Source organism: Microcebus murinus, chromosome 9 (assembly GCF_040939455.1).
Source record: "Microcebus murinus isolate Inina chromosome 9, M.murinus_Inina_mat1.0, whole genome shotgun sequence".
NCBI lineage: Eukaryota > Metazoa > Chordata > Mammalia > Primates > Cheirogaleidae > Microcebus > Microcebus murinus.
The window spans coordinates 28,885,322-29,029,500 of NC_134112.1; the positions used below are offsets into that span (position 1 = coordinate 28,885,322).

At 41.6% G+C, this 144,179-nt stretch overlaps 2 pseudogenes; both read right to left on the bottom strand.

Annotated features, from left to right (window-relative positions):
* Positions 1 to 33,838: 33,838 nt before the first annotated feature.
* On the bottom strand, positions 33,839 to 34,234 carry LOC105875941 (large ribosomal subunit protein eL30 pseudogene; annotated as a pseudogene).
* A 23,618-nt stretch (positions 34,235 to 57,852) lies between these two features.
* LOC105875940 (carbohydrate sulfotransferase 1-like) lies at positions 57,853 to 107,669 on the bottom strand (annotated as a pseudogene).
* Between the last annotated feature and the right edge of the window lie 36,510 nt (positions 107,670 to 144,179).

A 144,179-nucleotide genomic window follows, 5' to 3' on the forward strand; every position in this document is an offset into this window, starting at 1 on the left:
ATCCCACTAGGAAAGAAACGTCTTGAGGACTCGGACTTTGTTTTATTCACCACTGTATCCCAGTCCCTATAAAAGTGCCCGGTACATAACATGTCCTCAAAGAACATTTATGGAATAAATGAATGGACAGATGAATCTTTAATAACTGTAAACCACTCAGGGAATTACTTCTGATATGTGTGATGCAGGAGTTAATCTGATACTGCTGTTTCAATGAGATTTAAAAGTGATGGACTCTTGGAACATTCAGGTCCTTTGGTATTTGGATATGGGACTGAAGAGTTGATCAATGAGCAATAAAATAGAAGAAATCAATGATTTCTGGCAAAGTATCATTTAGATATTTTTTTTATTTCGGCATATTATGGGGGTACAGATTTTAAGGTTTTAATAAATGCCCTTTCCCCCCTCCCCCCACAAGTCTGAGTCTCCATCATGACCATCCCCCAGATGGTGCACATCTCACTCATTATATATGTATATACTCGCCCCCCTCCCCCCTCCCACCTGCCCAATACCCTATTACTGTAGTTCCTATGTGTCCACTTAGGTGCTGCTCAGTTAATACCAGTTTGCTGGTGAGTATATGTGGTGCTTGTTTTTCCATTCTTGGGATACTTCACTTAGTAGTATGGGTTCCAGCTCTAACCAGGAAAATATAAGATGTGCTATATCACTGTTGTTTCGTTTAGATTTTTTAATGCAGAAATAGGGTATAAATGGGAAGTGAGGCTATTTAATCCTGCATTATCAGTGCTTCTGGTGATGCCCATTTAAAACATTTTAACACTTTCTATTACAAAAATAGTAAAGTTCCCCCTCCCCTGCACACCTACTGACCCCAGAGGTAACCTCTCTAAGAGTTCTGGAAGTTTTATACAATATATTTTTGTGTGGTGGGTCACAGATTAACTCACTCCCTGCTCTTGGAGCTACAAAGGGCAGCACCTTGGTTTTTTTTTTTTTTTTTATTTTTTTTATTTTTTTTAAGACAGAGTCTCACTTTTGTTGCCCAGGCTAGAGTGAGTGCCGTGGCATCAGCCTAGCTCACAGCAACCTCAAACTCCTGGGCTCAAGCGATCCTCCTGCCTCAGCCTCCCAAGTAGCTGGGACTACAGGCATGTGCCACCATGCCCGGCTAATTTTTTGTATATATATTTTTAGTTGGTCAATTAATTTCTTTCTATTTTTAGTAGAGACGGGGTCTCGCTCAGGATGGTTTCGAACTCCCAACCTCGAGCAATCCGCCCGCCTCGGCCTCCCAGAGTGCTAGGATTACAGGCGTGAGCCACCGCGCCCGGCCAGCACCTTGGTTTTGCTCTAACTGGTAGGTTACCTTTTTTCTTACAAGTGCTTCCTCCTGGGGCAGCAGGGAAGTCTGGCCCTGCTGGCTAATGGGAGCCCAGTCTCTTCTGCTTTAGACAGTCTCCTTTCGCTTTGACACAGCTCCTTTCGAGGAAATGCTGGGTCCTTCAGCACTCTGCTCCTCTGCTTCTCCTCCCCAAGAGGGTGCCTTGGGGAAGTTATCTGGACACTTACTGGTACCTGCCATGGGAATGTGGATCACACCTTATCCCTGTGGGTATGTGCTCTTAAAACCTGCAGCCAGTGGACATGAGGCCCGTGCTCCCTTGGCTTGCTCTGACTTGGGCCATCTGCGATTCCCCTGGGGCAAGCCTGGGTACTCTCAGCAAGGTGGTCCCTTCCTTTCACTCCCCCAAACCCTTTCCCTCCCTAAGGAGTCTTTGGCCACTAAATCCAGGCCTTTGTCCTGCCTCATCACTGCCTCATCACACCTCACAGAGGTGCCCGGCTCTGTAGAGGCAGTATTTTTCTAGCCAGTGAAATGGAAGAGGAGCAAGAGCCCTTCTGCTTTTGACTTTCCCCTCCACCTCACCCCTCCCCTCTGGGATTTTGGGTTGAGAGGCAGGATTTCCACAGCCCACGAGTCTGACCCTCTGCCAGCCTGCTAGGTTTCTCTTCTTCCCACAGCCCTTCGAGCCTGAGGGTTGGGCTTTTATTTTACTTCTCCTTCCTGTTTGCTAGGGACTTCTCCTAGGGCATATCTTCCTCTGTCCCAACTATAGTGCTATGTCTTAGTGCAAATTCGGGGAGAGAAATAAGTTTGCTGATACAGGAACATAAATTGGGATATACTTCAAAAATGATCTGCTGTTACAGGTGTCTATCTTTTATTTAGTTTAACCATCAAAGGTGAGGTCGTACTATATGGCATGCTCCATTCCTTCTGATTCCATTTAGTATTTCTTGAAGATCTTTTCATATTCACAAACACACATATCTACTTTATTCTTTTTTCAAAAGCTACATAGTAGTCTATAAAAAGTAATTTATTAAGGCTCCTACTGATGGACATTTAGGTCATTTCTAGTTGTTTTCTATATAAACAATGCTGGAATAAACATTACAATTAATATATATAATTTTAGGGGTTTTTAAAAGTGTATTTGTGTGAGTATATTCTTTGGCTATATGTCTAGCAATGGAATTTATGGACCAATTGGTATGTACATTTTAGATTGGCTAAAAAGGTTTTAGCATTTTATCAGTCTCATCTACCAGTATGAAGTCACTTTTTTCCCCTCAAGATAATGGTTTTTATAATCATGCTATTGATGAGCAGATCATAAAAATACCTTTGGAAGAAAGAGAGGAAGAAACAGAAAGGAAGGAGATGAGTCATTTGGCCAATATCAGCACAAGGTGAGGGAGAGGTCCATGGGTGTTGGGAATCCTCTAGAAAATTCTAGCTCGGCCATTTACTAGCAGTGTGATCTCAGTTTCCCCATTTATGTGGGTTGTTGTGAAGATAAATCAGATAATACATGTAAAGTATTTAGTATTCCATAAATGCTTACTCTCAGTACTACTACTACTACATACCTGGTGCTATGCTAGATGTACTGGGCGCTGGTGAGAATGTAAAAGGAATTACTAGACTTTCTTCCAGACTAGTTGGAAAAACTTAATAACCTCATTAAAAACTACCAGGAAAGAACAAAGACCTTCAAAAGCCCTAAGTGCCATACAAATCCAGATCTACTTTGGAGATTATTTGTGTGGCTGATTTACGTGTATTATTTATGTGGACAATTTAAAAAAAATCAGTCCCAATGAAATGACTTCTTGGGAGTTTGGTGCTTTAAAGAGCTCTCTTCAATTTCTCATGGCTTTCTCGAAAGCATCTCAGAAGTCATACGACAGGTTGATATGTCAACCTAATTTTTCAATAGTTTAATTATATGTTTGTCATGGTTTCTATAGAGTCAACATCCTGAAATTCTTTTAAAAACATTATATGTAGCTTCAGGGTAGAGTTGAGGTAGATTTGGTTCTACCAGTGGGTTTCAAAGGGAAATTTTGTTTTTAGGATCTTTTATTTTGTAAACCATCACAGTCCTGTGTGTGTCTCATTGAAGATGCCGTGGCGTCTGCCCTAGGCCAGTAGAGGAAGTGATGAAATAATGAAACTTAACTGTAGCAGTATCCAACCAGGAGACAGTGGGACAGCTGTCTGCTGTTTTCCCCCAACTTGGCCCTGTTGCATCATGACATGTCACTAGTGATGCTGTGGAAATGCTATTTGAGACCTTCTTCATTCTCTCCTCTATTACTCATATTTTACAGTTTTGGGGTGAGTCAGATGTGGATTTGAGCCGCCATTCTGGCTCTTACTACCTGTATGACGTTAGGCTACTCTTTTTTTTTCTTTTTTTCTTTTTGAGACAGAGTCTCACTTTGTTGCCCGAGCTAGAGTGCCGTGGCATCAACCTAGCTCAAAGCAACCTCAAACTCCTGAGCTCAAGTGATCCTTCTGCCTCCCGAGTAGCTGGGACTACAGGTGTGCGCCACCATGCCCGGCTAATTATTTTTCTCTATATATCAATTGGCCAATTAATTTCTTTATATTTTTAGTAGAGACAGAGTGTCGCACTTGCTCTGGCTGGTCTCGAACTTCTGACCTTGAGCAATCCGCCCGCCTTGGCCTCTCAGAGTGCTAGGATTACAGGCAAGAGTCACCACGCCCGCCCGGCCAGCAACTCTTTTAAGTCAATGTTTTTTCATTTTCCAGTGGAGACAAATGTCCATAAATGAGCATGTTAGCAAGCACTTCAGGAGGTTCAGATATGGGAGGAATGTGTGAGGGAAACTGAAATCCGGAGAGGTGAACTGTTTTGCTTAAGACCATGCAACTAATCAGCGGGAAAGTTAAAGTTGATCCGGGATTTGCTGACCTTTCTAGTGATCCTCTAGTGTTGTCTCCTACCATAAAACAGCTCAAATGTTCTCAGAAAGACACACCCTAGACAGACCCAACTGTCCAGCTCCAAGGTGCACCAGCTCGTCTGCTTTTCCTTCCAGCCGGCTTTCACCAAGGCTATTCTCTTCTTCCTTAAGCTCTAGTAAAAACCTAGGAGTCAGGCAGGTGCCTTCTTCCCTCTCACCCCATATGTAATCTTTCAGAAATCCTGTCATTTTACCTTGCAAATAATTTTCAGATTTATCGACTTCTCTCTGTCTCCACTGCCACGACCCCAGTCAACGTTTCCATCATCTTCCACCTGAATTGTAACTTTCTATCTCATCTCAGAGTGAACTTTTCACAATGTCAATCTGCTCTCTCCCCACCTGGTTTTAAAATCTTCAATGGCTCCCTATGGCTGTTAGGTTGAAAGTATAAACCACATGGTGTGGCCTCCAGTGTTCCAGTGTCCAGCATGGCCCTGCTCTTCAGTCTTAACCTTGTACCATCCTTCTCCCCTCTGTGCTCCTCCTTCCAGCTCCCTGAATGTGTCAGCTCCTCCCTGCCATAGGGTCTTTGCACATGATACCCATTTGCCTAGAACACTCTTTTCTCTCTTCCTCCTCCTTTGCCCAGACAGCTCCTACTCACTCTTCAGTTCTTAGCTCAATGCTCACTTTCTTAAGAAAACCTTTTTTTAACTGTTTCTAGTTTGTCAGGTTCCTGTTACAGGCACTCCTAGGAACCCCCCTTTTTTCCCTGTATATGTGCTTATCACAGTCTGTGATTAATACACTCATTTGTGTAACTACTTGATTAATTTTGGTTTTTCCCATCATGTTATATGTTCTACAAGAGCGGATAACAGGACTGATTTTGCTCACTGTTCCCCCAGCATCTAGAATAGTGCCTGACATACAGTAAGTCCTTAATAAAAAATTTGTTTGATGAATGAATGAAGCTTATGTCCAACTCTTCCTCAAGTCTCCCTTGGTCTATCTTGTCTGGCCCCAATCCCCCAAGGCCCATCTTTCATACATTTGCACTTAGTTGAGCACATGTTAATACACGTGTGTATCTCTTATGTTCTCTTTATCATAAGGTAACTTTTATATTCTGTCTTGGCCATCTTCATTGATACTTTCTGAGTGTCTCAGATAGGAAATAGCAGGGGCCTCATGACTATAAGAAAGGGAAGTACTTAGTAAATTACCCTTCCTTTCTCTCTTTTACTGAACTGCTGGGGAAATCCCTTTGCCATGAAAACCAGAGACAGGGTCAGGCTGGAGGTTTGCATCAAAGCTTGAACCCTAAATAATTAGGAAAAGAGGGTGGAAATCTACAGCTGTTCACAGTCCATTAAATTCCTTTACCTGTGAGAATCATAGGATTAGCTCTCTGAGACCTTTGCATTGATCTCATGGATTTCATACTATTATAAATCATGATTGCAAATTGCTTCAAGCTGTAACCTATACCTAGATAAGGGTTAAGCTTGGGTTGGTAGTGTAGGGCACGTCATCATGTGAGTGCTTAACAGTCCGAACAAACTATTGACCTGAGGCAGAGATGGGGTGGGGAGGCTCTGAGGTCTTCCCTGGGGTAGCTAGGCGTGTTCCCAAGAACTGGAAAGTTGGCAGTGTGAAACTAGGGACTGTCCGAGATAAAGCTTGAAGTGCTTTTGCACTTAGCGCTTAGTGAGGGCTAGCAATTCTTGCATTACTGAGAGTAAATGGGCACTTATGCTTTAGTTTGGGGGAAAATACCGTGCATAGCTCTCCTTTTCTCCAAAGCACAGGTACATTGGAATCTGCCTATATGTTTATTAAGATAATTCAGTGGTCTGTCACAACTTTAGAAAAGGGCACATTTCTTTTGAAATGCAATCCTAAACAGAAGAGTCCATAACATGCTGGCAGTTTTGGCAAAAAGGGAGCCTTTTCTGACTACCTTTTGTTGTGAAATCACTGAATTCCTGCCTGAGCTATGAGAATTTGTCGTGAAACATGTTCCCTGTTGTAACATTTACTACACTTAATACTTTTCCTTTTGGGACCTCATTATGATGTGTACTTATTTGTTGTTTGTGTCTTTTTGTTTGGTTTGTTTTTAGAAAACAAGAGCGTGTCTTTCCTACTAGACCTTAAGCTCCATGGGAGCAGGAATCTCTATTTTGATGACTTTTGTTTCTGTTGGCCCTAGAACCATCTCTAGTATAGGATAGGTGCTCAGTAAGCACTTACAAGTGTGAGTTCACTTAGTCCCTACGACAGCCTAGAAGGCAGTCGTCATAATCATCTCCACTTTGTAAATGAGGAAACTGAGTAGAGAGAGGTTAAGTAATTTGCTAGTCACTAGTGGAGCCAGGATTTGAACCGAATCAATTTGGATGGATTAATCATTATTACACTCTTCTGCCACAAATAAATGTTTGTTAAAAGAACGAAGGCTCCATGGGACCAGACTGGGAGTAGGTTTGGCTATGTGATGTATGAGTCACTCAGGCACGTATATTCAGGCTTTTAGTGAGCTGGAAAGTCCTGAAGTCCTGACTACTGCATGTCCCTGTGCTAGGGGTATGAGGTAGAGGAAGCTGGGGGACAAGGGAGCATGATGTGGGAAGCAGAGCAGAAACATCTGGTCAGAGGTACCTCAGGAGCCCAGGTAGTGGTCTATTTCATACTACCCCTCTTTTTTTGGAGTTAAGGTCTAGGTTGTTTCCATTTCCCAAGGCAGAATGTTCTAAGTGGGAAGTGTACTATTTTCAAAGTTTTCTGAAGCCAAACATAGAGCTCGTGTGCTTCGCAACTATGTAATTGGTTCTAATCTTCTCTGATACCATGGACAAGCTAGAGCAGGTGACGGGTTCAGGGAGGTTCATGTGGGACTGTGACATGCTCTCTTTCTTAAATATGATTTTACTTTTTTTAACTGCGTCTTTAAAATGGTTTTTTAAAACTAGGTCTTTACAAATTATTCACGCTTATAGCATTTGAAAAAGAAACCAACCAGTACAGAAAGGTATAAGGCAAAAAGTAAAAAAACCCTTCATCTTCATTTACTTTTCCAGATGTCTTTTTTTTTTTTAATCTCCATCAACATATATACGGTCTAATCTTTTTTTTCCTCATAAATGGGAATATACTATATTATGTGTTCTGAATGATTTTTTTAAGAAATAGATTTATTTGGGGGACTTCTGGGTTATGGTAGCTGTAGTCTAAAAACTCCATTAAAACTACAGAAAGGAATTTGTTTTTAAGACCAAAATTTATAAGGATGGAGCAAATAGGAGAGGAAGCAAAAGTTCTTAAAAATTTTGGAAGCAGAAAGGCAAGTGGATGAATGGCAAAGGATATAGGAGACCCAGGAAGCTGAATTCCTGGACTGGCCATGGAGAAAGCTGAGAACCATCTGCTCTGATTTAGGATGCTCAAAGGCTCAGCAGTGGACAACTGTATGTGTATGTGGGTAGTAAGGAGGGAGCAGATGTGAGTAGCAGGGTTTCTGGACTGTAGATGCAAAGCACAGGTGAAGGCACGGACTCTTTACTGAAAATAGGGGGAATTAATGACCGTATGCATGCTGAAGACTTTTACCCACTTGGTTCCCCAAGTTCAGCAGTCAGACCTTCACCCTCCAGGTAGAGGCTGGAAGAGGACACCCCAGAGAATCTGACCTGTGCAAGCGACGTAAAGATACAGACCCTGTATCACCTAGATCATTCTACAGTGAAGGTCAAAGTCAGCGGCCCCAGCCTCAAGCTTAAGGCTTCCAATCAACCCTCCTCCCCTTCTTCTAAACATGAACAGACCACCAGCTATGTGGGTGAGGGCAGCATGTAACATGGTCAAGTCTGAAGTAAACAGAAAAGCGACTTGTGCAAGTAGAAGAAACCTAACATTAATATCCTCAGGGAAAATATCTCTTCCATGAAAGAAAAACAGGATGCTATAAAAAAGTAATGTTTGTAAAAGATTATTACTAGGGAGGATGAAAGAAAAGTAATGTTTGGCAACAAAAAGACATCCCCTGGATGTTGGAAAGATACCAGAAGTAAAAAATTCGAAAGAGGGGTTGGATAAGGAAATTTCCAGAAAGTAGAGCAAAAGGAAAGAATTGAAAATAGGGAAGCAAATAGATGAAAAAAAGAGAATGAATCCTGGAGGTCCAAAAATATAACAATAAAAGTCCCAGAAAAAAAGAAAGACCAGAGAACATGAAGGAGAGAACATTCTTCAGAACTGATGGACGTGAATTTTGAAATTAAAGGGTGCCAATGATTGTGTAGTTGAGGGATATAAAATACTTTCAATATAATTGTGAAATTTCACAATTAGGAATAAGGGAGACTCTGTAAGCTCCCAGAGAGAAAACACAGGTCATACACAAGGGATCATCAGCAACTTCTCAGCAGCAGCACCGAAAGCGAGAAGATAATAAACAATGGTTTAAAAAAATGTGACAGACATTTCCAATCTAGATTTCTATAGCAAGCCAAGTGAGGAGGTGGAAAAAAGATACTTCCAGGCAGCAAATCTATAAAAATCCGAAACTTTAAATCTTTCTTCTCAGGAAGCTCCTAGAAGATACCTTCCATATAGATGAGTGAATAAGCCAAGTAAGAGGAAGGCATCGAATACAAGAACCAGAAGATCCACCACTGTGGAGAAGGGAAGGGAATCTCCTGGAGACTGTTGAAGGGAGATCCCGGGATGACAATTATGTGTCACATGCAGATGGCAATCGGTGCACATCGGAGCATCATGACTCAGGAGATTGGTCGAGTGCTGTCATTGCCAAGCCTTTTGCCATCGTACCAGTCTTTTTCGAAAATTGTGGTAAGAAACATATAACATAAAATCTGATATCCCAACCAATTTTAATTGTGCTGTTCAGTAGTGCCAAGTATATTCGCATTGTTGTGAAACAGATCTCCGGAACTCTTTCATCTTGCAAAACTGAAAGTCTATATCCATTAAATGACAAACTCCCCCTTCCCCCTCCTCTTTGCTTGTTGACCACAATTCAATTCTACTTTCTGTTTCTGTGAATTTGACTACGTTAGACATCGCACATAAGAGGATTCAGACAGTGTGTGTCTTTTAGTGACTCATTTCTCTTAGCATAAAGTCCTCAGGTTCATCCATTTTGGAACATGTGACAGATTTTCTTCCATCTTAGGGCTAAATAACATTTCCTTGTATGTTTATATCACATTTGGTTTACACATTCATTCACAAATGGACATTGAGATTGCTTCCACCTCTTGGCTATTGTGACTGCTCTTGCCATAAATATGGGTATGCAAATATCAACTTGAGGCCCTGCTTTCAGTTATTTTGAATCTATTTGAAGTGGAATTGCTGGATCATATGGTAGTCCTATTTTTAATTTTGTGTGAGACCATCATACTTTTTTCCACAGTGGTTGTATCATTTACAATCCCACAAACAGGGCAGTGTTCTAATTTCTCCATATTTTTGCCAACATTTATTTTCTGTGGTTTTTTTTTTATTAATAGTAGTGTAAAGTGATATCACATTGTGGTTTTGATTTGCACTCCTTTGCTCATTAGTGATGTTGAGCACTGTGACTGTTGGCCATTTGTATATCATCTTTGGAAAATGTGTAGTTCTTTGGCCATTTTTTTTTTTTTTTTTTTTTGAGACAGAGTCTCGCTTTGTTGCCCAGGCTAGAGTGAGTGCCGTGGTGTCAGCCTAGCTCACAGCAACCTCACACTCCTGGGCTCGAGCGATCCTTCTGCCTCAGCCTCCCGAGTAGCTGGGACTACAGGCATGCGCCACCATGCCTGGCTAATTTTTTATATACATATCAGTTGGCCAATTAATTTTTTTCTATTTATAGTAGAGACGGGGTCTCGCTCTTGCTCAGGCTGGTTTTGAACTCCTGACCTTGAGCAATCCGCCCGCCTCAGCCTCCCAGAGAGCTAGGATTATAGGCGTGAGCCACCGCGCCCGGCCTCTTTGGCCATTTTTAAATTGGGTTATTTGATTTTTTTGCTGAGCTATAGGAGTTCTTTATGAGTTGTAGATATTAATCCATTATCAGACATATGATTGCAAATATTTTCAGTCATTCTGTAGGTTGCCTTTATACTCTATTGTGTCCTTTGATGTATAAAACTTTTAAAACTTTTTAAAATTTGATATAGTCCCATTTGTCTAATTTTGCTTTTGTTACCTATGCTTTTGGTGTTCTATTCAAGAAATCAGGCCGGGCGTGGTGGCTCACTCCTGTAATCCTAGCACTCTGGGAGGTTGAGGCAGGTGGATTGCTTGAGGTCAGGAGTTCGAAACCAGCCTGAGCAAGAGCGAGACCCCGTCTCTACTATAAATAGAAAGAAATTAATTGGCCAACTAATATATATAGAAAAAATTAGCCAGGCATGGTAGCGCATGCTTGTAGTCCCAGCTACTCAGGAGGCTGAGGCAGGAGGATTGCTTGAGCCCAGGAGTTTGAGGTTGCTGTGAGCTAGGCTGATGCCACGGCACTCACTCTAGCCTGGGCAACAAAGCGAGACTCTGTCTCAAAAAAACGAAAAAAGAAATCACTGCCAAATACAATGTTATAAAGCTTTCCCCTATATTTTCTTTTAGGAGTTTTATTGTTTTGGGTGTTATGTTTAGTCTTTAATCCATTTCTAGTTTTTTGTAGCTAGTGTAAGATAAGATAGTGTTTTTTGTAGATAGTATAAGATAATTTACTGTAAATGTGTAATTGTAATTAGTATAATAGGTATAAAGATTCTCAAGCTAATAAAAAAATCAAGGCAACTTCATTTTTTTGCATGTAGATATACTATTTTCACAGGACTATTTGTTAAAAAGACTATTTTTTTCTCACTGAGTGGTCTTGGCACCTGTGTCAAAGGTCATTTGACCATCTATGTGAAAGTTTATCTCTGGGCTTTCTATTGTATTCCATAGTCTATCTGTCTTTATGTCAGTATCATACTATTTTGATTACTGTAAATTTGTAATTGTTTTAAAATCAGGAAGTGTAAGTCCTGTAAATTTGTTCTTTTCCAAAATTATTTTGGTTATTTGCAGACCCTTGAGGTTCCATATGAATTTTAGGATGTGTTTTTTCTATTTTTTGCAAAAAAATCCATTGGGATTTTGATAGTATGCATTGAATCTGTAGATCACTTGGGTACTATGGATATTATGCTAGTCTTTTTAACTATATAAAGCTACTAGTGGATGAGGTTGATCAGAATGAGAGTATAAAGCAAACAAGTAGAAGATAGGAGACCACTGGGAATTAATAGATTACCTGATGGGACTAACTAGTGGAATACTGTCCTAAAAGGCCATTGAATGGAGTAGAAGAATTAGTATAATAGGTATAAAGATTCTCAAGCTAATAAAAAAATCAAGGCAATTATTAAATTCAGGAAAAACAAAACAAGAAAAAACAAGAAAGGAAGCATTATCATAGCATACTACAGTGGTTGGCTGTGATTAATACTTGCATGGACATATAACATTTAAATATTGAATATTTAGTTAATCAAAAAGTATGATGTATTACAGTCATGAGAGACAAAGCCCAGTCTTAAGAGAGCTAGACCTTCACCTATCCATAATAGGAAGTCAATAATGAATCAAAACACAGCAGTATTCTTTGTTTAGAGCTATGCTATCCTATGATAGTCACTAGCCACATGTAACTATCTGGCTCTAGAAATGTGGATAGTCCAAATTGAGATACGCTGTCAGTGTGAACTACTCACTGAATTTTGAAGACTTAGTAAAAAGTGTACAACCCCATCATTAAGCATTTTTATATTGATTACATGTTGAAATGATATATTTTGAATATATTAGATTAAATAAAAGATATTATTAAAGTTCATATTACATGTTTCTTTTAATTTTTAAAAATGTGGCTACCAGAAAATTTAAAATTAAAAAAATTTAAAATTAAATATGTGGCTTGCATTATACTTTTATATTTTGTGTTTGCTAAATAAAAAAAATCATTTAAATAAATAGAACCACATTTCCCAGAAACAACAGTTCTAGCATGTGTAAATGCTGGAAAATAGGGCAGCTATTAATATAATAGTGAGATGTGGATTGTTTTTAGGGAAGACACTGGAGAACTAGGGAAGGGGGAAATGGAAAATTATGCAATTTTTTAAGGCTTTTAATATCATTTAACTTTAAAAATAAATTCATATATGGGTATTAAATACAATTTAATTAAAATGTGTTTACAGACAGTTTTCTAATCTTTTTAAAGAAATTATATAGTATTCCACAATATGAAGTTACCATAATTGCTATAATAAGTCCCTCTTTTTGATGGATACTTAAGCTGTTTCCAGATTGTTTTTTTTTTTTTTTTTTTTTTTGCTATATCAAATATAGCTTTAATAAATATCTCTGAACGTAGACCTTTGCCATATTATATCTGCAAGATAAATATCCAGAAGTGGGCTTTTGGGGGCAAAGGTATATGTATTTAAAGATTTGATAGAGCTATCAAATTTCTCTTCTGAGAAATTACACTAGTTTATACTCCCACAAACCATACCTGCTTCTCCACATTTGGATCAATGTTGAATATTGTCAGTATTTTAGCTTCACTCTTTTGTTATTATTCATGGGTGGTAAGAATCTCGTGTATATTTGATTAGCTAGTGTCCTCTATATGTTCATGTCCTTTGTTTTTCTTCTGGGCTGCTGTCTTATAAGAACGGATAGATATAATGACTTATAAGAGTGGACAGATAATTTCTTGATCAATTCTGAGGGCTGCTGTATACATCAAAGATATTTATCCTTCTAAAGGAAAACAAATTCAGAAGTGTCTGATGAAGGAGCCGGTGAGAAGAATGTTGATATTGGCCACATTTTGTATTTGGCAAAAAAAGTCATTTACATAAACCAGACCACACACGTGTCCCAGAAATAAAAATGACCAACTAATCCTGCTAAAACCACAGCTAATTATTAGGATGATAAAAAAATTTTTTTTTAAGAGAGAAAGTAATTTTATGGCAAGAAAAAAAATTGATTTTTAGTTTTTAGATCTGTGCTAGCTCTCTCCTGACCCTTGTTTAACTTCATTCTGAGTTTCTATAATTTGTATTCAACCCCAACCTTATAAAAGAAATGTCTAATCCAGCCTGAATATTTACACACACACACACACACACACACATTCCCATTTTAATAAAAAAACTAAGAAATTGTTTTCCCTCTCCACACTATTCTTTCTCTTTATTCCCTAGGAGACAGTCTTCAGGAACAGCAGCTGCTTTGAAAACAGGGTGTGGATAGTTGAGAATTTGCAGTCTGTTGAGGATGCCTGCAAGTATTACCGGTTATTATTATTCTGCTGTGGGGAAAGAGTCCTTTCTGATAAAGCAGCAGCTGAGGTTAACTTACCTACCTATCTTCTCTTATCCCCAAGCTAGTAGTAAAATAGCTCCATAAAAATAAAGAGGAAAAACATGGCATAGGATGGAGGAATATCTGATGAATATTTGTAAGGTCAACACAGAAAAGTAATAGCTAAGAATCTAAAAATAAGTCTCTCTCCATTGCTTATAGAAACACAGGCCCAGAAAGCCCCATATAATGTCATAAGAGTACATGTCTTTATCACTAGGGAGGCTTCCCCTCGACACCCCAGACAAGGGGGGGGGGAGGGAGGGCTCCATGACCATATTCAGAAAACCATTCGATAGTTTTTGTAAGTATATATGTAAACAACTTTACATAATCATTTCTATTAAATGAGCAAGTTTTTGTAAAAAAAAAAAAACAAAAAAAAAAAAAAAGAAAGAAAAGAAAACCATTTGAGTATCAAACCCTCCTGCAAATTCAGAAGGTTTCTTGCTTTACTTAGCTGAGATTATTTCCTCTTCCATGGTGTTATGAGTATGGAGAGAGACTCTATCACTCTCCATAACCTGATAATCTTCCACAGGCTTCCTGTATCACTTCTATCTTCAGTCTTCAAACTAAAAGAATATTCCTCTGTGATGCATTTCCCCCCCCTACGTTGTCGAATAATTTCAAAGCTCCTTTCTGACATGAAAATTATTCTCCTTTAGTGTTGAAATTTGTGATTGAACATTCAATTATTCTAATCTAACTGGTGGCTAGAAATTGCAAGTGATGGTGTTTTGTTGCTGCTGAAAGACTTTATTTGTTTTTTTCCTCTGTTGCATCCAACCTCTAACTTCCAGCTCCAGTACCTACAACCTATTTGTAGGGCTTACAATATAAATTCAGCAACATTTATGACCGCTGGCATTGTGCCAGAAACTTTCTTCTTAAGGAACCCTCCAAGATAACATAATCTATTGTTACAACAGCATTTTGTGAAGGTTAGCCAATCCAGCCACCAGAAATGTTGCTGTGAAGTCAGGGCTCATCCAAATGTGTGGAGGAACCTCTAGCTCTAACCTCTGAAGACAACACAAAGAACACCTGAGACTGAAGGAACATGTACCGTGGAATTTGAGCTCAATATAATTTACTATCTACGTAACACTCACATAATTAGGTATAATACATTATTAATGATTGGCAGTAGGAATGATACCAACGCCTGTTCCTCTTGGCCTAAGGCACTGCTGAATCAGGGTCTTAACCAAAAATGGTTATGAGAATTGCCTTCATTTCCTTCTAGTCTGGATCTCACCTCTCACATCTTTGTGTTAGTGCCTCCCTGTTCTTGGCCATGCTATTAATAGTCAGTGTGGGGGTGGTCGAGTTCTTGAATGAAGAATGTCCTTCTCATCCTGTTTTGGATCTCTTTCAAAGGGTTCTCTAGAACTTTTGCTAACTGCATTGCTAAGGAGCCTTAGTGTCCCATCAAAGGAGTCTGTAATAAGCCAATTGTCACTTAGACATGGCTTCTTCTCTTGTGAGTCACATTCCTCTTCTGCTCTGCTCTCTTTTCTTCCAGCAACCTGACACTGTTTTTTGTCCATTCCTTGACTGGAAAAATGCTTCCTGATTTTTTTTTCCTTTTTCCCAAGAATGAGTGATGTCCCCCCTATTTACAGAACATGCTCAATAGAGAAAATTTGGAAAACACCAAAAAGCACAAAGGAAAAACTACTCATAATTCAACTACCCAGAAGTCAGCATCATTATAATTTTTATATCTATATCTCTATCTATCTTCATCTATCTATTTATCTGATCTTTCTAGGCATTTTAATTTATATTACAAAAGAGCTATCATACTGTACTTCCTGTTTTATACATTTTAAAATTTGGCAATATGTTATATTTATCTTTGCATATTTTCATGTCAAGAATATAGTCTACCCAAGAGTTTGAGGTTGTAGTGAGAGCTATGATTGCACTACTACACTCTAGCCCTGATGACAGAACAAGAACTTGTCTCCCAATAAAAAAAGAATATATTCTACATTATTTTTTATTAGCTTAGCAGGTTTTATTAGCTCAATTTTATAAATGTAGATTATTTTCATTTTTTTGGTCATACTTCATAGTGCAACAAATTGCAAAGATATCCTTGCACTCATTTGACATTTTCTTCAGAATAAATTCCTAGAAGTAAAATTTAGGGTCAAAGGGCATGCGTGTTTTAAGACTTTGGATAAACATTGCCACGTTGCCTTCATGAAGGTGGCACCAGATTGCTTTCCCACCAACAGTGTATGAAAGTGTCCATTTCTCAGTATTGTGGCCCCAACAGTGGGCACTTAACTTTTAAACATCTTTGTCAATTTGATAGGTATAACAAAATGGCATCTCAGTGCTTAATATGCAGTTTCTTTGCTTATGAGTCTAAATATATTTATATGCATTTCATGGTCAGATATACTTTTTGGTGATTTGCTTCCTTAAGTTTTTGGTGCTTTGTCTATGTTGTTCATCTTTTCCTCAATTTCTTTGTGTGAGTTCAGAAACTCCACTAACTCACTGGCAACATGGTAGAGTGGTTATCAGCCAGGAACCACACTGCCTGGGCCCAAACCCCACTCTCCCTCTTACTAGCTATATGACCCTTGGTAAGTTACTTAGCCTTTCTGTGCCCCAATTTTCTCATCTGTAAAGTGAAGAATCATGCCTACCTTAGAGGGTAGTTGTGAAGATTAAATAAGCTAACATATGCAAAGCATTTTAAACAGTATATATGTATAACTGCTAAATAAGTGTGAGTTATTATATACACTTAAGATGCCTTCTATATAGTAAGGAGATTGACTCTTTGTCATCTAAGCTGCAAAAACTTTCCCCTATTTTTCTTTATTTTGTGTGTGGCTTTTTGACCTATAGAACCAAACTTATCAATTTTTTTTTCTTTATAGTTTCTGCCATGGTGTAATATATGTAAAGTCCTTTCTTATTCTATTATTATGTAAATAGCCTGTTTTCATTCAGGGTTTTGTTTGCTTTTTCATTTTAAAAAATTTGACTATTCACTCATCCCTGCAAGGTCTGAGACAGAGTCTCCCTGTGTCGCCCCGGGCTAGAGTGCTGTGGCATCATCATAGCTCACTGCAACCTCAAACTCCTGGGCTCAAGCAATCCTCCTGCCTCAGCATCCCCAGTAGCTGGAACTATAGGCATGCACCACCATGCCCAGCTAATTTTTTCATTTTTTTTTCCTTTTTTTTTTGTTTTAATGATTTTTGGAGACAATGATTTTTTTTTTTCATTTTTTAATTTTTTCTATTTTCAGTAGAGATGGGGTCCCACTCTTGCTCAGGCCGGTCTCGAATTCCTGACCTCAAGTGATCCTCCAGCCTCTGCCTCCTGGAGTACTAGGATTACAGGTGTGAGCCATGGTGCCCAGCCTAAAAAAAAAAATTGACATAGAATTAATTTTGGTAAATAGTTTGTACTTAAGACATCAACATTAAAATTCTATACTAATTTTTAAAAGAAATCCCAATCCTATTCATTGAATAATCCTCATCTATTTATTTAAAATGCCACCTTTAGTATATGGCTAGCATGTGTGCATATTGGTCAGTTTCTGGACTTTCTGTTCCATTTCACTGAGCTCTCTATACCTTCTTTTTCTTTTTTTTTCTCTCTTTTTTTTTCTTTACTATATCTTCTAATACCAGCACTACATCATTTAAATTATTATAGCTTTAAAATATATCTTACTGTCTAGCAGTGAAGGTAGTTCCTTTGTTATTAGTCTTTTTTATTATTTTCTTAGCTATCGCATCTCATTAACTTTGGAATGATTTTTTCAAATTTCAGAAAACATTTTTAAAATTCTAATTGGTACTGCATTAAATGTACAAATTATTATGGAATGAATTGACATTTTACAAAGCTGACTTTTCTCATTCAATAAGTTAATTTATGTCTAATCTCAGATGTTTTACATATTTCAGTAAAATTTGGGTTTTTTTCCCCCACTGAGGTTGATCTTTTTCAAAAAATTATGGTACAAAAAAAAATTTTGATTTTTAAAAAATATGCAGGTCCTATATATTTCCTTTTAGATTCATTCCTATGTATTTTATGTTTTGTTGTGCTTTGGGAATAGAATATTTTTCTATTATATGCAAAATTTGCTGTTATTAAAATTTACATTATAATGAAAGAAAGCCTTTTGTATATTTTCTGTTTGCCTTCCTGAACTGTCCTATTTGTAATAATAGATATTTCTTGATATGAGTTTTACTAGTAATCATAACATTCAAATATTTCTTGGCCTCTTTTATGACATTTATACTTTTTTCTTGTCTCATTACTTCTCAAACATCTAGAACGTTAAGTACTTGCAGTGGTTCCGAACATTCTTGTCTCACTTTGTTTTTTTACTGGGAACTTTAGCTGTTGATTGGAGGCGACTATTCCATGTTTGGTGTTATAATTAAGAGCAGATTTGTTACTGAACAATATCGCGAAGACTTTGTCACTTCCTGTGTAAAATCATCCCACAATCCCTTGTGGATGTGATTGATCAAGGGTGGAACTATTTACTGTTTCGTGTCCAGCATGACTTAATCTGTGTGATCTGACATAATTCTCCTAAATCCTATGAATAGATATTGTTATCCCTATTTTCAGAGGAAGAAACCAAAATTCAGGAGAATATACAAATTGCTTAATCCCCAGTTCAATAGTCACCCGCATGGCAGCAGTGACATTTGAGCTAATTTTACTTGATTTTTTTTCCTCTCAATGTTTTATAAACTGAAAGAAATAGTGGGAGTTGCAAGTTTCATTACTCCGTGAAATCCAAAAGGAATATGCTGTAATATAGTTTTCATTCAGTCGCTCTCAAATTTTAATGTTCATAAGAATCACCTGGAGCACCTTTAAAACTACAGATTGGCTAGGCACGGTGGCTCACGCCTGTAATCCTAGCACTTTGGAAGGCAGAGACAGGAGGATCATTTAAGGCCAGGAGTTCAAGACCAACCTAGGCAACATAGCGAGATCCCATCTGTACAAAAAACAAAATAAAAATACAGATTTTTGAGCCCTACGTTCAGAAATTTCAATTCATAGGGGTTGGGGAGGGGCCTGGAGATCTGTAGTTTTGAAGGAAGCGGTCCACAAATCTCCCTTTAAGAACAACAGTTTACTGTATAACTAGGGCTATTACTCCAGTCAAACATACCTCATAACTATTTGGAATATAGAAATTCTGCTCAGAGCTAATATAACAAAACATTTCTGTTAGGTGTTCTAAGGTACTTTTTTTTTTTTTTTTTTTTGAGAGAGAGTTTCACTCTGTTGCCCAGGCTAGAGTGCTGTGGTGTCAGCCTAGCTCACAGCAATCTCAAACTCCTGGGCTAAATCAGTCCCCCTGCCTCAGCCTCTCAAGTAGCTAGGACTACAGGCATACACCACCATCCTAGCTAATTTTTTCTATATATTTTTAGTTGTCCAGCTAATTTATTTCTATTTTTAGTAGAGACAGGGTCTTGCTCTTGCTCAGGCTGGTCTCGAACTCCTGAGCTCAAATGATCCAACCACCTCGCCCTCCCAGAGTGCTAGGATTATATAAGGTACTATTCTTATACAGTATAATCCTTCTAGGTTAATCACCAGGTCTATTCAATTTGTTTAAATTGAGGAAGAAGAAACCCTGCATGAGTTGGAAAAGCAAACCTTTTATTGAATAAGATTTTGCTGACAGCATCTGTGATGTTGATTGAATGCATTTTAAAATGTTTTGCAAGACCCTGTATTTTATTCAAAAGTAATTAAGGCATTCTCCAAGTTTTTGTTCTTTGTCTATTACTGCTTCAACTAAGTCCTTATTTGGAATTCTTTCTTTTCCACATGGTGTAAGTGAATGAATTTGGGTGCTTTTAAAGAAATTAAGTATTTTTTATTATCAGATTATATTAAAAAGTGTATAAATCACTATATCTTCAGTTTAATCAGGAAGAAATGTGTTTCATTTAAATCTAGGACACATTTATGATAGTGACATTAAGCAGACATGGACTGAGTACATGTGAAAATGAATGACCATTTTATTTTAATTAATTACTTGGTCTTACCTGTGCTATTTTGTACTATGATTTTCCTATTAAAGAACCAACCTTTACATACATGTTAGGTCAGGTTTATTTTCCCTATGCAGGTCCCACATTTTCAAACATTAAATAAAAGTGCTCAAAATTTCTAAGATTATGGGTGGGTGTAGATTTTATTATAGTTTTTATAAAGTAGCCCCAAGGAGATGTTGGCAGCAAAAGTTTTTCACCCTGGTGGGGTCTCATGGAAGGATATTTTCATGTACTTCAAAGGACATCTAAAAAAAAAATCTCCAAATACAATGTATTTTAATTCATACAAGCTGGAAAACAGGCTGCAAAGGAGGTTATGAAATCAGCCCCAGCCCAGTTGTGGAGGGGCTGGAACAACTTAGACTGAGCTCTTTAGGAGACCCTTTGATACTGATGAGTTGACTCAGATACTATCCCAGATAGATGCCTAGATGGTGCAATTCCAGTTTTCCAAATAGCTATCAGGTCTAGTTCTTTGATGGCTAAAGTTCACCCTTAGAGATAACCTTCCCTCATGACATGGCCCTCTTTTCACAATTCCCTGGGGAGATGGTTTGATTCGTCTCTGATTCCTTGATTTATCAGAATGATTTCTGCCCTGATGAGACCAACAAGGAGGAAGGTAGTGAAAGATGAAGAGCCGAAGAGGGGAAAGAGCCCAGAGAATGTATGGGAAGACCATGCTGAGCTCGATAAGTTTCTCCCAGTCAGACTCTTGGGAGTTGCTGTGTCCTCTGCTCACCACCCTTAACTCTGCTACTCTGTGTCCCTTGAAACAGATAGTCATCTAAGAAAACTTATCTGAATTACTATTAGAAATTTTTACAGGTTGATTAAGCTCCTGATTCCTATCTAGGCACATGTAGATTCTGGTTTCTACTGGGGCCACTTAGATACTTTGGAAAGCAGCATTCTTTGCAGGGGAGTGGGTTTGATCATGAGGATAATGGTGGTGGTGATGTTTATGGTGTTTCCTGAATCACACTCTGTTTGATACAGTTAAACTTGGGACTCTCCACCCTCGATAAAATGACATCTAATATCATGCAATTGCCAATTGGCTCTCAGACTCATTTCAACCCTACTTCTTAGGGATGATACTATAAATTTTTGTAGTATTTATCTTTTGGAGGGTAGGGGCTAGAAAGTGACTTCCTTCTGATCATTTGATCCTTGGTCAGTTCATTTATAAGTCAATTGCCTAAACAACTAATAAATACAAATGTTTTTAAATTTTAAAATATTATTTTCCCATAACCTTTCAGTGTCATAATTCTATATTTTCCAGCATTAAAATTTTGGACCCCACTTATTCTACTATGGCATAGTTTAATTTACTTTAAAAAATTGTAAACTGATGTTTTCCTTAGAATTTAGACCCTCTCTTGCCATCTTTCCTCTTTTCTTTTCTTTCTTCTTTTCATTCATTGAACCCTCATTTCACCCTAGGCATTGTGAGGGGCACTGTCCTTAAGGAATTTCTAGTTGGTGTGGGGAAGTTGGGGCTGTCTGGCTTAGTTTGTTAGTGTTGCACAGAGGCAAACAGAAGGTGACCTAACACCAACAATTCTCCCTTCCCTCTCAAGAATATAACACTAACCTTTAACTTTCCATTTTCACTTAATTCCATTTCTCAAGGAGTACCCTATATCCTGCATCAGTTACCTCTATTTTCCCCTTCTCTCTCATCAAAAAACATTTGTGAATCACTTGAGTGTTTTGCTATCATCTCAAGCTGCCATCTCATCCCTTGGCTCCTTCCCTAGATGCTTTAAGGTCTTTGACATCTAGAACTACACCTCCTGCTCTCTTCTTGGAGACCCTTAGTGACCACATAGCGGATGCTTCTAATGTTTCATTCTCTTGGAGACCTCAGTTCTAATGATCTTCACCTCCTTTCCATTGCAGCCTCTCACACCAACAGCCCCACCTTGGACTTTGCCATCTAGCAGGGCTGCTTCACTTTGGTGACACCCACCCTGAGCTCAACTTTATCATTCCCTTTTTCACTGCATCAGCTCTTGGATCTTGTGGGATTCTCCAGTTCCTTCCACTTGCCTGGATTAGTGGATTAGTCCTCTTTTGATTTCATTTTCTTTCCTGGGCAACATAGACCTTATTGTGTATTCATCTGTTGTACGTATGTCTATCTGTGTGTGTGGGGGGGCGGGGGAGAATGGAGAATGTATGCTATCTTTAATTTGTTTCAGATTACCTATTTTTATTGATATGGAATTTATATACAGTAAAGCGCACAAGTCTTAGATGTTCAGCCCAAAGAATTTTTACATATGCATTACCTATTTAACCACCACCCAGATCAAAATATAGAATATTTCTATTACCCCATACAACTCTGTCCAACTCCTTGCCAGTCAATAACTGCCCTCCAGATGTAAGCACCATCATAATTTCTAACAGCAGAGATCAGATTTTGCCAGTTCTATGAATGAAGAAGTCTCTACATCATGGAAATCAAGGCTTAAATAAATTATATGTTCATTATATGATGGCAACTGGGGTTTTAAATGTGTTCCATTAGCTACAAGTGCATGTGTGTGCATGCATACACGCATGGCTATTGTAACAAAGGGGGAAAATCCCTTTTCCCATATGTTGCTGAGATCTTTGTCTTTTCCTCCGTTGTCTGTCCCTGGAGATTGGCCTCTACCACTCTTGACATCATGTGTCCTTTAGCTCAATGTCTTGATATTTACACCCTCCTCTGTCCCCACTCCCCACATTTGCAGCTCCAGAAAAGGGAAATAGTCCTTGCGTGTCTTTCCCCAATTCTACCCTCACTCACAGAGTAATGCAACTGGGCCCACACAAAGATCTCTATGCAAACAATGCCACATAGCTGTAGGGCAAGTGTGATATACCTTGATTTGAGCAGACAAGGAATCATAGCTTGCTGCAATTTTTACTGTGCATACTACTTTAAGCCCTCAAATATAGCAATGTACAAGATATTATTGGTCCAATTTGTCCACACCTATATTGTATGAAAGAAAAGAAACAATGTCAGGATCCAAAGGAGGGGTCGACCACATTTATTGTTTGTCTCAATGTCTTTGTAGTCTCCAGATGACTTCTTTGTGTGTTTCCATGAATCTATTCTGGGTTCTCTTTTCTCCTCCCCCAACTCAGGGAGAGCCCTGGGGAATTCCATCATCATCTGCTGTGACTTCAGCCACCTCATCTCTATGGGTGTGACTGCCACATATGTTGATACCAACCTAACCTTGGAGGGAGCCCTTGACCCTTCCTGGATATCTCTACTTGAGTGTCCCACGGGCATCTCCAAGTCAACAGGTCCCAAACTGTACTCAAACCCTCTTCTCCTCCAAATATGCTCCCCCTCCTGTAGTCTATGTGTTGATGAAGTGAAGTCTCACCTCACCCTCACCAGCCACTTCAGCCTCATCAAATTCTCCTTGATCTGTTCAGACCCCATCACAGCCTGCCAGGCCTTGCCTCGAATCCTCCCTGTGCATTCCCCTTCATCTGCTCTGTGCCTACTGCTGGGCACAGGGTTGAGGGTGGAGATGGGAAGTGTGATCTTTCTGACACAAGATCTGATCATGTCATTCTCAGATTCAAAATACTTCACTGGGAGTGGGGTGGGGTGGAGAGATATTGGTCAAAGGATACAAAATTCCAGTTAGGTAGGTGGAATAAGTTCAAGAAATCTCTGGTACGACGTGGTGACTATAGTCAATAACAACATAGTGTTTTCTGGAAAATTGCAAAGAGAGTAGATTCTGTGTTCTTACCACAAAAAAATGGTAAGTATGTGAGGTAATGCATATGTTAATTAGCTCAATTTAGCCATTCCACAGTGTATACATATTTCGAAACATCATGCACATGGTATATACAATTTTTATTTGTCAATTAAAACTAAATTAATTAATAAAGCAAAACAAAAATCCCAAATTGCTTCAGTGGCTCCCCATTTCAATCTCTTAATCTGGCATGCAAACCTTTCATAATCTGGCCCCTGACTACTTGACCGGCCTTATTACCTCGCCACTCTCTCTTCAAACTTTGAGCATCGGTAATGCTGAACTATTAGACATTCGTATGTCTGATATGAATATGCCATATGCTATGCCTTTGTGCTGCTGTTTAATTTTCCTGAAATGCCCTTTTCCTAACTCTTCCTGTCCACCCGGGAAGAGTGGATCAGCCTCGGTGCTACTTCCTTTGTGAACTCTTTCCTGACTCCCTCTCCCTTAAGCAGAGGCTCCTCAGTCTTGCAGACACAAGGAATGAATTCTGCAAACAACATGAGTGATCTTGAAAGCAGCTCCAGGGTGGCAAGTGTCTTTTGGATTATAATTGTTCACACTCTCTATCTCCCACTCATCTATAAATTCCCAGTGTTTCCCAGAAAACATTGCTTTGCACAGAGGAGATGCCCAGTGTCCATTTGTTAAATGAATAAATGATTGAATAAAGAAAGAAAGACTGTAGCGTCATGCTGGATACTTTGCAAAAGTGGGACATCATTTCTACCCTCTTTAGACTTTGGAAAGAATGAAGGCTGGAAGGTAAAAGACCAAGCGATAAATAGCTATTCTTTGGGAAATATTTGCCTTCGGTGAGTGTGTGGTGGGGTAAGACTCCTGGAAACCACCTTCTCTTTCTGATTAATCAGTGAAAACGTGACCATCAAGCTGGGCTTCGGGAACTGGGGTGAGGAAGCCTGCTCTTAGGGCAAGGAAGGGTTTTTCAGGAATTTGGGTGTGTTATTGGAAGAGGCTCCGGTGCATGAGTAGAACATTGCTAGGGAAGGCAGTTATAGCAGGCTTGCCGCACTCAGTGGCAAGATCAAAAGGAGAAGAGTGAGATAAACTGAGATAATTCAGGGCTGATTGAGAGGCAGAACACACATTGTTTACATTACCAAGTTCCTTTCAAGTTTGCTCTGATATTCCCCCTTGGGGGTTATCTTGGGGGTTATTGAATTTATTGAATTCATCTGTCATATCTTAAGGGCTAATCTATTATAATTGCCAACTAATTGATTTCTGTCCTTTCCCCAGGGCCACTGGGGACAGAAATTAAGTCAGGAAAGAATGTAAATTACAATGTTTGAGATAATTTTGGTAGAGGTCATTTGATGTCATCTCTAAGGTTTCATTGTTCTCTTCTGGGATGGAGGGAGGTTATAAGTACACACACATGTTCAAAATTTGCAAACTTCCTGATGGTAGCTACCTATAATAGAAGAAGTATTTTTATGGTTTCATGCCTTATGTTTCTTTTATCCATCTTGAGTTAATTTTTATATATGCCAAGGGGTCCTGTTTCATTCTTTTGCTTGTGGCTATCCAGTTTTCCTAACACCATTTATTGAATAGGGCTTCTTTCCCCAGTGTATGTTGTATTCTTTGTCAAAGATAAGTTGGTTATAGGTATATGGTTTTATTTCTGGATTCTCTATTTTGTCCCGTCGGTCTATGTCTGTACACCAGTACCATACTATTTTGGTTACTATAGCCTCATAGTATAATTTGAAGTCTGGTAATATAATGTCTCCAGATTTGTTCTTTTTGATTAAGATTGCTTTCTCTATTTGGGCTCTTTTTGATTCCAAATGAAGTGTAGAATTATTTTTTCTAGATTTGTGAAATATGACATTGGTATTTTGGCGGGAGTTGTGTTGAATCTGTAAATCACTTTGGGCAGTACGGACATTTTAACAATGTTGGTTTTACCAATCCATGAGCATGAAATGTTTTTCCATTTGTTTGTGTCATCTACAATTTCTTTTCCTGGTGTCCTGTAGTTTTCCTTATAGAGATATTTCTCCTCTTTGGTTAAATATATTCTTAGGTATTTTATTTTCTTCATAGCTATTGTGAATGGCATGGAGTCTTTGATTTGACTCTCAACTTGACTATTACTAGTATATAGAAATACTACTGATTTGTGTACATTAATTTTGTAGCCTGATACTTTGCTGAATTTATTTATTTATTCTAGGATTCTCTTGGTGGAGTCTTTAGGATTTTCTGGGTACAGGATCATATTGTCTGTGAAAAGGGGTAGTTTGACCTCCTTTTTCATGATTTGGATACCGTTTGTTTATTTCTTTCTCTTCCCTGATTGCTCTGGCTAGGACTTCCAGTACCATGTTGACTAGGAGTGGCAAAAGTGGGCACTCTTGTCTTGTTCCAGTTTTTAGGGGGAATTCTTTCAACTTTTCCCCATTCAGTGTGATGTTGGCTGTGGGTTTGTCACATATGGTTTTTATTGCTTTGAAGTATGTTCCTTCTATGCCTAGTTTTTTAAGTGTTGTTATCATGAAAGGGTGCTGGATTTGTCAAATGCTTTTTCTCAATCTATTGAAAAGCTCACCCAGTTGATCATGATGAATTATCTTTGTAAATGTGCTATTGAATTCAGTGTGCTACTTCTAGACATTGGCCTAGGCAAAGAATTTATGACTACAACCCCAAAGGCAAATATAGCAACAACAAAAATAAATACATGAGACTTGATTAAATTAAAAAGTCTCTTGCTGGGTATGGCGACTCACTCCTGTAATCCTAGCACTTTGGGGGGCTGAGGCAGGGACACCACTTGAGGCCAGGAGTTTGAGACCAGCCTGAACAAGAGTGAGACCCCATCTTTACAAAAAGACAAAAAAATTAGCCAGGTGTGGTGGCATGCACCTGTAGTCCCAGTTACTCGGGAGGTCAAAGCAGGAGAATTGCTTGAGCCTAGGGGTTTGAGGTTTCAGTGAGCTATGATGATGCTACTTCAATCTAGAGTGGCAATCAACAGAGTAAATAGACAGCCTACAGAATGGGAGAAAATATTTGCAAACTGTACAACTGATAAAGAGCTAATATCCAGAATCTACAAAGAACTCAAATAAATCAGCAAGCAAAAACAACCCCATTTAAAAGTGGGCAAAAAACATGAACAGAAGTTTTTCAAAAGAAGATAGACAAATGGCCAACAAACGTATGAAAAAATGCTGAACATCACTAATAATCAGGTAAATGCAAATTAAAAGCACAATAAGATACTACCTTATCCTTGTCAGAATGACCATTATTAAAAAGTAAAAAACCAGGCCGGGCGTGGTGGCTCACGCCTGTAATCCTAGCACTCTGGGAGGGGGAGGCAGGGGCTCAAGGTCTGGAGTTCGAAAGCAGCCTGAGCAAGAGCGAGATCCCATCTTTACTAAAAATAGAAAGAAATTAGTCAGACAACTAAAAATATATAGAAAAAATTAGCCGGGCATGGTGGCACATGCCTATAGTCCCAGGGAGGTTGCGACAGAATGATCGCTTGAGTCCAGGAGTTTGAGGTTGCTGTGAGCTAGGCTGATGCCACGGCACTCTAGCCTGGGCAACAGTGAGACTCTGTCTCAAAAAAAAAAAAAGTAAAAAGACAATGGATGCTGGCATTGTTACACAGAGAAAGGAAAGCTTACATGCTGTTGATGGGACTGCAAATTAGCACAACCTCTACGGAAAACAGAAATAAATGTAGACTTACCATTTGACCCAACAATCCTACTGTGAGTACCTACTCAAAGGAAAAGAACTCATTTTATCAAAAAGACACCTGCACTAGAATGTTTATCACAACACAATTCACAACTGCACAGATGTGGAATCAAACTAAGCGCCCATCAATTCATGAGTGAATTAAGAAAATGTGGTGTGTGTGTGTATATATATATATATATATATATATATATATATATATATGCGCCATGGAGTACTACACAGCCATAAAAAGCAATGAAATAATTTATACAGCAACCTGGGTGGAACTGGAGAATATTTTACTAAGCAAAGTGTCTCAGGAATGGAAAAGCAAACACTACATGTACTTTCTAATATTTGGGAGCTAATCGATAAGCACACATGGACACAAAGAGATGTAAAGGTCATTGGAAATCAAGAAGGGGGAAGGGATAAAAATGTACCTATTGGGTATACTATTTCAGTGATGGTTGCTCTAAAATCCCTGACTTAAGCATATAAAAGCTATCCATGTAACAAAAATATTTGTACCCCTTTACTATTTTGAAATAAAAAAAGAATTAGTTGGGGATTAGAGAGGTTTAATGGCTTGCCTTTGATAACAAAGTAACTTTGGGCAAGTTACTTAGACTTTCTGACCCTCAGTTTTCTCACCTCTAAAATGGGGATGATGTAGGACTGGATTTTATAGTTATCTCCCCAAATTCTATTCTGCTTATCTTCCACTGTGTAGCAGCTACCTTTTAAAAAAAACAAAGTGGTTCTCAACCTTTGCAGTAGTTATCCCCCAAAGGTATTTGAAAATATGTACGGACATTTCTTGATTGTCACAACGACTGGAGGGGTACACTCCTGACATTTAGTGGGATAGATCCACACTTGGTCCCGAACTAAATCCTGATGGGCCTAAGTCAATCAGGATAACCCGTCCCTTTTGCCATTGTGCGGGATGGATGTATTCTTTTCCTCTTGAGGTGGAAAACTGTGAAGGAGCCATAGGATAAGCCATAAAGAAACATTAGCAAGTGGTATCACTAGTGGTAGAAGAAGTTTAGCCCTTAATCATACTCTGCCTTGTACTGTTTCCTACTGTTTCTGATAGGTTCATCTTATCTACTCCAACTGCAATAGAAGCTCTTTGAGAGAGAGACCACATCTTAAAATTTCCTCTCGTAGCATCGAGTTCAAAGCTTTGTGCATAAAAGCTCAATAAATTACTGCTGAGTTGAATTAAATAGGTTTGGAGGTTAGGATCTTGCCCAGAAGTGTGGGTTTACAAGAAAATTTCTAGTTCCTTCAAGCACTGGTGGACTGAGCAGATGAAATACAGTTGGGTTGGATGAGTAATTTCCTGGAATCTCAGGGTTTGAAAGGCTCCTAAAAGTTCTGGGACATGCCACCTGCTTTCTCCTAACTAATAGAATGGGCAAAGGTGATGAGTGTCACTCTCATGATTATACAAGTCATTATACAAGTCTCTCTATTGCCAGCCGACTAGCTTTAGAGTATTTTTCCTCTGGAGAGGATAAAACACAGTCTTCGGACAGAGGATTCAAGCATAGGTGAGGGCAGTGGCAGAGGTATTATCTAAAAACACCCCTGGGCTCTTAGACTTCTGTCATCTGGGACTCCAACTTTCAAAGAGAACAGAAGAGTATACTCTGGCATACCTGACCAGCTCAAGAAGAAACACCTGATGTTGCTAAAGTTGGAGGTTCCCTAACAAACAACCCAGCTAGATTACCTTACGGTGTAATCAAAATTGGACAGGCCACATTCAAAGCTCAGAGCTTCCTTAGCTTTTTAATCCCTTTATTAAAGAGCAGACAACCAAGGCATATCAGATCACTGGGAACAGCCTCAAATGAGAGATAGAGATCAAAACAGTCAAATAAATACTTGAAATACCCAGAGAAAGCTAATTTGGGGTGGGGGAGAGATTATGCAAGGAGAAGAAACGTTCAAAAAAAATAATTATTGGCCAGGTGCGGTGGCTCACACCTATAATCCTAGCTCTCTGGGAGGCCAAGGCTGGTGGATTGCTCGAGGTCGGGAGTTTGAAACCAGCCTGAGCAAGAGTGAGACCCCATTTATACTATGAAAGAAAGAAATTAATTGGCCAACTAATATATATATAGAAAAAATTAGCTGGGCATGGTGGCGCATGCCTGTAGACCCAGCTACTCAGGAGGCTGAGGCAGCAGGATTGCTTGAGCCCAGGAGTTTGAGGTTGCTGTGAGCTAGGCTGATGCCACGGCACTCACAGTAGCTGGGCAACAGAGTGAGACTCTGTCTCAAAAGAAAAAAAATAGTGTGAAAAAAAAGAAAAGAAAAATAATTATTAATGTTTTGGGAGAGAAAAAATAAAATATTTTTACTGAAAAACGAAAATAGGAAGCTAGAACACACAACTAACAGAGCAAAAAGAAATTCTTAGGAATTAATAACGACATCAAATATGAATATTTGAATAGAAGGGTTGGAAGAGAATGTTGAGGAAACAGCTCAGAAATTAGAATAGAAAGAAAAGAGATACAAAACAGGAGAGAAAAATTAAGATAAAATAATTAGAAGTTCAGTCCAGGAAGTACAGTTTTTGAATAGGAGTGTTTGAAAGAGGAAACTAAAGGGAAGAAATTATCAACAAAGTAATTCAAGTGCATTTCCCAGAACTGGAAGACACGATTGATTTCCTGACTGAAATTGCCTATTGAACACCTACCATGATAGAAGAAATTAGACCCACACCCAAGACCACATTGTGAAATTTCAGAACACTTAAGACAAGGAGATGTTCAAAGCTTCAAGGAGGACATGACAAGTCATATACAAAGAACCAGCTATCAGAATGAGTCTAGACTTGTCAACGGCGACACTAGAAGCAAGAATACAATTTTGAATCAAGTATAAGGTAGAATAAAGACAAATTTAGTCTGGAAAAGATTCAAAATTTACCTCCCACATAACTTTTCTCAAGAAGCTACTCTTTAGCACCACTAAAACAATGGAGAAAACCAAACCAAAAAACAGAAGGAAGAGGAGACATGGGAAATGGGGGAAAGGTGATGGGAATCTCCAGGTGCTGGTAAAGGGAAGTTCCCAGATGGTGACTCTGCCCAAGGCTTGCAGGGTAACCAGTCCACACTAGAATAAGCCAGGAGGCTCTGAGAAAGGCTTATCCAAAGAGGTGAAATGGCTAGAATATCACTGGCTGAATGTCTTAAGAGGAAATTAAGACATTTGGCAGAAAATTAGGGGTTTGAACTAACTACTGATAAGTACATAGAAAACCAAGCAAAGGCAAAAAGCAAGACGTTTTATTCATTTCAGGGGAAACACAGAGTTGTATAGGAAAGGAAAAATAATGATGGTTTTACCATCATGATGCACCTTTAAATAATATTTATGTAGTACAATAACGTGAACACAAAATACTGATCTAACCAAAATCACTACATAAACTATATTGGAATAATAAAGAGATGAAGAGGATGTGTATGTATATTGCAGGTGGGGAAAGAAAGAACAAAATCTTCCTCTAACACTGTGTGTAGTTAATGGAGAAAGTCTAGTACTGAAAAGTCAAGAAATAGCAATGCAAGCATGTTATTTTGAAATATAGATGTATATCTTTCTAAAAGAATTACGTAAAACAATTAAAAGTGGATGCCTGCAGGGAAGGACTTTTGTCTTTCTTAATGAATCTTAATAGAACTATTCAAACTCCTTCAACTGTGTGCATGTGTAACTCTGACAAAAAAAAAGAAAAAAGAAGAAGAAAGACTATGCTGTTGGGCGTGTTGTCTCTGGAATGTTTGAGAAGACCTTTTAGGAAGGTGCTGTGAAGATGATTCAAGTGTCTTCAGGGTGACTAGATGACATCTCTTTAGAGTTTCTTCTAACCCTGGAGCTTGATGAGCTTATGATTTTCAGTAATGGGACTATTTCCAAAGTAGTTGATTTCTCATGAAATTCTGGAAAAGTTCTTCCTTAAATTAAAATATAGGTCCAGGCCGGGCGCTGTGGCTCACGCCTGTAATCCTAGCTCTTGGGAGGCCGAGGCAGGTGGATAGCTCGAGGTCAGGAGTTCAAAACCAGCCTGAGCAAGAGCGAGACCCCATCTCTACTATAAATAAAAAGAAATTAATTGGCCAACTGATATATATATATATATAAAAATTAGCTGGGCATGGTGGCGCATGCCTGTAGTCCCAGCTACCCGGGAGGCTGAGGCAGAAGGATCACTCGAGCCCAGGAGTTTGAGGTTGCTGTGAGCTAGGCTGATGCCACGGCACTCACTCTAGCCTGGGCAACAAAGCGAGACTCTGTCTCAAAAAAAAAAAAAAAAAAAAAATATAGGTCCAGATAATCTCTACTGTTGGTCCTGGTTTTACTCCTTGGGACACGAAAAAGAAGTTCGATCCCTCTTCTTCATCATTCCCCTTCAAGCATGATGAGATTGTCATAAAAAAAAAAAACGATTCCTATTTCTCACACCCACCTTCATGGTTTTTAGTCTCCTCATATCCTATTCAACTTCCTGTGATTACATCCCACTTCTGAACTCTGTGTGTGTGTGTGTGTGTGTGTGTGCACGTGTGAGTGCCCAAAACAGAACAGAATATTCCAGCTGTGGCCTGACCACAGGACATTTCCTCCTTGGCTATAAAGCTTGTCTGTTAAGAGCAGAGACTCTAGAGGCAACCAGCCTGGCTTTAGAGCCAACTTTGACACTTCCTAGCTGTGGGATTTGGAGTGAGTTATATAATTTCAGCGCTCAGCAGATTCTTTGTTTATACAGTGGAGACAATGTCAATATTTTCTTAACGGGATTGTTATGAGGATTAAGCAATATAATACATGGCCAGCACTTAAAACAGTGAATGACATATAGTAGGTGTTTAATGAACGTTAGCTATTACTAATCTCTTTCCTAGAATTTTCTATCAAAGTAACTCAAGAAACCCATGAATATTTTTGACAGCTTGTTTCAATTAATCAATGTCTCCATCAAATGACAAACATCAGATGACAAACATCTGCTGAGTCCCCATTCTGTGGCAGGTTCTGGCAAAGAGGGGAATAAAACTAGCCCCTCCTCTGAAGGAATTGATAGTCCATCACCACATTGACTCATTGCAAGAACTAAAATCCTTTATACTTTATAAAAACCTTTATAATGGTTTTCCCATTTTGAAAAAATAAACTTGAAGAAGATCAATCATTTTATCCATGGTATACATGTACATCATTTAAAAGATTGAATAATATTAAAAGTTTGTAACAAAACACAGTGGTTCCCTGCATCCTTTCTCACATTCTTACATTGTCCCTTCCTATAGGCAGCCACTTCTGATTCTTTTGGCCATTTCTTCCAATGTACACACCTCAGTACTTCAAGGTGATATGTGTAGAACTGTGCCTTTTAGACATAATTACCTATTGTGATAGATGAGCATCTAAATCTTACACCAGCCTCCCCTCTGTTCCTGTGCCCACCTCCCAAGGCAATACAATTTTTTTTTTTTTTTTTTTTTTTTTTTTGAGACAGAGTCTCACTTTGTTGCCCAGGCTAGAGTGAGTGCCGTGGCGTCAGCCTGGCTCACAGCAACCTCAATCTCCGGGGCTCAGCGATCCTACTGCCTCAGCCTCCCGAGTAGCTGGGACTACAGGCATGCGCCACCATGCCCGGCTAATTTTTTTTTGTATATATATTTTTAGTTGGTCAATTAATTTATTTCTATTTTTGGTAGAGACGGGGTCTCGCTCAGGCTGGTTTCGAACTCCTGACCTTGAGCAATCCGCCCGCCTCGGCCTCCCAAAGTGCTAGGATTACAGGCGTGAGCCACCACGCCCAGCGCAATACAATTTTTGATTAAATAAACTTCTGTGTTTATATAACTTGTTTATACAAATACAGTTTCCAGTTGGGCATTGTGCACTATGGTTGTTTGTTTTCTTCTTGTTTTTCCTGAAATACTTGCCTTTCCCCCCCATTTGCTTAATTTTCTTTGTACCCACCTTCTAACAGACAGACCAACATTAGGTGGTCTATCACCCCCTTTTTCTCTTCAGTAGAGCCTACATCCCACCTCTATTCCTTTCCTCCTTTCCAGGTTGAGGGCCCTCCAGCCTGTTGCAGAGCTGTCATCTTGAGATTTGCCTTTACTATCAACCTTGGAATTCCATATGGTTTTTTTCCCAAGTTAGATCCCTCATCTCTTCCTCTTTTTTGGTTTACTCTCTTGTTTTGGCAGAGAACATCCTCCAGTAGTCAGGTTAAAAAGGATCTTCCAGGCCAGCTATGTGTTTCCTGCCTGTAATCCCAGTACTTTGAGAGGCCAAGGCGGGAAGATTGCTTGAGGCCAGGAGTTCAAGACCAGCCTGAGTAACATATTGGGACCCTGTCTTTACAAATTATTTAAAAAAAAAAAAAATCAGCTGAGTGGGTTGATGTGCACCTGTAGTCCCAGCTACTTGGGAGGCTAAGGCAGGAGGATCACCTGAGCCCAGGAGTTTGAGGTCGAATTATATCTTTGTTTGGTTTTAAAACAACCTATGGCAAGCTTTAATAAAGAAAAATTTTGCGTGATTTACTTTTTTACCAGTCTGTCCCGGCATGCTTCTAATGATATCAGAATCACCAGGGTTAATGATAGCCAGTGTGCATACTCTGTAATATTTTCCTCACACTGTGTCCAATTCAATGCTATTGCCACTGCAGTGATGGACATCAGTCTTGGCCAACATGTCATAGTACTCTATTTTAGATTTCCTCAAAGCTGGGTAGTAGTTGGCAAAGATAACCGATTTTGCTTTGCCATGTCTGATTATCTTCAGAGTCTGCTTGTACCCCAGCACATACTTTCCACTTTTCATAACCAGCTGAAGCCTAGTGCTGATCAACTCCAGTGACTTTTTGGTCTTCTTTGTGGCTACCATCTTCCTTAGATGTGAGGTGACCCCCAACCAAGAGCAGCCACCCAGTTGGCCTGGGAGTGAAAAAGCTACTTGAATTATTTTATTGATGATTTCTTCCCCTTGGTTTTCTTCCGTTCATTCTTTCAGAGACTCTTGTTAATCAGGTATTAAAACCCCTGGATTGGTTCTCTAATTTCTTCCTTTTTTCTTTCCTGTTTTTTTTTTCCCTCTGTCATTTTACTCTCCTTTCTAGGAGAATACTTCGACTCTATTTTCTGATCCTTCTTTTGAGTTTTTCATTATTACCAACATGTTTATTAATTTCTAATACATCTTTTTTGTAACATTAATATTCCTTTTTGTGGTTTCCTATTCTTGTTTCAAAGGCATATCATTATCTCTTATTTCCCTGAGGGTATCCATGATACTTTTTAAGTTTTAATCACAGTGTATTTTGTTGCCTCCAAGTTGCTTCTATTTGTTGTTTCTATTTGTTTTGTTCTTTAGTTCTCTTGTCCTTGGCTTTCCTTAGATATTTGGTGACCCTTGGATGTCTGCTCAGGATTAAAGTAGAGGACTAAAAAGCTGATTAGATGCACTCAGCTTGAGACAGGGCTTATTGACTTTGAGCTTCACTTTTGGGTAAGTTGGAGACACTGTTTTAGAAACTTTGATTTGGTCTTTTCTGTTTTTTGTTTTTTTTTCTTGAGATAATCAGATTCCCCAGAAACAAACATGTCTTATTTCCTTCCAAGGTTACAAGTATGCTGTCAGTGTTTTGGTAGGCAACTGACGAAACAGGGCTGGGGGCCTCAGCATTTTTTGGTCACCAAATGCTCTGGTTGGTGGTACTGTTCTCAAATCAGCCACTGGTGCCAGTTGACCTCCAGTCCAGAAAGAGTTCCTTCAAAGAATAAAAATGCTTCTTCTGGGAAGGAAGAAATACTTAGTGATGTGGCTGAGAGAGGGGAAAGAGGCTTTGATTGCTTTTGATTTTTGTCTTAAACTTCAGTTTCAGAAGTACTATCTGGGACTAGCCAGTTCTTGAGTTTTTTGAGGACTCTGCACTGTACATTTTATTAATTTTCTGTTTTTGCCATCATTGGCTTAGAACTCAACATTCTATGGTGTGCTAAGTTACATCAGCTTTAACTGCATTCAACCTGCATTGTATATACAGGATTACATTTTTCTCTTTCTTGCTTGCTCTCACTTGCACTCTAGTTCGTGCTCTTTCTCTCATTCTGTTTTCTTTATTCTCTCTTTCTGGATGTTGGCCCTCATGGAGCGATCCTCTTTATATTAATATTTTTTAAAATCTTCTTTCTCTTTTCAATCTCTTTGTCTTTTTCTTATACGTCCTGGGAGATTTCTTCGAATTTATTATTTAACCCTTCTATTGAGCTTTTAATCTCTGCTATCACATTTAGAATTTCCAAGAGCTCTCACAAAACAATAGTTTCTTGTTTCACGAATGTATCTTCTTTTATCTCTCTATAGAAATTAGTGTTAGCTTAAAACCTTCTTTTTTCTACTCCTTATTTGTTTATTTCTTTTGAATTTCTTCTCTATGTTAGTTTCTTTTGGTCTATTTCTTTCAAAGGTGTGGCTTTCCTCAAATGTCTTGGTCACTTATTTGTTTATTTCTTTATTTACCTTTTTGCCATTGGAAGAACTTTAAATGTCAGTATGTGCAGGGAGTGGGGTTTCCCTTGGGATATTCAGTTTCCCCAGGGGAAGTTGTCTAATCTCTTGCCTGGAGGACATAAACCTGCCTTCCAAGTATTCTGAAGCTAAGCCCTGAAAAAGATTGGCAATATGTACAATATCGGTGTACGTGCCTGTGTGCCTGTGCACGAGTGTTCTCTCATCCAGTTTTACCTTTTCCCCTAATCTTGTTTTTTGCTGGTATTCCACTCTGCACTATTGTGGCTGAAGTCCTGTAGGCAACCTCCCTTGGCTGCTTAGCATTTTAAAAAAATTTCTTTTTGTAATTTTATTGAAATGGGTTTGGAGGAAGTAAACATAAATCTTCAAATAAAACTAAAAGTCCCATCTTTGTATTTATTCATACCTACTGTAACCAAGTCATGTCTGAATTTGTGAAACTGCTTACGTGGAACCTCACTCCCTGCATCTTGTTTAATTGGACAAAACATATTGGAATTTTGATGCTGTCATTTAATATAAAACTGAGAGTATTTCGATGCTGGCTATCAAGAAACTTGGGTTCCTCAGGCTTCAGGAACATGGCACAATATACCAACAGCAGGATAGCTGTGGACAAGAGAAAGAAGATTGACATCAGGAGCAAGCACACATGCTATGTGAGTGAAGAGGATAGAGACACATGGAAGTGGTGGGACCTGAACTGATGTGTATGCTGCACTAACACAGCATGGGCTCATCCTCAACACGGGGGGCGTAGTACTATTCGTGCACCTCTGGGAAGCTGTGCTGATTCATGCTTGTTTTTGCATTTGCTTTTGCAGATGGCCAGTTGTCCCCTTCTTCTGGGGCAGGGTCTCTTGAGAAAGCCCAGGTGGTACAGCATGTTCTTCTTGCAGGCTTGCATGCAACTCCTATTCTAACAAGAGGTCAGCACCTCATTAGGATCGAGTGGCCAATGGTAAATCTGACAATTCAAACGAGGCAAAAGTCATTGCTATCATGTTTGAGTAGGAATAGGATTTTACTAAAAAGCTTAAAAACAAAAAGCTAAAAGAACAAATGGTTTCCAAGCTGTATTTGGACATTTAGTGTAAACTACTTTATTTTTAGGCTGGTCAAGTGAAGCAGTGGGGAAACTACTTTTTAAAACTATTCTATAAATCACATTAAAGCATTAAGGAGGTTTTCATGAATTCAGACTGGCTGTCATCCTGATAGTTCAAAATGACCCATATTTCTAAGCACGTTCTAAGGTTTGAATAGCCCTCGGGTGCTTTAATGGAGGATGAGGAGTTTGTTTCCTGTTCTCTTCCGGAGCCCAGTGAGCTGGTCTAACGTCAGAGCCACGCTGTGGCAGGGGGTGGGATGCCCCTCTGGTCAAGGCTGGCATTGAGTCCTTAGCTCTCTGTCCCCTCTCCTCCATGTGCCCACCAGTGTCCATCTACAGAGTGGGAGGGAAGGGAAGTCAACTTGTCCTGGACTTGGGTGTATGACAAAACATTTCCTAAGAGAACGGCTTTCACTTGGGGGTTCAATACGCCTCCTGACTCAGACGTAGTGAAGATGGAACATGGAGTTTTTATAACAGTTTCTAAGAAGCTAATTTTGTAAATGTTCAATAGATTGTTTTTATTTTATTTATTGTTTTTTATTGATCAGTTTTTAATTTATCCGTGTTGTGATTTAGACTTAAGGCAGTCATAAAATCCTCAGTTGTATTACAAAATTCAACTGTGACATCATTATTTGCTAATTTACATTTTCTAGACGTAGAAATAAAATTTACTCCCAATAATACTATTGCAATTTTTTAAATGTCTTTAGAACACTTATCTTTTTTTTTTTTCTGAGACATAGTCTCACTTTGTTGCCCAGGCTAGAGTGAGTGCCGTGGCATCAGCCTAGCTCACAGCAACCTCAAACTCCTGGGCTCAAGCAATCCTACTGCCTCAGTCTCCTGAGTAGCTGGGACTACAGGCATGCGCCACCATGCCTGGCTAATTTTTTCTATATATATTAGCTGGCCAATTAATTTCTTTCTATTTATTATAGTAGAGACATGGTCTCTCTCTCTTGCTCAGGGTGGTTTCGAACTCCTGACCTTGAGCAATCCGCCCGCTTCGGCCTCCCAGAGTGCTAGGATTACAGGCGTGAGCCACCACGCCCGGCCTAGAACATTTACCTTTTAAATAAAGGGTAAGAATAACATTGGAAGTCCTGTTAATATGTAATTTCCTTTTCAGAAGACATGAACCTTTAAGTTCTATCATGATGAGAAAGGAGTTCCTTTCTAGAAGTATTGGTGGGATGTGAGATGCAAAAAATGGAACCCTGCTTCTAAGCAACTGAACCAAAATGAGTTGAGATTTAGGGCAGACTTAGCAAAGCCAGAAGCTCAGCTTTCAGAGGTTCCCTAGTTGTGGAGTCTTCGTGGGGCTGCAGAGAGGGAGGAGTAAAGCGGGAAGGACCCTACAGCTTGTGAAATGCTGTGCTTATTTATCTTTCTTTTTGTAATCATTTATCATGGAAAATTTCAAGCATACCCAAAAGTAGAGACTCAAATAAGGAACCATGACTGTAGAACTTTATTTTTAATCTAATACCTTCAACTTAGTGTGGGAAAAAACAAAGTTGCAAGTATAAGAAATCCTTACAGACATGGTGGATCTTCAAAACCTAAGCAAGAGCATGTCTCTTTGCTGCTCAGGTCCACTTGTTCTCCAATGAATAACAGCATAGTACAAATAAATGCTTTTTTTTTGAGACAGAGTCTCACTCTGTTGTCCAGGCTAGAGTGAGTGCTGTGGTGACAGCCTAGCTCACAGCAACCTCAAACTCCTGGGCTCGAGCAAGTCTTCTGCCTCAGCCTCCTGAGTAGCTGGGACTACAGGCATGCGCCACCATGCCCGGCTAATTTTTTCTATATATTTTTAGTTGTCCAATTAATTTGTTTCTATTTTCAGTAGAGACGGGGGTCTCGCTCTTGTGCAGGCTGGTCTTGAACTTCTGAGCTCAAACGATACACCTGCCTTGGCCTCCCAGAGTGCTAGGATTATAGGCGTGAGCCACTGCGCCTGGCCCAAATGCCTTTTTTTTTTTTTTTTTTTTTTTAAAAAAAAAAACAATATCCAAAGCTTAACACTCTGATAAAAAACAAAAAAAAAAAAAAAAAAAAAAAAAAAAAAAAAAAAAAAACAATAAAAGCTTTCTAAATTTTGACAGTGATATGTTTCTCTTGGAGACACACTGATTTGATGGGGCTCAGGGAAGTCTGGGAATGAGCCTGGGCCTCTGACCCGCTAGATCCACTGTGTAAGTCAGGTGTAAAATGAGATAATAGCAATAAACACAGCAGGAGACTGCAGGTGTTAAATAGGTACAGTCATAAGTCCAGAATGGCCTGGTGACAGCTATCAGATAAATTACACGCCTAATTCAGAGCTTGAAAGATGCCGATGACCTGTGATACTTGAGGGCAGGTAAAGCTGAAGTCCCCCGAATTACAGCTGTGGCAGGTGTGCGCTCCAGGAAGCAATGGCTGCACATTCCTTTTTCGGAGGAATGTCACCATTTAACCAACTACATGGAAAGCCCTAAAACCGCCCAGGGCCTTCCAAAAATAGATGGAATTAGTCAGTAGTGACATTTACAGGGTTTTTTCCCCCCTCTGCCTCCCCCCTTCTGAGGAATGGCAAAAGTTTTTCTTCTTTCTATTCAGCAAACTTATCTCCCTTGAGGATTTTTACCCTGAAAGAAAGACATGGTTAAATTCTATAGTGTATTTACTGGATTTTGTTGCAAAAACCCCCAAAACCCAAAAACTCAAAACCCAAAAACTCAAAACCTGAAACAAAACGTTACAGTCCATGTGGGATGGTGTTTCACTTATGTTGACAATGGAGAGGGCTGAAATGGAAGCTATTAATTAGAAACATTTGGGGTGAATTAGTGGAAAGCTGATAGGAATGGCTCCTCTGAGTAGTAAATGTCTGAGATTTCTCAGCCCTTCATTTGGATAGTAAGTGCTTCCCATGCAGTAGGAACCAAGGAGATGTTGATATAAATATCACAAAATTCTTTTGTAACTGCAGTGCTGGTTGGCATGGCTGTCCAGGACGCACGCCCGCTTTGTAGACTGATGGAATGTAACCATGTATATGGCAACAGGATGTGCCAGTTGAGAAAGAAACCCAGTGACAGAGCACCAGTAACCAAGGGTGAGGCCCGGCTGCCCATTCATTGATCCATCCTTTCATTTGTTCAATCATTCATTTATCCACTCATTCATTCATTCATCCATTCATCTCTTCCTTCTTTCCCACTGTCGGGCCTTGGGCCAGCTCTCTTGGCTGCTCCCCTTCTGTCTAGTTACCGCCTCCTCTTCCTTCGGAACTCAGCCAAACTTCACTTCGTGGGAGAAGCCTCTCCAGGCCCCTCCACCTCCACCTCACAGGGGGATCACTTCTTACTGAACCACAAGCTGCAGTATATCATAGACACTCAGTAAATGTCTATTGCATGCATGAGCAAGCTCATCTGTTCATCCATGCAATTTTTGTTTTGTCTCTTCACTGAGCAAGAATGTACTAAACCAGCCGTCCTCAAACTACAGCCCACCGGCCACATGCAACCCACCGAGGACATTTATCCAGCCTGCCGGGTGTTTTTGCCGCCACTGCCTGTCCTGCTTAGCAGCCGACTCGTCCCAGGCCCACAGTGCGCATGTGTGGAACCTGCACCTCACTCTCCAACGGTCTGAGGGACAGTAAACTGGCCCCCTGTTTAAAAAGTTTGAGGACCCCTGTACTAAACAATAGCTTATATAAGCAGGTAGGCCAGAGCTGGGAGGAGAACAGTCTTTTACATCTGAAAACTCAAACCAAGTCAGGCCTCACTTTCTGCAAAACCTAAGGGAGCTGAGAGTGAGGTAGTAGATTTCAGCCTGGGTCTAGGAGGGAGGTTCATGGAATTAACCAGAAAAGACAGAAAGGTAGAAAACAGTGGAAACTGTTTATACTTGCACTGAGCTCATGTGACTCTTAGATGAATTTGAAGTGCTGTGTTCCTGGTCAGGAAGCTGCAGGCAAGAGAGATTAAGTGATATATATATAAATGTGTGTTTTGTTTTTTTTTTTGAGACAGAGTCTCACTCTATTGCCTGGGTTAGAGTGCTGTGGTGTCAGCCTAGCTCACAGCAACCTCAAACTCCTGGGCTCAAGCCATCTTCCTGCCTCAACCTCTCGAGTAGCTGGGACTACAGGCATGCACCACCATGCCTGGCTAATTTTTTCTGTATATTTTTAGTTGGCCAATTCATTTCTTTCTATTTATAGTAGAGATGGGGTCTCGCTCTTGCTCAGGCTGGTCTCAAACTCCTGAGCTCAAACTGTGCTAGGGTTACAGGCGAGAGCCACCGTGCCCAGCCTAAGTGACTTATCTTAAAGTCACAGAAATCGTATACTTGCTTCCTAGAGATTTCTTTGAAGTGAGGGTTGAACTATAGAAATCTGGAGTATGTTTTGGTGCCTTAGATTTGAGGAGGACAAGTGATTTCCAGAGAAGTGAAAGGACTCAGAGTGTGGATCTCAGAAGAAACATCTAGAAGAGAAAGGGAACCCCTTGGAGTCGCAGGGCTTTTCTACCCTAGGACAGTGGTTGCAGAGGAAGGCGCTCACAACCCTATGAAGAGGGCATTTGGGGAGGAGGCTCTTCCTTCAGCAGGTGAATTCATAACTGCTGAGTTTTACCAAAAAGGCAAACTTTTCTGAAGGCACTATAGAAAGTTCTGGACAGTAGTCACTTGTTCTATTTAACTCAGATGTTTTATTAAATAGGCCATCGACTGAGTATTTTCGAAATAACTGCACCTCAGACTTGCAGGGTTTTAGCCCTTTCGCATATACGAGCTTACTTGGCCCCATGACACTCCGGTAAAGAAATTAAGGCTCAGAGACCTTGCTAGTTCGCTGGAGAGTCCATCGCGAGGTTACTGGAGGAGGAGCAAGGTGTTGAGCCTTGGTCCTTGGCTCAGCTCTTATACTCTGTCTGTCCTGTGGACCACAGGTGGCTCATGGGAAAGGAAATGTTTGAAAACCCTCAAGTTTCTTTTTTTTTTTTTTTTGCAGCTTTATTGAGATAAATTGACAAATAAAAATTGTATATATTCAAGGTATACAAAATGAATTTATATATATATACATATCATAAAATGCTGCAATCAAGTAAATTAACACATCCATCACCTCACATAGTTACCACTGTATTTGTGTGTGTGTGTGTGTGTATCTGTGTGTGGTGAGGGCACTTAAGATCTTAGCAAATTGATACACAATACAGCGCCGTTAACTATAACTCCAGTCACCATGCTGCACCTCAGATCCCTAGAACCTACTCATTTTATAACTGAACACTTGTACCCTTTGGCCAACATCAAATTTCATTTTCAGTACTCAATCCATGTGTCCTCCTTCACAGAGGCATGCCATGCTACCCTGAAACTTTTCTTCTTGCCACATGTTGCAGCAAAAGCTGACCGAGTGGGCAGCAACCTGCGAGGGTGCTGGCCACTAGCGATCCTACAGCCTCTGCGAGGTGGCAGGCCCCCAGGCGCTTCGCACACGTTAGTACAGTAACCTCACAGTCAACCTGTGCCGCAGGGACTACAACGATTCCCATTTTCCAGATGTGGAAACGGAGGCACAGAGAGGTGAAGAAGATTAATGTCTCCCAGCAGGTTTAGTGTCTGAGATCTGCTTAACCACCACACCAAACTGACTCTCTACCTACAAGATTAGTTTCCATTAAGCCTTTTGAGTACAAGGGGAAGGAAGGCCTCGGCGTTGCACCGTGGGAAATATTCTGGAAACTCGAGGGTTCAGAAATATCACTTTTCTTCTACAGTAATTTTCTAGCAAAGTACAGTTCTCGAATAAGCAGCCCGCGTGCCCAGCACAACACGCCCGGCTACTAAAGGGTGTGCAAAGCGGTCAGCCTCCCCCTTCCGGGCGGCATCTGCGGCGACCAGTTTCCTGCGTCGCCGGGCTGCTGGGGCCGGGGCCGGGCAGACCCCGCGCGGGCGCGGCGGGAGGCGGGCGCACGGCCGCGGGGCGGCGCAGCGGGAGGGCGGGGGTTCCGAGGAAGCGCTGGTGATTTTCGGAACTCCCTGGGCACAGCACCCCCACACGCACACATTTTTGAGGTTTTGACGGGAGTCCGGGGGTGGGGGTGGGGGGGTGGTTCCGAGGTGGCGCTGGCGGGGGCTGTATCTCCGAGTATTTTGGAAGACGGCGCCCATTGCCCGGGCGCCCCTCGGTCGCTGCCCGCCAGGATAAGGGGGAGAGGCTCCTTCCCCGCGCACCCCAGACCGCTGCGCAGGGTCGGCGCCCCCGGGGCCCCCGGGAGTGCGCCTGGGGGAGGTGGCGGCGGGCGGGGTGAGGGGCAGCGCCTCGCGGGCCGTGGGCGCTCGGGAGCCAGGGCGGAGCTGCGCAGAGACGCGCACGGGGCGGACGTGTGTGCTGTGCACGGAGCCTTCTCCCGTCCGCCTGCATTGTCTGTGCACTCCCTGCCCGGATTGGCCTTTCTTCCCTGTTCCTGCTCAGTGCCTGCTTATCCTTTGAACTTATCCTTTGAACTCCCTAGCTAACGCCCGACTCCTCCTCCTCCTCCAGCATCTGCTATAGCTCACTGACATCAAAATAATCTTCTAGAGAGTCAGCCTGAGGCCAGAAACTTCTATGCTTAGGGCTAGTTTTGCGCGGCATTGTAGTTCCAGTGCCTGGCTTTTAGTAAATATATGAGGATGTGTGGAGTTCCCACGGGGTGCTCTGAACTATCCCAGAGGCACCATTTACCATGTAAAAGATGGGTCATCTAAGGATCTAATGGCAAGCTCGGTAAATTTAGTGAAATTATGATAGAGCTATAATGGAGAAACTTTTGGCTGAGAGCAGGGCTAAAATTTCTGTTAAACTCCAGGCGATTTTGATTTAAGAGTGCGCATACAGGAAACAGTGCACTGAAAAGTGACCTGAATTAACACATCGCCCATAATCATTTAACTATCTCAGGTATCCACCAAAGTACTGTCTGTGTTACTCAAATTGGGACCTTTAAGAAAATTACCCAATTGAGAAATCTCATCCTGTTCCAGTGAGGGCAATGTGCTAGTCTGTTGAGATTACCTGAATGAAGAAAGAATCCATATTATTGTGATTTTCCCCTGTTGCTATTTTTCCTTATTCCGATGATTTTCTCCATTCTAGACATGGTGCTTTGAACAATTTAACTTGGAGGCAAGATTGGGATATAGAAAATGGGCCCACGTGGAGGAGAAAAGTAAAATGCCTTATCATTTCTAAGTGACAGAGGGGAAATTGATCATAATTGGTACACTTTTGGCATGGGTAAACCCTTTCTGTATCTCTAGAAGATTGTCAGGGATGTAGGAAAAAAATCTGAATTCTCTGAGTAGCTGAGGCTTTGTATAGTTCCAACTAAAAGACTAAATTTGCATTAAAAGATTGCAAGTGTGCACGTGATGGTGCAAGCTGAAGGTTTTTAGGCTGCGTAAAATGGGTAATTTCCCCCTTTGGAGGGCAAGGGGACCGGAATGGGAGGGGTGGGTGGAGAATCAATGTGTAGGACAAACGTTTGAATTTTAAGTGCAGTCTTCTTAGTCATCACTTTCGTTTCTGTCTTCTAGAGAAATCTGACACAGCTAGAAAGCAATGGAATAGGCTAAGGGTTGCATCAGATGTTGAAGAGGAACTGATTGTACCATGGGATAAAAGTGATTTCTTTAAGGGAGATGACTGGCCATTTAAAGGCAGCAGCCTTTTGGGGGAAAACTAACATGGGTCCCAGAGGCTAACTTGTCCCGCTTGTTAGCAATGCTGGCCCTGTATTATTATTAATAATAGAAGGAGCAGTGGATGTGTTTTGATGCTCTTCTTCTTCCTCTCAGCATTGATTTACCAGGATGGGCTGTAAACGAATTTTCATGCCTTTTCAAGATGTTTCCCTGTACAGAAGGTTCTAGATTCACTCTGTGGAATTCTGTCTACTAGAGTTGATATGGTTAGGATTTTTGCCTTAATTCTGATGGGCAAGTGGTTTACTTTTCTTCATTCTTAAGTCAGCAAGTACTACCTTACAATGTTACTGGTGCTGTATGTAACCCAGGGAGAAAGGCAGTAAATGGTGTGGCCTTGGAGAGCTCACAGGGGAAAAACAACACAATAATGATAACTCACATTCATACAGCACTTTAAAATTTTTTTTTTTTCTGACAAAAGGAATGCACGCACTTTAAAATTTAAAGGTCACTTTTTACTACTTTACCACGTTAGTTGTCTCTGAAAGCACTTTGGGTACATTTTACTATCCCTGTTTTACAAACGAGGACAATGAAGCTTGGAGAAGTTAAGGGACATCTCCCAGATCACACTTCAGTAAATGGTAGAGTTTGAACTTAGAAATAGTATTCTGACTTTAAAACCGCATCAGATCTGATACAAAAGTGGTGATTACTGTTTAAAATCTGTAAAAGAGCATGCTGACGAGGCTGCATGAATGATCAGAGTGGAATGGGGCTCTTCAGAGGCCATATCTTGGGGGAGGAGGCAGAGTGTGTGGATTAGTGAAGGCAGGCAAAGGACTCTTGCTGTGGGGAGAAGGATGGAAAGTGCCATGGAAAAGAACAAGGGCAGGAATGAGGTTGACTTGTGGGTTGGGGAAAGGACACAGACCTTCCTAAGCAGAAGAACCATGGTAGAAAGTAATGGGAGGTAATTCTAGAACAAGGTGAGGGCAATAGTAACACTTGGAATTTTCTTTCCATTGCCTTAGGAAGCCCACAGTGGAGGGGCTCCTAACAACATGTTCTGCATGGCTAGAAAAGGGGGTTGCCAAATGAGTTATGTATAGAACTTGTGCAAGGGAAGTTCTTATGCAAAATGACTAAACACACTGCATTGCTCTGCCTGGTTACTTATGAACGTTGCTCGTGTGCAGAAGTTGATGGGAGTAAAGACATTGTCTAAGAGATTGCTCAGAGAATAAAATGAGAATAAAGTGGCTATAAAAGACAAAAGGCTTCTAGATTACCTGCATCAGTTGATGATAATCTGTCCCTCTGTCCTAGTGAAGACAGTTTAAGCCACATTCTCATCAAGTGTTTCCTATACCTAGCACTGACATGTTGGAACTTGAGGGAGACTAGGTGACCTAGCCTTACTCAAGGGAGGGACAGGCAGCCTGGGCGTGGAGAGGGAAGTCAGACCTGATATAAACCTGGGTGATCTCTACAGTTATGTAACTTCCTAGCCACAAATCACTTATTAAACCCCTGGATTCATAAGACCAAGATCATTGTGCATTTGGCTCATACCAGTTACCTTGAGATCTGGGTCCCCTGGGGGTAGGGGTGGCAGCTGGTCATGTCAGAGGGCCTCCTCTGTACAGTATCACAGGCACAGGGGGAAGCTGAACTTGATTGGGAGCTCATGGGAGACAACCCGTAGAACCCACAGCAATCAAGCGGGGAAGACTTAGCCTGGATGGGGGGCTGAGTAGCAGAAATTTTTCTCTTTTCTTCCTCTGAAACTTCCAGGTAGGTCCCAGGGAATGCACGATGGAAAGAAACATTCTGTGAGTTAGTGCCCAGCTAGCTGCACCCAGATTCTCATCCAGAGGATTATTTGCCTAAATTCCAGCACAGGGTTTACAGTTTGCTTAAGAGCATAGGCTCTAGAATCCGGGATTGTGCAAGTTTCCTAAAGGGCTGGAGTTTCCTCTGTAAAATAGGGTAATAGTAATACTGATGACATCTTGGTGAAGATCAAATGAGATGATACATGTATTGCAGGTTGGGTTCCTTGGGGTACAGATGGAGGTTTGCAAACAGGAAGGTTATTGGGGAGTCCTCTTGGTATCAATACTTTTGGGAAAGTGAAGATAGCATTATTGGGCACAGGGAGAAGGTGAATTCTGATGCAAGAGTGAATTCAGTTGTAAGAAAGACTTCACTAATCCCTCGGGTGGCTGTGCGGGTGCAATAGTCCTTCACAATTATCCTGAATTGAGATAAGGGGGTCAGTCTTCTATCCCCACATCAGTCAGTCATTAGGGATAAGCTGTCCCCAGGATGGGAATGTGGTCCTGGGCAAAGAAACTTTTCTAATAGTAGAGGGCAATGCCTGGAAAGGGATTCAGCTAATAGCTGTCAGCCACCAATACTCCTAGCAGGTGGGGAAATGAGTGCTTGAGCCTTGAGGGGGTGATAGACCTGGGTGATGCACTGCAAATTCACGCTTTGCACCTTAGAGTCACTTTCTTCCTATAATAAGTTCTGGGAACGGCTCTTTCAAATTCTGATGGGCTTCTAGTGGGGAAATGTACAAGAGGAAGGTGAATGGAATGACCTAGAGTCCTCACCACAGCAGCTACTATTGTGGCTGCAACTGATACTTATTGTCTTCCTCCTCTACTATCCATTCTAGCTTCCCCTTCTTTTTATCTGGTCCAAGTGGTTTATCTGGTGGATGCAAAACTAGGCTGTGATGGCTATACTTGTCAATTTCCCACTAAGAGACACCAAAGCAGATTGATTACCTGGGTGGCAAACATAGTCTTCCCTGCTCCGATTCTGCACAAGCAGCCTTCTCACTCCCTAGTAATCAGAGTCAATTACTCATGCCAGGAGGCTGGCTCCTTTCCTTATCTCCTGTTGTCTTGGTCTGAGGAGTACGAAGTAACTGGGTGGCAGCCATACCTTATCATTTAATAAGAAACTTATTGTGTCCCCTTATGGAAGCAGGCCACCAACAATGGTGCAAGCCATTGAAATCTTTGTAGGGTTTACCTCCCACCATCTGAAGGGCATGTGACTTGCCAAGGCTTCCAACATACTTGTCACATCTTGGTCCTTGGGTACAAAAGGGCATAATGTCATCAGCAAAGTGAACCGATGTGATGTTCTATGGGATGCCTGCATGACTCGGGTTTTTTTAGAACTAGATTTAGATGGAGAGTGGAGTTAACACAGCCCCGGGGCAAGACTGTAAATGTTTATGCTATTGTCTGTCCCAAGTGAAGGAGAACTGTTTCTGATCTTCAGAGATTGGAAAGAATGCATTTGTTTGATTGATGGTTGCAGACTATGTACCTGAGGCATGTTAATCTGTTCTAGTCAAAATGTCACATGTGGCAAAGCATTTGCAGTGGGGGCTGGTGCTCAGCTGAGTTTTCATCAGTCCGTATTCATCCTCCAGGATCCATCTGGCTTTGGTAGAAGTCAGACTGGTGAATTAAATGAGAACGTGCTGGGGATCACCACGCCTGCATCCACAGATCTGTCATTCTCTTTGGGCTGTGATACTGTTTTTGATTTACTATCATGGCTAGAATGGGGAAAGGCTATTTCAATGGCTTCCACTTAGCTTTCCCACTGTGATATGCGGGGGCTGTACCATCAACCAAGAATGTCCATTTGGGAACAGGGAAAATGATTGGTGAGTCCAGGGAACCAGTGTGAGCCAGACCTGAGTCAGCAGTTATTAATTGACCTCCAGAACCACCACTCTCGTGGGGCAGGGGCAGGGAGCATGATGTTGCTTTGAATCCCTGGGTATCAGTGCCAACCACTATGCTATGTTCAAACAGTCTCAAAATGTTTGGGATTTTCCCCTTTCCCAGTCTATGATTATGTGAGTAAATGACCATAGATTCCTTAAGGGAAGGATGGAGGTAATCGTTACTATAATATATATTATAGTATATATATTGGTGTTACTGGGGCCTCCGTTCTAAAGAACTTGCTTCCTTTTGTCAGTGTTCTGACTTTTCCTTTAGTCAGTGTTCTGAGTTCCAGGTCAGAACACTGGCTCAGATCTAGAAAATGGGCTGTCCCTAGGTTCTTCATGACCCATCCTTAATTTCTTTTGTTTGCGTAGATTGAACATTACTCACATTGACTTGCCCTAGGAATCTTGTACTCTCTTGGCCATCTCCATGGATTATGGTGATTGTGATCACCTTGCTTCTGATGATTAAAGGTGGCTGCCTGGCTTCTTTTTAGGATCCTGCCATCCCCATTGCTGTCACTGAGTCCAGCACTGTAATAGCAGGTACTACCATTGGCCTGGCCCTGCAGAGTACGGTCACTATTGAAATTCTCAGTGATGTTGGTGCCCCTCTCACCAGGGCATTCTTTGCCACTTTGATAACCAGAGTGTCTTCTGGCCCCTGTCATGGAATAAAGTCATCCGGTGCATTTTCTCATCTTATTTAGGGTATCTACTCTAGCATGCCTACTTTTCTGAGCCTTTTGATCCCTTATTTCACTGTTTGCCTTGGCAGTTCTATCATTTCTAATTCACTGTTTTCTCCAAACTTCCACAAGCCATCCTAGATGTATCTTAGCACTGTCTTCTGGGACATTGAATCCTTGGTCACAAACATAGTATCCTAGTTCCTACTGGCATATGCTAGCTAGGTCCTGCAGTTTATTTGGGGGTATAATCCCCCCTTTTTTTCTTAGAAGACCCAGAACTTCCTCAGTTTGGTTACATTGTGACTTAACTCTAGTTATCAATCTGATGACCAAGATGGGTGGTAGGAGTAGATCCCAACAGGGTGCATCATTTATCCATTGCTGTGCAACCAATTATCCCCCAAGTGTAGCAGCTTGAAACAATAAAATTTATTATCTCACAATTTCTAGCTCAAGGTCTTCCATGAGATTTATGTGAAGACGTTGGCTGGTGCTGCCATTATTTGAAGGCCTGTCTGTGGATGGAAGATCTATTTCCAAGATGACTCATAACATGGCTGTTGGGACGAAAGTCTCAATTGCTCATTGGCTATTGGCAGGAACCCTCAGCTTCTTGACACAATGATCTCTCCATAATGCTACTTGAGTGTCCTCATGACACAGAAGGTAGCTTCTCGATAACAAAATAACAAGAGTGAAGCTACAGTGTATTTTATGACCTAGATTCAGAAGTCAAATTCTGTTATTTCTGTAATATCCTATTGGTTACAAGAGACGCCCCTATTCAAAGTAGAAGGGAACTACAGAAGGGAGGGAGTATCAGGAGGCAGTGGCCATGGTGGCTATTTTTGAGGCTTCCTCACACAGGCAAGTGCTGTTTTGCAAGAAGAGGCCTTACAGGTAAGGGGTCAGTGATAACCTTTAACTGGAAGGAGTGAGCCGATCCTTTAGGCTCAGAAGGCTTGAGGAAATCTGGAGATTTGAGATTTTTGAGTGCATCAACTTAGATGTCCCCATTCCAAGTCTCAGAGTCTCACCCTTTCATATTCAGAGACCGGATTCTGATGTGGAATACTTTCAGGGTTGAGAAATCAATGTCTTCGTAGACTCTCAGACTCTGCTATTCTTACAGTGAAGTCCTGGGTCTGATGCTCAGCTTTTTCTGCCCTCTGGCTGCAGGAGAGGAGAGTTGCCCTCTATGCTTCTGAGGAGGCCTTCTGGTGTTCACATTTAGGTTTAATTAGTGATTAATCACACTCAGCCTTTCACTGTCTTCCCCCAATGCATCTATTCCCCCAACAGCAGCCATCTAATGCCATAGTCCTTATGATTATCATCTGCCCCATTTCTCAAATACTTGATACGTGGCACCTGCCTGTGCATTCCCTCCCACTGCTTCCCATCCTAGTTCCCTCCAGTGCAAGTTTAAAAAATTGCACTGCTCTTGCATAACAGGGTCTCTCAGTGCTTTGTCTGATCACTGAGGATGAGGTCCTCATTGTAGTCTATTTTATTTTATTTTTATATTTCAGAATATTACAGGGGTATGAATGCTTTGGTTACATAAATTGCCTTTGCACTGCCCCAGTTGTAGCCTATTTTAATGTTGCTTTTTCAGACCACTCCTGAACCAAACTGTAGCCAGACAGATTCACTAAGAGATGGGCTCTGAGGTGGAGAATTGCTTTCTGGGGGCTGCTTTTGTGAGTGAACAAGAAAAGATGGGGCAGGATAGGGTAAACTGCAGTGCAGTAACAAGAGAGTCCTCAGCCAATACCACGGGCTGCTCTGGATACCGGATAATATCTCAGAGTTTACATTAGCTGATACAAAAGTGCTTGAACTTCATGCTCCTGCATCCAGCAGTCATTGAGGAGGGGCAGCCCCCCAGGAAGGGATGAGACTTTGGGCAAGGCAACTGTCTTCGGCTGAGAGCAGTTCCCTGTGTGGTCTTAGCTTCCCACGTTCCCAACACTGAGAAATGGGTGCTTTAATTCTGAACATTGTGGCAGGTCTGGGTGGCACAATGCGGCATTAGGGCTGAGACTAGTGTGAGGCAAGGAGGACCCCCAAATTTAAGGAGGCATCCACTCTCAGATCCAACTTGCATGTGAGTGCCTCCTTAAATTTTGCACTTTGCTCACCTCACCTTGCACAGTATCTGCCTCTTGTGTGTAAGGCACTTAACTCTGGGCCTGGCAAATGGTGAGTTCTCAGTAATTGTTTGTTATTATAGTTTTTATTATTACTATGCAGTTAAGCACAGCTGAGTTTCCCACCTAGCTGGAACAGGACAGCTGGCTAAGTAAAAGTGGCTTCTTAATCCTGGCTCTGATTTTGTTTGATAAGACAAGCATCTTCTTTTTAACCCTAGAAGTGGAAGCCATGGTAGACGCCATTGGTTGCTACCTATAGTCCTTGCTAATAGAACTCCAAAATTTGGGGTATCAGGTAGTCAGATGCTTCAGGGGAGACTGGCCCCTCCTTGGCCTTGGGGTGAATGCTAATTGTCTCAAGCCAAGCTTGGTGGTCTTGTTCCTCTTGCCAGGGATTGGTTTAGGCATGAGAATGTGACACATTTCTGGCCAGTGAGAAAAGGGGAAGTCTGCTGGAGACTTCTGAAAACTATTTTCCTTATTGATAAAAAGAAACTCTTGGTGGGGCGTGGTGGCTCACGCCTGTAATCCTAGCACTCTGGGAGGCCAAGGGGGGGGGCACGGGGGAATGCTCGAGGGCAGGAGTCCGAAACCAGCCTGAGCAAGAGCGAGACCCTGTCTCTACTATAAATAGAAAGAAAGTAATTGCCCAACTAATATATATAGAAAAAATTAGCATGGTGACACATGCCTGTAGTCCCAGCTACTCGGGAGGCTGAGGCAGCAGGATTGCTTGAGCCCAGGACTTTGAGGTTGCTGTGAGCTAGGCTGACCCCATAGCACTCACTCTAGCCTGGGCAACAAAGCAAGACTCTGTCTCAAAAAAAAAAAGAAAGAAACTCTTCTGAGGAATCATCGTCTATTCTTGGCTCCTGGGACTATGACAGCCATCTTGGGTCATGAAGGGAGCCAGCTAGAAAGTCAAACTAATACACTGAGGATGGCAGAAGGGAAAGAAGAAAAGATTTTGGTCTTCAATGTCATTTTTCAGCCACTAAATCCTAGGGACCTCCTTACCTTGACTTTTTTTTATGTGTTAAAATGACTTATTACTTAAGCTACTTTAGGTTGTTTTCTGTTACCTGCAGTCAAAAACACCCTGTTTTTTTGTTTGTTTTTGAGACAGAGTCTTGCTTTGTTGCCCAGGCTGGAGTGCAGTGGCCTCATCAAGCTCTGCAACCTTGAATTCCTGAGTGATGTTTCTGCCTCAGCTTCCTGAGTAGCTAGGTCTACAGGTAAGTGCCTAGCTAAAAAGCACCTATTATAAGTGACATAGTAATACAGACCGACAGTGCCATTAAAACGTACTGATGAATTGCCCATATAACTTATTACCTATAATCAGCATATAATTGCCAATCATTTTGTCTGTTGGGAATTTGGAGTTGTGACTATGAGAGACAGCTGTTCTCTGTCAGTCCTTCTATAAGGGTAAGCTTGGGAGCTATGAAAAGAAAAGCTGGCAGTTTTTCTGCCCCCTGTGAAAATGGGTAAACAAAAAAGGCAGGTCTGCAGAGAGAAAAGAAGAACAATTCTCCCCTGCCTCCAGTGCTGGCATCTTCTTTGAGCACCTGTTGCATCTATTAAATATCATATTTGTTACTCTCACATCCTGGCTTGTGTTGATGTTACAGTTTTGTCCATGGATTGCTTTTCTCCCCAACTATATTTACTTCAAAGGCTTTTGTTTCTGTGAATTCAGACTTGACCTTATTTACAATCAGCAGTCTATTAGAATCATCAGCCGGAATATTACAAATGCTGCTATGTGAGTACACAAAGACAGCACTGGAGCAGAGAACAGAGGAGCTGTGACTCCTGGGGTTTGGTAAATACTCTGTCATTATACCAAAGGGGGCCCGACTGTTCTCACATTCTCAGGTTTTGTGTTTCCCTGGGTATATGTTTATCTGCTGTGCCTTTGTTCTGTTATAGTCTTTGTGTACGTCCTTGCTCTTGCACTTTCTTTGGAAACTGTTGCCAAGAAACGAGGAAAGGCCAAAGCTCTTGATGTGGAACTGAGTGTTAATGAGAGAAGGGAAAAGGAAAGTTGGCAGACATCAGGTGTGATTTGGGCCTGCTTAAAAATCCACACAGGAAATGATTTTTTGACAACACGAAGAAGATCAAGGAAATTGGGAAGGGTGCAACAGTTGCTAAGGTAGTGAAGTTATTCTGTGCCAGAAGTTTGACAATAATGAGAATGAAATTTGTGCTCAGTCCCTGGCTTGCACTTAGTCAATCATGCATCATAGTTTTGATTCAAGCAAAGGCTTTGGATAGCAATGGAGGATGGTTTGGGAACATTGGAAATTGATACATGTACTTGATACTGGGGTGATGAGGATTTAGATTTTTCTTTTTACCAAAAGTTATTATTAATACAATATTTAAATTTACAATGACTTTGATATGGAAAATTGACCATCATAGCCACATATATTAGTGGTATCCAACTAAATACCTTAATTTACCATTATTTCTAGAGTCTTTTAAATTACTAAAACAACTGCCATTGGTATTTTTTTTTTTTTGGTACTAAAACCTTTTCAGTGCCCATCATCCTACTTTACAGTGTGTAAAATTCTTGCATCGATGCATGAGTGAAAATCTACATGGTGATTTAGAAAAGTGCTACTCAAATTTTAATGTATGTTAGAATCACCTGGGGGTCTTATTAGAATGCAGATTCTAATTCATTCAGTAGGTCTGGGTGAGACCTGAAATTCAGCATTTCCAACAAGCTTCTAGGCGATCATATAGATCAGCACACTGGTGTTCTTTCTTCTGCGTCCAAGTCAGTGGTGAGGTTAACCGAGCACTGAGCAGTTGGAGGTCTGGAAAGCTAGGTTCTAGTCCCAACTGCATCACTAATTAGCAGATCACTCACCTTTTTTGGACCTCAGTTTCCAATCCTATAAAATGAGGGGCTAGGGCTGGATCATGTTTTAAGCTGCTCTCAGGAGATCTCTAGGTCTTCAGAAATGCCTCAGGGACCCCCAAGAAAAGTGTGAGGAGGGAGAGGAGCGGTGAAGGCAGTGGAGAAAGAGCCATTATTTAGAAAGGTAGGAGAACAATCAGGAATGTGTCCTGTCACTGAGAAGATGGCTTTAAGATGGATGCAGTGGTGGGTTGTGTCAAATACTTCCACTGAGTTCTCATTCAACAAAGTATTTGAGGCCAAAATGCTTTCCATTCCTGAGATTATAATGCATGCATTGCTCTGAAGAAGTCTGAACATTCTGGACCTGACCCCTCACTAAGTGGTACCTAGAGTACTGGAGCTCATTCTTCCATGGGTCCCCATCCCTTAGGTGTCTTAGTATGCTTGTCCTCTGAATGTCTCCAGGAAGCAACTATATGGTAGGGGCATAGTCTGAGGAGTGGAAAATGTAACTAATACGGACAGGTCACTTCATCACTCTGCAGCGTCTCCATTACCATCATCATTACTAATACAAACTTTTTGGATGAGGCCCTGGCTCACACCTCTCACAGCTCTGATATTCTAGGATTTGAACATTTTTTGTGGCAAAAGAGGAGGAAAGGGAAATACCAACCTAATGAGTCAATGCCATAGTGGAACTGTCCTGCTGTTCCTGGGACCTGATCCACTCTCCCTCCTTCCTGCTGGTTTCCCTAGTGGACCTTCCTTTCCAATGGCTCCTTGGGAACAAGGAGATGACTGACTCATCCAGCTGCCACATTAAGAGGAGCTGATGATAAATGTCTGTCTGGGGGTGAGGCACACATGCTGAGAGGGCTTTCATGTCCTCTCATTTCCGGGAAAGAGAGGGGGGAAAAAGAAAGAAAAATCTTCCAGTGAGAGTTTTATAGTTTGAAACCAGTTTTTCTCATTCATGACTGTACATTAAAATCACCTGTAGCACTTTAAGCAAATACTGGTGTCCAAGGCCCAGCCCCAGAGGTTCTGACTTAATTGATACGGGGAAGAGCTCAGGCAGTGTTTGTTTTGGTTTTCTAAAGCTGCACAGATTATTCTAATGTACAGCCAGAGACAAAAATCAGTTTAGTGCTTAGGTCAAGCATTTCCCTCTTTTCAGTGTGACCATGGGCAATTTGCCCTGAGTTCTGAACTTCTCAGTAAGAAGTCTATGATAGATATGGATTATTTAAAGGTCACCTTAATCTGGACAGAACTGTTAACTTTCTGCTAAAAAATGATGTGTTCTTAGAATATTGCAATCTTTCAGCCTGTGCAGCCCAAGATGGCTCTGGTGGGCCAAACTCATCTGACTCCAAGCCAGGACAATGGTTCTTAGGTAGCAGGGGCTGTTTGGTGTTCCTAACTTCAGCATGCGTGTAATGTTTTAGCTAAGCATAAGATCCCTGGATGGTAGGAATTGTGTTTATCTCAATTTTCCAGAAAACAAGTAAATGTGGTAGTGTTGTCGAAACAACAAGGGGTGTTCAGTCTAGGTCCAGTTGCTTGTTACACCAAGATCCAATTATTGTGACAATAAGGATTTCCCAGGAGGAAAGGAATTTTTTCATGTCTGGGAAACAACTCAAAGGATCAAGTAGTTAGTTAAGAGAAAGGATTATAAAAAACATATAGGGGTTCATGGAGCCAGTTATAGTAGAATCTTGCTATTATATTTTTTGCTCGGGAGTGGGATTCAGAGCTAGATCTCATGGATACTAAGACTAGGCTCTACAGTGGAGCTCAAGAATTGTTTTCAATTATCTCATTCAATGGTGGTGTTTGTTCTACTTCTACTACCTTATCTCTCCTCATGGTTTTAACATTACCTGTCAACAGCTCCCGGATCTACAGATTTTTCCCAATTTTTGACTCATGGCCTATTGAAAACCTCTGCCTGGATATCTCATGGGTTCTTTCAAAATTCTATATTTACAAAACTAAACATTCTCAAAACATTATTTTCTCCCCATTCTCATTTCAGTTAACAGCAGCTCCACATACCCCATCACTTGGGCTGAACTTATGAGTCCACTTAGCCTTCTTAACAAGCCATTCATGGAGTAAGTATTTATTGAGCATCTACTATGTGCCACCCACTGTGCCAGCCATTGTGCATACAATGGTGAATTACCAAGACAAGGGCCTGCTTTCATGGAGCTTGCAGTTTTGTGGGGAGAGAAATAATAGACAGCAAAGATGTGTGTTACTTTCAGGTAGTGAGTAGTGTGCTATGAAGAAAATAAAACAATGGGAGAGAGAGTGATGAGGAAAGCTAATTTAGGAAATGTGGTCAGAGAGGGCCTTTTGGATAGCCACTTCAATGATGATGAGGGCCAGACCCCCCAGAAAGATAGGGGATGATCATTCAAGAGAAAGAGAACAACAAGTATCCAGGTCCTGAGACAGTTTAAAATAATGCATGAGACCGATATCTGGAACATAGTGGGCCATGTGGAGATGAAGAGAGCCAAACCACGTCAGACTTGTAGGATGTGGTAAAGACGATAGATTGAATTGCATTTTATCTGTGGTACTTTGTTAAGGTAGCCCTAGGAAACTAGTACATATTTGGTACTTAGAAGTGAAGTGCTCCTATGACATATATAATACCTAAAACTTAGGAAGTGGCTGTGGAATTTGGTAATGTGACATTACCCAAAGATGGAAGAATTTTGAGGCATAAGATGGAAAAAGTCTCAGAAGTTTCTGTTATCTAAGAGAATACAAATGTTGCTGTCAACAGAAGGAAATGAAGAACATGTTATTGAAAACTGGAAGAAAGGTAATCCTTGTTATATACAGGCAGAAAACTTGGCTGAATCATGTTTTCTTTGCTGTGTGGAAAGCATAACTTGTAAGCAATAGCTTAGATATTTAGCTGAATAGATTTCCAAGAAAAGTATTGAAGGTGTAGTCTGGTTTCTCCTTGCTGCTTATACTGAAATGCAAGCAGAAAGATAACTCAGGAAAGGAACTGATAAGTTAAAATGAACCAGCACTTTTATTTGGGAGGTTCTCAGTCTATCCAGATTACAAATGATGCTAAAATTGGAAAATTCACTGTTGGGAATTGCGCTCTAGAGAGAAGGCCAAGGGTATGGCTGGACAAGCTTTTGCTGAAGAGATAAAGGGTGACTCATGGATACACCCAGCCTCCTCAGCAGAAGCTGGAAATAGAAATGGAGTTACTCATGGAAGATCAGTGGAAGACCCTCCTTTCTAATGGTATGGATTCCTGTGACCACAACAGGAAAACCACAAGGTTTATGAGAATGTTATATATGCAGAAACACTGCCAATTTGGACTAAAAAGCAGAAAACAAGATAAATGAAATGAGAGAGAACTATTTAGACTTCCAAAATTCTACATTGCAGGAAATGGGCTGATAGAGCTATTCAGCTATAATTATTTGCTATCCTTCAAGAAAAAGAAAGAACGACTCTAAGGTACCACCATAGACCCAAAGGATAAGCCCCTGTGGGCCCAGAGGATAAGGCTACCACAGATCCAGAGGCAGAGCACCTACTATGTGTTCTTTTTGGCACAAAGAAATATCACAGATGGACCCCAAGATCAATCAGAAACTCCTAAGATTCACCAGTCATCACTGGTCCGAGGGCAGCCACAAGACTCAGACAGACAGACAGCATTGCCACAGACCAGGGTGGGGTCGCCCCGCGTGTTGTTCTGGATCCAGCGCGCCACGTGGCTGTCCAAGGGGATGCCCAGGAACCTATAGATCTCCTCGGTCTTCTTCATGGGGTTCCGCGCCAGGTCCTCGCAGCGCACCAACATGTACTTGCCCTTGAGCCACGCGGGCCGCGTGAGGCCGGTGGACACGGAGTTGGAGAAGTCCTCGCACACTGTGGTCAGCTGCGTCACATCCAGGTTGTAGGGCTTCTTCCCGGTGCCGTACCAGAGCCGCCAGAGCCGGTATGTGTCGCAGAAGGTCTCGCTGCGCGAAGCCAGAATGCCACGAGGATCTCGCACCAGCTGGATGACCTTGAGGTTTAACCGAGGGTCTTCGACCAGAGCCCGCAAGTCGTTAACCTCGGGCACCCGCACCGTCTTGATGGCCACGTGGGTGCGCTCGCGACAGGCCTCCGCCGCCACGGTCAGGTTCAGCAGGCCGCACTTGCGCACGCAGTCCCCCTCCTCCAGGACCAGGTCCGCGGACCCGGGAGGGTCGCACACCGGCGCGAGCAGAGGACCCTGCTGGCCCCGCGGCGGAAGATCCTGTCGGTGGTGTGGTTGACTGGCGGCGGCTTGATGTAGTTCTCCAGGAAGTAGAGGTCACAGAGCTGTCCAAAGGATTGAGAATTTTTCTCAGGCCTTGAAACCTAATGAAAATTTCCCTGCTAGATTTTGTTTGTTTGATTGTTTTGAGACAAGGTCTCACTCTGTTACCAGAGCTAGAGTACAGTGGCATCATTATAGCTCACTGCAACCTCAAACTCCTGGGCTGAAGTGATCCTCTTGCCTCAGCCTCCTGAGTAGCTGGGAGTACAGGTGTATGCCACCATACTTGGCTAATTTTTCTACTTTTTGTAGAGATGGAGTCTCGCTCTTGCTCAGGCTGGTCTCAAACTCCTGACCTCAAGCGATCCTCCTGCTTTAGCCTCCCAAAGTGCTAGGATTATAGACATGAGCCTCTATGCCCATCCCCTGCCAGGTTTTGACTCCCTTAGAATTGGTGTTCTCTTTATTTCTTCCATTTTATCCATTTTGGAATGGAAAAGTCTATCCTATGACTGTCCCACTATTGTATTTTAGAAGTAGATAACTTGTTTTCTAGTTTCACAGGTCCACAGATGGAAAGAAATTTTTCCCTGGATGGACCATATCTCAAGTTACACCAATACTTGATTTAGATGATTGATATTGCAGTCTGGGACTTTTTGAGTTGATGATCATTAGATGAGATTTGAAACTTAAAGTTGAGGCTGGAATGGGTTAAACTTTTGGGTATTGGCCTAGAGCCATGCCACTGCCATGCCCTGCTCCTGGGGCCCAAGCCACCACTGTACTGCAAGCTCCCAACCTCCAGAGTTTAAGCCACTGGGGCACACCCGAGAGTTCCAAACCTCAGCTCTGCTGCTGCTTTGAGCAACTGTACCCTAAAATCCAGTGCTGCTGCAACTGCCTGCAGGCTATTCCACACCTCACACCAAGAGGTATCCCCTTGGTTAGGACTACCCGCTGTAGATTAAAAGAAAAACAAGAAGATCCCAGAAGTCTTTGCCACCAATGACCCCAACAGCCCTTGCTGCTGCTGCCATAAGGTCAAACACCTGCAGCCTTGGCTGCCAAAGACTCCTGCAGTTGTCCCCAGTGCTGACCGCAGATGATGGAGCTGCATGAAGGCTACACCACAGCATAGTGCCTGGAACAAAAGCTGCTGCACTCCACCCAACTGGCACTCTCACACCCTCCTGCAAATGAAAATATTTCCCCACCAAAGTTAATGTATAAAGTCTATAATAGGTGACTGCTCCCTCAAATGAGCAGACATCAGTGCAAGGCCACAAGAAATATGAAAAGTCAAGGAAACATGATGCCACCAAAAGAGCACAATAATTTTCTAGTAACTGACTCCAAAGAAATGTAGGTCTATGAGTTGCCTGAAAAGGAATTAAAAATAATTATTTTAAGGAAACTCAGTGGGCTACAAGATAACTCAGATAGACAACTCCACAAAATCAGGAAAACAACATATGAACAAAACTAGAAATTCAACAAAGAGATAGAAATCATAAAAATGAACCAAACAGAAAACATGGAGCTGAAGAATACAATGAATGAAATAAAAAATAGAGAACTTCATCAGCAGACTCAATCAAGCTGTAGAAGCCATATGTGAACTTAAGGATAGGTCTTTTGAAATTACCCAGTCAGTGGAGAAAAAAGAATGAAAAAGAGTAAAAAAAAAAAAAAAGCCTATGGGGACTTAAGGGATACCATTAAGTGAACTAATATATGCATTGCAGGAGTCTCAGAAGGAGAAGGTAGAGAAAGGGCCAGAAAGCTTATTTAAGAAAAAATAGCTGAAAACTTATTAAATCTTGGGAGCAGTATGAACATCCAGACTCATAAAACTCAAAAGTTCCCAAACAATCTCAGCCCAAAGAAGTCTTATCAGAGATACATGGTGATCAAATTATCAGAAGTCAAAAAGAGAATTTTGAAAGCAGCAAGAGAAAAAAGACACAGCATGTGCAAGAGGACCTTCACGTGTCTATTAGTGGATTTCTCAGAAGAAAACTTACAGATCAGGAGAGATAGGATGATATATTTGGAATGTTGAAAGGAAAAAAAAAATACCAACCAAGAATACTTTATCCAGAAAAACTATCCTTCAGAAATGAAAGCGAGGTAAAGACTTTCCCAGATAAACAAAAGCTGAGGAAGTTCATCACCACTAAACCTGTCTTACAAGAAATACTGAAGGGGTCCTTCAAGCTGAAATAAAAGGATACTAATTACTAACATGAAAACATATGGAAGCATAAAATTCACTGGTAAAAGTAAATATGTAGTCAAATTCATAATACTCTAATATGTAATGGTGGTGTGTAAATTACTTTTTGCTCCATAAAGGTATAAAGTTTAAAAGACGAAAGTACTAAAAATATAACTATAAATTTCATTATTGGACAAATAATTTAAAAGGTGTAAATTATGTGACCTATGGCATAAAATGTGGAGGTTGGTAGAAGCAAAATTACAGTTTTCATATGCAATGAAAGTTAAGCTATTATAATCTTAAAACTGACTATTATAACTAGAAGATGTTTTATATAAGCCTAATGGTAACTACAAAGCAAAAACCTATAGTACAGACATACAAGATAAAGAGAAGGGAATCAAAGTATACCACTACAAAAACAAAACAAAACAAAACAAAACAAAAAAACAAATTACAAAGGAAGACAGCAGGGGAGGAAGAAATGAACAAAAGAACTGTTTTACAAAACAGTCAGAAGCAATTAACAAAATACCAATAGTAAGTCCTTACCTATCAATAACAACTTTAAAAGTAATGTAAATGGATTAAATTATCCCATTAAAAAAAGAATGGCTGATGGATTAAAAACAAGACAACTATATGAGATTCACTTTAGCTTTGGCAACACACATAGGCTGAAAGTAAAGGGATGGAAAAAGATATTCCATGGAAATGGTAATCAAAACAGAGCAAGGTGGCTATATTTGTATCAAACAAAATAGACTTTAAGTCAAAAACTGTCACAAGAAAGAAGATCATTATTTAATAATAAAAGGATCACTTCATCAAGAAGATATAGTAATAGTAAATATTTATGCACCTAACAGAGCATCTAAATATATAAAACAAATATTAACAGAACAGATATTAATATAAATTGATAATATTAATATACTGGTATTAATATAAACTGGTAATACTAGTATAAAACAATATTAAAAGAGCTGGTAGGGAGTGAAAAACAGCAATACAATAATAGTAGAGGACTTTAATACTCCACTCTCAACAATGGATAGATCATTCAGACAAAAAAATCAGTGGATTTGAACAATACTGTAAACCAAATGAACCTAACAAACATGTACAAAACATTCCATCCAATAGCAGCAGGGCATACATTCTTCTTAAGTGTACATGGAACATTCTCTGGGATAGATTATATACCATACCACAAAACAAGAAATACAAAGAATTATAAGAGATTATGATGAGCAATTATACACCAACAAATTGGATAGCCTAGAAGAAATGGATGAATTCTTAGAAACACACAACCTACCAAGACTAACTAATGAAGAAAAGAAAAGCCCAGGAACAGATGGCTTCCTGGGTGAATTCTCCCAAATATTTAAAGAAGAATTAGTACCAATCCTTCTCAACCTTTTCAAAGAATTAAAGAAGAGGGAACACTTCCAAATACATTTTATGAGGCCAGTGTTACCCTGATACAAAAGCCAGACAAGGACGCTACAGGAAAACAAAACTACAGGCCAATATCCAGGTGAACATAGATTCAAAAATCTTCAACAAAATGCTAGCAAACTGAACTCAACAGCACATTAAAATGATCATTTGACTTTATCACATGGATTTATCCCTGGGATGCAAGCATGGTTCAACTTATGCAAATCAATAAATGTGATATACCACTTTAAAGAATGAAGGATAAAAATCATGTGATCATCTCAATAGATGCAGAAAACGTATTTGACAAAATTCAACATTCTTTCATGACAAAAATTCTCAAAAATATAGGTATAGAAGGAATGTTGCTCAACATAATAAAGGCCATATATGACAAGCCCACAGCTAATACCTTACTCAATGGTGAAAAGCTGAAAGCTTTTCCTCTAAGATCAGAAACAATACACGGATATCTACTTTTGTAAGTTCTATTCACCATAGTGCTGGAAGTCTTAACCAGAATAATTAGATAAGAAAAAGAAATAAAAAACATCCAAACTGGGAAGGAAGAAGTAAAATTGTCTCTGTTTACATATAACGTGATCTTGTATATGGAAAACCCCAAGACTCCACCAAAAACTGCTAGAGCTAGTAAAGGAAGGAATTTAGTAAAGATGCAAGATACCAAATCAGCATACAAAAATGTGTCTCTGCACACTTACAGCAGACTATCTGAAAAATTAAGAAAGCAATTCCATTTACAATAGCATTAAAAAGAATAATATACTTAGGGGTAAATTTATCCAAGTAGGTGAAAGATCTAAACACTGAAACTTATAAAACATTAGTGAAAAAAACTGAAGAAAATACAAATAAATGGAATGATATCCTGTGTCCATGGATTAGAAGAATTAATATTGTTAAAGTGTCCATAACTACTCAAAGCACTCTTCAGATTCAATGCACTCCCTATCAAAATTCCAATAATATTTTTACAGAAATCTTAATAGAAAAAAACAATTCTAAAATTTGTATGGCACCACAAAAGATGCTGGGCAACCAAACCAATCTTGAGAAAGAACAAAGCTAGAGGAATCACACTATCTGGTCTCAAATTCTGTTAGAAAGCGATAGTAATCAAAATAGTATGATACTGGCAACAACAAAAAAAAGACACATAGACCAATGGAACAGAATAGAGAATGCAAAAATAAACTTAAGCAAATATGGTCAACTAATGTTGTATGAAGTTGCCAAGAAGACACCTCGGGGAAAGGAAAGGACAGTCTCTTCAATAAGCGGTGCTGGAAAAATGGGATACCATATGCAAAAGAATGAAATGGACCTTCATTCTATACCATGTACAAAAATAAACTCAAAATGAATTAAAGACTTAAATATAAGACCTGAAACCATAAAATTTCTAGAGGAAAACATAGGGGAAAAGCACCTTGACATTAATCTTAACAGTGATTTTATGGGATGTGACATGAAAAACACAGTCAATGAAAGCAAAAATAAACAAGTGGGACTTAAACTAAAACATCTCTGCACAGCAAACAAAACAATCAACAAAATGGAGACAGCCCATGGAATGGAAGAAAATATTTTCAAACCATATATCTGATAAAGGATTAATGACCAAAATATATAAGGAAGTCATATCACCTCCACCCTGAAAGGAAAAAAGAGAAATAAAAAACAATTTAAAAATGGTCAAAAGAACTGAGTAGACATTTTTTCAAAAAAGACATACAAATGACCAACAGGTGTATGGGAAAGTGTTCAACATCATTAATCATCAGGGAAATGCAAATCAAACCCATAATGAGATATTACTTTACATCTGTTAGAATTGCTATTTTCAAAACACAAAAGATAATAAGTGTTGGTAAGGATTTGGAGAAAAGGGAATCCCTGTACACTGTTGGTGGGATTATAAATTTGTACAACCATTATAGAAAACAGTTTGGAGGTTCCTCAAAAAACTGAAAATAGAATTACCATATGACCCATCAATCCCACTTCTGGGTATATATCCAGAGAAAATGAAATCGTTATTTTGAAGAGATATCTGTACTCCCGTGTTCACTGTGACATTATTCACCATAGGAAAGATATGGAAACAACCTAAGTGTCCTTTGACAGATAAATGAATAAAGAAAACGTGGTGCACGCACATGTAAACACACACACACGGTAGAATATTATTCAGCCTTAAAAAAGAAAGAAACCTTATGTTTTGTGACAACATGGATGAACTTGGAGGACATTATTACAAGTGAAATACGCCAGACACTGAAAGACAAATACTAAATGATCTCACTTATATTTGGAATCTAAACCAGTTGAACTCATAGAAACTGAGAGTAAAACGGTGGTTGCCAGGGGTTGGGTGGAGGGGCGGATTGGGGGATTTTGGTCAAAGGGTACAAACTTTCAGTTATGAAATGAATATGTTCTGGAGATCTAATGTACAGCATGATGACTATAGTTAGCAATAATGATTACTTGAAATTTGCTAAGAGTAGATCTTAACTATTTTCATCACCAAAAATAAAACAGCAGCAGCAACAAAAAACCAGGTATCCATGTAAGGTGATGGATACCTTAATTAGCTTGACTGTGGTAATCACAATGTTTACATATATCAAAACATCACATTGTATATCTTAAATATCTATAATTTTTATTTGTTAACTATACCTCAGTAAAGCTGGAGGGGAAAAAAAAGACCTAAATAGAAGTTCAGGGAAGACATTTCAAGTAGGGAGAATGGCTCAAGCAAAAGTGCCAAGGCAGGAAATCATATGGTATATTTACATGCAGCAAATCTATAGCTGGCATAGAGGGGATATTTAGATGAGCAATGGTAGATGAATTTGCAGGAAGGGAAATATTCCACTAAGACCTTTGAACTCTTTTCCCCAGACAGCAAGAAGCTATAGAAGATTTTTAAGGGAGTCACAACTTGTGGAATTTAAGGAAAATTAATCCATCAGTAGTTTGTAAATACATAAGCTGATAGTAAACTTCATGAGGGCAGAAACTGTATCTGTCTTGTCTACCATGGTCTACAAAGCACCTAGCACAGTGTCTGGCATGAGATCTAACTCAATAGAGATAATTCATGAAATAATAAATGAAGTATTGGCAAACTTCAGTTACAGGACTGTTGCACAAAACACCCAGTGTTATAAGCTGAGACGAGGGTGGTAAAGGAAAGGAATGGTTGCACATGAGAGACTTCATATGGGAGAATCTATTATGTGTGGTGACTAATCACATGTTGAGGGAGAGAGAGAGGCCCAGGATGATGCTTGGGAGATAAAGTCCAGAAGAGAAGCTGTTTGGGTAAAACGATGATGAATTTGGCATCATTTATAAATTTATTCATTCACTCATTCATTGATTTTATGCATTCAACGGACAGCATATCAGGCAGAAGAAAATCATAAATAAAGGAACTAAAGCAGGAAAGAGCTTGGCGATTTCAAGGCATTGAAAAGAGGACAGTGAAGTGGAGCTGGCATGCAAGGAATGGAGCATAGCCACGTGAGATCAGAGAGCATGCTTGTGAGTGCGACTTGGTGGGAAACGGAGGCCTCGAACTCTGCTGAGAGGTTGGGTTGGGAGATAACTTTATTACTAGTAGAACTTAAAGACAAGACCTCAGTGGCTTTCAGAGATTGTTTGGCTCTGAGATATTTACTCAGGAAACCTGGTGAAATGCTTCTCAGGTACCAACTTCAAAACTGAATCTAGCATTTTGTTCCAGGACAATGTAGCAGGGATGGTTGTGTGAGTGCCAGTTCAACAATCCTTCACTATAGTCACTTGGTTATAGGCATTAAACATCTTAATTTTACATTTATGTGTCAAAATATTAAAACCAACCGACCTTTATACTTAGGGGAGGCAATAAAGTATTATGGTTATGAGCTCTGAAACCAGACTACCTGGGTTTAAATCCTAGTGCTGCCACTCCCTAGCTGTGTGACTTTAGAAAAGTTATTTAACCTCTCTGTGTCTCATACTCTTCATTTTGAAAATGATGGTAATAATAGTGCCTCCTTACTATGTTTAACATGGCATATTGGATGAAATGGTTTGTGTCAAGTATTAAGACTAGTGTCTGGTATATATTAATAAATGTTTAATAAATGTTAGTATTGTTAACATTAGTGACACAGTCACCTTACACAAAACATAAATTGAGATATAAAAAAATACAAAATAAAACTTTTGGAAATGTTGAAATTGGATGAATATATTTTTCATGTGGGAAAGATATAAATTTTGGGGAGCCAAAGGGTAGAGTGCTCTGGGTTGAATAGTGTCCCTCCAAAATTTATGTCTACCCTGCACCTGTGAATGTAACCTTATTTGGAAATAGAGTTTTGGGAAATGTAATCAGATTAAGATTAAGTTTTACTGGATTAGGATGTGCTCTTAAATCCAATGACTGGCATTCTTACAAGAGGCAGAAGAGGAGACACAGAAAAAGAGGAGAAGGCCATGTAAAGACACAGGCAGAGATTGGAGTATACAGCCACAGCGTCAAGGGACACCAGAATCCAGAAGAGATAAGGAATCCAGAAGAGATAAGAATCCAGAATCCAGAAGAGATAAGGATTCTTCCCTAGAGACTTAGGAAGGAGTCAGATCCTATTGACACCTTGTTTTCAGACTTCTGACCTCCAGAACTGTGAAAGAAGAAATATATGTTGTTTTATGCCATAAAGTTTGTGACAATTTGTTAAGGAAACTAATACAGAAGAAAACATGAAGGAAAAACAATATGACGTTGGTCTGGGCAATGATTTTTTGGATTTGATCCCAAAAGTACAGTCAACAAAAGCAAAAATGGGCACATGTGGTTACATTAAACCAAAAAGTTTTTGCACAGCAAAGGAAACAGTTATCAATGTGAAGATAGTATGGATTGGGAAAAAATATTTGCAAGCCATATATTTGATATGCGGTTAATATCCAAAATATATGAGGAACTCAAACAACTCAATAGCAAGAAAACAAATAGCCCACTTAAAAAATGGACAAGGGACCTGAATAGGCATTTCTCAAAAGGAGACATACAAACGGCCAAGAGATATATGAAAAATTGCTCAACACTGTTAATCATTAGAGAAATGCAAATTAAAACCATGATAAAATATCACCTCACACCTTTCAGAATGACTGTTATCAAAAAGAGAAGGCCAGGTGTGGTGGCTCACTCCCATAATCCCAGCGCTTTGGGGGGCGCTGAGGCAGGAGGATTGCTTGAGGCCAGGAGTTTGAGATTATAAGGAGGTATTATCACGACATTGCACTCCAGCCTGGGTGACAGAGGAAGACTTTGTCTCAAAAAAAAGAAAAGAAAAAGACAAAAAGATAACAAGTTTTGGTGAGAATGTGGAGAAAAGGGAAGCCTTGTATGCTGTTGCTAGGAATTTAAATTAGTACATGCATTATGGAAAACAGTATGGAAGTTCCTCAAAAAACTAAAAATGGAATTACCATATGATCCAGCAATCGCACTTCTGGGTATCTACCCAAAAGATTTGAAATAAGTCTGCATTCCCATGTTCATTGCAGCACTATACACAATAGCCAGATTATGAAATCAACCTAAGTGTCCATCAACAAATGAATGATTAAAGACAATGTGTATATATACACAGTGGCATATTATTCAGCCTTCAAAAAAGAAAAAGATTCTGTGATTTGTAACAACATGGAGGAATTAAAGAACATCATGCTAAGTGAAATGAGTCAGGCAAAGAAAGACAAATACTCCATGTTTTCACTTATATGTTGACTCTAAAACAATCAAACTCATACAGCAGAGAGTAGAACTGTGGCTTAGGGGTGGAGGGGATGGAAAGATGATAGTCAAAGGGCACAAAGTCTCAGACAGAAGGAATAAGTTTGTTTTTTTTTTTTTGAGATCTATTACACAGTGTGGTGGATATATTTAATAATAGTGTATTGCACATTTCAAAACTGCTAAGAGAGTAAATTTCAAATGATCTCACCACAAAAAATAAGTACTTGAGGTGATGAATATGTTAATTGTTTGATTTAATTATTCCATATTGTATTCATAAATAATATCCCTTTGTATTTTATAAATATATGCAATTATAAATTATCAATTTATAGTAAAGTTTCTAAAAAAGAAATAAACATTAAAAAGAGACTAATATAGATATTTTACTCAGGAAGGGTCATAGGTATCAGTATCCTTTGTTTGACAGATTTCTCTCCACACTGGTTATACCCATTTGCACTCTAACCAACAGTACACAGAAATTCCTACATTTCTGCCAACACTTGCCATTACGCAGGTTTCTAATTTTTTACTAGCCTAACAGGTACAAAGACATATTTCATCATTGCTTTAATTTTCCATCTTCGTGATTTAAAAAAAAAATTGAGTATTTAATGGTGTGCTTGTTAGCTTTTTAGGTTTTCTTTTTTGAGAAATTGCTTTTTCATGCCTTTATTGACTTTCCTACTGGAGCTGATTTCTTTTCTTGTTGACCTGCAGGAATTCCACATATATTCTAGTTGTAATCCCTCATTGGTTTTGGACATTGCAAATATATTCCCCTATTTTTTCAGTTGTCCTTTAGTTTTGTCCATAGTGTCCTTCATTGAACAGAAGTCCTTAATTTATTTAATTTTCTCTTTGGAAAAAGAGTTTGTAAACTTCCATGCCAGATTATACTAACTCCTTTTTTTAGGCTTTTTTAGGCGTTGGAACTTACTAAATGAAATGACAATGTCATGTCAGATGACTTGTTTTCGTTCACTTGCTCTTCAACTGTTGCACATTTTTGTTTTCTGAATCCAGTAAACCGTGCAATCATGTATCTAGCAAAAGGCAGGAAATGAGGCCTTATTCAATAACAGAAAACACTGCAACTAATCAGGAACATTTGGGACTCAGCACATTTCCCTGCAGTCAGGCTGCTTACATGTGGATTTGATGTCATATGGTTGGGCCAGAAGTTATAATCTCCTCACCTCACTACCCCCTTAAGGGGCTTGCTGAGAAACATCAGGACAAACAGCAAACAAGTCTTTGGCAGTGCAGGTAACAGCACGTGTGAATCATATAAAGCGAGAGATGCAAAGGAGCTCGGGGATCATCCAGTTCTACCCCCTCATTTTACAGAAGCGGGAACTGAGATCAAGGGAAATAAAGGGGCTTGTCCAAGTCACACAGCTGTCAGGGAATTGCTGGGACTATAACCAAGACCTCTTGACTTCCATTTAGCGTGCTTTCCATTTTTCTGCCTCCCCCAAGAGAATGTCAGAAATCATTTTTTGGAGGGCTCTGGACCAGATCCAGGGCTTAATCCAGGAGGTTAGTGGTCTTCAGAATGTAGACCCACTCAACCTCTCCAACCTTGTCTCTGGCCATTCTAGGTTAGTCTCTTGCCTCATTCCTTTAAAACTCCATCTTCTATTCTTACCTGTAAGCCTCTGCACATGTAGTGGTCATACATGATCATGCCTGGCATCCCCTCTTCTCCCTGCCCATCTCACCCTTCAAGTGCTTGTCCTTAGAGGCTCAGTACTGCCTCTTACATGCCCCTGCTAACTAGCATTATTCTCTCCCTTATTTAGGTTTTTGTAATGTCTGTGGTCTACACAAATACAACTTAGGCTTAATTATATGCTGCCTTTTTGTCTGGAGTGTTTCAATGGTACAAATCACTTAATATCCCTGTGTCTCACTCAGTTTATTCACTAATGAAAAAGGAAGAGTTGATTTCATTTCCAAGGATGCTTCTATATCTAACATTCTATGTCTCTATAAGATTTTAAAGGCCTCAAGGAAAGGGACGCTTTCTTCTATTTTTCTTGCAATTCCCTTGGCCTTGTGGTTCTCAACTGGGGACAATTTTGCTCCTCAGGGGACACTTAACAACGTTTGGAGATATTCTCTGTTGTCCCAACTGGGCAGGGAGGTGCAACTGGAATCTAGTGGATAAAGGCCAAGGATGATGCTAAACATTCTACAGCACAAGACAGTCCCACACAAAAAAGGGATTTTCCATCTCAAAATGTCAATAATGGCAAGGATGAGAAACCCTGCCTTGGTCTCTAACCCAACACCATAGGCACAGAGTAGACACTAAACCAACACTTTCATTGTTCAGTCAAAGAGCATTGACCTCATAGAAGGGACACTGCTGGATATGGAGCTGTCATGGGGAATGAAGAAAAGGAAGTAAGCACTTAGGCAGAATGAATGCCAAGTCAGAGAAGAGAATCCAATTTTCCTTAGTGAAGAAGAAGGGGTGAGAGTATAGTAAAGAAGGGAATGTTGGGTGGATGAAAATTGAGAGGAGCTGAGAAGTTATCTACTTTGTAGGAGGTGTCGATTTAAATAGCTCATCTTTTAGATATCTCTAGGGGAAGAGCTTGTGATTGTGGTAAATAGTGGTAATGATAACACTGGAACACATGAAGTAAAGTTCTGGGAATTATTATGTGTGCTGTCAAGAAGACTTGTGTTTATTCTTACCTTCCTTTGAAATAAGGTCTGGGTGATGAAAGTGGCTTTCATTTATAGAATAGTCAAGGAAATTCATTCTATGAGCTCTGAGGACTGACCTCCAGAAAAATCACAGGCTCTTTTTCCAGTCCCCTACTCAGGGTTTTCTGGGGATGGGGATGATGGATGACTAAATGCCTTCAGTGACTGCTCCAGCCTCCGCCTTGGCTGTGCTCCCAACGACCTCCCTCATCATGCCATGCCTGACTTTCCCCTTAGGTTGCAACATTCCAGAAAGCCAATTCGTTATTTATTTGTTCTTCTCCCCTCTCCTCTTCATCACTTAATAAGTATAAGAAATACTTTAGACATACAAAATGGAAAGCTCTCCAAAATGTCGGGATTGGAGGGAAAATCCATGACCTAAAAAATCTCTTGAGATGAACATCATTATTCTCAATCTCTCTAAACACTTGGCAGGAGATTCCATTGTTCGTTCTCCTGGCTACCAGAGGTATTTGGCAAGGTTTCTGTTTAGATTTCTTTGGGGGAAGAAATGCTTAAATTAAACATTGAAATTCTTGAGAATATTTTGGTTCCTTGTAAACTCTTCTAATAACAATTACTCTTGAGTGAGTTATTATTTGCAGCTCCTCAATGAGAAAAAGTTGTCCTGAGGGGGACTTCCAACAGTTCATTCCAGGAGATCTCTGGGTCCATGGTCAAGTGCAGTGCATTGTATTCTATAACAGGCTGAAACATAAGCATTACTCGTGAGCCACTTTTTTGTAGTTTAGCTCTTTCTCTGTTACATAGAGTTATAAATTGGATCCATAGAAAAATGAGTTCTTTTCAGCTAAACATACCTGGGTTGCTTGTCTAGGATTTCCAATAACAGAAAAATCAAATAAGGGAATTGAAGCACTTCTTTGTCTTTTTAAAACTTTCCTGTAAATGTTTTTGGAAAGATATTCTGGGGCAAGGACTGAATGTCACTTTTTTAGCCAGAGCAGAGATCGACATATAATAGAAATTTAATAAATGAGTATCTTTACTAATGATGTATTTCTTGGGAGATAAATGTGTGACATTTCTTGGTTAAATTATCTGGAAAAAACATGAGAAGGAGTTATAAAAAGATGGCCCAGTCAACATATTTCTGTTAGTCTGGTGAATTTTGTTTTTTCACCCATTCTTCAAGGTTGCCTTTTCCACCTTCCATCCTGGAATAATAATCGATAAGGAAGTGAGTGTAGGAAAATTGAATTACCACTATAACTGAGATCAATGCATTGGTGGGGCTCTGCATACGATTTTTTTTTCTTCCCCCTTTTGTATTTACCTAAAAATACAATGCCCAAAGAGTTAGGGCAGCTCTATGTTTTGTCTCTGTTTTTACTTTCATAGGTGTTTTATGTCTGCTTGGCTGGGCACAACTGAGGCTGGTTTTACAAGAAGGTACCCATAAATCTCAGAATAGGAAAAGATGAGTAAACTTTTACCCTGAAGGCAGGGTTTGTGGAGGGGAAGAGAGGGAGATCCCCTCTGCATTTTATGAGAATGCATTATTTAGCAAGGCTCTATTTGAAAATCCTCCTGATTCCTTATATGGAAAGATAGGGCTCAACTACTAGCCACCTCTTACCTCATCAGGAAAATGAATTTGCTCACTAGTTGATTTTTGAGCATCTCACTGTCATTCTGTTCTTTCCCTGAATAAAAAGGATAATAACTTTTGCAAATAACATGAAGAAGCATATGGTAGGCAGAATTCTAAAATGGACCCCAAGATTCTGGACCTCCTCCCACATATATGTCCTATATAATGAATATGCAGGACTATGAGTGTGATAGATTTTACTCCTGTGTTAGGTATGTTAAATGGCACAGTTGACTCTAAGAAGAGAGATGATATGGCAGCCTGACCAGATAACACAAGCCCTTTAAAATCAGAGAGTTTTCTCCAGCTGGTGGCCAACAAGGAAGCTGGAGATTTGAAGCAGAAGAATTTGATATATTGTTGCCATCCTAAAAATGGAAGAAGCCAATGGTAAGGAATGTGGGTAACTTCTAAGAGCTGAAAGTGGTTCCTGGCTTGCAGATTTTTAGTTCTATAGCTGTAAGGAAATGAATACTTCCAATAGCCAGAGAGCTTGGAAAAGAAGCCTAAGCTTTAGAGGAGAATGCAGCCCACCTTAATTTCAGCCAGGTGAGACCCTGAGAAGAGAACCCAGCAAGTCCAGACTTCTGAGTTATGAAAATCATGAGATGACAAATTTAAGTTTTAAGCCACTAAGTTTGTGGTCCTTTGTTACACAACAACAGAAAACCAATATGAAGCAGGAGAAAATCTTTGGGAGAAGAAAGCTAAGTAAAAACAATATCCTCATATTTGGTTCTAAAGCAACATTATTGTGATGGTCCATTTTATGTGTCAACTTGGCTATGCTACAGCACCCAGTTCTTTGGTCAAACCCTAGTCTAGATGTTGCTGTGAAGGTATTTTGTAGATGTGATGAACATCTATAATCAATTGACTTTAAATAGAGGAGATTACCCTCTGAAGGAAATAAAAATATTTTATCCCAAAATATATTTCTTTGACATATTTTGAGATGGATGCCAGAAGTCCAGCAAATAAAAGTGGCCCTGCAAAGCTGTCTTTTGTGTGGGAAATTTGCATCTATAGAGAATCTACATTGGTACAACCGGGACTTTCCTTGTCTGCAGCTAGGAAAGATGAACTGAGCCAGATACCTTAAAGATCTGAAAGAAACATTTACCATCTATTCTCTCTGAGGGCTGTTACCTGTGAGATCTCAGCTACATAACAAGACCTCCTTTGCTAGGTAGGCTCCCTCTTCTCCCCTTCCCATAACCTATTTTTTCACTAAAACCTGATTCATCACCATAACCTATTTTTGGCCATGCTCTGAATCTCAATTCTTTCTGTAACCTAAAGATGGTATATAAGGTTCGGTCCCCCCTTGGGGGGTTTAGTCTTCATTCTGAAGGTTCTTGTATATACATGTCAAATAAATTTGTATGTCTTTTTGAAGCCACCCTTTATAGAATTAATAAAGAACTACAAGGTAGGAACCATAGTATGAGCCTGAACTCTGCAAAGGTATATGAATACTTAAAAAAAAAAAAAAACCCAGTCATTATTCACTAGCTTCTATTCCTATAATTGCTTACTCCTCAGGAGTCACATAGCTGATTGTGATAAAGATTCTTAGCTTTCTTAAGTACACCCAAAGATAACATTGCCCTTGTGAAACCTAAGGCTGATCTTTGAGACATATTCCAGCCCTGCATTCCAGTGGACCAAATAACCAGACCAGTGACCCATGCCAAGGAACTGACTCAGTACAAGAAGACAATTTCTACACCTGTATGATTTCACCCCCAACCCAACTGATCAGCAATACTGATTCCCTAGCCCCCTGCCCACCAGTCCATCCTTAAAAACCACAGTCTCTAAATTCTCAGGAAGATGGATTTGAGAAATTTCTCCCATCTCCTGACCTTGGTGCCCTGTGATAGTAAACTCTTTCTCTACTGCAACCCTTGCTGTTTCAGTGTATTGGCTTCTACTTGAGCAGTGGGCCACGAACCTGGTTGGGCAGTAACATTTTCTCCTATTAATCAATCTGTCTTATGTCAGTGACTTTCAAGCCCTCAGGGAACCAAGGGCACTGGCCCCTATGCCGCCATAATGTGGGTAGGCTTCACCAATCAGTTGAAGGTTTTAAAAGCAAAAACTGAGGTTTCTCAGAGAAGAAGGAATTCTCAAAGACTGTAACATCAAAATCTTGCTTCAGTAGCCAGCATGCTTGTCTGCCCTATGGATTTTGGACATTCCAGCCCCTACAATCATGGTGAGCCAATTCCTTAAAATAAATCTCTTCACATATAGTATATTGGTTTAGTTTCTCTCGAGAATCTTGACTAACATAGTTATAAACTCAGTTGCTCCTGGAGACCACACAGATAGATGTGGTGTGCTGGGGGTTAATTTGAAGACCATGAGGAATGTCACCTGACTCAGCTAAGCATTGTACCCTTTCAAAGGGGGCAGCTCAGACACTGTGCCAGAAATTGAGACCAGCCAGGAGTACAGGCCCAGCACTGCCAGGTCTTTTGTTTGTTTGTCTATTTTTAAGCCAGAGATCCAGGATTTGATACAAAATTGCCTGAGTTCTAAATGTAGGCTACTAATTCAGAAACCTGTCTTTTAAAGTATCATGTATACCACAATGAAACAATCAGACATATCCAGAATATGGGTTATTTTACAAGACACACCGACCTAGTCCCTTCAGTAGGTGAAGGTCATTAAAATAAAAGACCAGGGCTGGGACACTGCTGTTAGATTAGAAAGATTAAAAAGGACTAACATATGAAGTGTAATAATGTCTATAATTTAATTAAAAATTCCTCTCTCTCTCTCTTTCTCCACAAACACACATAGTACAATGTTAACCATGATTGAAGGTAGATACCAGCTGTATATGTGCTTATTGTGCTATTTTTTGTACAGGTTTGCTGTAGGTTTGAAATATTTTATAAGTAATTTATTTGTATCAAATATTTTATAAGTAATTTTTTTAAAAGCCACGTAACAGAGTAGACTACACACAATATGCCAGTGGTTCCAGTTTGTAGTTGTTAGCAAGTTTCACCATATTCTGCATGGCCCAAAGGGAATTTCAGGAAGAACCAGTAAAAAGGAAGGCTGGATATGCCACACTGTGCAGCTGGGTTGGAGAACATCTTCTGAGGACTCTGTGCAGGGTCCAGCCTGGGACAGCAGGATCTGGCCACCTAGAGGCCTGCGTGGCTTCAGCAGCAGAAAGGATGAGCATGTGGAGGCAGCAGCAGCAGAGATCTGGTGCCTATGATTCATGTGCTCTGGGGAGCTTGACCCAGAGCCAGTATTCAGGTGGGTGAGCACCTCCTTACCCAAAGCCCCAAGGGGTTGCCATTGTGTTCTCCCCTATCGGCCCTGGGTCCTGTGTGAGCCCTGGGTGGTAGTATTGGCCCTTGTGAGGGTGAAATGACATCAAGAACAGCTCTGCAGTCTGCAAGCCTGTCCTCAGGGATCCACAGTAGGTCATCTCACCGGGAAGTAGGATGAAGACTAATTGGGCTTGTCTTCCCCCTCAACCTCCCAGGAAACCACCCTAGGCACATTTCCAAGTCATGCAGTACGTATTTAAGAGACATTTGTTAAGTGGAGCAAATCTGTTTAAATTCCCAGCTAGCTGTTGGCTGATTAGGAAAGAGGAAAAAAAAAATCAAAAATGAGTATAGTGATCAGGGTCTCTACCAAGCCATCTGCTGGAGTTGGTCTGCACCTTGAAACATTCATTGCAGAGGTGCTGCTGTCCCTCAGTGACCCTCATCCCCCTACCTTGTGTCTTTGCACCGCAGACATGGTCCCTCCTACCCATCAGTTCATCCTCAGCTCTTTCCCCTCCACTTACTCCAGGCTGCTAGCCCTATGCACCCACCTGTTCAGAATACAGTTCCACAAAGCTCTTCACGTGGAATGTCGTGAGGCCCATATGGAGGTCTCCTTTTTAAATAAATGCAAATGTATGCATTTCACAGCTGGTTTGGGCTAAACTAATGCATTTGTTTCCTACTGCTGTTGTAGCAAATTACCACAAATTTAGTGACTTGAAACAAATTTATTATCTAATGGTTCTGGAGGTCAGAAGTCCCAAATCAGTTTCACTGGACTAAAGTCAAGGTGTTGGCAGGGCTGTAGTCCCTCTGGGGTCTCCAGGGGAGAATCCATTTCTCTGCCTTTTCTAGCTTCTAAAGACCACCACCAGCATTTCTTGGCTCATAGCCCCTTCCTCCATTTTCAAAGCCAGTAATGTAACATCTTCAAATCTCTCTCTGACCCTAACTTTCTGCTTCTATCATCGCATCTTCTCCTCTCACTTGGACCCTCCTTCCTCCCTCTTATAAGGACCCTTGTAATTACATTGGCACACCCAGATAATACAGATATTATAATTTGTTATTTATAATAATCTCACCACCTCAAGATCCTCAACTTAATTACATCTGCAAAGTTCCTTTTGTCATATTAAGTAACATATTCATAAGTTCCAGCGAAAAGGACCTAAACATCTTTGGGAGCCGCTATTCTGCCTACCACAACTAAAGTGTGCACTACATAATAACTCTAGAATAAGGGCTTTTAATCTCTTGCTTGATATCAACTTTTGAATGCTGACATGTCTAGCTGGATTTTTAAAGAGCAGCCTAAATAGTCCTTTTCATCGAGCATCACAATGTTCTGTCATAGTTGCTTAGTAACTTTAAAAGTCTTTTGCTTTTGCTTCTTTTATAGAACTGTTCTCTCCGATTTCTAAGCTTTAACCTTTTTTTTTTCCCCTACCCAATTATTAACTGAACTGTCCTTTATTTTTCTTTTTTTAAAAATTTTAGAGACAAAATTCATTAAGAATTTAACTACTTGGATAGCATACGATTGAGAATTTTTAAAAAATTATGGCTCATAACCATATAGGTTATGAGCCACATAATGATGTTTTGGTCAATGGCGGACCAAATATATGACAGTTCTGTAAGATTATAATGCTGTATTTTTACTGTACCTTTTTTATGTTTAGATACACAAATACTTACATTGTGTTACAGTTGCCTACAGTATGCTGTACTGGCTTGTAGCCTAGGAACAATAGGCTGTACCATATGGTCTAGATGTGTAGTTGGCTATCCCATCTAGGTTTGTGTAAGTACAATCTATGATGTTCACACAATGATGAAATTGCCTAACAATGCATTTTCCAGAATGTATCCCTGTCATTAAGTGACATATGACTGTATAATCATTGGTGAAAGACCAGTACTTAATAAAATCTGTCAAAGTTTGTATATTTGCCCCATGCTTTGAGATAGATATTTTTTATGATAGATATTATTTATAAAATAATACAGCAGCTTTAATTTTTCACTACAGTGAAGGATGCAATAATATCTCTGCAAAGATAAAAGCTGACTTGCTACATTGACATTTTTCAGATAAATTAGAATGTCAGAATTTTCAGCCCAACCTCTAACTCCAGGTGAATTCCAACAAAGTTTATGTATCCATCTTTTTTTTTTAACCCCATAAATAATTTATGTGTTTATATGGTAAAATATAAAATATAAATATCTGTTTTAATGAGTAAAAGAGCCTGTTCGATGTGAGACATATTTCTTTTTTTTTTTTTTTATTTCGGCATATTCTGGGGGTACAGATTTTAAGGTTTCAATAAATGCCCATTTCCCCCCTCCCCCCACAAGTCTGAGTCTCCATCATGACCATCCCCCAGATGGTGCACATCTCACTCATTATGTATGTATATACCCACCCCCCTCCCCCCTCCCCCCTCCCCCCTCCCCCCTCCCACCTGCCCAATACCCTATTACTGTAGTACCTATGTGACCACTTAGGTGCTGTTCAGTTAATACCAATTTGCTGGTGAGTATAGAGACATATTTCTTTTTACAGAGTCTCTTAACCTAGTTTTAGAAGTGAAACACAAGTCTTCCACTTACTGTAAGCAGTGATGTCCATACATACAGGCTAGCTATATTGGGGAAGAAGAGGGAAATTCCTACAAGATTTGCTTTTCCCAAATTGAGTATCGCCATACAGTTTGTAAATTACTATTGACTATGTGTTATTTTAGTTCACGTATCTCTTTTTCCTTGTCATAAATCACTTTGGTGTTTTCCTTGGAATTTGAATTAATCTAAGATGAAGTGTTATTGGAACATTTGGCAGAAATTCAGGAAGCAGCTCTTGAGCATTTTGATACATGTAAATCCACGAAGGCTATGGTAAGATAGAATATGTGTGGACAGAATAGTTTTGTAATTTCTCAGCTATATGAAAACAGTGCCTGGAATCTTTGCAGGAATTTAAATATGTCAATTTTTAAACAGACATAATTTTTTTACATGGCTTGTCTTCTTTTTGGTCACTCCCCTTCACCCTCACAAATATATACACACTCCGAAGACCCTCACCCCAACGCAGCCAGGAATGAATGGGATTCAACTTTATTTCTTCCAGAGTAGATTGCCAAAGATCACATCATCAGCCTGGCATCCAGAATGGGAAGAGAGCTGCTCCTTAAGAAAATTATGATAAGACCTTAGCCAGTACACACTTAAGAAAGTATCCACACAGCTTAGAGAAACTATTTTTCCAATTAGGTTGTTTTGCTAATTATTGTTTGGACTCAGGGAAGATATGGCAAAACAAAGAGAGAGTTGTAACCTCTGCAAAATGAAAATTCAATCCCTTCTCTTTGTTCTGAAGCAGTGCTAAAAAAAAAAAAAAAAGATAAGAGCCCATCAGACTAATTGCCAGTACTGTTTTTCATTCACTCATTTATGTGGCCATTCAGGTTGGAGAAGGGATGTGTACAACCTCTTTTCAAATATTTAGGGGGAAAAAGTTAGATCCCCGTATTCAGGCTACACTGTGGTAAATTCTAGATGAATGAATGATTTACATGAGGATAACAACAAAAACCTAGAAGGATGAGTATTTTTATCATCATGAGACAGGAAAGGTCTTTGTAAGCATAAAGCAACACCAAGAAAATCTAAAAGAAAAGAGTGATTTGAAAAGTTAAACTATCTACATGATAAAATATACCCTAAACAAGGTTAAAGGACAAGTGAAAGATGGGGATTATATTTGCAACATAGATAGCAGAAAGATGAACAGTTAGGAAGAATGGTGCCAGAAGGAAGAATTTATGGGAGTCAATGCAATGTCAAGTCAACTCTGGCCACAGTAGGGACACTCTTTATGTACTCATCCTCATTTTGATACATTTCCTATAAAATAGTAAAATGAGGTTCTTTTGCTCTCAGAGTTTTGGCAGAGGTCCCAAATCTGAGACCCAAATATTTCAGTACTCTAGAGGAAGGCCATCTAGGCAGAATGTGCTTAGAGGCTGTGACCTCTGCTCTGCTGGCATTAGTCCAGTGCCCATCCCCAGGTGATATAATAGAGAGGATCGGAGATGTCAGGATCGAGAGCATCTTTGTAGAGAGATGTCTGCGTGCAGGGATGGTGTGGAGGGAGGAGAAGGAATATTTCAAACCAACTAAGGGGCGCTGGAAGAGAATCTATCAGAGAAGTTGACATGTGTTCCCCAGAGTATGAAGGAACACATAAAAAGAGAAGAGGAGATGATCTCTAGCTTGCTCCGCTGTAGCCGTGGAGCAGAGAATTTTATTGGTCATGTGTTGTACTTCTACTGGAAGTCTTTGAAGAAGCTGTAAAAATGCTTCGGGAAGAGAGAGAATTAGCATTTAAATTCTGCACCCCGAAAGGACATTGAGGCCAAATTACAACGCACCAATCAAATAAGGGGTTTCTTCCTTTCCCTTTGTTACACTGGATTTCAACCATGGCAGTGCCCCAAAATCAGGTCAGACTGACTGGTGGAGGAGGTGAAACACGCATGAAAGAAGAAACAACCTCTCCTTCCCCTTCCCTCACTGATAGTTTCCTAGTGTGGGGTAGGCCAGAGTGAGAGGAGGAGAGAAACTTTAAATAGATTTCTGGAGTTTTGATAGTATACCGGGTGCCAAACACAACCAATGGATTTTTATTGTTAGCCGAGCGTAACTGAAAAAGCCATGAGATTTTTCTGGAGGTTTTGTCCAGGAGCAGGAAAGTACGAGTTGAGAGAACTAGTTTCATGGCCTCGTGGTGGGAAAAAACACTGTGGCTTTCTGTTTCCACCTTTTCAAGTTTCAGTTTATTTATTGAGTCAGATCTGTGTTAAATACAAAGGGTCTTTCTTTCAGAGAATGTGTGTGTGTTCTGGATCCTGTCCTCTCTTCCGTTTTCAGGGATGTTGTCTCCTTCTCTTGTGCCCTGTTGACTTCTTCACTGCTAGATCTTTCCCACCAGCATATAAAATGACTTAACATTGCCTATCTGAAAAAAAAAAAAATGACCCCATGTCCCCTTTAGCTACTGCTCAGTTCCCTGCTTCTGTTCACCCAAAAACTCCTGGAAAGAGTCATCTACCTTCATGTCTACTATGTTTCTTCATCTCTCCTTTCTCTGCAGCCCCTCCAATGGGCTCTCATCTGCACCCCACTGCTGAATGGGCATTTATCAGCACCAATAGTTCTTCACCTGCATTTTATTTGATTTCTCAGCTGCATTCTATATGGTTGGCTGATTCCTCCTCCTCGGGATATGTTCTTCACTAGGCTTCTGTGCTACGTATTTATCTGGCCTCTTCCTCTCCTACTGGCCATTCCTCATCTGCTAGCTTTTTCTTCTCCATCAGACCTTCTTCTCATCTTGGTCAACATTCTCCTTCTAGGCAATTGTATCCAGTGTGGGGGCTCCATTGGACAGGGCTGATGTAAAACATTTCCCTCCTTGCAGAAAGTTTTACTGATCAGTGCTGGTCTAAGAGAAGCAAACAAAATGCCCTCACTATTAAGTAAAGCTGACTTTAATCAGACTCAATAAAAATAAAGAGGAAAAATCAGGGGCATCACATCAGTGTGTGTGTGTGTGTGTGTGTGTGTGTGTGTGTGTTTATTAAGGAAATTCTTTTGGTTGTGACAGAAAATCCAACCTAAATTGTCATAAGAAAAAAGGAATATTTTGGCTGATACATGCTGAAAAGTCTAAAGGTCCAGGGAGCTTCCAATGCAACTGAAATGAGGGCTTAGCCAGTGTTCCCAGGATCCCTTTCTCTGCTCACCATCCTCTGAGCTGGCTCTACTTTCAGCTCTGCCTATTGACTCCTCATGTATAGAATATATTATAAGTATCTGTTTGTGTGTGTATATATAAAGAGATTTATTATAAGGAATTGGCTTACATGATTATGGAGTGATCTGCAGAGTGAGTCAGCAATATGGAGACCCAGGAGAGTTGATGGTGTAGTTCCCGTGCAAGTCTGAAAGCATGAGAACAGGAGAACCAGTGATGCGGTTCCAGTCCAAAGGACCCAGGAAGTGCCAGTGTTTCAGTTCAAAGGCAGTTAGGCAGGAGAAATTCTCTCTTACCTGGGGGAAGGCCCACCATTTTGTTCTAGTCAAGACTTCAACTGATACCAATATCCAAAAACATTGTCACACCCAGGATAATGTTTGACCATGGGCATTCCATGGCCCAGTGAAATTGATACATAAGATCAACCAGCACTCTCTCTGGACTTTATTGGCCATGGTGCATTTTTGACCTCTGAAGCCCAACTATAGGGCCATCTACAAATGGGTTGTGAATAGAGATAAGATAGTCCTGGCCAGGCGCGGTGGCTCACGCCTGTAATCCTAACACTCTGGGAGGCTGAGGCAGGAGGATTGCTTGAGCTCAGGAGTTCGAAACAAGCCCGAGCAAGAGCAAGACTGCATCTCTACTATAAGTAGAAAGAAATTACCCAAGCAACTAAAAAAGTTAGCCAGGCAGGGTGGTGGGTGCCTGTAGTCCAAGCTACCATGGAGGCTGAGGCAGGAGGATTGCTTGAGCCCAGTAGTTTGAGGTTGCTGTGAGCATGGCTAATGTCATGGCACTCTAGCCCAGGCAACAGAGTGAGACTCTGTCTCAAAAAAAAAAAAAAAAGGTAGTCCTCATATGGGAAAATTGTAAGAATATTGCCCAAGAAGATAGAGTGGAAGCAAGGGGCAAAAAACAAGTATCTACTATAAGCTGTTAATATATACATTTGAAAGTTAAAGCAAAAATGGAACCCAAAAAACATTAATTGAGGGATTGCTATGTGCTAGGCACTGTCCTAAGCACTTTATATTACCTCTGAGTTGATGGACTTATTGAAAATATTCACTTGTATCTTTTTTCTTCTCCTGTAGACTTACAATAAACAGAAAAAGCATCCATTTTTCTTCATCCCTTATCCTCAACCCACAGTAAGAAACTATAATGGGATTATATTTCTAAAGATAAGAACTCTTCTTGTCCCCGTGGGGAGTAAAGTCTTTCTAAAATGTAGTATCTCTGATCAAGAGAGCGAATTTGATGGGAGGTGGTAGGTCACATCACTTTGGAGACAGTTCTAAGAACACTTATCTACTTTTTCTTTTCCTTTTAGACTGAATTCCTGATTTGTCCAGCCCAGAGTGAAGAAACATAGTAAAGTGAGGTGGAAAAGTTTATATAAGATTGATATTATTTGTTCCTTAAATATTTATAAAGATTCACCATTATAGCCCCTGTGAAAAGATTTTTAATTTCTTTTAATTTTTTAGTAGATATAAATTATTCAATTTCATAGATATAGCCGAATTCAATATATAGATTTAATTACTTTAATAGATATAGAACTATTGAAATTTTCTGTTTCTTCTTGTGTGCATTTTAGAAAGTTTATTTTTAAAAAGATTTTATCTCAAGTTTTAAAATAAAGTGACACAAGATTGTTTATAATCTGCTGTTACCTATTAAATGTCTATAGTTATATCCCCTCTTTTATTCCTGATATTGGTAATTTACATTTTCTCTCTCATTTTTTTCTAGATAAGTTTTACCAAGGGTTTATCTATTGTATTAATATTTTCAAAAAACCAACTTTTGGCTTTGTTTGCTTTCCCTCTTATATGTTTCTTGTGCCTATTAATTCTGCCTATCAGTATTTTCTTTCTTCTGTTTTCTTCAGATTACATTTATCTGAATTAGGTTTATTGTTTTTCAATATTTTCTTCTACCCCCCCAAATATGCATTTGCATTTGGAACTGTAAATTTTCTTTTTGGCATCACTATTTAATACACTACTTTTTTAGTGTCATTCATTCAATCCATAATATTTTCTACTTTTATTTTTTGACCCTTGAGTTATTAGAAGTATATTGCATAATTTCTAAATATTTGGGAGATTTTTAAATTATTTTTCTCTGATTGATTTATATTTTAATTCTGCTGTAATCAGAGAACATATTCTGTATGATTTGAATCCTTTGAAAAAAAAAGTAAGACCAATACACAGTGTATTTTGGTAATGCTTGCTGTTAGTATAATGACATTAGCTCTCTTTTGGTAACATCAAGAGGATGATGTGTAGCTTACCATCCTTTCATTCTCACCCTTTTTGTATCTCTAAATGTATACTAATTATTGTCTACAGCATGTAGTTGAGTTTCTAAAATTTATTTAATCTAACAATCTTTTTAAAAAAATTTAATTGTTTGGATTATTCATATTGAATGGAATTACTGATATAATTGGGTTTAAGTCCACCATCTTGCTATTTACTTTTTATTTGCTCATCTGTTCTTTGTTTATTTATTCTTCCTTTCTAGTTTTCTTTTGGATTAATCAAGTAGGTTTTATGATTTCATTTTCTATTTAGTTATTATATGGTTAGTTACAAATTATTGTATTAAATATTATTCTTTTAAGGTTTCTCCAGAGATTATAATATACATTCTTGACTTAGTACAGTTCATCCAAATCTTTGTGTTGTCGCATCTTTTATTTGTACATGGTATAATGCCCACAAAACATTGTTATTATTATTATTATGTGAAAGTCAATAGTATGTTATATTTACCCACATATTTATACTTTCCGATGTTCTTCATTCCTCCTTTCAGTTCGGTGCTTTTATATGATCATTTGTCTTTAGCTTTAAATTTTTGCTCTAATTGATCTGGTAGTGAAGATCAGTTGATGAAAAATTCTGTCATTTTTATTTGTATGAAAATTTCTTTATTTTGCCTTCATTTTTAAATGATATTTTAAATAAGTATAGAATTCTAGATTGACAGTCTTTTTTTCCAGCACTCTGAAATGTTACCTCTTTGTCTCCTGGCATCTATAATTTATGATGAAAAGTCAACCATTAGTTTTACTGTTGTTCTTTTGAAGTTAATGTTTTCTTTTTCCTTTCATGCTTTTAAGACTTTCTCTTAATTCTCGATTTTTAGAAGTTTGATCAAAAAAAAAGTAAGTGTTGTTGTTGCTGGGTTTTTAAAAAATTCATTCTGCTTAGAATTTGTTGAGCTTCTTGAATCTGTGGATTAATATCAAATTTGGAAAAATTTTGGCCATTCTTTCTTCAAATATTGCTTCTGCTCCAATTTATTTCTCTTCTTCTTCTGGGATTCCAATTAAATATGGTAGACTTTTTGACTTTGTTTTATAAGTCTCTTATGCTCTGTTTTGTTTTTATTCATTCTTTCCATTTGTGCTTGAATTTGTATACTTTCTATTATCCTATCTTAAAGTCTAACAATCTTATCTACTTCTTTATCCAGTCTGCTGTTAAATGCATCCAATGTGTTTTTAACCTCAGGTGTTATATGTTAGATAGAGAATGTCCATTTGATTCTTTGACATAGATTTTAATTCTTTTGAAATCTTTTATCTTTTCATCCATTTTCCCCTTTTTCCTATTTCATATAATATATTAATCAGTTTTTTAAAAGTCCTTATCTGCTAGCTTCAAAATCTGGATTATCTGTGGGCCTGCTTTTATTGTTTATCTTTTCTCTTGATTATAATTATTAGTCACACTTTCCTGCTTCTCTGCGTGTCTAGTAGCTTTTTATTATAAGCCATACATTGTATATAAAAGCATGACAGAGCATCTAATTGGTGTCTTACACTAGAGAAGGTTTCCACATTCCTCTTTGGAAAAGCAGATAGGATAAGGGGGGTTATCTTTGAGCTGGGTAGGGGTTAAGTTGCAGCTTTAGTAAGACTTAGTCCACTTCTGATTTTTCTCTGTTCCTCAAACATAGCTCTTCTGGGCTTTTGATTAGAGCCTGCAGAAATGCTATCTTTTCAGTTCTGAAAGATTGTGGGGATTTTAGTGCTGTACTTTAGAGGTTTTGAATTTAGCTCTTTAACCTCCCATCCCTTGCCCTGTGACAACTTCAAAATTTAGATGTCCTAATGGATGCCTGATAAGACTTCTTTCTCTAGTTAGACTTTTTCTCCTTAGTACTATGAAACTAGACGAGATTTTATTATGCCTGTTGAAAGCCATCAACCAAATGTCCCGGCCTTCTTTGCATAGCCCCTACAATCAGAAGATGTCCCATGGGGAAAACCAGCTATGGCTTCGGCACTTTTCAAGTTTCTAGTTTCTTTCACCAGTACCACGTGACTGCTGAAAACCTCTCTGGTTTCTCTTTCCCCAAACAGATTCCTTCTTTACAAGCCAAGTCTAATTATCAGTCCATACCCAGAATTGTAAAATGTCCCCAAGGAAGAAAATAACTGGTCATTTATGTAGGCCTCATTGCTTCCTCATTTTCTGAGATCCCTAAAAATGTGACTTTTATAATTTATCCGGATCTTTCTAATTGTTTCAATGGGAATTCTGGTCTGCCATGACCTACTACAATTTATTTAGGAATAGCAGTCCCATGATCCTCATGTTTTAAGGGTAAAGGCTCACTAAATATGATTACAACTTCAAAAACTGAAAAGGGCCATGACCTGCCTCTAGTACTTGCTTTCTGGGAGAAGTTAGGTTACATTGATGATCTAGACTTGGGCTCTCAATTGCAGTGGTCCTGAGCAAATAAGTAGCATGGCCTTGGGAGCTATTGCTAAACTTGACACAGGGAGGAAAGCTGTGATAATGAATGGGAAGTTTTGAATAAACCATGTATACTTAGAGTAACAACCATATAACTATGCAGCAATTAAAATTGATAAAATGCCCGGACCCTTTCATTTTCCTTAATATAAATTCAAATACATTCTTTCAATAAGCACTGGATTGTAGCAAAAAAACAAAAAGAAATAAGAAGAAAAGAGAGAAATTTTAAATATAAAAAAATAAAAAAATAATTTCAAATACAATCCAAAGGTAGGAAAGGAGTCCTCCCATCTTTTCATGGGTCGTGTTAAACAAGATTAAATTTAATTCAGAAAATTATAAAGAAATTTTTACTTTGTTTCACATAGGGAAACATATTTATTGAACTCTTATTCATAGTGGTATGACCAGGCAACTAGGTACAAAATTGATTCAGAGCTGTGGGATTCTGAATATAAAGTTTTATGACTACCTTAGGTTTATTTTGCTTATATTTTTTCATATATACCCATATGTGTATGTATGTATATATATAGTTTGTATATGTATAATATAATATATATACAATATATTTTTTACTCTACCTTCTCTTTTTAGTCATTGCTAATACCGATGGAAGCTTACTATTTTTATTGAATTATGTTTTTTATTTTATATATGTTTTTTCAGAATAATATTTGCATTTCAAACCAGAACCACGTGACTTTATACCATGACTTTACTAGGTTTTAGCTGTTTGTTTTGCTTCATGTTTTGGTCAGTTGAAGTATGTCTTCAAGTTATTTCTTCTAGAAGACATAGTAGTGTTTTATATGTACTTGAATGCCTCAGCATGTCTTCTCTTGTCTTCATAAATGAAAAATAGCCTTGAAATCCTCAGGCTACACATTTTTGTCCCCAAAACTCCAGGGCAGGGAGTGGTTCTGTGCCTTAACTGAACATTGAAACCTCCCGGGGAGCTTTGAAAATTGCCAACGCCTGGCTCCCTTCCCCAGAAATTCTGATTTAAGTGGTCCGAGAGGTGACCTGGACAGCAGGGTTACAAACAAAGCAAACGACTAAAGTAAAAAATGCTCTTAAGATCCTCCTGTAGGCCAATTAAGCCAGAATTTCCGGGTGTGAGGCTTGGGGGTCAACGCATTCTTTCTGTTTTGTGTGGAACATTCCCAAGTTTGCCAACTATACTGTCAGTTTCCTGCAATGTCAATTTTGTTTTTTTATTGCATCAATGTGGATTAACATTTTGCTTTTACATTTTTAGACTTTTTGTAATCCTTTCTTTCCTGTCATATCTCTCTTTTTCTCTTATCCTGTGGTCTTTTCATGCCAGCAGATCACTTCTTATAGCTTTACCCCTTTTCACTGTGGAAGTGAGTCATTTAACATTTACAAAACAGTTTTCTGCAGTTTTGTCTGTGTTGTTCAGGAGATGATTTTTGGAGACTTGCTTTTCTTCTATATCTCCAGGATGATACTCTCCTTTATTTTTTATTTTATTTTTTTTGTCAGACCCCTGGTTTTGTTGTTATTATGGTTTGGATCATAGGTGCTTTCTCCTTTTTACTCATTTCAGATAAGCCAAAGCTGATCTCATTGGCCCCACTCTCAGGCAATGTGGAGATAGGTGATGAATTCTCTCAACTCTCCTTCTGTAATACACTTGTAAACATTCTCATCCCCCAGTCAAGTTGCAAAAGTCACGAAGGCTTTTTCTTCATGCTGTTTCGCATTATGGGGAAATATCTTCTACCTCTATTTGCCTGACCCTCTGATACTCCAACTGGACACAATGAACTTTAAAAAGAAACAAAACCCTTTTTCTAGCATTCGCTGGTGTCATGCCTTCTTCTCCATCCTCCACCCACAGTGCTTTTCTTGTGGGGACCTCTCTTCTCAGGAAGCCACTCATTAAAGCCAGCGCACACCTCCTTATTTCTGTCCCAGTTGTTTTCTGGGGTTTTCCATGTTCGCCAGATGGTGACATGGACTGAGAAGTAATAGCCACCCCAGAGAGTGACTCCAGTGAGCCAGGGAATGGCTGGCCCGCCTCCTTGTGGGCACTGGGCTGGCCCTCTGAGTCGGTTGTCTGTCAAGGGGGCAGGTTTAAAGTACTTTCCTATCCTCATTCAGGTAAAGAAATAAGGTGGAGGCAAAAACCTAGGTAGGCTGTTCTCTATCCACCTGTGTCTGGCTGATAGTTGGTATAAATCCACAAAGCTCCATCATTGGTGGATTCCAGGGTTAAATATAAGGTAGGGAACCATTGTCTTAGCAGCTGGAAGAAACTACAGAAAAGATGAGTGGGGTACCATTTTCAGCTGAAATCCAGGCTGAATTTGAGCAGGGTAATCCCGTGTGGAGGTAGCATTGTAAGAGGAAGCCAAGAAAACAAGTGGGTAGGCGTTGCAGTCATCCACGTGGTGGTGTCACCTGGGGCAGGGACCCCAGTGTGCGAGGCGGAGATCTGAGAAGCATTACTGAAGACTCAGCAACAGGACTTGGATCCTGAGTAGATATAGCAGGAGGAAAGGGAAGAGCTGGTGACAGTGGTAAGGACCCCACCTGCCAGAATAAAGAAGTGCCCATCTGGTCTTTTTAGAAATGGCATGTTAAGATTAAAAGATGACTTAACTTTACTCGTTTACTAACAAGGATTTGTTGAACACCTACTATGCACCGGGCATTTTGCTATATATCCTGGGGACAGTTGATTTAAGAGAAAAGTACTCAGTTCTTGTCCTCACAGAGTGTTTAGTCTAGTGGTGAGACGGCATCAATCAAATAAATCACACAAGTGAAGGAAACACCCCTCTACCCCGCTACCCCATGAAAATGTGTAATAAAGGAAGCTGAGGAAGGAAGGGATGGGAGCCTGGGATGTAGCATTCCAGGCAGGGGATGGGTGACAAGTTCCCTGGTGACCACAGTTCAGCTTGAAGAGATGGAAGAGCCCCGGTGTGATGGGAACTCAGAGTGAGATGGGATCAGATTCTAGAAGCAGCTGGACAGGGGAGCAGGACTTTGCAGAAAGAAGAGACTTTCTGTCATTCTGTAAATACTGCAGTACTACACCCTGCTTTGTTCATTTGTGAGTAGTTGCTGATCTATTCTGTCTAAATGAGCAAGAAGGTTTTATGCGTGAGCTATGAAATTCTATAATATATGATGATTAATACTAAATCCAGTAGATTTTTCCAGTGAGAAAATCATTAGACCAAATATCGTCTCTGTCCGAAAATGAGCAAATAAGTACTTCTGTGCCCTCTGTGCTTTGTGAAATCTTGGGATTTTACAAAGACTCTGTTATTTTAGTCTTCAAACAAATTTATTGTAATCTGTGGTCATAAAGTTCCTCCTCATTTGTGTTTTCTTGCTGCTGCTGCTGTTGTTTTGTACTTTTCCCAGCAAGGCCCATCAGAAGCTAGGTTAAGTCAAAGTGGAAAAAAATACATAAAACCCCATTAGGAAACAATAAATCCCAACCCCTTCAAGGAAGCATATTCTGGATCGTAGTTTCTCCAGTGTGGTTGATAGCTCTGTCAGAATAACTGCAGGCTGATTTTCCCCTCTATTTTTAAATTCACTTATTTCCCTCCTAAATATTTGATTTCTTTGATCTATTTTTTTTTTTTCTTGAGTCTGACTTATTTTCTGGTTTGGGCCTTTATGTAACTTTAGCTCTAGCATAACTTCACTTTTCAATCTTCATCCTTTCTAGGTATCCCCAAATCCCAGTACCTTTCTCTCATTATAATTTTCCAGTCTCCTCTCTCTCTCTCTCTCCACCCTCTACCCCTCACTTTATTCGGGCTCTCACTCTTCACACTCTGGCTTTCGCTCTCGTCTTGCCTTTGCCCCTTCTCTCTCTATTACTCATACTTTCTCCCTATTTCTTTCTTTCACTCTCAGGCTCAATCGCTCTCTCTCTTCTCTCTCTCTCTTTCTCTCTCATTGTCTCTCCTGTAATTTGAAAAATTACCTTCCCACCTTTGCAGTTTCAGCTGTCACCTGCACAGAGATATCTTCTCTATATTTGTAATCATGGAGTTGTTTGAACTGCTAATAAAAGAAGGGGAAATGTAAAGGAAGGCTACAGAGACATCTCACAGAATCATAAGTTAAACAATCATGAATAGAAGTGGTGTCCACTGCTATTACCTGAATTTAATGCCAATAATTCCTAAGCTCCTTATTTTTATATTCCTGGTTTCTAGGAATAGAAATTCCTAGGAGAGAGAATTTGACCAACTTATATCTATCCCTGGATCACCTACACAGGTAGGGGTGTAGGGTTGTGTTGGCAGACAGGGCCACTTTTGGTCTGCCCATGTCTATTGGTCTGTTCCCAGTGTTCATAACCTAGGTAGCAACTCAAATGGTTGTGCACTGAAATATCAGTCCTTTCCTAGTTGACTGACTTTTTGTATAATAGATCTACTGGGATGAACCATAGTAATGACCACAATTGTATCTTCCTGCTAACATCCATTGCTCTTCAGCGGGGAATTAACTCTCACCAAGATGATAGTCTCTTGCCTGGTGTTCCAGCCTGGCTGTTGTCACCAATCCCTCACCATCCTCACCCCACCCTGCACAACAAGTAAACAATTATACAAACCTGAATCTGTGTGTAAGAAAAAAGGGAACCCAGGCAGTCTGAAAAAAGAAAGCTCAGGATAATTACAAATAATTCACAAAGATTTTCAACTGTAATTGGGCTTGGGTCACAGGAAATAAAACAATGTACTTAACAGTATGAGTTGCCTAGTTATTCATTTATTTATCTGTTTAAAATGTTTTCTGAATACTGGTTTTTTATGCTGGTGTCCACTGGTGCCACAGACAAGTCCCTGATCTTGAATCTCCTGGTCTAGCAAGGATGATCAGAAACCCAGCAAAGAGCCTCATGGAACTGTGCGTAACCTACAACTGTTTTAAGTGCTCCGAAGGAGAGGTGTGAGGGTCTATGAGCGCATTTCATGGGAAGTCCAGGGAGCCTTCCCTGAGGAACTGATGCTTGCTCTGAGATCAGAAGGCTGGGAGTGGGGGTGTCAGGGAGGGGAAATTGAGAGGCACTTTCCAGGCAGGGTGTACGTGGGCTCTGATGCCAGGAGGGGCTGGGTGAGTTTGAGGAACTGGGAATCCAGTGTGCAACTGGGGAGCAGAGTTTGGAGGAACAGGGTGGGAGGCAGAGAGCACAGCAGGAAGGACCAGCCCTTGAGAGCAGGTTACAGATTTTGGCTGAGAAGCCACTGAAGGGTTTTAAGCAATAGTGTACAGTAGCAAAAGAGGATCAAGTTCAAGTTTTGAGATGAAACACTCTGGCTGCTGTGTACAGAATGAACTAGAAAGGACTGAGAGAGGATATGGGCAGAGTGAGGGGCATGGTGAGTGAAATCTGGAAGCAACTATTGTGAAATGTCTGCATGTTTGTAGAATTGGCAGAAAGTCAACATTTTCTGATAATTTTATGGCTATTTTCATTTTGAACCTGCCAGTCATCATAGTTCAGAGGTTGTATGCATGAAATAAATAGTAATAACGTCAAGACAGAAATGTTAAGTGACTAGGATTTTCCCCAGATGATGAAACAATGATGTCGAGTATGGATGAAGGATAAGTCCTAGGTTTACAGCATGAGCAATTAGGTAAATGTTAGATGTGACTGCCTTAGCTGCCTCCTTTATTTCTCTTTGAGAACAGATTATTCAACAAGGAGGAGCCACTTGGTTATGCCTTGCCTTTAGTTGGTCAAGTTCCTACTCAGCCTACATATTTAATAAATTTCCCTTGTCATCTACCATATTGGAGATAATATGCCTTTTTCATGCTTTAAGTTTTTCTAAAGGCCTATAAATATATTTTGGGGAAACTGCAGGAAATATCAAATGTAGGTACTTAAGTGATTATCAAAAATATCATTCAAAATTCTCTGGTAGTTTATGACTCACTCTAATACAAGTTTATCAAAAACATATGGAGACATTTCAAAAGTAGCACTTTAAACATTGGCTATTGCTTACAATGATGAGAGAGTTGGAGGCAAGATGAGTATCCATTGATGGAGAATGGCAGTCAAAGACATAGTCTTCTAGCATCAATCAAATCATTTTACTCCCCAACTCAAAACCCTTCAACAGATACCAATAGTTAGGATTCAACCAGAGAGACAGTTAGATTTATATATCATATTGAATATTTATATATATAGATATAGAGAGATTTATTGCAAGGAATTGGCTTGTGTAATTGTGGAAGCAATTCCTAAAAATCTGCAGAGCAGGCCGTGAGGAAGGGCAGGCTGAAACTCAGGCAAAGACTGAAATGTCCATAGGCAGAATTTCTTCTTCAACAGAGGCACTTGAGTTTTGTTCTTAAGGCTGTTGAATTCATTGAATCTGACCCACTCAAATTATCTAGGATAATCTCCCTTACTAAAAATTCAACTGATTATGCATTTTAATCATACCTGAATACCTTCACAGCAACACCTAGATTAATTAGTGTTTGATTGAATAACTGGGGACTGTAACCTAGCCAAATTGACATATCAAAAGACTATCACACTGCCACCTCTAGAGCTGGGCTATCTAACACAAAATTTTGCAGTGATAGAAAAGTTATATATCTGCATTGTCCAATACAACAGCCCCTAGCCACATGTGGCTATTGAATACAGTGGATAGTGCAACTGAAAAACTAAATTTTGGGTTTTATTTAATTTTAATTAATTTTAATTTAAATAGCCATATGAATCTAATGGCTACCTTACTGGGCAGCACAGTTCAGAGTATAAGGCAGGGTCATCAGTTGAGAATATAATTGTTAATTAAAAAGAATACATTGGTTGGTCAAAACTAGTGAAACATACAGAATCTAAAAGAACTCGATCAAACAACCCAATAAAAAAAGTGGACAAAAGACATGAACAGAAGCTTCTCAAAAGAAGATAGACAAATGGCCAATAAACATAGGAAAAAATGCTCAATGTCACTAATCATCAGGGAAATGCAAATCAAAACCACAATGAGACATCACCTTACCCCATTCAGAATGGCTTTTATTAAAAAGTCCAAAGATAATATATGCTGGCATGGATACAGAGAGAAAGAAACTCTCATACAATGTTGGTGGGACTGCAGATTAGTACAACCTCTATGTAAAACAGTATGGAGATTCCTCAAAGAAATAAAAGTAGACCTATCATTTGATCCAGCAATCCCACTACTGGGTATTTACCCAAAGGAAAAGAAGTCATTTTATCAAAAAGACACCTGTACTCAAACGTTCACTGCAGCACAAGTCACAGTTGCAAAGATGTGAAATCAACTCAAATGCTCATCAATTCATGAGTGGGTTAACAAAATGTGGTATACACATATCGTGGAATACATGAAGAAGGATGACCTAATGCTTTTTGCAACAATCTGGATGAAACTGGAGACCATGATTCTAAGTGAAGTATCTAAAGAATGGAAAAACAAACACCATGTGTCCTCACTATGAAATTAGAACTAACTGATGAGGACACAAGTGCACAGAGGAAAGTAAGTCTCAATGGAGATCAAGCAGTGGGCAGGGCAGGGGGAGCAGGGGATGGGTGAAAACCTACCTAACAGGTACAATGAACACTATCTGGGTGACAGGCACACTTTTAACCCTGACTCAAGCATTACCAAAGCAGTCCATGTAACCGGAAACATCCGTACCCACGTAATACTTAGAAATTAAAATTAGTGATGAAATAATGTTAAGGCATCATTAAAAAAACTGGCAAAAAATAGCACAGCGTCTTCTCATTTGCCTTTCAAACTGCACAGCAGGAATGTCTCAGTCAAAGCTGTCATCGCTGATGCTGATCTTGCAGTTTGCCCATATCACAGTTTACAAACATGAACAGTAAACACGAGATTGTGATTCTAGCTGAGCAGCACACCACACCGCGTAGGTGTATGTTCCAGCACATAGCAAGCATCTGCTCATTTCCAGCGTGCACAGGGCCTCTTCCAGATGGCAAACCCATTATAAACAGCAGCGGGCCATGCACTGCATCACGTACTCTGATTAACAGGCTGCATTCCATCTCATCAGCACTATGAAAACGCATGTGGTAGGAGACATGTCCCTTCTATGACAACAACAACAACAAAAAACCTCAGTGACTTCTTAAAAATAGAAAACATATGAGCCACTTTCCCTCGATATAATGCAATAAGATTAGAAGTTAGACAATACCACTATTTATAGCACTTGGAAATGTTAAAAACATTATTCTAAATAATGATTAGATTAAAAGGAACTCACAACTGAAATCAAGATTTATTTAGGTAAATTAATAGTAAGACTACTGTGTATTAAAACAGGGTATGCAGCCGAAGCCACATTCAAATACTTTTCTCAGAATGAAAAGGAGAAAAAAAATAAATATAACTATGTATTCGACACTAGAAGCTAGAAGAAGAACATTAAAATTAACTCAAAGAAAATAGAACATGGTAATAAAGACAAAAATAAAACCAGAGTGTGAAATTGATAAATAAGAGCTAGAGTTTACTCTTCAAAATATACATATATGTGGATATTTGTACATTAAAAAAAGAGGAGAAAATACAAATACAGTTTTAGGAGCGAGGAAGTATAAATAAGGAGACAGAGGAATAATTGTATGATTATAAATAATAGCCAATATTTATTGAGAGCTTTCTGTGTTTCAGGCAGGCACTGTTGTTGAAATAAACTGTGGCTAAATAAACTCTTCATGCAGTAGCATTAAACGGAAAAAGGTAAGCCCACACATAAAACATTGAAAGTTGTCCATAACACGCCAACAAGTGAAAAAGGTAGATTACAAAATTGAAAGTATATTTGATCTCAGTTTTAAAAACATATCAAATTGGGCCAGGCATGGTAGCTCATTCCTGTAATCCCAGCAGTTTGGGAGCCTGACGTGGGAGGATCACTTCAAGCCAGGAGTTCGAGACCACTCTGAGCAACATACGGAGAACCCCCTCTTTACCAAGAATAAAAAAATTAACCAGGCATGGTAGTGCGTGCCTGTAGTCCCAGCTACTTGGAAGGCTGTGGCGGGATGAGCCTTGGAGTTCAAGGTTACAGTGAGCTATATGATGCCACTGTACTCCAGCCTGGGCAACTGAGCAAAACCCTATCTTAACTAAGTAAACAAATAAATAAAATCTGATTGTGTGTATGTATGTGTATATGTATCTACGTGTGTGTGTGTGTGTGTGTGTGTGTGTGTCAATGTCTATATTTTAAAATCCAGAATAATCTAGGGATTGGAATTGAATTAGGAAAAAGAACTTTCTTATTCTACTTTATCCACATCTATATTGTTCAATTTTTTCTTTACAACATGCATGAATTACTTTCCATAAGGACATGGATGATACCTTTGATGCCACTAAATATGTTAAACCTGGTAACAGCTCCTAGGAGACTGCTGTTTGGAGAATATTATTTCCCTTAGGGAGTGTCCAAAGCAAGTCTGCTATACAGCTTCCCTTCTCCTGCACACTACTCGTCCCCCACACTTAAGAATTACACACTCGATCATGTGCCTGGCATATTTTGTGGTAATGTTCTTCAAGCACAGCCATAAACTAATGAATCTTTGTGATGGCACATGATGACACTAGGAATGAGAACTTGTGAATTTCAGGATGCCCAAAGGGGTCAAGTTAAGTAAGACAGACAAGGACTGTGGGCTCTGGAAGGGTGTGTGGGTGACATCCGGCTGATCAAGACCTTTTGGTGTCTGCGCAGGAGGGACTGAGGCTGTGGCTGGCTTTGTCCAACGTGACACTGGCACCAGGAGGGGCAGCTCTAGAGCATTCCACGGCCCGGTGTCTCAGCCAGTCAGCCTGGCTTGGCAACAGATCTGTTTTATATTATAACTCGGCAGGTTTTTGTTTTTCTCAATGCTGATTTCATGTTTGACTATCTTGTGTTCCTGGCATAGCCATTGTATTCATTACATTTCTGTTGAGATTTTTTTCAAAGATGTTCTGATAATGACTTGCAATTCTTCCTGGCTGGTAATGGCAAATTTTGAAGTTACCAGCAAGCTGTTCTTGGGAGCAAAGATTATTATTTACTTTATTGCTCACTGACTGGCAGAATAATCTTGAGCTTGAAAGGAACCATCAAGAGGAAATCATTAAAAGTTATTGAGACTCGATTACTCCCTGAATCTCATTTTGCATCCCTGGGAGCTAACCTTCCTCAGCGGAGGAACTCACTGTCAGTATGAATCAGAATCAGCTTAGAGAGTTTGTTAACCACAGATTTTGCGGGGCCTTCCTGGAGTTTCTGACCCAGTAGGTCTGGGTTGCATTTCTAACAAGCGCTTTATTGAACCGCTCTAGAGTGGCCCCGTGCAACAGAAATGTAATGTGAGCCACTAATGGAAACCATGGCAAACCACGTATGTAATTTCAAGTTTTCTAGAAGCCGTATTAAGAAAGCAAAAGGAAAGGAGCTAAGTCAATTTCAGTAGTGTTTTATTTGACCTAATAGATACAAAACATTATCATTTGAACATGTAATCAATATTACAAAAGTTATTAATGACTTATTTTACACCCTTTTGGGGGCAAGTAAGTCTTCAAAACCTGGTGTGTATACCCACAACACCTCTCAATTGGTACCAGCCACATTTCAAATGCTCAATAGCCTCATGAAGGCAATAGCCACTGTGTTGGGACAGTGCAGTTCTAGAGTATCATAGAACCCAGTGTGTCTTAAACATTTGTCTGCCATGATGTGCCCGAGGGATATGATACATTCCCAACCATAATAGTGACTCGTGAAGGCTACATTCTTGGGTAAATGTATAGGCAGTCCAGCCCATCATCCACTTGTATCAGGGCCTGATGGAGCTCTTGTGAGAAATAGAGCAGGTATAACATATCAGACCCAGTAAGAATACTATATTTTGGGCAAGAGAGTTAATTCTCTGTATAACACTATGTCCTGTTCACACTGACCTAACATCCAAATCCTGTGGATCCATAAGAGATGGACATGGGAGGAATAAGTGGAAAGAACTCTTTCACAGAGCCTCAAAGACCATGAGAGCACCCACGGCATTCTTTAGGGAATTCTTATAGAGTGGACTCTGACTCCTCAGCAAGGAGGAGTTAAATATTCTTTCTACAGCTGACTACAGAACACTGTAGGTGGTAGGGGCTCCCGTGCCTGGCAGATGCTTGGGGGAAGATGGCAGGACCTGAAACAAGTGTCCTTGTCCATGGAGTACAGGTGAGGCACCCCGGGAACTTCTGGAAACACTTGCACAATGGAACTTAGACCGGTTCTGAGATCCATATAAACGTGTGGGACAGAGCGAACAGCACCTGGTTTATTGCTGTTAGAGTGGCCTCATTATGTAGGTAAGTTCATAGGGGTTCAGAGAAAAGATGAGGTAGAGATACCAGGAAAGGCTACAGAGACCAGGCCACGCTTGAGCTAGGCCTGGTGGGTTTAGATGTGCAGAGATGGAGGGGTTGGGGTAAGGGAACTTTAGGCAGAGGAAACAGCTGGAGAAAAGGCCTAGGTGGGTGAGAGGCAATCTGGCAGGAACAGTGTGTCCCCGAAGTAAACCAGAGAGTGCTGTGCCTGCAGAAGACCAACAAAACCAAACTATGCTGGCCCTGGAATATTAGGCTGAGAACTTTGCATTCTGCTCCATAGGAAGTGGGGAACCCTTAAACATCTTTGAGCAGGGCAGTGGTATGATTAGGTTGCTATTGCAAGGAAAATAATTTGGCAGATGCATGTAGGATAAAATATTGTGAGAAGAGATTACAGCCTTAAACCATCCTGGTCCAGAAGAGGGGCAGGAACTACCTGGACCTAGAACTAGGGTTGGGGGTGAAGGTAGAGGGAAAATGTGAGTAGAACTGATAGCACTTTACACAGGATAGTTGCAGGGATAGGAAGGAAGAAAGGAAAGAGAAAGATTGAAAGACAGATGTTGAAGGATTAGTGATCAGAGAAGCAAAGAAGGAAATAAGTGAGAGATTGGGGAGAAAGGAGAAATGGAATGAGAGAGAGAGAGAGAGAGAGAGAGAGAGAGAGAGAGAGAGAGAGAGAGAGAGTGTGTGCATGCGAAGAGGACAGGGAAGGGAGACCCCTATAATACCAAGGGTTTGGAGCCATTATCTGGTGCAATCACTATTTAATAGAAATAGGGGAACACTCAGAATAATCTCCCCAAAAGGTTAACTTGGGTTTAGTTAAAACAAGTCTTAGAATTATTACCTCTTAAGGACCATGAATTGATACTTAGCAAATGGCTAAATTTGTTCTCACTGTGCCCCTTTTCTGGTAATTATTGAGAAAACTGTGGGTGGCAAAATGAGTGTCGTTTATAAAACAGTCCTACCATAAGATGGTAACACATCCCTGTTGCTAGGAGACCTATTCCTCAGTCTCCTGCTAGAAGGGGAGAGATGACTAATTTCTAGTCAGGTCAGCTAACACTCAGAAAAGACTTTTAATTTGATCCAAGACAGATTTTGTCCAAATTTTAGATTTTTCCTTAGAAAGGCAGTAGTTCTCTAACTGCCCCCTGCAGTCCTCCAGGACAGTGATACCCTCCTTTCCCTGCCCACAGCCACCCTGGCGTGTCTCTGCCGTGCTGCCTGGGTACCACTGCATGTATCACAGACGCAACTGTCGAAGCAGCTGGTCCATTCGTTTGATGCTCTGAGCCTCACGAAACACCATCAGACAGGCTTCTGTCTGTGTCACTCTCAAGTGGCAGACTTGAAGCCCAGACTTAGGGAAATGGCGAGAAATGACAGCAAAAACCATCTGCACAGAAACATCCAAGCCCTTACTTCACATTGTTGAGCCAAAAAAGGGGAGAAAAGGTACCTTTAGGGGGAAGTAAAGAGGGGAAAATTTAGGGGGGAAAATCAAAAACTTTCCATTTTGTCTATGGATCACATTTTGACCATTTCATAATTTGGGGGGTATGCTTTGTGGAAGGGAGACATTAAGGTGTCTGAAAAACTCATTAAAAGCCCTGACATTTGTTTGATAAGAAATTTACCCTTTTGTTTCCCCTGGAAGAAATCTAACAAGTCTGGACGGCTGACAAATATTCCCTTTCGGTGCCCCATCCCCTCTTGAAGCCAAAATGTGGTAATCAGAATTTCTAAGCAAATATGTAATTGCCCTAATTTGCATATTTTCACATAACTAGGGATGCAGGAATTTTCTCCTCCTTCTGTGGGAGAAACCCAACCATAGCACCGGTTTAGATTTCATCTTGTGTCTAATTTCCTGCCTTAGACATACAGTGCTAGGAGAATTTTCCCAGCCATACTCTAATTTGACTGTCCCTCCCCATCCTCCAGCCTTCCTTTAACAATCAAATTAAATTGCTGTACTCAAACCGTCATCCTGTACAACAGCAGGAAATCCATTCTCTTCCAGAATATTCCAGGGAACTCCAGAGAGTGATTTCTTACTATCTGGCAATAGCTCATGGAAGGCCTCTGCCTCTTTTTTGGCTTTGCTCCAAGAATAAATACAGTTCCTCCCTCATTTCCTAAGGCAGCAGTCCCCAGCCTTTTTGGCACCAGGGACCAGTTTCATGGTTTCATGGAAGATAATTTTTCTGCAGACTGGGGAGGGGATGCAGAAGGCAGAGCTCAGGTGGTGATGCCAGGGATGGGGATTGATGGGGCTTTAAATATAGATGAAGCTTCCCTCTCTCACCTCCTGCTGTACGTCCCTTCCCTTCCTAAGCTTCATGGAAGACAGTTTTTCCATGGAAGTGACTGCTATCAGTTTGCTGCCCAGGGGTTGGGGACCGTAGTCCTAAAGCATTGCTGATGCAACCAAAATGTCACTGGTTAATCAGTTTCCTAAAGATGAAGATGGCAAAGAGAATCATGAAGCATAAAGCAAAGTCCTCAGCTCCTCTTCAGTTCTTGTCCAGGTATTCTACCTCCCACTGAGTCTTTTCTTCTTTTCAGCATCCGGTTAGCAGCTAGGACCCACTGTTTCACTCAAATCAAGGGCATCTTTGCTCTTCCCCCAAATTCTGTAGATCCCAAACTCTGCAGAGGAAATGTAAATACTTAGTTAAAGAAAACTAACAAAAATTTATCTTCCCCAGAAACCCAATCCACAACTGTTTGCTTAAAGAAGACCCTTTTACTTTATTAAGACGAAGTTTACCTCCTTTTCTAGCAACTTCCCCCACTTCAAATTAGCCTAGGCCTTATCTCAGGCAATTAAGAAGTCCTTTAGAGTCTTCCTAACAAAAGAGATACCTTCCTCTAAAGATTGGTTGGCCACCCACCTAGCAATAGCCACCATCTGTAGGCAGACTTTTTGTTCCCACCACAAAACCATTCTGAAATATGTACTTGTCTGTTGCTTATGTCCTTATTTATATTCAGTGGAAAACTTAAAAAAGAATAATGGCCATTTCTGGGATTAGAGAATCAGAAGAGTCAACAAGGAAATTTATTGTAAATATTTATCAAGCATGAAGATATTCAAACTCTTTTAAACCACGTGAAGAAAGATGGTGTAATGGAAAATCTATGTGGTTGGGGTTGAGGCAGATAATGGACTGGCATTCAAATCCAAGTCTAACCATTTGCTTTGTGTTCTCAGGCAAGTAACTAACTTCTGTAAAATGTGAATAAACATACCTATATCACAGTTTGTTGTGAAAATTGAGAAATTTTATTAAAGCCCTTTATCTAATAGGGAGCTCAATAAATATTCCTTCTCTTCCCATTCCTCAGGTTAGTGACCTGCTATTCTTAGCCTGTACAAACTGGTGCATTGAATACTTTAGGGTTAACCAGTTGAACAAGAGAATTGTCCATTAGACAGTTTAGAAGCCACATTCATTGAAGCTCTCACCTGTCCTCCCGTGTTGCTGTTCCTGTCCTGTTCACTCCCTGTTGCTATAAAATGGGGAGGAGGTCTGTTGGTTCTCAATAAGAAAAGCAGTTCCTTACCTTTGCCTTAAATCCCTTTGCATCTTATTTTGATTTATTAATATTATTTATTCAACAGCCACACATCCGCAAACTTTGTAGAATAAACAAATAAGAAGAGAAAACCACAATCACACAATCACTCTGTAATTATTGGCCCAGATGTCAAAAACCCAAGAGCCATCCTTGATGCCTCTTCTTCCTTCGTACCCCACAGCAATCTGTCAGCAAGTCCTTTTGGCTCTACCTCCAAAATATATTCTGTATGCACCCATTTTCCTCCATGTCCACCACTCTTGCTTCTTAGACTTCTCAAAAAGCCTATTAAGGATTTTTCTGCTCTTCTATCACCCCCAATAAATCTCCAAATCCCTATGATAGCCAGAATAGGGTTGCTAGATTTAGCAAATAAAAATACAGGACAACCTGCCTAAATTTGAATTTCAGATTAACAATGAGTAATTTTTTAGTATATAAGATATTATTTTAAATAATTTTCATTCCCCCCAAATTATTTATTATCCATCTGACATTCAAATTTGACTGAACATCCTGTATTTTATCTGGCAACTCTAAATGAGAATAATTTATTTTAAAATGTAGATCAGATCACATCAATCCTCCAATGACTTACCATTGTTTTCTAAATAAAAGCTGAACTTCCTGCCATGACCTGCCAAGGATTTCATGGACTGACCCATCGTTCTCTCTGGCCTCAGCCTTACCATTCTCTTTCTTCTCTTTTCTCTCATCACGCCAGCCGTGTTCTTGTTTCTAGACACAGTCAAGTTCATTGGATGTGCCATTCCCTCAGCCTGGAATTCTCTTCTCCACAGCTTTACCTGCCTGGCTCTTCTTGTCCATCAACCCTCAGTTCAGTTGTCTCTTCCTTAGTGAGACCTTCTCTGTGGACCCGTCTAGAACAGCTCCCCTATTGAACTGGTAATGGAAAAAAAAAAAAAAAAAAAAGCAGACTCTGTAAAATAATTTAAACAGGTTTGTTCTGAGGCAATATGAGTGACCAGGGCCTGGGGAACATAGTCTCAAGAGGTCCTGAGAAAATATACCTGAGGCAGCCAGGTTACAGTTTGGTTTTATACAATTTAGGGAGATAGGAATTGCAAGCAAAATCATAAATCAATACATGGAAGGTATACACTGGTTTGGGCTGAAAAGGTGGAAGATCTTGAAGTGAGGGTTTACAAACTATAGGTAGATTTAGAAATTCTTTAATTTGTAATTGGTCAAAGGAGTAAATCTTTGTCTAAAAGCTTGGAGTCAGTAGAAAGGAATGTTTTAAGTTAAGGAAATCTGCTAATCATAGAGCAAGCTACAATATACCGACTCAAATGACCTGTTAAGCAAATGAATGGCCTGCAGGCATGACTTAACCTTTGCTTTACATGGCCTTACGTCTGTTTATAATTTAGTATCTACTGCCAAAACAATCTGTTTTGTCAGTCTTATGATTTCTATCTTAACATTAATGCTGGTCAGTTCTGTCCAAACTCCAAAAGGGAGGAGGTATAACAAGGAATGTATGACTTCCCTTCCCTTCATGGGCAGGAATTCAGCATTAAGATTTTCCTGGGGTCCTCTTGGCCAATAGGGGGTCTGTTCAGTTGGTGGCAGGCTTAGGAATTTATTTTTAGTCTACAGATCTTTGTCACATCACTTTGTTTTATTTTCTTCATAACACATATCCTATGCTGAAATTCTCTTGCCTATTATCCTTCTGGGAACTCCATAAGATCAGGGAACTTATGGGACCTTTAGCTTTTACATTCCTAGTATTTAGAATAGAGTCCGGTATGCAGTAGGTTCTCAATAAGTACTTGTCGAGCAAATGATTCTATATCTCTAGTTGAGAAAAGAGGTAGAATCTCTTCAGCTTTGTAACACTAACTCTGTTAATCCATGTCACCAGTTCAACTAGTGTCTCTATCAGAACAGGCAGACACAGCAGCTCAAAGAGGATGAGAGAAACTGCATTACTGCTTGTTGAATTGTATTTTGTACTTTTTTGACTCAACCGTCTGTACAGGCTAAGAATAAATTTTCCATGATCTGGGCCAGGCGCGGTGGCTCACGCCTGTAATCCTAGCACTCTGGGAGGCTGAGGCCGGTGGATTGCTCGAGGTCAGGAGTTCTAAACCAGCCTGAGCAAGAGCGAGACCCCATCTTTACTATAAATAGAAAGAAATTAATTGGCCAACTAATATATATAGCAAAAATTAGCCGGGCATGGTGGCACATGCCTGTAGTCCCAGCTACTGGGGAGGCTGAGGCAGCAGGATTGCTTGAGCCCAGCAGTTTGAGATTGCTGTGAGCTAGGCTGACGCCATGGCACTCACTCTAGCCTGGGCAACAAAGCGAGACTCTGTCTCAAAAAAAAAAAAAAAAAAGAAAAAAAAATTTTCCATGATCCATTATTAAGTGAAAAAAGAAAATGACAGCATACACATAGCATGACCCTTGTAATAGTCATAACTCAATAAATATTTGTCGAATGAATCATGTTTCTCTAAAAATGTCTATATATAAATATCTGGATAATGGCCAGGAAAAATAAACACACAAATGTAAAAAAAAAAAAAAAAGATATTTCTTGGAATGAGATTATAAGTAATACTTTTTCTTTTCTTTAAATGTTTGTACTATGAGAATATAATCATTTTTATAATAAAAAATACAATAAAGCCATTTCTATTTTTAAAATAAAAGGCATTACCCACAAAAAAACCCTGATATTTTAAATGAAGTGTACCAAAGGATGTAAACTAATGGTTAACAGAAAAGGAACCACAAATGGTTCATAAACATGTGAAGATAATCGTGCTCATTGTCAGAGAAATGCAAATTAAAACTACTCTGAGGTACTGTTTTCACCCATATGTTTAACAAAAATCCAAAAGCTCAAGAATTCTATTGGCAAGGCTTAGGGGAAAATAGCAACTTATACATTGCCATTGGAAGTATGAAGTGATACAACCTATATAAAGGTCTGTTTGGTAATATGTATCAAAATTTATGTTGCATAAATTAGAGCTTGGCAAGCTTTAGTCCATGGGCTGTTGTCTGTCTTTGTATAGCTCATGAGGTAGGAATGGTTTTTACACTTTTAAATGGTTGAAGCAAAAATCAAGAGAAGAATACTATGTCATAACAAATGAAAATGATATGAAATTCAAATTTTAGTCTCCATAAATAAAGTTCTATTGGAACACAGCCATGTTCACTCATTTACATATCGTCTATGGCTGCTTCCATAAAACTATGGCAGAGTTGAGAGCTGAGACAGAGAGACCAAGTAGCCCGCAAAACTAAAATATTTACTATGTAGACCTTTACAGAAAACATCTGCCAATCTACTTTTAGCAGAAAACTTTTGACCATTAACTATACTTGGAGGAATTCATTTTATGTACTTTGACGTGTGCAAATTGAAATACTCAGCATTGTTTATAAAGCATATAGCTATATGATAACTAAAATATCTATTGTAGGACACTTAATAAATTATGGTACATCCATACCATGGCATAGTAGTGGCTGTAAAAAATGATAAAGATGTGTTTTAGGTACCGATGTGGAAAGATATCAAAGACATACTGTTATGTGAAGAAACTGCATATATTATCAAATTCTTCCATGTTGAACAACTCAAAAATTCATTGCTCCCATTGTGTTCTATGCAAATGGCACCTCCTGGAGTCCAGCACCTGCCCCGATAATATGCCATTGTTGGGTAAATAGAAGGGGGACATGTATATATATTCTTACATATGTACACACCTTTCCTCTTTGAATGTTACAAGAGAAACTAATAACAATGCTTGTCTATTGGAGAGGGGGGAGCTAAACTAAGGGACAGAAATAGAAGGGAGGCTTTTGACTACATCCCTTTGACTACATCTATAGCATAGAATGAATGCTATGTCCTATTCAAAAATTAAATACCTTTTTTAGGAAATAAATATATATACTTCCTGAGTGAGGCCATCAGTCTTGTACACCAATCTGGCCTGAAGCAAGGCGGATGTCAGCTCAGCCCGCCCAGTGCTGGCCTGCGTTCTGACTCTCTGCCCTCGCCCCACTCTCTCCCACACAGCTCGCCCACAACTTCACACATGCCTCATCCCCCTCACCACCTGCCATGTGTCCTGTGCTCTGTGACACTCCCGCTTTGTAGGACAAGCTCACCTTAACGCCAACCCAGTGCTTGTCCCTTGCCTGCCTTCCTTGGCCCTGTGGTTAAGCCGGCTCAGTCTCCCTGAAGGCCCTGGGTCCCCTGCTGCCTCCTCCAGGCAGTCCTCCCCTTCTCCCAGGCCCCCTCTTCTCCTCAGCAGTGAAGGGGGTTGGGCAGTGAGGAGGTTGCCTCACTCCCTGGGACAGATTCTAAGTTGCTAAGACGCAGGTGTCTCCCTTTCTCTTTCATCTTTTGGACTCTATGTCATCTATCCATGGTGTCCTCTTCAAGTCAACAATGCTATATATAGCCTTCTGTCAACTCAGGGCCTCCCCACATGTCTTCACAGTGTTCCTTCCTCTCCCCATGTAGTCACCTCGTCACCCTCCATCACTCTACATCTTTCTCCTTCTCCTCCACGATGCCTCGGGCCTCCACCTTCACCTGTCAGAGAAGCAGCACCCTCATGTCCTGGGCGTCCTCCTTCTAAAGCCCACTGGAGGATGCCCCACCTCTGACATCCATGCTGCAGTCTTTTTCCTCTAGGACCGCGGCTCTGAGCTGTCTTCTGCTCTTCCCTTCACTCAAGGCCATTGTCCCTGCTCTGATTACCACACTGAAGTTGCCTGGTGCCTCAGTCCCCTTTGTCTAACCTGCTGTTAAACATGCCACACCCAGCCCCGGATCCCCCGCTGTGGCATTTCTTCACCTCCATCCCCCATCCCCCATGAGTTCTATGGTGGAAGCTACAGAACAGGCCTATTCTGGGATCCTGCTGTTTGATTTCAATCTGTAACATGCTGTGGCTCAACAATCTTTTCCTCCCAAGGTAACACCCAAATGGTTATTTCATCCCTACCTGAGTGAAGTGTTCCCAAACTTTGTGCTTTAGAATTACCTGGGGAGGTTTTAAAAGTCCTGATGCTGGGCGGGCGCTGCGGCTCACGCCTGTAATCCTAGCACTCTGGGAGGCCCGGGCGGGCGGATCGCTCAAGATCAGGAGTTTGAAACCAGCCTGAGCAAGAGTGAGACCCCATCTCTACTATAAATAGAAAAGAAATTAATTGGCCAACTAAAAATACATAGAAAAAAAATTAGCCGGGCATGGTGGCGCATGCCTGTAGTCCCAGCTACTCAGGAGGCTGAGACAGTAGGATTGCTTAAGCCCAGGAGTTTGAGGTTGCTGTGAGCTAGGCTGATGACACAGCACTCTAGCCTGGGCAACAGAGTGAGACTTTCTCAAAAAATAAAAATAAAAGTCCTGATGCACAGGTTGTTCCCCATATCAACTAAATCACAATGCTTGTGGGTGAGAACCAGACATTAGTATTTTGTGAAGATCTTCAGACGATTTCCACATGTTCAGCAAAGTCTGGAATCACTGCTATAGTGTTTCTGGTTCATGCTCACTCTTATGGAAGCCCTCAGTGTTGAGAATTGAGACTACCTGGGTCAATCAATAGAACTTACCTCCCAGATCTGCAAGCTAAGATCATCTCTGTCAACACAACTATTCTTTTCAGGAAATTCTTGTCTAAAAAAAAAAAAAAAGAAAGAAAGAAATTCTTGTCTAAGAAAAGACCACAAACCAATAAATAATTTCCCTATTTGCTTGCTTTTGAGCAAAAGGCTCTCTTCTCAAGACAATAGATTGTTTACCTGGGCTAACAGTTCACTTGACAAACAACTGTTTAATTATCCAAGACTTGACTTCCACGTTTCTGTGATCACCTATACTAAACTATCAGGTAATGAATTTAGACCTAATCCTAATCAGATCCCCCTTAAAAGACCTGCCTTAAACCACTTGCACCCAGACTTCTAATCCCCGTAAATAACATACCCCTTAGTTTTGCTTGATTATCAGGTTTTTCTGTGGTCTTTTAAGGATTTGGCTTTTGATAATGTAACTTTCCTGACCCTTATTTCAAAACTGTAGGCTGGGATCCTGGCTTTGCTTATGTGAATCCCATCCTTTCCTGAAGATCCTTATCCCCCAGCCATTCTCTGCTCTGGAAACATCTCCTCTCTTTCTCCCATCATCAGGTGTGCTGAGATTTGCCCAAATTGACCAGACCCTCTTTTGAACCTGCTACCTCTTCTCACTGTAGGTCAACAACTCTTTCCTGTCCAAATCCTTGAATCTGTGAGGTACCATCGCTGCCTGGCCTTCCTGGGCGGCCGCATCTCTCCTAGCTTTCTTCTTCTGACTCACCGCATATCTGCATCTTACTAATAACCACTTTATGGCCGGATTTAAGACTCTTTCATCAGAGTTCCTTTTGATGACCCTAGTGGGATATGACACTTACTTCATCTCCCTCTCTCTCTTTTTCTTTTTTTGTGGCTTCCATGACATGTCACTTTCCCGATGTTACTACCTCACTCTCATTTTCTCACGCTCTCTCTCCTACTGTTTCTAGTTCCTCTTCCCCGCCTCACTTCCCAACTGTGCGTGTCTCCAATACTGCAGTCTACTCACACTCCCTCCTTGAGGACATTCAGTCTCATGGCTTCAGCTCTCACCTCAGAGAACAGCATCCACACCAGCAATTTAAGCACAGGATAGAGCCGGTGCTTCTATCCAGGCAAACCCCCCTGGATTCATTAATCAAGTAGCTGGGGTGGGTGAGCTCGTCGTTTCCAGGGAATGTCTCATAGCACCAGTCTGCACTATTGGCGGAATCTGCATCTGGATGTGAGCAGGGTGGGACTGCCCAACAGTGGATCCACAACCTAGAATGGCCACTGCCCCCCTGGCTCCATTCCCACGACTGTCAGTCCATCCCAGCAGTATTGCCTACAGGACACCAGCCTAGGGTCTCTGCCCAACCCTCAACATAATTGGAATGGAATTTTCCAAAGGAAATGGGAAATGCCATCTTGAGAGAGAGTGGCAAGCCTTCATTCTCACCTTCCCCAGTGCCGTGGTGGGAAACATGAGTGATCTTTCTGTTGCAGGACACAGTGACTATCTTGCCCTGATATAGTCATAATGTAGGAACTGAATTAGAGATGGAGGAATTCCTCAGAGGGCATGTTTGTGAATTACCTACCCCTGAAATAGCTCCAGGGACATTCAGAACAGCCCCTGGGCAAGTCATATTCATGTTTCACCTACTCATCCAATAATCACTGTCTAACAAATACATTGAAAGCAGTCTTTCTTTTAGCAGGCACTGTACTAAGTGCTGGTGATACAAACGTCAATAAAGCTGTCCCCTGCCTCCCAAGAGCTCACACTCTGGGACCCACAAAACCACATGTTAAACCAAGTAGAACCTAGAGTTAGGCCCTAAGAGACATGGGTACAAAAAGATATCATACTTGTAATAGAGTTTAATGTTTCATAGTCTTTTCACATCCATTACCTCATTTAATATTCATAATAGCCCAATAAGGCAGGTAAAGAAGATAGTGTTGATTTCATTTTACAGAAGAGGATATTAAGGCATAAAAAGGTTGTGTGCAAAATCACACGTCTAGCACATGGCTGAGAGCTGGGGCAGGAATCCAGTGGCCAGGTGGAATTCCTTGCTTTTTCCACTACCTCCTGCTGCCTTCCTACTTTAGGTTCCTTATCTATATGAAGAAGGTCCTAGATTGTCCATCTTTTTATGGCTCCTTCAACTATGAGAATCTCTGACTCTATAACAAGGTCCCTTCTCCAGGGAGCTCCTGGTTTGGGAGGGACACATAGGCCAAAAACTAACATTGGCCCCCTGCCTACCTTATAGGGTAGTTGTAAAGATGACATTGTACTAATCCATTGAAAGCACTTTGTGGTTCAGTAAAACCAGATACAATCTTAGCACTTTGTGTGCACTACTTTATAGACGGCATTTCTCCAGGTTCTCATTAGTTGTCCAAGTACCTGCCTCCCCCAGGAGACTGCAGGGGCAGGGAGCATGTTGTACCCCCATCACTAGCAATTGTGTTTCCAACCTGGATTGTTGAGAAAGCAATGAATGAGATGGGGCGGGTTGAGCTTAGAGAGGGAGGGAGCTGGATCCCTGCACTGTGTTCTTTTTACTCCAATGCACATTTTTATGTTTCTCAAAGTACATAACACGGTTGGTAGAAGTTCATGGTGGAAGTTCAACAACTATTTATAAGACGAGGGTGAGGGTAGGGGGGAGGAGGAGGAGGAAGAGGCCAAAGGAGGAGGAAGAGGAAAGGAAAAAAAAAAGAAGAAAGGCGATAGAACATCAGAATTCATATTAATAGCCGGGCGTGGTGGCTCACGCCTGTAATCCTAGCACTCTGGGAGGCCGAGGCGGGAGGATTGCTCGAGGTCAGGAGTTCGAAACCAGCCTGAGCAAGAGCAAGACCCCGTCTCTACTATCAATAAAAAGAAATTAATTGGCCAACTAATATATATAGAAAAAATTAGCCGGGCATGGTGGCACATGCCTGTAGTCCCAGCTACTTGGGAGGCTGAGGCAGGAGGATCGCCTGAGCCCAGGAGTTTGAGGTTGCTGTGAGCTAGGCTGACGCCACAGCACTCACTCTAGCCTGGGCAACAAAGTGAGACTCTGTCTCAAAAAAAAAAAAAAAAAAAAAAAAGAAAAGAAAAAAAAAAAAAAGAATTCATATTAATAAAACTCTTTTGTCTCCATAGATGTGAGTGCTAGGATTTCATTTGTCTTGGCATCCTCATGTTTTCTCAGTATCCCAAATAAGTGCACCAGTAGTGCCAGGGGAGAGGACGCCTAGGAGCTCGCATGACAACGCCGTGTTCCGGGAAATCATGCTGGAGTCGCAGCAGCAGGCGTGGCAGGGCACTAGCTGCCCCCACATTCCTCTGGAAAGGCTGGAGCTTTGCTCTGTGTTGTTTTAGGCTCTCTGGCCAAGGAAGCCTTATTGGAAGGAAACACTCCACCCCCTCACCTCCCCGGCCCCACCTCCCAGGGCTGGCTTGTGGTCAGTGAAGTAAATGTAGTCCATGCCTGTTAAGAGATGTGGGGCAAGAGGCTGCGTGGAGTACTGCCAGCGTGACAGTGGAGGCGCGTCAGTGGGCTCGGTGACAGGTGGCAGTGCCAGGCCTGGATAATCACTTACAGTCATGGAGGTTCCTCTCTCTCCCAGACATTGTCCACTGATCGGAAATGAGGGAGTGGGCAGCCTAGCCACACAACGGGAGCCTGGACAAAGATGTCTTGGGCAATTTGCATATGAGTTTCCTTCTTTAAATAATTACAGAATAAGTCAATAGCCTCAGGAGAAATTTGCTTGTTGACTGCCTTATTCATTTTTTTTTTTAAAAAAGAGTCTCTTATAGGCACTTCTCTTTGTATTCCATGCACTTGCTCAGGCTAGTCTTATTCTTTTAATTCCAAAGTTCTACCATTCAACAATTAGGAAGGACGTGGTGCCTCACGCCTGTAATCCTAGCACTCTAGGAGGCTAAGGCGGGAGGATCGCTCAAGGTCAGGAGTTCGAGACCCCATCTCTACTAAAAATTGAAACAAATTGATTGGCCAACTAAAAATATATAGAAAAATTTAGCCGGGCATGGTGGCTCATGCCTTTAGTCCCAGTTACCTGGGAGGCTGAGGCAGGAGGATCACTTGAGCCAGGAGTTTGAGGTTGCTGTGAGCTAAGTCGACGCCATGGCACTCTAGTGCAGGCAACAGAAGTGAGACTCTGTCTCAAAAAAACAAAACAAAACAAAAAAATAAAACAACAATTAGGAAGGAGACAGCTTTGAATCTGGGAACAAGCTAGCACAAGGACAATGAGAGAGGGGGCTTGTTCGCGGATGTGTGTCAGAGAGAAAGAGTGCCACCCTTGTATGGGAGAGAGGTTTGAGGAATTGGACATGCAAGGTGGCTCTAGCTAGCAGCACTAGGGCAATTAGCCAATGATAGAGTTGGGGATGGCTCCAACTGGAAAAAGCTGGAAACTGTGGCTCTCATCTGAAATATGGGGCCTGCACTGGTTGTAAATTCTCCTCACATGGAGTTAGGCAAGGGTCTGCCGGTAAACTGGCTCTTTGAAAAGAAAAAAAAGAATAACAAGGTCCTGGTCTGTAATGTCAGCCAATTTTCATGGTGTAATGGCTTTGTCACTTATTAGATGTGTGCTCCTTGGCAAGTCTCTTAATTTCCCCAAACTGCAGTTCTCTCTTTTGAAAACTAGGAGCTCAGATGATGCTGTTTGGAGACTTGGCTGAGCCCACAGCCTACAGGAGAGAGGCCGAGCCTCTCTCTTCTCTGAGAAGTGCACCCTGTCTGTATTCTGCCTGGTCTTTGGCCTGATGGTTCGACTTCATCTTGGGGGCTCCCAGCTGCTTTGCTTCACTCAGGCCAGTCCGAGTAGGACTTTGTACATTGCAACCAATAGAGCTTTAAATAAGGCAGAAATAATCCTTCAGTCCTTTTTGAGCTCTGACAATGCACTAATGGTTCTCAAAGTGTGGCTCCCATCAGCAGCATCAACTCCACCTGGGGACCTGCTAGAAATGACAATTCTCAGGACCCTACCCCAGACCTATCACATCAGAAATTCCAGGGATGGGGCGGAGTGATTTGTGTTTGACAAGCTTTCCAGGTGATTCTGTGTTCTTAAGTTCAAGAGCTGCTGCATTGTAATTCTAAGAAAGGTATGTTTTATTTAAGAAAGGCAATTTCAGGTGGATGCAATTTTCTCTTCTGATTAATTAGATGAAGGCCAAGGGATGATGTTTTATTGGTTAAAATTTTTTAATTTTTATAAATAAAATATGTCACTTTTACAACTTGAAAGAAATTTTTTAAAATCTCCTTTTTTCCTTGTTTAAAATTTTAGTTTCATGGCCAGGCACGGTGGCTCACGCCTGTAATCCTAGCACTGGTGGGAGGATCATTTGAGCTCAGGAGTTCGAGACCAGCCTGAGCAAGAGTGAGACCCTGTCTCTACTAAAAATAGAAAGAAATTAATTCGACAACTAATATATATATATATATATATATATATATATATATATATATATATATATATAATTTTAGTTTCATTGGACCAAGACTGACATTTCAATGACTAGCCCAAAAGAATATAAGAAGGAAAGTGCAGAGAATGCAAACACTGCCAATAAATGAACAGAAGTGAAAAATAAGCACCAATTTCAAGACAGTGAAGGCCGGAAGGAAATACAGAAGAGAAAACCCAGATGCCGGGTGATTTTGCACTGGAAAAGATTTCACATGATGTGCCATTAAACAGTGAAATGACTAATAATTTCTGGCATTAGGAAACAGTTTGAGTGTCCACTGGTAATAGAGCTACATGAGTACAGTAAAATGTGAAACAGGAAACTTTCACTTAACTTCATCCTGACATATATCAAAAGCAGTTTTTCCACTGTTAGATGTGGGGAGATGTGGTCAGATAGGAATTTTCACTACAAAATCATCTGAAACGGGCAGTGTAAGTGGATAGGGCTCATTGGCAAGCTGGTTGTTTGAAACGGTAAAAAAAAATTTTTTTTTCTATAGGAAGTCATACTGTTGGAGAGCAGATTGCAGGTTGGACAACGGAATCCTTAATGGAAGTAAACTGGCTGTCTGGGAGAGGGGAGGGAGCCCAGGGGGCGAGCAGCTGCCCCGTAGCAGTTCCCTCATCAGCCCCTAGAGGGCAGCCCCTAGGCTGAGATTAGAGAGAGGTGAGGCAGAGAGAGGGGAATTGGAAAAGGACAGAGTCCTCTAGTGGAAGGAATGGGGGGGCTGAAGGGGTCCCTTTGCAGAACAACAGGGGAACTGAGGGTGGAAGGTGGTTCTGCAGCTGAGTGACTGCATGAGAAACACAAACTGTATTTTCCTCTGCGCTTATGCTCACACTGCCCTTCTGGCTGCAAAATGTGTGACGGTTATCCCGTGTGGGAATAATTCTCCATTTCCCTGCAGACACCAACTGCGGTGTCCTATAATTCGATCCTGACACTGACTAGCACGGAGTTAGCACAGACCCCACTAGTTAAGGGCTCCGTCCCACCAGACTGCCCCCTACTTCAGACACCAGTAGCAAGTCCCAGGTTGTGACCTGCACTCTGACCAACAGGCTCTAAATCGAAGGTTCCTTTGACTCCCGCCTCAGGTTCAGTCATTTTTCTAGAACAGCTCACAGAACTCAGGGAAATACTTACGTTTCCTGGTGTGTTACAAAGGATACCGATAAAGAGATCTCTAGGGTGAGGTCTGGAAGGGTCTGGAGCACAGCGGCTTTTGTCCCCGTGGAGTTGGGGGTGCAGCCAGCCTCCCAGCACATGAATGGGTTCTTGTTCACCAACCCAGAAGCTCTCTGAACCCTGTCCCTTTGGGTTTTGATGGAGGCTTCATTACACAGGCATGATTGATTGAAATCATTGGCCATTAGTGATGAACTCTACCTTACCCCCTCCCTGGCGGTCAGAGGGAGGTTGGGGCTGAAAGTGCCAACCCTCTAATCACAGTTGGCTCCCCTGGCACCTGGTCCCTATCCCAGGCTATCCAAGAGCCCCCAGCCATGAGTCATCTCATCAGCATTCAGACACTTTTGAGATTATAGGGATTTTAAGAGCTGTGTGCCAGGAAATGGAGACAAAGACCAAACACGTATTTCTTATTATGAATCAAAATATCACAGTGAACCAAAGGTGTATATGTTATTAGTAAGTTGAGTCATCAGGAGTTGGGAACTGCCCCTATCTGCCATCAGCTGCTGTGCCCGCACTCTGCTGTGGTGTAGACATCTTTAAGTTTGACTAGCATAGCGGTTATGATTTCTGTCTCTGCTATCAGATGGATCCTGGTTGGAATCCCAATTCTACCAGTTATCAGCTATGTGACCTCGGGCTAGTTATGAAGACATGCTGTGTCTTAGTTTCCTCATCTGTAAAATGGAGATAATAAGGTGACATAATAAAGATATGTATATTTGACATCTGGCACTGATTCCTGACACAGAGCTCCTAAACTTTTGTAATTTCCTGAGTGACAGAGGTGCTAGATGCACCTTTGTTCTAACCAGGTCTTTGACCCTGGCTCCTGACACAAAGTTCCTAATCCCTTGGAACTTTCTGGGCGATAGCATCTTTTGTTCTAATGAGGCAAGTCTTGGTAGACTCCTGTAAGTGGACTGGTCACGAGAAAGATCAAGCCATGACTAGAAGGTTGGAATTTTCAGCCCCATCTTTTATCCTCGAGGGAGGGAAGAGGAGCTGGAGACTGAGTTATAATTGATCATGTGTACGTGATGAAGCCCACATTAAAATCCCGGAACTATGGGATCCAGAGAGCTTCCGGGTTGGGGGACGTGCCCACGCGCTGGGAGGGTGGGTGCCCCGACTCCATGGGGAGAGAAGCTTTTGCACTCACAACCCTTTTGGGCCTCACCCTATGTCAGGGGTCCTCAAACTTTTTACACAGGGGGCCAGTTCACTGTCCCTCAGACTGTTTGAGGGCCGGACTATAGTTTAAAAAAAAAAAAAACTATGAACAAATTCCTATGCACACTGCACATATCTTATTTTGAAGTAAAAGAACAAATGGGCAAAAACACCCATGTGTGGCCCGAGGGCCGTAGTTTGAGGACGCCTGATCTGTGTACTTCTTCATCTGAATGCTCGTCTGTATCCTTTATCATATCTCTTTTTATATAATTAAACTGGTAATGGTAAGTAAGTGTTCCCCGAGTTCTGTGAGCTATCCAAGCAAATGATCAAACCCGAGGGGGGCAGTCGTGGGAACTCTGATTTATAGCCAGAGGGTCAACAATACAGGTGCCACCTGGGACTCGTGGTTGACGTCTGAAATGGGGGCAGTCTTGTGGGAACGAGCTGTTAATGGGTGAGGTCTGCGCTAACTCCCATTAGTATCTGTGGAATTGAATTGTAGGACACCCAGTTGATGTCCTACGGGAAAAATATAATGTGTGTGTGGGGGGGGCTGGGGGAACACCTGGTTCCAAAAATGTGTTGAGTATGAATGTGGAGAAAAAAGCAGAGTTTGGTTTTTCTATACGATAATCATAATAGCACTTACCTTACAAGGTTGTTTTGAGAATTCAGTGATATAATACATGTAAAGCCCTTATCACACTGAGCATTTATGTTAGATGTTGTTATTTGCAATTAGTCCCTGAGATGCCTTTAGTTAGGTGATTCTCATTCTTTTTGAAAAAAGAAAGTGATAGATCAGAGTTTAGAGAGGACCATTAGCTAGCACACATGTGAGGTATAAAGCGGACTTTTTTTTTTTTTTTTTTTTTTTTGAGACAGAGTCTCGCTTTGTTGCACAGGCTAGAGTGAGTGCCGTGGCGTCAGCCTAGCTCACAGCAACCTCAAACTCCTGGGCTCAAGCAATCCTTCTGCCTCAGCCTCCCGAGTAGCTGGGACTACAGGCATGCGCCACCACGCCCGGCTAATTTTCTATATATATATTAGTTGGCCAATTAATTCCTTTCTATTTATAGTAGAGACGGGGTCTTGCTCTTGCTCAGGCTGGTTTCGAACTCCTGACCTCGAGCAATCCGCCCGCCTCGGCCTCCCAGAGTGCTAGGATTACAGGCTTGAGCCACCGCGCCCGGCCTAAAGCGGACTTTAATGGTTGTAGAAATTGCATTTACTTTCTAATGTTAGCCGGCAGCCCATATCTCTGAATCTTCACAGAAAATGCTACCAGTTGAAATTCTTATTAGGAGCATGTTCTATAGGAATTTAGGAATTCTAGAGAAAATAAACATAGGGAAAATTTCCATAATAGTTCATAATGCAGAAAGAGGTCATTATAACTGCAGTGTGTATTTCCTTCAAGGTGACAGCTGTTTGAAGGAAATAGGAATTAAAAGCAAAAATGAATGCCAAGTTGGTAATTGGAGGGAAAAAAAATAAAACAAAACAAACCCTGCTTAATGATGTAGGGAAATAATCGTTGAACATATTTAGTCCTGTGTCTAGCTCTTCTGACAGCCCCAAGTGCTGAATATATTCATAAATATGGATTTTGCCTTTGTCATGCTGGGTAAATACTGATAATATATGGCCCTTCTGGGCTTTCAGAATGCTTTGAAATACCTGCAGGGTTACAGCTGTTTTCCTCCTACACATGGTTTCCCCAAGTCCTTGTGGTGTGTGGGCAGAGCCAACTTGGTTAGCATGTGTCCATCCCACAGATTTGAAGCATATTCTTGTTGGGAACTTCTGGCTTCCAGAAGAAATTTAGGTAGGTTCTGTTGGTGCTTCCTGTGCTCACTGCAAATGAATCCATGCTAGTAACACACCCTTAAAGTCCAAGTGTTGACAAGATAAAGAAACAAACACCAAAAGAACAAGAATCCTTGAACAGATGGAGTTTGAGAGCTCTCTCGCTCTGGGTCTGTCCTGGGTAGCTGGGCAACCTCAGGCACTGCATGAGTCCCCAGGGAGGGCCAGGATGCTGGGTTCATACAAGAAGTAATAAATGAAGAAATGTGGGCTATGACTTGGATATTGGGCCAACAGGATTTGTGAATGGATTGGATGTGGCATTTGAGAAAAAGAAAAGATCAAGGATGACTCCAAGATTTTTGATCTGATCAGGTTGAATTTTTTTTCCTGAATGAGAAGCAGATTTTGTGAGGGGGAAACGAAGTATTTGATGGAGACACCCTTATGATGTCCTATTGCTGCGTAACAAACCATCCCAACACTTAATGACTTAAAGCTACAATGTATATCTTTCATGTTTCTATAGGCTGGCTGGGCTCAGCTGGGTGATTCTCGGTTGTTTTTCTCTTGCAGTTGCAGTGAGACATCTGGGGCTGCTCACATGGCCGGCAGTTATGACCGGCCAGCGCTGGGTGCTCAGCGGGGGGCTGTCGGTGCAATACAACACATGCTGCTTGGCCTTCCTTGGCAGCTGAGTTCCAAGAGGAAGTGTCCCAAGCAATTGCATTCCAAGGGAGTCAGGTAGAAGTTCCAAACATTCTTATCACCTAGCCTGACAAGTGCCCAGAGTCACTTCTGTATCACTTCTGTATCAGGTAAGCGCCACTTCTGTATCAGGTAAGTCACTTCTGTATCAGGTAAGCGCCAGAGGCCAGCCCTATCCAGGGAGAGGGGAGGAAGCCTTCACCTCTAGATGAGGAGCAGGAAAGAAAGGTGCTATTGACAGCTATCTCTGGACACTATCTATCACTGACCAGGTGAGTTTGAAATGTGTACTGATATCAAGTCTGGAACTCAAGGAGAGATTGGATCTGAAAACTGGTTAGAAAATTTCTCCTCGGAGATCTTTGTTTGGAGTATTAGACATGATGGTGTTAAATTAGAAAGAAATTGCCTTCCTGTGTGTGTCTGTGTGTTTTTTTAAGTGACCTAGTTCTAGGTGGCATTTGAGAAAGGATCAAGTTATTCTACTGGGTATGTCTGTGGTAGCTAATAAATGAACCACATATTTTAATGATAATTAATAGTTATTAATTGCTTCACAAAATGCCTGATGTTAAGCAGGTACTGCAGACAAGTGTTCACCATTATGATTATGTTATTGTTAGTCATTGCATATACTCGTGTCTGTATATTTTAAAGTTTCCTTATTCCTGTTCTTTCTAAACCAGATAGATGCCCTGTGGTGGGCCTCTGTGATGCCCTAGTCTGGCTGTATTCACATCGGGTTGATTGTTGTACAGCGGTTCAGATGACCCAAACGTGTGTACCATTTCTCACCCTGGAGTCTTCTGAAATATTCTCTGAGTTCACAAAACGTATAGGAATCCAAAATGTTTGTATTTTCCCATTTGTAATAATATTAAATTAATAAAAACACATTCTGGAATCACTGGACCACTTCCTTTTATTGAAGTACCCCCTGAATTCCAGAGGGACATTTGCATGGTCAGGTTAGGATGAAGGAAAGCCAAATTACATTATAGCGTACACGCCGAGGTTTTGTAGTCATTTTGGAAAGAAAAGTAGTGGGAGAATGAACCGCTTGGAGCAATGTCACGTGAAGCTATAAAGACTGAAAAGCAGAGCTGGCCATCAGCACAAATTCACAAAGTCAATGGCTTTGTGGTGAAATCCTGTCTTCGCCTAAACAAATTAGCAATGATTAGTTAGCCATAAATGCAGTAGTGAAAAACAAATAATTTTTTTTTATTAAACAGTGTTTTTGAAGTTCAATGTTACATTTTGGAGTGTGCTAATTGCCCTTTCAAGATAATGGATCTATTGTTAAAAGAAAGCTTATTTTTTAAAAAGAAAAGCAAATAATTATGATAACAATGGTTCAAATGATGTCCAGAATTTGCAACAATTAAAATTAAATGTATCAGTACATTTTGTACTATTAAACCAGACATCAGCAAGTTACTGGCAGCAAATAACATTATCTATTACTCTATGTTAATATTGATAATTTGCATTTTGTTGGTTTGGTAGCTTAGTTTGTATTTAATTTATAAATTTGATATTCTTATATTTCCGTAAGAGCTATGCTCATAAGGCATTTACACTTCATTTATCTTAAAGAAACATTATAATTAAAGTGATTTATACTAACACCAATGATTTATAATATTTTTCCTTTAAAGGGTTACTTCATTACTAACATTTAAGAAACACTGACTTAATCAATACACTCCCATAAATCCAAGAAACATTCTCAACATGTGGCTACGAAGAGGGTTTAAAAACCCACTACAGGGCCCATTTATTTCTTCCCAGAGATGTTGTCGATAGGCTTATAAAATTCTGGGTCTAGTTTTTTGTTGTTGTTTTACCTTTTTAAAGATTTTTTTGATTGTTTGTTTTGCCTGTGTGGAACATAGCAGAAATTTAAGCAGGCATCTCTAGGTGTGTTTTATGCTTCTCTAGGGTAATTACTCATTGTGCTCCGATGATACCGGTCCATTTTTAATTCTAAGAACATGCCAGTCTCTTTCCCACCTCAGCAACTTTGTACCTGCTGTGAGCACCTTCCCTGGATTTTTGCATGGCTTATAGTTTTTAATCTTTAGGTCTCTGCTTAAATATCCCTTCTTCAGAATGTCCTTCTGTTAAGTAGATAACGAGGGATTCCAGGTCTCCTAGGGACGAAAGTGGGTGTCTTGGCTTGGTGCAATTGCCCCACTTGAGAAGAAGGACAAGGGTGGGCTCCAGGCCCCGTCTTAGTCCTGCCCCACCTTAATCCTGCCCTGAGCTACTGCCATACCTGGAGGAGGAGGGAATACTCTATGAATCTGCCAATTATAACTTAGCATGCCAGCTGCAAAGGAATGCAGAGGACTCTGCAGCCCACAGGCCAAGCAGCATAGGTACCGTAGCGTTCGGAAATTGACCTAGAGCATCCTGCATGCGTAGTAATGTAACTCCCAACTGTTCAATCAAAGTGTTTCCATGGTGATGTCTGAGCCACAGGGAGATCCCAATCCGGGTACTATAAAACAAGACTGAGACCACAACCAACCTCCCTTTTTTTTTTTTTTTTCTCTTCCTTTTGCTCTCCCTTTGCTGCAACAGTGGGTCTGGTTGTCATCTGTAGCATATGTATCCTACTTTGTAAACCTATATCTTGCTCTTGCTCTGTAATCTTATCTTTCTCTCTTCAATAAACCTCATTTTCTTGCTTGCCTAACTTTGGTGCCTCTGGTCATTCTTCAGCCACTAGTGCACCAAGAACCAACATTTCAGACTGAAACCTGACACTTCCACCACCACCTCTGTCAAAAGAAGTTCTTCTTAGTGTCCCTCATCACCTGTTTTATTTCTTCCATAACACTCATAGCCTCTCTCATTATGTAAAATGTTCATTTGTACTTATTCACTGCCTCTCTCCCTCATCATACTACAAGGTAATAAAGGGCAGGCCCCACATCTGTCTTTCTGGCCATTGTGTTCCCAGCATCTAGCACATTGTATGACACACAATAGGAACCCAATATGCATTGGTTATATTTGGAAATATGGAAATCCCTGCTTTTATGACTTAGTATGTTCCCAGAAACCACATCATCTAGGAAGCCACTGTGAAAGAATTGAGAACTTATTCAATGGTGAAAAATACTTAGTGAGTGAGTTAAAGGAATCAGTAGAGAGGGTCAAGGGGTATTGGTTGAGCTGAGTAGTGCAAAGCATCCAAAAGTGGGGATCAACTTCCCAACAGAGTGTAGCTTTGATATTTGAGCTACAGGTACTCAATTTTTCTCTCCATGGTTTAATGAGGGAAATGATGGTCACTTAAGGCCTTGTTCTATTAGACAGTAGACAGGAAGAGTGCCTTAGTCAGGACGAGATCCTTGCAAGTTGATAATCAATTGATGGACTCAGTGATTGCAAAAATGACTAGATTTTACACCTCAAATTTTTATCCATTTGTCTAAGAACACTGTTGAGTTATATATTGGAAGATTACTGTTTCTCATTAATTTAACATGCTCATTTCTGCCACCTTTTAACATCCCTGAAACTGATCTTAACAATTGATGTCATGCCTGGTTTACTTGGTGGTCTTCTTCTTTTTAAACAGTGCATAAAATAATGCACACTTTATAAGTGATGGCATTTGGGAATTCACAAAATAAGATGACTCTATTTGTTTGAGGCACTTGGCTACTATTTGTCCAGTGAAGGAACTTGGAAGCAGGTAGCTAAGAGTCAGCCACTGTAGTAGCTTTTCAGCAAAAAAAATGGCCACCAACAATCCCTGTGTAGCCGTGTTGCTCTTCCAGCCGAGAAGTTGAGTCTGTTTCCCCTCTGCCTAATTCTATGTTGATCCTGTGATTTACTTTGATCAGTAAAAATGTGAGAGAAGTGACACTGTGTGACTTCCAGTTCCTTTGGTGCACCAGCTACTTCAGTGTAAATACGACTACTGAATGCTGAGAGACCTCAGAGGGAGAGAGGGAGAGGGTAAGCCAAGGGAGGGAGGCCTTGGAGGGAGCTGTCCCAGCCGTCAGCCAGCACCAATGCCCTGAGCAAGCGAGTGAGGCCATCTTGGATCTTCCAGCCCCAGACAACACCATATGGGGCAGAGGTGAGCCAACCCCGCTGAGCCCTCTCTGGATTTCTGACCCACAGAATCATGAATAATAAAATGTTTTTTGTTTTAAGCTACTAAATTTTAGGGTGGATTTTTTACACATTAATAAATAACTGAGACACCAACAGAATTAAAACTTAAGTCCTACAAATTGTTCTCTCAATTTTCCCCAATTTGGAACAAACTCTCCCCCTCAAATAAAGAAATATCCTTCGATGTGAAGCCTTAAGAAAAACTGCCCATCTTTCTCCCAGATCAGATTTTTTGGCATTAACAAAACTATCATGAAGTACTATGAGAAGTCACAGCTCAAAAACAAATTCTGCTGGGATTGTCATTTCCCCACATCACCTGCTTACTCACAATTGTTTCTACTCAAGGTAATGATGCTTCATTGAATATCTGGGGCTCCTAAAAGATGTTTTGCTGCATAACCTACTGTAAAACTGTACCACCAGCACAGAGTCACATCCAAAAATGTCCAGTGCTTCTAAACAAGAAACGATTACCTGGCCATGACGATTCCATAAGAGAACAGCCTTTGAATGACAACGGTTGCTCAAGATCATGATTAGTAGAATGATCTGGATCTGACGAAACTCAGAAGCACCAGGGCACAGGGGTGCCCCTCCCCGAAAGCAACACTCAGGGAAATACTGGAGACGTCTGTCCTGAGAATTGCCAGTCAGAGCGGCCGACCTGCTGACCAAGCAGGATATCCTCAGTGTGTGTGCTGGTTTCTCAATCGGAAGTTTGAAAATCAGGAACTTTGCAAAAGGGAGGGCGAGCACTCTGAAAGACAATATCCGGTGAGGTGTGAGAGGGAAACTTAAGCTACTTACTTTGCTGGAACAACTTCAGAATGGAAAGCTATTTTGGTAGCCAAGTGTGGAAAGTTAACATTAACCAAATAAAACCACGGGGTCATAAAGCAGGAATGTTCAGGAATTCATGAGTCTGGTTTTCCTAAGCCTATTTGCTCTTTTGGAAGAAATTTTCCTCTCTTGCTCCATGAAACATGAGTGTGTGTGTTTACACTTTAGACATAAAATACCACATTGTATCATTAGGTCTTATTACTCCTAATCCACAGATTAATCTGTGTATGCAACCCAATAATTATATTCTTCTCTGTGTCTACCTATACTTAATGGGACACTGAAACTGAGAATGAAATATCTTCTGCAGCCTTTGTCTGGCACATGAGGACTTCTCTGGGGAATAGCTGGGGTTATAAAACCTTGTAGGAATGGGAGTCCAAATCAATCCATCATCCAAGAAAACCCGGATAGTCAGTCCTAGTCCATACGGAACCTGTCTGGACATCTGCTGATGCACGTGATGAAGAAGACGAGGATCAATGCCATCCTTACTGTGATTCAGCAGAGTATTGTACTTGGCCTCGGATTGCTACATAACATCCGGGGGAGACATAAACCCAGGAAGAAAACTATGCAATGGAATCATTACCAAGGAAAAACAAACCACGAAGGATAGGAGAGTGTGTATTGAAAGAGTTCAGCCTGACAGTTACTGCCCTGGATTGAACAATTTGCCATAGGGCAGAAAGAAATGTCTCCTTTCCTAGCAAATGTAAAAGCACAATATCATTTTTCTCACTGTTACAGAAACCCATTGATTGACACTCAATAGGCAACCCCCTCCTGACATGTTCTCTGGACCCTATCGGCAGACCTGGAGGAAACAATGCCAGATAGACCATGTTTTATAAAATCTCATTGGAAACTAGAAGATCAGTCAGTATTGGTGTTTCTTCAAATAAATCTAGAAAAAACAGCTCACCTTCTTTTCTAGCAAAGAGAGTAGGGGAATTCATGCCAAATCAGAGACCGAAAGTTGAGTTTCCTTGGGCATGACCCTTCTTTCTCTCTCTCTCTCTCTCTTTTTTTTTCTTTGAGGCAGAGTCTCACTCTGTTGCTCAAGCTAGAGTGAGTGCCATGGCATCATCCTAGCTCACAGCAACCTCAAACTCCTGGGCTCAAGCGATCCTTCTGCCTCAGCCTCCCAAGTAGCTGGTACTACAGGCATGTGCCACCATGCCCGGCTAATTTTTTTCTATATATTTTTAGTTGGCCAATTAATTTGTTTCTACTTTTACTAGAGACGGGGGTCTCACTCTTGCTCAGGCTGGTTTCGAACTCCTTACCTCGAGCAATTCACCCACCTCAGCCTCCCAGAGTGCTAGGATTACAGGCATGAGCCACTGTGCCCGGCCGACCCTTCTCTCTTGACAAGAATAGCTTAAGCTGGCTTTGGGGTGGGAGTAAGAGATGTCCTTGTGACCTCTCCCCAGTCCCCAGCATTTCCCCTCATGGCACCTGAGGGTTTTCACTTCTCTTTGTGATGCTTTACTGAAGGACCACCAATTCAGCCTGCTACTGAAGATGCAAATGGCCCTGACAAAGGAGGCGGGGTGGCAGGAACACTGATTCTACCCCAGGCCGAGCACAGAGGAGAGGGACAAAACAGGACCCAGGAAACGTGCATTGAAAGTTCAAAGGTTAAACATACATAGTACAGTGATCTTGTTGGGACACCCAGGTGAGGCATCACAGTGGAGAGTGAGGCTGAGAAGCAGGGCATCTGAGATGGGGGGACATCCTTGGGGGAGTCATAGACCTGAGTGACACGGGACAAGGGCAGGGAGAAGCCCCAGGCATTCAGGGAAAGGGACCTAAAGAGGTAGCAAAAGGATGCTCAAGGTTGGCAGAAGGGAGATTTTCAAGAGTGAATATGGTCAGTCCCACCTGCAGGAAGGAGGCGCAGGAGTGCGGAAGTGCCTTCTGCTGCCAGGGTCCAAGACTGAGCTAGAACCATTGGCCCAGAGACTGAGCTTCACAGTGGCCTCAGCCTCTTTGGCGTCTGTGGACTAGTCTCACCAAACTCAGTCACCCTATTCCCTATATTACATAGCACATTATATTCTGCAAACCCCTAGCTTATAAATACAATTCATGGACTGTTTTCAAGGTGAGACTGAGTCTGTACCTCGGGTAAGATTTTTGAAGGTCAGTGTTTTATGGCCACACCCAGATCCCCGTTAGGGCCAAGCCGTCTGGGTTAGCGCAGAGAACCACAGTTTGCTAAGCAGCGCTGGGCTTGAAACAGTTGGGCAACCAGTCTGTTCCCTTTATCTTCCTATGCATTTTCAGCAGTCATCATGATTCATATGACATAGTTCCTCGAAAGACCAAGAGAAAAAAGATGACAAAGTAAAATTCACAGAATGCTTCCTATTGCCTATGGTTCAGGGATATATATTTTACTATTATTTGTAAGTATAGTACGTAGTTAAGAATGTCTGGGTCTTTAGACATTGGAAGCATAAAGAAACAACTGTTTCTGGTGATTAAATATAGAGACTGGGGAATACTGTTTGTTTCTAACTTTTTAAAACTAATTTTCTCATTGCAAACAAACTAAAAGGTAGTGACTTTTATAACAAAGCTGACTTCTCAAATGTGGAGGTAGAAAGACTTAAGACCTTATAGTTCGAGACCAGCCTGAGCAAGAGCAAGACTCCTGTCTCTACTAAAAACAATGGAAAGAAATTAGCTGAATAACTAAAAATATAGAAAAAATTAGCCAGGCATGGTGGCACATGTCTGTAGTCCCAGCCACTTGGGAGGCTGAGGTAGAAGGATCACTTGAGCCCACAAGTTTGAGGTTGCTGTGAACTAGGCTGATGCTACGGCACTCTAGCCCGGGCAACAGAGTGAGACTTTGTCTCAAAAATAAAAAAGCAACAGGTTCAGTCTCACTACGTCTGAGCTTCTAGGTCTTCCCACTTGTAAATTCCATCTGCCTCTGGGTATGGGAGACTTTCCTCTCCTATCCAAAAGACTGTTCTGCTCTCAACCGAGTTCCAGGGCCTTCACACAGTACCTGGTACATGAAAGGGGTGTTTTCAGAACCTGTGCGTGAGTCCATGTTTATCTGTCCTGAGCACAAACTCTGCCTCACCTTGTAGGGACCCTCAAACCAGTTTGGAGGAACACGACATAACTTTCCACCGTGATGACGAGAAGGGGAAAAGTCACCAACCACTTTCATCACCAACCTAACTTGTCCCGAGGAGATGGAGCTTCAAATAGTCTAACATTATGCAATGTCTTAAACACCTGGATGAGATTTGTTCAGGCTTAAGGAATAGATGAATTGCCCCAGAGAGCTTATTTTAATCAAACCAGTTAAACCACTTTATGTAAAACCTAGTTGACATGTTGCTTAGCGTACAGAAGAAAGAACTTGTCACCAGAAACGCATGAAATGTGCTTAGATGTCTTTTTAAATTTTCTTTTTCTTTTTTTTTTTGGTGAGATAAAATTACGAGAACTGGGAAAACCAGATGCGGGGGATTTCCAAAGGTCTGAGGCTAAGCGAGCGACTGCCAACTCTGCACACTTCGACTGGGCTCTCCTGGAACATGCGCTTCCTCATGCGCTTGCTCTTTCCTTCCTACTTACTGTTAGGGATTACACTGCGCCTCCACCCCACCCCGAGTTCAGACATAGAGGTCCTAACCCTCAGTACCTCAGAATGTGAGCTAATTTGCACATAGGGCATTTACAGAAGTGATCAAGTTACCATGAGAGCAGGCACTAACCCAGCATGACCGGTGTCCTTGTAAAAAGGGGAAATTTGGACACAGATACATAGAGAAGATGACAGAAGATACAGGGAGAATGCCATGGGAACGTGAAGACAGCCATCTATCTACCAGCCAAAGAGAGAGGCCTAGAGCAAACCCTTCCCTCACGGCCCTCAGAAGAAACCAACCCTGCAAATACCTTGAGTTTGAACTTCTGGCTTCCAGAATTATGAGACAATAATTTTCTGTGGAAGCCACTCAGTCTGTGATACTTTGTTTTAGCAGATGTAGCAAACTTGCCTTCACGTTTCCAAATCACAACTCTGTTTTCTCTCAGATGAGAGAACTTTCTCTCAGGGGAATAATTCTAAGGAGTTCTTTATGTGGGTGAGTGTGAGATATAGAAGAATAATGAGCATTTCCCCCCGTTACAGCTCCGACAACTACTTCAGCCACACGAGCTTATGCGATTGGCCACGTCCTCCCCCTGGAGACTGGAGAGGCTTCGGTGACGCAGGAGTGGAGGGTTTGGCCTTCTCAGCGCCCCGACCCAGGGATGTGGCCGGGCACCGTGGAAGCGAGGCTGCTACAACCTTCTGGACGGAGCCCCTGTCTGGGGCTCTCCTTTTCAGGGACTTCTCCCTCTGCTCTTCAGACCTACCGGAACCCAACCCCAGCACGGACCGCTCCGCGCATCATGTGCCGTCGATGCCGTCCCTAGTCTGCAGCAGCGTGGGGCTACCGAGGGCTTTGCTGTTGCTGCCGACCTCGGCATGCCCGGGTCCAAGCCCGGCCTCCTCCTCCCCCCGGCCCACACTCTCTTCTGCTCCCCACTTCCCCAGTGTCTTCTTTCTTTTCATCACATGCCGACCACAAAGTCCTTTTGCGCCACTCTGCGGCCCTTCTGCTACACCCGCTCTGTTGCCAAGTCTCCTGAGTTCCTCCCACTCTGCCTTTCCTTATGTGCCCACCGCCACCAGCCCTGGTGCCCCATGCCATTGGTGCCCCATGCCAGGACATTGCATGACACTGTTTGGACACCAGGAATCTTTTCATGTTGGGATACTTGGTGGAAGGACAGGGAAGAGGATATGAGACAGTCTAAGGGGTGGTGGGATGAGAGCCAAGGATGGATTATGGATTAGGAACCAGGTAAAGCTAACTGGGGGGTGGGTGAGGAATGGGGTGAGGCTATTTATTGCACATATATTATGGTAATAAAAAGAAGCTGTAGGTTCAGTGGTTTGTTTTGGGGAATTAAAAAATTAGAGTGAATGTCAACAGCTACCCACAGAATGGCAATATCAGAGTGTCGTGGTTCATTGCAGAAGTCTTCTCCTGGCTGCTTGAATTTCCTTTCTCTAATATTGTACAAACTACCACTGTAATTCAATACGTAATTTTGGTCAGATGCACCATTTCATTTGTTCATATAGTCAACAAACATTTACTTAGCATACTTCTCGATATTGAGATTTGGTAGGAATCAAGACCTACTGAAGCCCTGTTCTTTTCCCACCATCCTCTCCAACAACTCCTGCTCCAAATGATATTTTTAGGCTTATTCTTAAAGAGTTAGTCACTAAACATGTGTGTGTGTGGATATACTTATTGCAAATATATCACTAAGGCCCCACACATAGATTTTTTTAACTTATTCATTACAATCAGGATGACAATACTAAAGGATAAAGATACTCAATGATTAACGAGGTAATGAGCACTGTGGAAGTAGAAGCATTTCCCTCTGATGGCTTTGTCATTTATAGGATGGAATGGAGAAAATATGGGAACATTTCCAAAAATGTAGGAATTATTCCCTCTGTCATGTCATGCATTTGTATTCATTATTTTCCTCTTTCAAATTTTAAGCTTGAGAACTTTTAAGCTGGCTTTTTAAAGTTAAGAGAGGAGAACAAACTTGGTTGCTTAGCTTGGTACTCTTTTCTAACTCCTTAAAGTTGTAACATAAAGCAGCTTTCAATTTTTAACTTTGAGAGGCAAAGCAATAAGTGGTTGCCTGCACCTTTCTCCCAATTCCCCTCATCCAGACACGCCAAAGCACCAAGGATTCAGGTCATTCCCCTCCACTCTCCTCCAAGTGCAAGGAAACTTTCTCTTCCTTTTTCTCTCTCAAATAATAACCATACGCATTTTGGAGAAGTCAATCAGTTGAAAATACATGACATGGAAAATATTAATCACACAGGCCTCACAGAGGGGATCAAAGATAATGAATTATAAACTGCTGGGTATTTTCTGGATTTCAAACACCGAGGCACAAGTTTGGTTCATATTGAGCAAGCGTGAAGATGAATGCCATCTGGGATTAAGGGCACCATTCGTCATGCTCCTTTTGGCCATCCGCTTGCGTAGACTTGGAGCTGGCCCAGGGGAGGAAGTAGGGGAGCGGAAGCCAGTGGAAAATGCCCAGTTTTCATTCTCAAGTCTCCCAAAGGGATACGACTCGTCTGGACTTGTTTGAAAAGTTCTGGAGAAATGCCTCGCATATGACAAATGGAGACGTTCTGGTTAGAGAAGCACGGATTTATATAAATTGTCCCTGGGTCACAGGCAAGAGGAGACAAGAAAGAGATGCCTTTGGTTAAGGAATACATATATGTAAATACACACACACACACACAAACATGCATGAAGAGACTGGGGATGGAAAGACAGGCCCCTGGGCTCTTGGCTATTGTCTCATAAAGCCGGGGGGCCCCCTTCCCAGCCAGCCCTCAGGCCTCGTGTGCAGTGGACGTGTGTCAGCCATATTTGACATGTGGCCGGGCTCTGAATTGTGCACTTTGTAGCATTGTCTGACTTAGTTCTTTTAGGACCCAGAAACTAATCTTAGCCCCATTTGACAGAGGAGAGCTCTGAGACCCAGAAAAGTTAAACAAATTTTCCCAAAGTTTCCCAAAGTAGGTCTCTCCATCTCCCAGAGTTTCTTAAGCACCACTCCAACTCCCTCAATACTATCACTAGTTTTGTTTTTTGTGTTCCTCCAAAGTTTTCTGTGCTGTACAGAATAGATGCAGGAAACTTCCTGTGTGCTCCGCACTGAAAATGCAACAAGCATTTCCTGAGAATTAGTAGGTGCTAGGTTTGTACTGAACAGAGATGACAATGCAGAGCTCCTGCCTGGAAATAGCTCATCCTCATTCATTCATTCGTCTATCCAGCAAACTTTTCCTAAGCACTTCCTGTGTCCCAGACACTGTTCTTCCTGCTGAGAATAAAAAGCTAGACCAGGAACTGTGTTTAATTTTAGTAATGACAATAGCAATACAGTGGTCCCCTTTAGCTGCAGTTTTGCTTTCCATGGATTCAGTTACCTGTGGTCAAACGAGGTCTGAAAATAGCTGAGTACAGTACAATAAGATACTTCAAGAGAGAGATCACATTCACATATCTTTTATTACAGTATATCGTTATATAATTGTCCTATTTTATTAGTTATTGCTAATTTCTTACTGTGCCTGATTTACAAATTCAACTTTATCATGGGTGTGTATGTATAGGAAAAAAACATAGTATATAGGGGGTTCGATATATCTGTGGCTCTAGGCATACACGGGGGTCTTGAAATGTATCCTTCATGGATAAAGGGGGGTTACTAATAAGGCTAATGGTTACTGAGCACTTACTGTGTGTCCTCTGCTGTTCTAAGCACTTTGTACTTATTAATCAAGCCTCACCACAAGCCTGTGAAGTGGGTACCATAATCATAATCGCCTTTTACAGATGAGGAAACTGAGGCATAGGGAGATTAAGAAACTTACAATGGAGGCAAGATTCAGTCAGTTTGAATACTGCATGCCGGTGTGAGAAACACACACAACAGCGACAAAAATGTTTGTACTGCAGCATAATTAGTGAGAATTGAGGCCAGCCCATGGCCATTAGGGCCAAGGAGAGTCAGTGACCAAAGACACAGCCATTAGGGCCAAGGAGAGTCAGAGACCAAACGTGCCTTTCTCCAGGGTTCTGGGTGGGGGTCGTGTCTTAGAGCAGGCATGTGGCTCTCGGCAAGCTAGGTTAGGAGAGTTGCCAGAGTGTGGTGAGCTGGGTATTCAAGAGGCAGAAATGAAATTCATACCCCTTCTTTCAGCTTCATGTCAGGTACAGAGGGCAGTTTCTGCACCATTAGAACTCAGGGTCGCATGGAGGAGATGGCTTTGGTTGTGTCTGGAAACGGGTCAGCAGGGTGCTAGTGGGAATCCTGGGATGGTTATTTCTGTTGTTAAGATTCAAATGGAAGGTATTTATGTAGAGTTCATCCATTCATTCATTCAATATTTATTAAGCACCTACTGTGTGCCTGGAAACTGTTCTGGGCTACATAGTGAACAAAACAGAAAAAATATCCTTGTTCTCAGAGAGTTCACGTTCTTGTGGGCGAGACTGGTGATAAACAATAAGCATGACAAATAAGTAAACTGCAAAGCAAGTTAGAAGGTGATACATGCTATGAAGCAACAAAGCAGGTGGGGAATTGGAATTGTGGGCAGGGGCGTTCTGGAGCTTGCGAGTCAACAGGGCGGCCAGGCAGGGCTCACTGGGTGTGGCCTATTTGAACAATGTCCTGAGTAGTGGGAATAGCCCATGCCAGGGCCCTAAGGCAGGAGGTACCTGGTATGTTTGGGGAACAGCCAGGCAGCCAGTGTGGCTGGGCAGAGTTGGGGGGGCAAGGGTGGGAGAGGAGATCAGAGAGAAGACACTGGATCGGGCCCTGTGGACCACTGTGAAGACTTTGGCTTTTACTTTGGATGAATGCAGAGTGCAGCAGGGATGAAGGATTTGATAAAGACTTTGATTCTGGATATATCTGGAAGCCTGACAGACAGGAGGTCGGGCATCAGAGAAGGAGAGGCACCAGGGTCAAGAAAGACACCAAGGTCTTTGGGTGGAGCACCCGGAGGATGGAGATGCTGTCACCTGTGACAGGGAGAGTCCATGGAATGGCTTGGGGGGAAGACTGGGCACTCCATTCTAGACCTAGGACATTGGGAGTTGTTGGACACCAAGGTGGGGAGGGCAAGTTGGAACTTAGAGATGTTGGCTGGGATGCGGATGGATGAGGGGTCTGGGCCCAGGAGCCCTGGGAGGGCAGGTGCTACTGAGAGCCACAAGAATGGACGAAGTCACCAAGGGAGGGAGAGAAAGAAGAGGACCGAGGACTGCGAAGAGGCTGGGAGGAGGCAGCCAAGGAGACGTCACGTCAGCCCCGATAGCCCGGTCTGTCTGCTGTCCACAGGGACAGGCACACCCCAAGTGAAAGTCACATCTGTGCCTTAGAGCAGGCATGTGGCTTTTGGCAAAAATGTTTGTACTGCAGCATAATTAGTGAGAATTGAGGCCAGCCTATGGCCATTAGGGCCAAGGAGAGTCAGTAACCAAATGTGCCTTTCTCCAGGGTTCTGGGAGGGGGTCGTGTCTTAGAGCAGGCATGTGGCTCCCAGGATCCAGGAGTCAGGAGTCAGTCGGGCAAAACAGTTTTAAAGGAGACGAAATAACTTCTCTTTTCCTGCCATTGGGGGGAGCAATTTGCATAACTGGGCATTGTGAGGCAGACTGGTGGGACTCCAGGGATGAAGGAAGGAAGGAGACTTCAGCAACATCTGTTAGTCACTCTCCTACTTCTTTACGGCTGTCTGCCTGTGGTTTCTAACCAGGCTGGGATTTGTTTAACAAAACAATCACGGGCACCATTTCCCCCAAATCATCCCCGACTGTAAAGGTTATTTGTAACATGTTAGGCCGTGCTGTGGTGTACTCCTAGAGGTATCTCATTTTCACTTTCCTAATAAGAAAAACAAACAAACAAACAAACATGGAGGCTGGGTGCACAAATTTGAGATTAAACCCCAAATTCTCCTGTGTTCACCAGCACCTTCTTATCCCTCCCAAAATGCATCCTCCAGCTCTGTAGTCCTCAGTGCTGCTTCTTAACAGTATTCATGACTGAAAACGGTCCTGTCTTTAAATTGTTTCAACATTCCTTCTCCATCCTGCCCATGCTCTCTGGTTTGGACTGAATCCCCAAGCCACCAGGTTTGGCTGCATCACGATGTGGTATTGAGACAGTGGAAACCAAAGTCTGAGTTCTGGGTAGATGTTGGCAGGAGACAGGAAACCAGCTGATGACCTCATTCCACAGGCCTGCACGGTCAGGCAGCGGTGAGCTGGTTTGGTGACGGAGCTCGGGGCAGGAGCCTGGGCCTTGGAGGTGCTGAGTCTGTGGGTGGAGAGAGAGTGAGGAAGGCTCCGGTCCGGTCAGTCATTCAATACTCATTTACTGAATGACGCTCACGTCTCATACACTTTGCTTCTTCATGGATTAATAATATGTTTACGCTATTATGCTGAAGAAACCAGACATAGCCTAATAATGAGGGGTCTGGGAAGAGTAGCTGGCAGGTGTAGGAGAAATGGCACCAGCTGTTGAGTTGGGCTGGCTTGGGTTCAAATCCTGGCCCTGGCCAATTTCACTTTACGATGTGGCTTAACCTTCTTGGGTTTCCTCCAGGGGGAACATTACAACATGTTTCTCGAGGAGCTGTTGTGAAGATCACAGATGATTTGTGGAAAATACATGACACAGCAATTCTCAAATAGTAGGGACTCCATATATTGTTAATGGCTATAATTTTTTTGTTTGTTGTAGCAAGGTGTGGGTGAAGTAAGTAGACTGATGAACCTTCCCATGCAGAGGCTGAAAAAGTGAAGAATTATTGCTCTAGGAAAGAGGTGGCCAGCGTGCCACATGCAGGCTATTGTTTGTCCTCCTCTGCCTTGGGTAGACCCCACAATGAATTCCCACACCCCTGTCACTCGGCTGGGAGATGGGTTCTCAGGGGTGGCCCAGGCCAGTGCCAATGAACTGGAGTTTGCTTGTGCCAGGTACCCTCTGTACCACAGTCACTCTGAGCCGAAGGCCAACACAGGCATTTCCGAGAGTTCGTGTGTTGTCACCCTCTTTAGGGAGGTGAAGGGACTTGACTCAAAGATAGTCCTCAACAGTGAAAATTAGGAAGGGTCTCTCAGCCTCAGAGGCAGCTTCCAGCTGTGGAAGGTGGCCCTCAGTTAGGAATACATTTAGAAAGTCCAAGTCTCTGGATTCTTCTGGGTGGTCATGAATAGGTCTCACCCGCAGTCCGTGCCTCAGGAAGGGGTGGGCATAGCTGTGGGCAGCTGAGCTTGCTGGAACAGACTTCTTTGTCTGTGCAGTCTCTCTCACGTCAAGCTTTCCTAGGAAGAGACCCCCCCCCACCCCCTCCAGGGCAGTTGCCTGCTTCCCTCTCTCCCTCCATCACCTGGAGCCCAGCCCTGCCCAGCTTGGGAGGCCCTAAGGGGACCCATCCTCGGCTTCCTCCTCCAACCACAGCCCAGCCTCAGACAGAGCCGGCAGTGAAAGATGCAGAAAGTGCATTATCTGCCCCTCCCAAAGGTGAAGCCCCTGGTTTTAGTGCTCAGGGGAGATCCCCATAGGCTAAAAGGTCTTAGGATGATATCCGTCCCTAGGTGCAGGGTACTGAAAGTAGATCATGAATAAGAAAGAAATATTCACTACCTGACAGCAAGTCAGCAAGTGGTGAGAGCCCCAGGATTCTGGTTTCAGAGTCCCTCTCCCTTTGGCCTGCTGCTCCTGGGACAATCGGGGTTGCTGTCCTGACTGGTTATGTGTGGCGGACGGGAGCCTTGGCGTGCACGTGCCAATGACTCAGCCCAGCACAAGTCCCTTTAAAATGACACTTCCTGATACACGACCTTTTCCCCCACCCTGCAACACTTCTCCTGCGAAGACCCGGGAAAGAAAGCACTATGAGTAAAGCCAACTGCTGCTTCTTGCCCCTGGACTAATCCTTTCATATTCCAACATCACAGTCACATCCACAAACATCCCTCATGTTAAAGCAGTATGCAAATAGAGGACCGAGCATGCAAAGTGGCAGACACGTAGGGTGAACACGTCTAGAGATCTAATGCACCGTGTGAGGACTGAAAAGAAAAAAAAAAAAGCAGTATGCATTTTGTGAGATATATTTAAGAAAAGCGGCAAACCCGAAACGAAGTACTAGGCAAGCTGGTTTCGCTTGATCAAATCAACCTCTGAAGCCGTATTGTGAGGAGGCAGGGAAAGCTGGAACCTTTACAAATCACACGGGGAGTTCATTGGGTTCAGGCTGATTCAATAAGACTGATGAGATAAAACTTTAATGAGTCCACAAGCAAGAATGAGATTAGTTAAAATTGTTGCAGACTCATTGACTAATCATGGATAACAGGTAATTTCTGTGTAAAAAAAGCAAGCACGCTGTGGGCATAGATAAGACAACGGTAGATAGAGTGATTGCACAGAAGCCTCAGGGTTTTCTCCTAGCATTGTGAGTGTCTCACCTACATGCAACCGATGGCTCCCTTCTGTGCACCACGAACCACGTGCAGCCTGTCCCATACATTAGCTCGTTTATTCCCAATAATAATTGTACACAGGATGTATTATTTCCCTCATATTTCAGATGACAGAACAGGGTCAGAAGCATTAGGAACTGCCCCCTAGCATCCAGTAGGGAAAAGAGCTCAACTGTGAACCCTGGAAGTCCAGAGTCTGAAATCTGCTCTCTTGACTGGCTGACCACCAGTGACAGCAGGCACAGAGAAAGCCAAGGGCATCAACTCTCTGTAGGTACCCTTGGGCCTCCTTGTACAAGGCCTCCTCTTTCTCTGTAGTTCTCTATCTTAGGGTGCATCCCCACAGTCGCTTGGAGGGCTAGTCAAAGTCCGATTGCTGGGTCCCACCCGCAGAGTTTCTGACCCTTAAGCCTGGGCTGGAGCCTGTAATTTGCATTTACCAGGTGATGCTGGTCTGGGGACTTCACCGAGGACCACAGCTAAGGGTACACCTGCCTTTCTTTCTTGGAGCACAGTATTCATATTGCAAAGAGGCTATTTTAACACACTCTTATTCTAATACATAAACAGTAAGCAAACAAATACAGTGTCGTCAACAAATACAGCAGTCAAGTTTTTCTCTATTGTCAAAGTAGAGTTTGCAGCTGTCACACAGGTTCACTAAGTCTGGTGGGGTGGTACACACACACCATCAACCATTCGCAGTAACGACATGCTTTTCCCATGTGAAGTTGCCCTCTGGGTTCTGGCAAGCGAATAAAGCTCAGTCTGTTTGGCGGCGGGTGTTTCCTTGGTGTTTGCAGTCGGCTTGTGCTCAAGTTGGAACTCTCTCTCGGGCAAGCTGTCACTGAAGCACTGCCGGGGCTGCAGGCCGAGGGACATTTTTTTCCAGGCCTGGCTGCCAGGATGTGAGGCCTCGGTTGAGGAATGCGGTTAGAATGCCACATGGTCAGGATCTGTTATACTCTGCCTCTCTGATTTCTACTCTTTTTCCCCCATATCTTGCCAAGGTTATTTACAACCTCCAAATCAGCCCTGTCCAGTAGAAATACGTCGCGAACCACATATGTAACTTCATGTTTCTAGTAGCCACATGAAAATTGTAAAAACAAACAGGTGAAACTAATTTTTAGAATGTTTTTATTTAACCAGATGTATAAAAAATATTGTCATTTCAACATGTCATCAATATAAAAAGTTATTAATGAAATATTTTACGTTCTTTTTTTTCCTCCCGGGAAGTCTTGGAAATCTGCTGATTTCTAAACAGCGACAGCACACGTCAATGCAGAGCAGCCATATTTGGAGTGCTCAGTAGCCCCACGTGCTGGGGGCTGCCATATTGGACCGTGTAGCTATTTTGCATTTGGAACGCTTGCAAGGTCTGAACCTAGGAAAGCCACTTTGTGAAAGGCAGAAATGTCCAAATATTCATATCTAAGCACTGGTTTTATGTTTATTAAATGTATAGGTGCAGGTAGCCAACACCCAGCTGTGCCTTAGAAGCAACTGGGACACCTGTTAAGAATGTAACTGCCGCACCCAACCAAGATCTACTCAATTAGGATGGGGTAGGGGGATTGGGAGGTGAGGGAATTTGCATCTTTATTAAGCTCCTCGGGTGATTTTGCTGCATCCAGCCTAGGACTTTCCACAGAGGAACATTTCCGAATCGCCAGACGGAGAAACATGAAATCCCATCCAGGGAGTCAGGCTGGAGGCCAGAGGCCACACAGCTCCTTTTCCTGTTTAGGAAGCCTGGTTTGCACGGGTGTGTATTCTTAACAGATAAACATTTTTATCATTTGCCAGGTTGAAGTTATTATCCAATTTGTAGAATAAATGCAGTTCACATGGCTTTCTCATGATTTCTGTGATGGGATTTTTTAAAATTGATGGGCGGCCTGTGTATAGAGATTTGTATGCAGGTGCTGCCATCTAGTGATGGAAGAGACCATTGACACAGATTGGGATAAAGGTGGACTTGCCCACTGCTGGAAAGAGGGCGCAAGTCCAGTTTATACCCAGGGTTTTGCCAGGTGTGGGCCAATGGGTCATGGCCACTGCAGACATTCGAAAGCAGTGGCTCTTCAAATGTGGTCCTTGGGCCAGCAGCAACAGCATCCTCTGGGAACTTGTTAGAAATGCCGATTCTTGGACTCTGCTCCAGACCTGCTGAGGATGGGTTCAGTAACCTGCGCTTGAACGTGCCCTCCTGGTGATTCTAATGTACAGTAAAGTTGGAGAACCAGTGCTGCAACACAAAATAATGCTTCTTGCTCTTTTTAGGGGGCACAGATCCTATGAATGTTATGGACAGTAACTATAAAAGGTATGAGCACACACAGGCTTCCAGACTTTTGTAAGCACTTTTGGAAAGTTCATAGACTGAGGTTGGACCCTGCTGTAAATCCCATTTTAGTAATTAATAGTGGAGGTGGAAGGAAGGGAACTGGGTAGAAGTAGAGAACAGCATGTCTTTTGAGTATGTGACCACCAGACATACTCTGGTTTAAGGATCTCAGGTCCTGGTTTGACTTGGTTTTTAGAGCAACTGGTAGGTAGCCTATTAAGTGGCTTTGTCCAGATTAGACAAAGTTTCCATTGAGTAAAGGTGCCTTGAATGCAGAGTTGGAGCTATCAGTAGGGGGGCTATCAGTGGTTGTCCTTCCCTTGCTTCTCCATCTTACCCACAGACCTGGGAAACCACTACTGCGTAACTGGCCCACCCAGAGTTTCTCACTGAGGAGGAAAAGGCAACACTGGCCGCATGTTTTGTGGAGGCTCTATTTCAAGAAAGGCCCACACTCTTTGTGGGAAAGGCCCACAGTTTCCCAAAGTCCTACAACTGCCTGCACACAGCCTCTCTGCCCCGGCATGGACATTGCCTAAAGTCCACATAGCCTAGTAGGTGGTGGTGTCCGCAGCCCCGCATGGTTTGCGCGTGGCATCTACGCCCATCTCAGCTCCACTCACGTCCCGGCACCATCGCCATAAGTGCGATGGAGTGAGCATGTGTGGCGAGAAAGCCAAGCTTCCTGCCGGACCTCTTGCCCTGGCCCTTCCAGCAAAGCTGGCCCAGTCCCCGCTGGCTTGCACAGTGGACCAGGCACTCTCTGACCTTCCGGGACACTCCAAACATCCCCTGACCTGGTCTAATTGGAGATTCCTGTCATCTGCAAAGACCCATGCCAGCTCTTGGCTTTCTCTTCCCTCCTCCCTCATCCCTCTGGTCTCCAGCATGTCTTCTTACACCCCTCCCGGTAGGGCCCCTCCAGGGACATACAGGTATAGCTACTCTCATTTTCTCTTCAGGTGGGGCAGAAGAAATGACTTAGTTGCATCTTTACCTCTGAGAATCCCAAGGGGATATATCTTCCTCAGAAAGCACAGGGCACAGTGGTACCTTTGATTCGGATCCCTTCTGTTATGGGCTGAGCTGGGTCTCTCCTCCACTCCCCCTGCCAACTTCATGTGTTGAAGTTCTGCCCCCAGTATCTCAGAGCATGACTGTATGTGGACACAGGGTCTTTACAGAGGTAATTAAGTTAAAACGAGGTCGTTAGGTTGGGCTCTAACCCAACATGACCGGTGTCCTTATAAGAAGAGGAAATTTGGACACAGACAGGCCTGGAAAAGGAAAGCCATGCGAACATGAAGATGGCCATCCACAAGGAGAGAGGCTGCAGACAACAAACCAGCCAGTACCTTGACCTTGAACTTCTAGCCTCTGGAACTGTGAGAAAACAAATTTACATTGTTTAAGCCCCCCCAGCCTGCAGTATTAAATACTTGCTTATGGCAGCCCTCGCAAACTATTATACAAACTAATAATACACCTTTATTCCTAGGAGGAGCCTTGTTCTGACCTGTGCAGCCAGAGATCACTGATAAGAAGAGGCTCCCATATGTGATAAAGAAAATAGAGCACAATATTAATCGTTGAATCTAGATAGTGAGTACATGGGTGTGTTCTTCAGGGTCCAGCCGGGAGACAGGAATCCCAGAGTTATCCAACCTGGGAAGGTGTAATATGGAGAATGATAACTAGTGACAAGGGACTCAGTACTAAGGGGTAAAAACTGTAAGGAGTAGCTGCTTCCACTTCCGGGGCTGAGGCAAAGCACCCAGGGACAGGCTTGGAAGGGAGCCCCCTGGTGGTGGGGCATGGCAGTGCACTGAATGGTGGAGAAGTTTGCTGAAGCGCTGCGGGTGCTGGTAACTGTGACCTGGGACACCAGTGGAGCTGGGACACCAGTGGAGCTGGGACACCAGTGGAGCTGGGACACCAGTGCTGCTGAAACCCGCTGGGAGGACACCAGGGGCTGTTCCTCACGCTGCTGGCCAGCACGTGCCACAGGAGCAAATCTGGGAGCACGTCCCAGAACCAGGTGCAGAAGCCCCTTTCTCCTAGGGTGTCCTCCAACAGCCTCTGTTGACCAAACTTAGCATCGTGCCGTCTGGCAAAAAGATATGGCCACCAGGGAACAGATCTGGTTTCACCAAATAAGGCAAAAAAAAAAAAAAAGTAAATTTGGAGCTGAGAGATAAATACCTGGATAACTGGCACAAGGGGTGTTCAGTGGACATAGTTGGCTCTGGTGAATGCTTCTCAAATCGTTCTGAGGCAGGAAGAGGAAGGAACGTTCAGGGCTTTTTAGGAAGGTATGCTGCCTTCCCACACAGATCCTTGTGTCATGTCAGGTTAGACGCTCTCAGCTCTTACTCAAACCATCTTGAGTGTTCCCTGGTTTTCTCAGGAGGGTCTCAGCCCTTGTCACCAGTGTTTGAGGGGCCCTTGAGGCACAGTTAGCAAAACTTGCCAGAACATTCCCTTGCCCCTCAAGGCCCCTAGGAAGGGTGAGGTCTACAGGGGGCAGGGCTGAGGAGCATGAGATGTAGATTCAGCAGGATAGCCTGGTTTCACCTTTTCCTGACTTGTGGTCAAAGTTGGAGCTAACCGCGGCTCCTTGCTCATAGCTGATGGGCTGTGGTACCACTGGAGCCCTAGGAGGACAGGAACAGAGACTCCCACACTCCCAATGGGCAGGGCGGCCCTCAGAGCAAGTCCCTTCCTTTACACAGGTCCTTAGAGGCCAATGAGAGGGAAACACGTTCTGAAATTTCCTTGGGGTTTCCGAGAACTAATTGAAGGTTCTGACGAGTCAAGTATTGTTAGGGTTATGAAGAAATCTAAAGAAAAGGACTGCTTCTGAAAATATCTTTTACTATTCTCTGAGCAAACAAAGTGCACACCAGCTTTTCCTGAGCACCCAGTGTGCAGCCCATCCCATTCTGATCTCCAGCCTCCAGCGTCCTATGGGCTGTGACCCAGCGAGAGGGTGAACACAGCCCAGGGACAGCAGGGCGCTTAGTCTTCACTCCCCAGCCTTCGAATGAGACTCCTCCTGTTGTTCCAGTCTTCAGCGCTCTTTGCCTTGACTATTAAGGGGCTTCCTAATATTCTGTTCATGGATAATAACTAAAAGCAGGGTTTTCCTGCTAAATTTGGTGCAGTGAGCCTATTTCCATTGCCATGTAGTTGACTGAATAGTTGTTTTTGACCCCTCACCTACCTTCTAAGCCAGTTGTCAGCCCACCTAGTCCTGCTCAGAATCCGGAGCTCAGGGGCAGGGGCCCATCAGCTGGGAACTCAGCCAAGTGGGCCCAAGGAAATCTAAGGGCCGGGACTGGTGGTGACAATCAGAGACTCTCAGGAGCTGATCTTCCCCAATTCCAGTTCTCTCTTTCTCTGTTCTTTGCAGAGGCTCTGGGCTGCGGCTGTGTAACACCAGCACCCCTCAGGCTCCTACTTGTTCTCAAACATCAGTGGACCCAAGAATCACGGCAGGAGCTTTTAACAATGCAGGGCCCCACACTGCCAGCACTGCCGTTTCTATGCTCTGCTTCTAGGATGGGGCCTGGGATTATGTCTATTTCAAACTTATTTGTCCAACAAACATATGTGGAACCAGTACACTATGCTAAGCAATGGCCAAGGTCCTAAGGATACATCCAAGAACAAAACAGAAAACCTCCACCCTCACGTAGTTTCTGTTCTAGTGTGGGGAGATACAGCTGATAAATGGAACAAGGGGATTCATACTGGATCAAAGGTGACAAATGCTATGGGAAAAACTGAACCGAGAGAGGGGGATTGGGAGCAGGGTGCAATTTTCAGTGGGGCCATTGGAGTGGGCCTGGCTGAGAAGGTGACATTTAAGTGAGATCTCGAAGGAGTGAGGAGCAAGCCATCTGGGCAGAGTGCCTGCAGCATGGGTGAGCCTGGTGGCTTCTAGGAGCAGCACGGAGGCTAGAGTGGCTGATTAGAGTGAGATGGGGGAAAGTGGTGGGAGGTGTGGCCAGAGAAGACACATGGGGCCATTTCCCATGGGGACTGGTGGCATCATTGGCACTCAGGCTTTGACTCTGAACAAAAGGGTTCAGAGCTATTTTGCCTGTGTTTGCCATGTATCAGGCATGTTTTGCCTGGATACAGCATGCCCACGGCCTGGGGAAGGATGTGTGTGAACGGTATGTTTTAGCCCTACTATGCATGCGTAACCCCATCCCCACCCTGACATAATTGGTATTATGTCCAGAAGAATCTCTGAGGCTGCTGCATTGAGAATAGACTGGAATGGGTTGGGGATGGCAATGAGGAGACCTTTGGGAGGCCATGGCAGTCACTCAGGGACACATAAAGGAAGGATGGAGCCAAGTCAAGATGCAATGAGAAGGCTAAGAAGCACAGGTGGTTCTACGGGCAATTTCCAGTTATTGCACTGGCTTAGAGCTCACGGAAGCGAACTTTTAGGGGTGGGTGCCACTGTCTGCCTTGCCTAAACTTGCTATGCTGCATGCAGGGTTCTCTGGGGTATGGTGGGTGGTGCAGGGATGAGCCAGTATGTTTAGCTCTAGCAGAACCCAGGAGATTAGTACCATCCCCACCCCACCCACATTCTGCCAAATGGGGCACTGTCGGGGAATCCTAGCGGCTCTTGTGCATTTCCTCTGGGAGCCTGAGACGTGGGAGTTCTGATGGTCCTCTGAGTCCAGGGGATTATCTGGCAAAATGGATACCTCACTAGCACCGTGTTCTCTTTGTGAGAAGGTAAACTCAGGGACTTATTTAAAAATGACTAGACCCTCTATTATAGGTTAAATTGGGTCTCCCCCAAATTCCTCATACCTCAGAATGTGCCCTTTGTAGATGTCATTAGTTGAGGTCACACTGGAGTAGGGCGGGTCCCTAATCTATTATAATATGACTGGTGTACGTATATAAAGAGGAAATTTGGAGACAGACAGACACACAGGGAGAAGACCTTGTGAAGATGTAGACGGAGATCGGGGTGACGCATCTGCAAGGCAAGGAACACAAATGGCTAGCAAACCACCAGTGGCTAGGAGACAGGTGTTGATCAGATTCTGCCTCGCAGCCCCCAGAAGGAAACAAACCTGCAGACGCCTTGCTCTCACATCTCTAGCCTCTAGACTATGAGATGGAACATTTCTATTGGGTACACCGCCCAGTCTAGTGTACTCTGTGGTACTGTGTTCCCTGGTGTGTGGCACTTTGTTGGTGGGCAGCCCTAGCAAACTAACACACCCTCCCTGTCTGAGACCAGAGCCCCTCCTCCATCTCCCTGCACTGGTTCCTGACTTGCTGGCTCTTGCAGGTTGCAGCCTAACCTTGTGAATAAGAGACAGCTGTGGTAGAAGCCTGCAGACTCTACATCACTGTGTCAGCGACAAGGCTGTTCCGTGTTACTTGCAGAGTGAGACTGCCGTGCTTTAATATTTTATCAACAACACCTTTCAAGATCCTTTGGGGAGCTCTCGCCTTATGCCCCACTTTGATGTTTTTAGAGATGTATCCAGCCTATCATTCATGTTTGGGTGGTTGGCTTTCTTCTTCCCCAGTGCCCATATGACAAGCTATAACATTATGCATTTGGCATAATGAGAGTCATTTCTGAGGTTTATCAATTGAAAGCCATTTCCAGTTGGGTCTCTGGAAGGCTGAGGCTATCGTCAGCTGACAACTCTCCTTTGGCTGTAAAAATACCCAATGCATTCAGAAGCATCTAGATATTGCTGTTATTCATTCCACTCCTGTCTTAGTAAGGACACCCCCTGTATTCTGCGTATTAGAACTTTGCTTTACAATGTCTGCTGCAGCTCAGACTTAAGAGGCCTGCAAGGAAGCTTACAGCCCACGGAACCTTCCGAGACCCACAGACTCCTCAGCACCTGCATGCTGCCACGGCAAGGCGATGGGGGCCTTCTGAAACTGGTGTTTCCCTAGACTCCAGGACCTAATAATGGGGTAAAATCAAAAGTGACAGGCAGACACGCCCACTAGAACAACTGAAGTTAAAAAGACTGAAAGTACCAAGTGATGTGGAGAAATTGGAACTCTTATACATGACTGGTGGGAATGTAAAATGGTGCAGCCCTTCTGGAAATCAGTATGGCAGTTCACCAGACATTCACCACGTGCCCCAGCAGTCCCACTCCTTAGGTATTTACCAAAGAGAAATAAAAACCCATGTTCATAAAAATGTGTACAAATTGTTCATAGCAACTTCATATATAAAATCCAAAGACTGGAAACAACCCGAATGTCCACCAACTTGTGAACGGACATACAACTTGTGGTGACCCCACACCACGGAACAAGAGAGGAAGACACACGACAACAACGTGGTTGAATTTCAAAACATTAAGCTAAGGGAGTGAAACCAGACTTCTTAAAGGACTGATTCCATTCAGGTAACTTTCTGGGAAGGGAAAAACTAGTAGCAGAAAGCAGTGAAGGTTGCCTGAGACTGTGGTTGCAGGTCGCAGCAAAAAAAAAAAAAAAAGAAGAAGAAGAAGAAGAAGAAGAAGAAAATGAAATTTTCAGGATGAAATGAAAATGAAAAATTCAGGATGTTGGAAACCGTTCCATGTCCTGATTGGATGGCGCTAAGACGATTCAATACAACTACTGGTATTTATCAAACTGTACAGTTAACCTTGGTGAATTTTATTCGATGTCAATACTACCATAAAAAAAAAAATAGTGGTGGAGGATAAGGCAACAGCCGGCAAAATATACTGACGAAAATCAAGCTAACAAACCAAGACTCCCCCTCTGTCCCGGGCTTGAGATCCAAGCGCTGGACCCCAGCCGCCCAGTCGCTCCCGAGCGCCCCCGCCCTCCCCTTGCAAACCCGGCAGAGCAGCTGCGGGGCGCGTGCTGCTGCCTGCAGGTCACTCTGAAGGTAGCTGCCACCCAAGTCACTGCCATTTCCCCCGGGCCACCTGCGGGGCGGGGGCGCTTCTGCCCGTTTGCCCTGGGGCTGAGGTTTAATGGTGGGGACGGGGGTGAAGGTCTCCCTTCTCCCACTTGCCACCGAGGTGCCTTGCTGGGTGTGCCACCTACGACCCGGTACCACGGTCGGCCGCCCCTCGCGCAGGTGCGTCTCAGATGCGCTCGCTCCTCGCCCTGCCGGAGGGCCAGGGCCTAAAGTAAGCTGGGGGGTGGGGGGGTAACCCCAGGCTTCCCGGCGTCTTTCGCTCAGCTATGTTCGCCACCCCACCCCTATCCCCCGCCAAGTCCCCTCCTCCGCATCCCCGTGCTGCCCGCCCCAGCCCCGGCAGCTGCGGCACCGTCGCCCCTTTTCCGTTCCCGACTCCGAGGCCAGCAACGGTTCGTTTCCCTTCCCTCGCCCCGGG